The 144,179-nt window shown below is 42.1% G+C and overlaps 1 protein-coding gene across 3 annotated transcripts; it reads right to left on the bottom strand.

Moving 5' to 3' along the window:
* Positions 1–1,835: 1,835 nt before the first annotated feature.
* Positions 1,836–108,454, bottom strand: SYK (spleen associated tyrosine kinase). 3 transcript variants are annotated; one of them, XM_040245999.1, is made up of 14 exons: positions 108,328–108,454; positions 59,621–60,049; positions 57,156–57,316; positions 40,355–40,490; positions 37,178–37,259; positions 36,761–36,804; positions 35,024–35,092; positions 25,753–25,840; positions 23,998–24,175; positions 20,129–20,338; positions 19,101–19,290; positions 8,941–9,081; positions 7,693–7,805; positions 1,836–4,487 (listed from the first exon to the last, which is right to left on the bottom strand). In XM_040245999.1, exons 2-14 carry the CDS (start codon positions 60,020–60,022, stop codon positions 4,415–4,417), a joined length of 1,887 nt encoding a protein of 628 aa, XP_040101933.1. In that variant the 5' UTR covers positions 60,023–60,049; positions 108,328–108,454; the 3' UTR covers positions 1,836–4,414. The 3 variants fall into 3 exon arrangements, with proteins under 3 accessions (XP_040101933.1, XP_040101926.1, XP_040101942.1); XM_040245992.1 differs by lacking the exon at positions 108,328–108,454 and adding an exon at positions 108,183–108,309 and having other exon boundaries at positions 2,106–4,487; XM_040246008.1 differs by lacking the exon at positions 35,024–35,092 and having other exon boundaries at positions 2,106–4,487.
* Between the last annotated feature and the right edge of the window lie 35,725 nt (positions 108,455–144,179).

The raw sequence follows: 144,179 nt of genomic DNA on the forward strand, positions 1-144,179 counted from the left end.
GCTCCTCAGTTTGGCCTGTGTGGGTGCGTTGGGGAAAATGCCTTCTCTTTCTCAAGTCAACAATTTCAGTGGAACTACTGAGTGGACAAAAGTCACCCCAGCTTACAGGAAGGCGGCTGTTCTCTGCTAACCCCTTTCCCTTGGGCCTCAGCAACTCTCATCCTAAATGCAGCTCGGGACAGACAAAGTCTAGCAGGTGCTTTTTTTGAAGTGAGAAAGTGTTTATTAACTGGTTTTGAAGTCCCTTCCTGCCTTTGGAAAGTCAAGCCACAGGTCTTAAAATCTCTCTCAGCCCCAGCTCAGTTTGGTGATAAAGCCACTTCACGTCACCGTTTCCAGTGGTCACAAACATGTGATTGCTTGGGTTCTGCTCCCTCACAGTGATCACAAACGGGATTGCTGGGTTTTCTGCTCTCTCCCTGAGGCTGAAGAAGTCATTTCCTGTGCCATCACTCAGCGCCACCTGCTGGCCTGCAGCATTCCCACAGGTCAGGTGCTGTGGTGATGGGGCATTTTTAGAATATGTAGCCCCGCCCCTCCATCCCACCTCTGCGCCTGGCATTTACGTGTGCCAGGGCAGTCAGTGGGTAACCCTCAGCTGCACTTTTGCACATCAGAAGGCTGAGTTTGTATGACTCCCCCAAGGTTAGTGCTGGAGACCACCGCCTCTGCGCCTGGCATTTACATGTGCCAGGGCAGTCAGTGGGTAACCCTCAGCTGCACTTTTGCACATCAGGAGGCTGAGTTTGTATGACTCCCCCAAGGTTAGTGCTGGAGACCACCTGTTATGCTCTGCTTCGGGGGCAACCCGCCAAGGGGCTGTTTAGCGGTCTGTGTCGTTCCTGTCCTGGGGCCGTCCTGATCTCAGGGCCCACCAAGGGAGAGTGAGGCATCAACCCAGGTCTCCTTCAAACCTCTGCCTGCCAGGAGCCGGGGAAATTCTAGTGGAGCTGGAGGGAGGCTGGCGGCCAGGAGAGACTCTGGTACTTGACCCTGGCATAGAGCAGGTAGAAGATGACAGAGCCACCATTATCTGTCCCACGGCAGGACGTCTGCCTTACACTTGCGCTGAACTCCAATGAAGTGGTCGTTTGCAATAAGGTTCAGTGTATATGTGTGGCATGTGTGTTTATGAGGTATGTTACATGCAAGGTATGTGTCTATGTGATGTCCCTGCATGTGTGTCTAACCTCCTTTAAAACAGGGAGCGGGGGCTCTGGCTTTCTTTCCTTGTCGCCTCCAGTGCTCCCTAAGCCATGTGTACAGAGAAAGGGAAAGTTTGAACCCACAGCCCTGCTCTGGCCCCTTTTGGGATTTCTGTCTTGTCGGCCCACATCGCATTAGGGTACATTGTGAACTGCAAGGCTCTTGCTGGGCAAACCCCTCCCCGTGAACAGAGGAGCTCAGTGGCTCAGGGCCCTCATCAATAGGCCTTTACCTTCTGTGCATGGCAGAAACTTCCAGCACCAGCCTGCAAACATCCACCATTTTAGACTGTGGCTGGGGACTTATTGTTTTTAAACACACTGCACATTGGACATGCTGTTTGACACAATGTATTTGACAGTGTACCTATCCTATTTTGGGCTTCCCAGGTGGTGCTAGTGGTAAAGAACCCACCTTTCAATGCAGGAGGTGTAAGAGACACAGGTTTGACCCCTGGATTGGGAAGATCCCCTAGAGGAGGAAATGGCAATCCACTCCGGTATTCTTACCTGGGAAATCCCACTGACAGAGAAGCCTGGAGGGCTACAGTCCATGGGTCACAAAGAGTCGGACATGACTGAGTGACCGAGCACACCTATCGTATTTTAATTACATCCATGAACTCATCACAAAGCTCATTTAAATGTTTTATTAAAAATTACAGTTGAAAAAAAGTCCAGTGACAAAAGATTGCTCTTCTGAAATGAATGGAGAATACAACACCCAGATTAACTGGTCAACTGTGCTCCTTGGGAGGCTGGAGGCCTGACAATCCAGCAGTCTGCCCAACATGTGAAAACCCGGGTGCGGTTCTGCAGTCATTGGTTGGGGGTAAATGTGAAGTCACCATCCAGTGGCAAAGGCAAGGCTGATACCAGCAATTGCAGGGAAAGAACAGGTTCAAACAAAAAGCATTTATTATTTTAACCACAGAATGAATTATGTTTCTGTTACAAAGACTTTTGGTCCCACTGAGGAACAAGGTGTTTGTGGCATCAGCAGACAACTAATGCTGGCCAGGGCAATGTATCCATCATACTGTCCTTTTGTTCCTGTTAAACGTGGACTGAAAGGCACATGGAACTGAAGGCACATGGAGGGAGCCCAGATCAGGGTAAAGACGCGCTTAGAACCATCAGAAGGGCAGCAGGCATGTGAAAGCCCAACCCCGGCCAGTTGCCCCAGAGGAAGCCCTAACTTTCCAAATTTTGCTCATTTACATCACAAATCCCTCTTCTACAAGGTTGCCTTTCCCCGTGTCCCTTCCTCTGTGATCCCTAGGGGAAAGGAGAGTTATCCATAACACAGGACAGAGTTTTCCCTAGATAAGACGTGGACACTGGCCACAGGGGGAATTCTACACTCAGGTCTCTCTCCACTGGGGGCGAAGCAGAGGACAGCGTGAGAGGGGGAAGCGCTGGCTGCCTCCCAGGCTGGGTTTCTCTTGCCCACCAGCATTCTAGATGTTCTTCGTCCCCTGACTCTGGGGAAGGGTGAGGAGATGCTAGGCAGCGGACAATCCCACCGGAAAGAAGGAAAGAGCTCTGCACACTCACTACATGCACGCCCCTTATTCCTGTATGCATGCGGCCTCAGCTACAGACACACTTTAGGGCTGAAGAAGGACCCTGGGAGTCCAGCAGTGTGTATGGATGGCCTCTTTCTTAGATGCCATCCTTGCTTTATCCAGATCTTCCTCTGATAACTCTACACAGCCTGACCACAGAGATGGAGTCACTAATCTTTATAATTTCAATGTGCTGTGCACTGAGTATCTGTTCAGCACACAGGGATCCTCTTTAACACAGGGAATAAACCATGAGGTGGCACGATTCCAAAAAGCAGGGGTAGGTTCTGAAAGTTTCTTAACACAAGTTCCACCAGGGGACTCATGTCTTTGCCTGGCTAAGCTGGGGTGCTGACCGCTGCCTTTCTGTTCCCAGCTCCCCTGTCAGGAGGGGCGCCTCCTCGTCTGGCTATCAGCTGGATGTAGACGCAACTGATGATGAGATGCTCTGAGTTTATGCGTTTTGACAGACCTAAGAAGGATGGCCAATTAACACCTACCTTCAAGGGCTACAGCAAACCTGATATCAATGAGCTGATGCCCTACATATGATCAAACAATAGTCAGGATTAACTAAGAAGTAGGGGACTAGAAAAGATTTCCTGGGTCTTGTAGCTTCAACTGAAAATCATACTCCGTGAGGCTTACTTGTGGGCAGGGCAGGGTCTTTGGCTTTATTTTGAATTAATACTTGCCTCAGAAACTTCTCTTTAGATGGCCTTGGCCAACAGGTTGTCCCTTACCATGAATACATCCAGCTGCAGTAGAGGAAGCTTGGCTAAATAGACAGCAGCCCGCAGCACCCTGCTGCTTGTCCTTGGTCAGACCTGAGATGATGAGCACCTTCTCCCCTACTGGATCCTTACAAAAAACCTTCTTTATTAGTCTTCAGTCAAGTACAGCCTTCAGAGAGTCTGAAGGAGAGAGGCTGTTGTAGGGAGAGTAGGCCTAGCCAATTCATTCTAACAGGCCCCATTTTCCACGTAGACCCGAACTTTCTACCTCAGAACACACAGCGCAAAAGCAGGATCCAAACTTTCTATTCTCCCTGAACGGGGCTACAGGCTTAGAGACTGCACGGATACAGCATGATTTGTTTATTTGTTTTTAAGCCTCAAAGCACTTTTATTGGGGAAAGTTTCTCAGTGGCAGGGCTCAGTCTCAGGACCTGTCGGAGCCATGTTCTAGAGGCAGTCAAACCCCTTCTCCCCTCCTTTCCCTCCCTGGCAGGTGTCACAAGCCAAAGGCATCCTCCAGAAATTGCAGCCAAGGTGGGCAAGAGGGCTCAGCACGCCATGATGATGCTGGGTGTTCAAATGCAACCCAGGAGCCTGAAAACTGGAAAATGAGAAAGGAATTTGCAAACAAATTCTGCAAACAACGTGCCACATGGACAAGAAACACACACGAATCCATAGGCTCCTTAGTCCTGCTGTCTGTCTGTCTTCCCACCGCTTCTCTGGGGCGGGTTTACTTTGTGGAGGGTGTGTTCCAGGACAGGCTTTGGGGGAACAACAGTCACGGACACAGTCCACGTGAGCCGTCTCTCCCAATGGGCAGAGGGAGATGAAGGCTCAAAATCAACGCACTAGAAAAGTCTTCCCGCAGCCGCTCATCTGCTGAAAGACGGCGTGGGAGCCTTTAGTTAACCACGTCGTAGTAGTAATTGCGCAGCCGCAGTTCCACAGCTACGAATCCAGGCCTGTTCTCCACGCTGCAAAGGGAAGAGAGATATTACTGTTATTTATTAATGCTAGAGAAAAAGCGCTGATCACAGCTGGGGCCTTTGCAAGCCAAGTGCGAGTGGAGTGACAGCGCCCTCTGCTGGCTTCCTCAGGAACCCATGGTCACAGCACACCTCTGCTCTGGGCTCAGGTGACCAGAAGCCTCTGGGGAACACAGTGTCAGGCCCACCCCAGACCCACAGAATCAACCTGCATACAACAGGGTACCCAGGTGACTTTAAACCCCACTTTTAGGTATATAAACCCCACTTTCAGAGACGGTCTATTTATGATCTAGCAAAACAGAATGCATCTGAAAATACTTAGTTGATCAGTGTGCTGTAGATATACATTTAACACTTAGCTCCTAATCTTTTTAAGAAAAAAATGGGGGCACAATTTAAGGTTGTGCCCCTGTAGATGGCTCTAGATTTTCTGAAAACATGCTGCTATTACACACCTTAATGTGGCAAAGTCTTATTTTTAGCAGGTGAGGCAATGGTGTATGCAAACCATGGGTAAAAGTTTCTAACAATCTGCAACCTCTAAACAAACATCTATAGGCATCTCTGTTTCCTCTAACATGGGCATACTGAACAGGATCAGCTGAAAGCAAGTATTTCTTAAAACTCTAAGAATATGTCCTTGTTTGGAAGTTATTTTATTTTGCAAGATTTTTAGCAATATTGCAAGTGGGTAAAATTGCCCAGTAAGTGACACAGAACTTGAGGTTAAACTGAATACACTGTCCGCATTCAACCTTTTTGACCAACAGCAGTGCAATTTCACACGGTTCAGTCTAGGTGTGAGAGAATAGCCAGGCACCACACATGGGGACAAAAAATCACTCACTCACTGTTATAAGAGCAGTGGTTGCGACAGAACCAAAATGGGCTGTTTAGCAAATAGCATCAAAATAAAGAGTTGCATTTATGGTTTTCATTTGCACTCATGGTTTTCAAGAGCAAGCAATAAAGCTGCTTGAAGTATGTCATCTGTGGTCATGGTTAGAGACAAAAGCTTCCTCCAGCCACCAAGAAGTGTCTCCAGCCACCAAGGTGTGTGCGGAGTGGAAGTGATGGCCAAGCCTGGGATGCAGAACCACAAGTGGAAATGTGTCTACACAGAGGGAAATCTTCCCTCCTGCTACTAAGCTTCTACAACTAAAGAGCACAACCTCATCATCTTTGCCAAACGGGTGTTCTCTGACCGAATACACAAAAAGTCCCTTAAGAGTCTTACTGTGAGGGTTTCATCCACCAAATAGACTGTATTGTGTGCCGTGCTTAGTCGCTCAGTCGTGTCTGACTCTTCGACCCCATGGACTGTAGCCCGCCAGGCTCCTCTGTCCATGGGGATTCTCCAGGCAAGAATACTGGAGTGGATTGCTATTTCCTCCTCCAGGGGATCTTCCCGACTCAGGGATCAAACCTAGGTCTCCTGCATTGCAGGCGGATTCTTTACCGTCTGAGCCACCAGGGAAGCCCATGAATACTGGAGTGGGTAGCCTATCCTTTCTCCAGGGATCCCCTTATGCAACAAGTGAACTAGTGTGGGGAAAAGGGAATACAGAATGACCCTCAGCAAAGACGCCTGGTCAGGTTTCCCATAGAATCTCTCCTTTACATTATGGGTCAGGCTGCTGCCAGGAAGCCAGGGAAACTGAGCTTCTGCAGAAGAGCATGGCCAAGGGTCCTGTGTACTTGCCGGTGTTCCGCCCACTTCTGTGTACCCGGGTCTGGGATGCTTTTGCTGCTCTGACCCTGGTGCCCAGCAGCCTCCTGCTCTTCTCATTTCCTGTACTCAAGTTCCTCACCCTGCAGTTCTCAGTTGGAACACCCCTTTCTAAAAGAGGCCAATATGGACTTGTCAATGGAAGTATAATCCCCACCCCTCGCAAATTCTCTGTGCGTGTGCTGTACTGTACTCAGTTGCTTAGTAGAGTCCGACTCTTTGCGACTCTGTGGTAGGAGGGTCCGACTACTCCCAGTCGGAGTAGTGTCCAACTCTGTGTGCCTGTAACCCTCCAGGCTCCTCTGTCAATGGAATTCTCCAGGCAAGAATATTGGAGTGGGTTGCTGTTTCCTCCTCCAGGGGATCTTCCCCACCCAGAGATCGAAATTCTCTACTCTCACTCAAAGCTCCCTGTGCTTTGCTCTATAGCACCATCACAATATGTAATTATGTGTTTAAGTGCTTGGTTAATTTGCTTCCTGTTCGCCCAGCCCAGAATTATGAACTTCCATGAGGAAAGTTGCTCTTTCCCTTGGCTCACCCTGGGTCACTTTTAGATAATAAAGAGATTCTTAACTTCCATTCCCAGCTACAGTCATGGAAGATGCTTTCCGGGATGTTGCAGAACTCCAGGTTGCATCTGAAAGCACTTAGAATATCCACCATCTTGGAGATGCTTCTGCAGCATCAGATGTCATACCTGAGAAGAAACCTGATCCTCAAAATATTAAATCTATTGGCAGATATATGAGTTCCTCTTGATTATAGACCTGCATCTTTTCCAAGCTACAAGGGCTCTGCAGCACACTTTAGTGTCACAGGGACGGAGACCCTGGCCCTGGGTTTCTCCACAATACACATCCAGGCAGCCAGACCCAGGCAAGGTCAAAGGCCATGTCCCTGATTCTCGGGGGCAATGCATTTCCCTTGTCAGCTGAGCTCCCCTGCACACCACCTGCCTAAAATGTCACATGTGCTCTACCTGGCAGGCCACTGGGGCAGACTCTAGGGCTACTGTTTCAAGTTCTGAGTCACTTTTGGGGAGTGCAACCCGAGCCAGTCCATCCGTGATCATGCCTCAGGCTGAAAGGTGATCAGGAATTAGAACAGTATGACATCTCTCTTCTAAGTACTTCCATCATCTTCTCTTACCAAACATGGCATGCATCCCCAGACCAGACACTTAAGAACATTTGTTTTTTATTTTGAACACCCCTTAACCCTGACTGATATCATCTACATTTAAAGTTTCATACCTGGAATTAGAGTAATTGTATACTCTTTAGACTAAAGAACAGAAGTGTATGGTCCAGGAAGCAAGACCTGTCCCCGATTGTTTGTTTAGAAGGGAGCCGATCCCTGATTCATGAAAAGATAGCATTTATGCTCCTTATTAGTGCCTGACAATTCCATCTGCCTCCAGAAGATTGGGCTACATGGCAGGAAGGGCTAGGTACTCACTCATAGGTCCAGCACAGGGTCATCAGCTCGTACATCTCTCTCGGACACCCTGGTGGGCACCCCATCCTCTCTCCTTTCTCCAGCATAGCAGAAACTTCACTGCCTTTCATTCCCTAAACCATGCAAAACCAAGCACAGCATTCAGCAAAACAAAACAAATAGAACCCATCCCTGAAAAGAGATGAAAGAGTAGATACTGTGTGACTTATAAAGTGCAAGAAACAGAAGCACCTAACCTATGATGCCAGGAATCAGGTGGGGTGACCCTTGGGGTAAGTCTTGTGCATGTAGGGGGAAAAGGGAGCTTCTGTTTCTGCTTTGAGGGGCTGGCTTTATGGGCATGTCCCAGGTGTGAAATTCCATCAAGCTGTAGCCTAGGATTTGTGCACTTTTCTGTATATGTATTTTGATGTGAAAAAAAAATCTTAGAAAAGATTACTGAACTGTACATTTGCAAATGAGAGTAGCCATTATTTTTATTTCAACTCTAATGAATGTTGATTTGGGTAAATGTTTAAGTAAAATTTGTATTTTAAGGCAGGACAAAAAAAGTTAAATATAAAATCCTCTCTGTGTGTTTTGACCTCCTCTCTCCCTCACTAATGGGCAGCGTGTATCTGCACTACACATTAACCCGAGCTCCTCAAAGACAGGAGTGCCTGCTTGACCACAGAGATCAATTTTCTTTCTCTCTTCTGACTCTGGCAATGTCACTTCTTTAAAAAATAGTGCTCTTTCTTAGCTCTGAGGGGGTCGTGCTGACTTGATGCTCCCTCTGTACATGCTTACCTGGACTGTCTATCCTTAGTGAACGAGTATGTCATTTTGATGTATAATCTTTTGTCTCAAAAGATCTTGTCTCTAAGATTGTGCCTTCGACTTTTAACAGGTGGAATAACTCTCAATGCCTTCTAAGAATTTGCTTCCTGGGTTACCAGCCTCAGTTTGGCTCAGATAAAATTCCCCTTTTTCCTTCCGAACTTGATAGTTAACTGAATTTTTGTTGACATATAAATGCATATTTATGTGTATAATACACAATGAAAAAAACCCCACATATTGTTCAGATAGTTTCAAATAATTCTTTCAGTTTAGAATAAACTGAGATCACATTAACTCTGCACTTTCAAAAGATACAGACTCAGGAAGGGTGACCAAATTTGATGTTTTTCAGGGTCCTGTAAAGATAATCTGGTACTTATCTGTTCTGATGGCCTGATAATTAGGAACCAAGCACAAGTAACTCACCCGATATGGCTTCTGCCCATAGGAAAACGCTTCCCACATTAACACTCCGAAGCTCCAAACATCACTTTTGCTAGAGAACTTGTAGTAGTTGATGCATTCCGGAGCGTACCACTTCACAGGCCACTTTCCATGGGTCTGGGCCTAAAAACCAGGCAAATGGAGATGTTCCATTAAGGATAAAATGATGGACACCATGTCTGTTCATAGCAGCACTATTCAAACAACCAAAGGTGTGAGCTCCCCAAGTGTCCATTGACAAATAAACACACAAAACGGGGTATATTGACATAGTGGATGTACGTTTAAGAAGGAAGGGGGTTCTGATGGATGCATGACATAGATGAACCATGCAGTTGCCTTTTATTATGCTCAGTGAAATAAGCTGGTCAAGTCACTAAAGGACTAATGTATGATTCCACACAACTGAGACCTCTGGAGTCACAGAGACAGCAAGTAGAGTAAGTGTTGCCTGGGGCCAGAGGAGGGGAGAGATGGAGAGCAGCTGTTTAATGGGTACAGAGTTTCAGTTTGGGAAGATGAAAAGAATTCTGGAGACTAGTTGTGAGCAACGTGAATGAACATTACTGAACTGTACTCTTGAAACGGTTAAGATGGTAAAGTTTATGTTATGTATCTCGTGCTAAGTTGCTTCAGTTGTGTCCGAGTCTTTGTACCCCTTGGACTGTAACCTGCCAGGCTTCTCTGTCCATGGGATTCTCCAGGCAAGAATATTGAAGTAGGTTGCCATTTCTTCCTCCAGACGTTATGTATATATTTACTGCAATTTTAAAAATCAATAAAATCACGACTCACAAAATGCCTATGTATATATATTCTGTCTGAATCTTAAAATATGATTAAATCTTAATGTTTTAAGATTTAAATATGCATTTTTAAGATTTGGACTGAAGTTTTTGTATCCTCTAAGTCTCTTTCTCTTATCTCTTTGGTTGCTCACAACTTCTTGGAGTTTGGCATGACAATGCAAGAGTCAGGCCTGAGTATTACTTAATGGTTTTGTTCCAAGAAATACTGGGCTGTTTACAATATATTTAACTATTATTGTAAATTTGTCCACAGTTTTAAGTCAGCCCTGATTATTTTGGGGGAGATGGTTTCCTAGTATCATTTAAAACAAAGTTGCAAACTTTTCTAATTTAAAAAAGCAAGTGGTGGTAAAAAGATCAAAATTTTGCCCAGAAAAACCCTTTCTGAGGGACATGAGGTTCAGTGTGACATGGATAAGTCTTACTACCTCCCCTGAAAGTCACTATAACCCTGGTGGCATCTCTTGGGGTGGCCAGAGAGGGACAGCTCAGGGATTTTAATCTGAGATCATAGATGCCAGCACACTTCTCTAAATGGCACATTGCTTATACTTCTGTCTCATTCATTTTATGCATTGTTTTTAGATTTTGATTTCAGATTTTTTTTGAACAAGCTAGTCATATATGTTATTTCAAGTTTATTCTGAATTTTGATTATAAGATAAAACTTTGACAAATCCTAAATATGAGGGAAAGTGAGTCTCTTTCCACCACAAACTCCAAGTCCTCATCAACAGAGACAGCACGTTTGATTATTTTTCTTGAGTCCTTCCAGAAAAATCTATATACAAGTATAAATAAGTAATACATGCTTTTTTTGAGAGGTAATCAAGCTACAGGCATATACTTTTATACTTTACTTTTTAATTTTTCTACTTAGTCATGTGTCATAGATATATTTCTGTCAGCACTTGCAAAGGAAGTCACTTTTAGAAGAGTTAATTGCATGCTTTCCATAAATCTGCCATGATTCATCTAGCCAGCCTCCTGCTGAGAGGTCATTAAGTTTTTTTTCCCGATTTTCGCTCTTACACATCACGCTAGAGTGAACATTACTCATAGTGTGTATTTGCGCTGTGTATGGAGTACTTGTAAGGAGTTGCTGGATCAAAGGGCATCTGTGTTTATGGTCCTGGTGCTGCACAAGTCCATACTGCCATGCACAGTTCTCCAGGAGCCCAGCTAATTTGCTTCTGCCACTATCATCTCTCTTTAATCTTTCTTAACTTTTTAAAGTTTTTCATTTCACTTTGTTTTCTTAAAGAAATTCTTCATGTTCACATCTTTTCATGTGTGTTTAGTTTCTTTCAGCTGCTTCTAACACGGGTTTTTTTGGATACAGTTTGATGATTGAGATGTGTATATACTGCAAAATATTTACAACAATAAGATTAGTTAACACACCCTTCACCTGACAAGATTACCATATTTTTTGTTGTTGAAATGGTGAGAACATTTAAGATCTACTTTCTTAGTAACTTCCAAGCTTACAATGTAGTGGACTTCCCAGGTGGCTTAGTGGTAAAGAATCCAGCTGCCAATGCAGGAGACCCAGGTGATGTGGGTTCTATTCCTGGGTCAGGAAGATCCCCTGAAGGAAATGGCAACCCATTCCAGTATTCTTGGCTAGAGAACCCCATGGACAGAGAAGCCTGGTGGGCTGCAGTCCATGGGGTCACAAAGAGTTGGACACAACTGAGTATGAGCACATACAATGTAGTACTCTTAACTCTAGGCTCCATGCTGTAGGTTAGAGCCCCAGAATTTATTTTATGACTAGAAATTTGTACCCTTTGACTAACATCTTCTCATTTCCCCCACCTCCCAGCTCCTGGCAACCACAATCTACTCTCTGTTTCTATGACTTTAGCATTTTTTAGATTCTACCTTATAAGTGAGGTCATATAGTATTTGTCTTTCGCTGACTTGTTTCACTTAGCATAATGTCCTCAAGGTATGTCTGTGTTCTGTGCTGTGCTTAGCCGCTCGGTTGTATCTGACTCTTTGCGACTTCGTGGACTTTAGCTAGTTAGGCTCCTCTGTCCATGAGTATTCTCCAGGCAAGGATACTGGAGTGGGTTGCCATGCCCTCCTCCAGGAGATCTTCCCAACCCAGGGATTGAACTCAGGTCTCCCTGGGTTCACTGCAGATAGATTCTTTACCATCTGAGCCATCAGGGAAGCCCAAGATTACTGGACTGGGTAGCCTATCCCTTCTCCAGGGAATCTTCCCAACCCAGGAATTGAACCAGAGTCTCCTGCATTGCAGGTGGATTCCTTACCAGCTGAGCTACTAGGAAAGCCCCCAAGGTACATTGATGTTGTTTCAAATGGCAGGATTTCCTCCTTTTCTATGGCTGGATATTTCCCATGTATTTGTCTACAGTTTTAAGCCAACACACACATACACACACATGGACACACTCACACACATCACATTTTCTTTATCCATTCATCTGTTGATGGATATTAGATTGTTCCCATGTCTTGGCCATTGTGAATAATGCCTCAATGAACATGAGAGCTAAGATATCTTTACCAGATAGTGATTTCATTGTCTTTGAATATATACTTGGAAGTGGGACTGCTGAATAATAACAGTAGTTCTGTTTTTATTTTTTGAGGAAACTCTGCATTGCTTTCAATAGTGACTATATAAATTTATATTCCCACCAATACTCTACAAGGGTTCCTCTTTCTCCACACCCTCAATAACATTATCTATCTCTTATCTTTTTGGTGACAGCCATTTTAACAGGTATGAGGAGACATATGGTGGTTCTGATTTGCATTTCTCTGTTGCTTAGTGATGTTGAATACCCTTACACATACTTGTTGGATATTTGTATGTCTTCTTTTGTTAAAGAAATATAGGAAAAATAGAATCTTTCCATTCTGGTCCTTTGCCTATTTAAAAACTGGATTATTTGGATTTTTTTGCTACTGAGTTGTATTAAGTTGTATGAGTTCCTTATATATTTTTGATAATTACCAATTATCAGATAGATGGTTTTTCAAATATTTTCTCCCATTCGCTAGGTTGACCTTTAATTCTGTTGATTGTTTCTTTTGCTATACAGAAAACTTTTTAGTTTGATGTAGTCCTGCTTGTTGATTTCTGCTTTTGTTGCTTGTACTTTGGGTGTCATATCTAAAAAAATCATTGCCAAGACCAATGCTGAGGAGCTATTTCCATATGTTTTCTTCTAGGAGTTTTATAGTTTCAAGTCTTACATTTAAATTCATTAATCCACTTTGAGTTAGTTTTTGTGAGTGTTATAGTCCAGGGGTCCACTTTCATTCTTTTGAATGTGAATATCCAGTTTTGAAGAGTATTTTTCCCCACTGGATACCCTTGACTCCCTTTTCAAATATTACTTGACTATATATGCATAGGTTTATGGGCTCTTGCTTCTGTTCTATTGGTTTTCATGTTTGTTTTTATGTTAGTACCACACTGTTTTGTTTACTATAGTTTGGTAGTATAGTTTGAAGTCAGGAAGCATCATGCATCCAGCTTCATTATTTCAGAGGATTGCTTTGTCTATTCAGGGTCTTTGGGGGTTCCATATGAATTTTAGGATTATTTCTTCTATTTTTGTGAAAATGGAATTCTTGTAGGGATTTGTATTGAATCTGAGAATGGCTTTGCGTAGTATGGTAATTTTAACAATATTAACTCTTTGTATTCATGAACACAGGATATCTTTCCATTTATTTGTGTATTCTTCAATTTTTCATCAATGTCTTATTTTCAGTCTGTAGATCTTTTAACTTTCTTGGCTAAATTTATTCCTAAATATCTATTGTTATGATGCAATTGTGAATGAAAGTTTTTCCTTCATGTCTTTTTCAGATAGTTCACTGCTAGTGTATAGACATGCAATTGATTTTTGTATGTTGATTTTGTGTTTTGCTATTTTGCTGAACTTGTTTATTTGTTTTCACAGCTTTTTGATGCAGTCTTTGGGTTGTCTATACACAATGTGGGGGTTAAACAATGTGGAGGTTCAGGGTGCCAACACTTCATATACTCAAAAATCCATGTATAACCTTAGAGTTGGCTCTCCATCTTCATGATTCTGCATCTATGGATTCAACAATAGTGAAATATGTAGTGCTATCCGTCTAGTGAAGGCTATGGTTTTTCCAGTGGTCATGTATGGATGTGAGAGTTGGACTGTGAAGAAGGCTGAACGCCAAAGAATTGATGCTTTTGAACTGTGGTGTTGCAGAAGACTCTTGAGAGTCCCGTGGACTGCAAGGAGATCCAACCAGTCCATTCTGAAGGAGATCAACCCTGAGATTTCTTTGGAAGGAATGATGCTAAAGCTGAAACTCCAGTACTTTGGCCACCTCATGCAAAGAGTTCACTCATTGGAAAAGACTCTGATGTTGGGAGGGATTGGGGGCAGGAGGAGAAGGGAATGACAGAGGATGAGATGGCTGGATGGCATCACTGACTCGATGGACGTGAGTCTGAGTGAATTCCGGGAGTTGGTGATGGACAGGGAGGCCTGGCATGCTGCAATTCATGGGGTCGCAAAGAGTCAGACATGACTGAGCGACTGAACTGAACTGAACTGAACTGAACTGATAGTACATACTTGTAAGCGGACCTGCACAATCCAAATCTGTGTTGATCAAGGGTCAACTGTATAAGATTATATCATCTGTAAATAAAGACAACTTTATTCTACCTTTCAGGTATGGATGCCTTTTATTTCTTTTTTTAATTTGAGGTAACTGATACATAAGCCTTTTTCCCCCCCTAATTGCTATTGCTAGGACTTCCAGTACTGTTTAATAAGCACTCATCTTATTCCTAATCTTAGATAAAAAGCTTTCAACCATTCTCCACTGAGTATGACATCAGTTGTGGGCTTGCATATATGCCCTTTCATGAAATGATGTGGATTCTGTCAAATGCCTTTTATGCATCTAATGAGATGACCATATGATTTTTATCTTTCATTCTATTAATATGGGGTATCACATTTACTGATTTGCATATATTGAACTAGCCTTGCATTCAAAAATAAATCCACTTGACCATGATGTGTGATCTTTGTAATGTGTTGCTAAATTTAGTTTGCTAGTATTTTGTTGAGAATTTTTGCATCTAAGTTCATCAGGGATATTGGTCTATAGTTTTCTTTCCTTGTATCTGGCTTTGGTATCAGGATAACATTGGCCTTGTAAAGTGAATTTGAGAGTATTTCCTCCTCTTCCATTTTGTACATTAATTCTTCTTGATATGTTTGATAGAATTATGAATTCTGTTAGGTCCATTTGGTCTAAAGTATAGGTCAAGTCCAATGTTTCCTTACTGATTTTCTGTTTGTATGACCTATCTATTGTTAAAAGTGGGGTACTGAAAGCCCCCACAATTATTACATTGTTATCTATTTCTCCCTTCATATATGTTAGTTCATATATTTAGGTTCTCCAATGTTGGGGCATGTATATTTACAATTATTATATCTTCTTTATGAATTGACTCCTTTACTATTAATGACTGACCTCCTTTGTCTCTGGCTAAGGTTTTTAGATTGAAGTCTATTTTGTATGGTATAAACCTAGGTACATTTGCTACTTTTTGGTTTCCATTTGTAAGGGATATATTTTTCCATTTCTTCACTTGGAGATTTTGTTTGTCCTTAAAGTTTCATGTATTGGAAAAGGAAATGGCAACCCGCTCCAGCATTCTTGCCTGGAGAATCCCAGGGACGGCGGAGCCTGGTGGGCTGCCATCTATGGGGTCACACAGAGTCGGACACGACTGATGCGACTTAGCAGCAGCAGCAGCGGCAAAGTTGAAATGAATCTCTTGTAGGCAGCATATTAGCATTAGCTGGGTCTTTTTTTTTGCCTTTTCAGTCACTCTATGGTTTTTGATTGACAAATTTAATCCATTTACAATTACAGTAATTATTCATGGGTAAAGATTTACTAATATCATATTATTGTTTTCTGGATATTTTAGATTTCCTTTGTTCATTTCTTCCTCTCTTGTCTTCCTTTGTGATTTGATGATTTTCCATAGTGGTATACTTAGTTTCTTTTGCTCTATCTTTTATGCATCTACTGCAAGTTTTTTCCTTGTGGTTACCCTAAGGCTTACATAAATATCTAACAAATATAAATCTATTTTAAGGTCAACAACTTAACTTTGATTGTATGCAAATACTCTTACCCTTTCACTCTTCCTCATACATGCTATGTTTTTGATATCACAATTAAAGTCTTTTTATATCATATATCCATTAATAAATTATTGTAGCCATAGCTATTTTTTAATATTTTTGTCCTTTAGCCCTTATGCCAGCATTAAGTGATTAACGCAACACCATATTATAGTAACGAGGAATGCTAAATTTGATTATATGCTTACCTTTATCAGTATACTTTATATTTTCATATTATTAATTAGCTTCTTTTTATTTTAGCTTGAAGAATTCAGAATTTCTTATACTATAGGTCTAGTGGTAATATACTCCCTCAGCTTTTTTTTTGGCTGGGAAAGTCTTTATTGCATCTTCATTTCTGAAGGACATAAAGCGTTCTTTGGGATATATAGTATTCTTGGTTGGCTTTTTTTTTTTTCTTTCAGTACATTGACTGTATCATTCCACTCTCTTTTGGCTTATATATGTGTGCTGAGAAATCTGTTGGTAGCCTTAGGGGAGCTCCCTTGTAAGTGACAAGATTTTTTTTCCCCTTGCTTCTTTAACGATTCTTTTTCTGATTTTTGACAGTTTTATTATTGTGTGTCTTGGAGAAGATCTATTAACTGAATTTATTTGGGACCTATGAGCTTCATGAACTTGGATGCCCAAATCTCAGATTTGGGAAGTCTCAGTCATTATTTCTAAAAACAAGCTTTCCGCCCCTTTCATTCTCTCTTCTTGGACTTCAATAATATATAACTCATTTTGCTTTATGGTGTTCCATAAGTCCCATAGGCTTTCCTCATTCCTTTCTTTAAGACAGTGTTTTGGTTGTGTTGAGCATTTGTTGTGGTGTGCAAGCTTTCTCCAATTGCAGTGCACGGGCTATCAAGCTGTGGTGCATAGGCTTAGCTACCCTGAAGTATGTGGGATCTTAGTTCTCTGACCAGGGATTGAACCCACGTTCCCGGTATTGGAAGGTGGATTCTTAACCACTTGACCACCGGGGAAGTCCTGAGAGAATCAATTCCTAGGCATGTTGATAAGAAGTCTGGGGTCCCTGAGGAGAGGAGAAAGGGCTCGGGGGCTCTTGAAGCAGAGATAGGGGTCTGGAATTCTTGAGGCTTTCCCTTTCCTGGTGAAGAGAACTCTTTCTAGCTGGGTTCTCACCTGGCACTGAGTAGTACTGACCTGAAGGATGGGATGATGCAGGAAAAATGAAGTTATTGATTTTTCCTTTTAGTGCAGTTATTCTCATGGTTTTCATTCTGCTGTGTTGCTAAAGCTTTTTAAGTGGACTCCAGAGTTCTCTCTGAAGCTCTGTGAGATGGTGAAGGACAGGAAAGCCTGGTGTGCTGTAGTCCATGGGGTTGCAAAGAGTCAGACATAACTGAGTGAATGAACAAGAGTTCTCTCAAAGCTGTTTCATTCATGGAAAGCTATCTGACCATTGATCATTTTTGCAGGACAGAATCTGGATCTCCTACCCCACTGTCTTGTTCCTGATCCTTTGCCTTTTATTTCTACACTGTCTTCTATATTCTTTTCCCTTCTTTATAGATTTTTAGAGATCTGCTTGTTCCCTTTTCAAAATATGCTGTTTAATATCTGTGGCAGTTGAAAAAACTGACCCTCATGTTCTTTGACATTCCTCCCTTCTGCCTTGAATATGGGTGATCTGGGGTTGCTCTGACAAACAGAATAAGTGGACAAGACTGTAAGCCAGTTCCTAGGCCCTGAAGTTAGGAGTGTGACAATCTCTACTCCTTGCCTCTAGAGTAACTTGGTCTCAGGACCCAGTCGCCATGCTGTGAGGAAGCCCAGGGATACATGGAGAGGCCACACGTAGATAAGTTATTGTTAAATGGATACAGACCAGTGAAAGTCCCAGATCATGGCCCATGTCAAATGAGTCATTAGTGGTGTGAGTGAGCAGAGTGGAAATAAATCCTCCTGACCTCTTGGAACCACCCCCATGACACTGTATGGAGCAGAGATGCACCATTTCCACCAAGCCCTACCCACACTGCAGAACTGTGAGTAAATAAGTGCTTGGTGTTGTTTTAATGCAACAAGTTTTGGGACTATTTGTTATTTCAACTTCTCTGTCTCCTCTTTAAGCCCTTGCTTTAGATAGTCTGTATTTCCTTCTTCCTACTTATCATCATGAAGTGCATGTTCCAAAGTGTCTCTAACTTTAAAATCTATTTTTTTTTCTGGTGTGTATGTGTGGTTATTATTTGAAGGCCATTGTTTCTTTTGCTCCATCTCCTAGCTGTCCCATCAAAAGGATCATTTGATGCTTTACACATTCTGGCTCATTTCTGAAGTGGCTTCTCTGGGGCCAGCTTGTCTATGAGGAATGGAGTGAGGAGCTGTGATGGGAGCTCTGCTCCTGTTGCTCAGCCTTTGCGCTGACCCTTCACTGACTGAGATCTGCTATCCATCACCATCTGCCATACCCACTCAGAGAAAGCATGAGTGGGTGTATGTGGTCACTTCGGTGTCTTCTCCAGCCACTTTGTGGTATGGCACTCAGGGAAAGTCCACAACTCTCATCCTGCCATTCACTAGTTAGATCATCAGGGTATGTCATCTATTTCTGAGACTGCTGGACATTCCCAGGGACATGAAGAGTTGAGAATATGTTCTTGACACCTTTTTCTGCTATCTCGTTTCTGTTACATTTTCCAGTGGGTCAGGGTAGACTCTACATACACTCTGTGACTGAGTTCATATGAGGATGGGGCTGTTTACTTTTTTCCCTTCTTTTAGTTGCTATTAGTTCATTTGAGGGTTCATAGAGGAGCTTTGAAAAATCCTACTAGAGTCAACCTGTCCAATATGTATTTTCCAAAGTAATTTAACAAATGAATTCTATTCTTATTTTTTCCAGATGAATCATCATTAATACCTTGATTCACTATTGTTCTAAGGAACATAGTTTGGAAGATACTATTCGGAGTAAATCTCAAGTTGTGACATATTAGAGTATTTCCATCTTTTTAAAAATAGAATCAAAGCTTAAGAAGAACATTTCTTACACAGTTACTTTTCTATGGGGAAATTGCTTCTTGAAATCTTACCAAAATAAAATAACTATATATTTGCATTTCAGATTTTTACTACTAGCTGCTCTCAATGGTGGGTAACTTGTTCGTACCTTGTAGTAGTTTTCATCAGCACGAAGTGCTTTGGAAAGTCCAAAATCACTGATCTTGGCATAATGTTGAGTAACCAGCAATACATTCCTCGCAGCCAGATCTCTGTGCACAAAATTGCATTCTTCCAAATATTTCATTCCCATAGACACCTGATGAACCAGCTCTATGATGTTTTTATCCTTGACATGCCTGAAAGCCACACATATGTCATTAATGATAGTGAACAGGAGTCCATTTTAGAACAATCAACCATGCTTCTCATACAGAGAGAATATGAACCCACTTATTTCCTATTCTTCTAAAGCAAGAGTCACAAGTGGCAGTGACTGGTATTCAGCTGCTAGAATTACATGAAAAGCAGTATAACAGGCTGGTCAGACCTGGCTCATGGAGAATCAGGGTTCAGTTAGAACCCTCATTCCAATATTGAAAAGGTAAGAACACCAACTTTGAGTCCCACTGAAGTACAAACATAGGTGCAAATGGGATAAAGTAATCAGTGGCTATTGTTATGATTTATTCCTCATGACTCTCTATCTCAACCATGGCTGGAGATGAGCATAGCATGATTACTCCATTGATGGTTGCCATGAATTAACAGCAATGGATATTTAAAAAAATAATTACTTATAGGAATGCAGTAGTTAGCCAGATATGTAAAATATCACTGTTTTCCCATATAAAATGTTTATTTAATTGTTTCTTTTAAAAGAGCACATTCTTTCTGCCTGGTGAGAGGAGAATGCTTGCTAAGATAGTCTAGGGCTGACTTTATCACCAGGCCAGTATGACATGAGGAAAGGAGACCAAATTGTTATTAGAGTTTTTCTTTATACATTAAGAGGTAAAGAACACTTGATCCAAAGATTACAGCTCTCAAACCTCCCCACTCAAGGTCCCTGAGTGTGGGCCAACTCTGGGAAGGCACTGGAGGAGACAAGGGTTCTGGAAGAAATCAGGCTATAATGTGCATTGGGCAGGCAGGCCATGCCCCTCACATATGAGCTGCTGGGGCACCTAAGGATACCTGTTCTGTTGTAAATATTTGTTGAGTGGACCAAGTTCTGCCATCTCCATGACCAGCATCCAGGACTCAGCTTCACATATCCCTATCATGCGCACAATGTAAGGGTTGTCAAGCTGCTGCATGACATTTGCTTCTGCTAATAACTCATCCTTAAGAGCAGGGTCATTGGCCTCATTTTTCAGGATTTTCACAGCCACTGTTTTCACAACTCTGTGAAAGAAATCAAAACACATAAGAAGCTTTTCAAAGTGGTTCACGTATAGATAATTATCTTCCATGAAGCATAATTCCTGTGCTGGAAATGATGTAATGGAAATACCTGCCACAGAGTGGAAATGTGTCTGAAGAAGCCATGTTGTACATGGCTAATTCTTCAATCATGTTCTCTCATTTTATAGACAAGGAGTAATATGTAATTAGTTGAAAATAATGGGAGAGTGCCAAAGAATGCCCCAACCAACCAGAAAGCTGACACACTGTAGAATATTTAAATAACTTTCAAACTTTAAAAACTATGACATGCATGGATTCCAGTAACATCTTGAGATTTATCACATCATTATGTATAATGTATGTAATTACAGCATGCCTTTAATATATGTTACAATGAATTTCTAGATGTAGAATTAAAAAGCATGCACTGTTGAAGCTTATAATTTACAAAACACTTCTAAAAACTGAGTTTTGTTCATTTTAAGCATGCTTCAAAAAGTTTGAAAAAAACTAATTTTTTTCCATTTTCGAATAAAAGCATCATCTAAGTCATGTTTGAAATCTTGAAAATATCTTGAAATGGTGGGGCTTAAAGAAATAAATAGCACTTAACTATGTACGATTTGAAAAACTGCATCTTTTCATGATACAGTTCCCACAAATGCAGGAAGTATAACTCTTTTGTTGAACTTCAAAAGTAGAAAATAAAAACAAATGTATCAAATAAAATAGGTTAAATAACATAATAACAGAGTAAGTCTGACATACATTCAGAAAAGAACATATAGCTACAGTATAGAACTCAAGAGTATTAACATGTTGCACACAAGATGTAGTTCCTACACAGATGGAAGTATAAAACGTATCCAGTGCCCAAGAAGCCTCTGCATCCTCCTCCTGAGATCAAGGAAATATAATATTATGCAACCTCTAGATAGCTTATTGTTTTATCTTTCACATTTCGGTCTACCATCCATTTGAATTAGTTTCACATATGGTGTGAGGTAGGGGTCAAAATTAACAAGCACAAACCTCTTGATTCTTCCAATGTTTAAGGAAGAAAGAACATTCACAAACTTTTCCAGAAACAAAAAGAGGAAGGGAACTTCCCAACTCATTTTATGAGGTTACCATTAGCCTGATGCCAAAACCAGACAAAAAAATTTACAGGAAAATAATTTACTGATATCTCCCATGAATGTAGATGCAAAAATCCAAAGGGAAATACTAGAAAGTTTAACTTAGTGCTTTATGAGAAAGATATAATGAGTATATAACTCATGAATAAGATAGGTTTATTCCAGGAATGCAAGGTGGGTTTAACATCTGAAAATCAATCAGTGTAATTCATCCATAAACACAGCAAAGGAGAAAAAGACTATCAGCAGAGGAGAAAAAGTAAACAAAAAAATGTAAATGTAACACACATTTACAATTAAAAACAAATCTCTCAGAAAAGTAGAAATAAAAGGAAACTTCCATAATATAATAAAGAGCAGCTATGAACCTACTGGTAAAATATTGAAAGTTTTCCCCCTGAAATCAGGAATGAGGAATGTCACCACTGGCACTTTTACTTAACATTGAACCACAGTATCTAGTTAATACAATAAGGCAAGGAAGAAGTGTAAAAGTATAAGAATTGGACAGGATAAAATCAAACTGTTGTTATTTATAGATGTATATTTCTGGGTCAAACAATACACAAATAAACTACTGGAAATAATGAGTGAAAAATAATAGAAGACTTTAAGAAAAGTTATTGGACATCAGGTAAACAGACAAAATCATATTCTTGCATCCAAGCAATGCCAAGGAATAGCAAGTAAAAATTTTAAAATTATACCACATATAAAACCAAAAATATTAAATACCTATGAATGAATCCAGCAAAGAAGCTGTGCAAGACCTCTACACAAAAAACTAAATAATTTTGCTCAGAGAAATTAAAGACCCAAGTAAAGGGAAAAATGGGTCATGCTTATTGATATGAAGACTCACTACTGTAAAGACATCATTTTGTCCCCAGTTAACCTATATGGCCTTTCCTCTCCCCACATCTCTAGTTGAAATTATGTATCTATAGTCATGTCCATGTCAATTTGTATATTTAATTAAGCAAGGAATTGAGTATCACAAACAAGTTGAGAAAATGTATACCTTAATACAGGATAATTTATATTCATTTTATAAAATAATGGACATATATTAATTTATTTAAAAGTAAGCATAGCAGTCATATATGTATATATATATGACTTAATGTATCTGTCATATATCATATACAGATATATATATACACACACAAAGTCGGACATAACTTAGTGACTGAACAACAACATATATATATATATATACACATGTATAAACACGTATGGTGAAAGGGGTATGATTAAAAGCATGTTTCTGTGCATACTCTTGCTTGTATTTTTGACTCTTGAGCCACATAAATTATTTACTCAAGAAACAAACTGTATACAAATTCCTTAAATTTAAAATAGCATCAAACAACCAAACCTAATTATATTCATATCAGTAACTTCCTAGCTTAAACATAGATTTTCAGAGGATTTGTTTCAAAGGACTTTAGAAACCAATAATTTTACTGAAAATTCCATGACAGATGCCTTCTAAGCACCAAATAAAATACAAAGAGATTTTTAGTAATTGAGCAATTTTAATTGTTATATAATACATACTAGGGTTTCCAAGGTGGTGCTAGTGGTAAAGAACCCTCCTATGAATGCAGGAGACATAAGAGACATGGGTTCAATCCTTGGGTTGGGAAGAGCCTCAGGAGAAGGAAATGGCAACCCACTCCAGTATTCTTGCCTGAAGAAGCCAATGGACAGGGAAGTCTGGCGGGCTACAGTCCATAGGGTTGCAAAGAGTTGGACCCAACTGGAGCAACTTAACACGCACGTGCACACACATAATACATACATACTGTTCTTTGAATTATAGACTAGAGCAAATAAATGATTATACTAATGATACTTGTCATCAAGAATTTTCTGGTTAAGAGAAATGAGACACAATTTTTAAAAATCAAAGAAAATAAGTGAAAACACTATTATCAATGAATGCTGCTGCTGCTGCTGCTGCTAAGTCGCTTCAGTCGCGTCCGACTCTGTGCGACCCCATAGACGGCAGCCCACTAGGCTCCTTCGTCCCTGGGATTCTCCAGGCAAGAATACTGGAGTGGGTTGCCATTTCCTTCTCCAATGCATGAAAGTGAAAAGTGAAAGTGAAGTCGCTCAATTGCATCTTAAATAATACATATGTGTATGCATGTGCATATAAAGATCTGAAAATTACAGACACTCAGGTTTGTTAATGGTTGCAGTGTTTGAGTGGTAAAATATGATATATTTATTTTCTTCTATTTTCATCGACTCTATTTCTTAATTCGCTATAAGGGACACACAATACATCTAAACTATTACATACACAGTTAATATATATAATGGATGCTTTCATTGTAATTGTACCAGAAATGAACAAAAATTGTATGATAAATTACAAAGGGTTTAGCCATGCCACATTACATTTTGTGTCTGGGATTAAAAGAACATGATACATGTATATGTGGTAGTTTCTAGAATGTAAGCTCACATGAGAATAAGTGCAGGGAATGGTGCAAACTTTTGACTTACTTTTTCATCTGGTAATAGCCCTTCTTCACAGTCCCAAAGTTCCCAGAGCCTAGTTCCTTGTCCTCCAGGGTCAGCAGCTTCCGGTCCAGGTAGACCTCCTTAGGCCGGATCTCCTCGGGGTCTGCATAGGGGCTTTCGTAGACCTCAGTGTCCATGGGCAAGGCTTCTCGCTGAGCTTCTGAAAAGGAGTTAAGAAACTTACAGCCCGTGAACTTGATCCCATGTGAAACTGCCATTGTCCCCTGCTCTTGCCTCCTGGGGTCATGCCTTGCCTTTCATGACCTTGGTTATCTTGGGCATTTATAGTGCCTGCGAGCACTTGAGACACAGCCTTTCCCAGCTATGGCAGGGTAGGAAAAAGGCCCTCATCTTTGTTGTACTTGACCCCTGTTCTTGCACTAAAGTACATCAAGAAAGAGTTTTCCTGTCAGCAGCAGAGATGGATGTGCTCAGTCGTGTCCAAATCTTTGGGATCCTATGGACTGTAGTCTGCCAGGCTCCTCTGGAATTTTCCAGGCAAGCATACTGGAGTGGTTGCCACCCTCTACTCCAGAGGATTCTCCCAACCCAAGGGCTGAGCCTGTATCTCTTGCCTTACCTGCACTGGCAGGTGGATTCTTTACCATTAGCACCTCCTGGGATGTGGCCCTCCTAATGGACTGTGGTGCCTTTAAACTGTCTGAAAATCCTGGCCCTCCTTCACTGAGAGGCGGGGTCTATGTCACCTCCCCTCCGTGGCTTCTGTAATCATGTCCATGGATAGAGTACATATAAGTAGTGATGTTTGTGATTTACTCAGGCCAGGTCCTAAAGGCTATGCCCCTTCTGTCTGGGTTGCTGGGACTCTTGAAGCTTCAGACTCCGTGCTGTTGTTCAACTGCCCTGGATCCTTCTATGCTGTGAGAATTCCCCAGCCAGTCCAGGTGGAGAGACCAGATGAAGAGTCTCTGAGGCTCCATATCCTGGAGATGAAAGATGCTGGCTGGCCTCCAGTGCCTTGGTTCTAGTCCCACCATGGTCTCCACTCCTGCTGGCCCAACTCCACCCCCGATCTGCCTGTACGAGTCCCCATGCCACCACGGCACAGTTCAGCCTTGCCCAGATTCCTGATCTGCATAACTGTCGCTGATTTAAGCTACTAACTTTGGGGTTGATTTTTTGTAGCATTAAATAGATCAAATTTACCAACTAAAACGAAAACCTGGGGCCACCTAGAAAATCTAAGAAGCTGATCCAGAGGCCCCATTTCTGACCAGTCTAATAGAGGCCTTGTGAGTTTGAAGGGGTGCTTCCCCTCCTACCCTCACAAAATCGCTGTAGTTTCCTGAACATGTCTAGAATCCCAAAACTTAGATGTTTCTTCAGTTTTTACCAGCTACTCATTGTTGGACCTCCATCTGAATTTACTCCTGGACACAGACATCTTTCCAAGAACAGATCTTAGAAATGGAAACTTTAAGTAGCGTTAGTTATTACTGGAAAAGGTGAAATATTCTGAAGCAGGGGGTTTGAAGGATATTTTCAACATGGCTCATTTTTTGTGAAGGAGGCTGTACAGACCATTTTATCCAACAGACACCACTACTCGCAGACACATGGCATCTTCCACCTGCCCCCAGATGACAGGATCACTCACTGCTAAGCAGCGCCTGTAACAGCTGCTGACAGCAGGGTGAGCCTGCCCTGCCATTTGCAAGGGACTGTGGGAGGCATTCTTGCGCTGTGAATGCCCAGGACTAAAGGGGCAGCTCTTACCTCTCTCATTGGCCCACGGTCCTCGGTCTGGCTCGTATGGGTTGAATGTTGTAGAACTATCCACCTGGTTCCCTGAGGATGTGCGGGCCTGAGGCACACAAATGATAACAGCTCATTTTTCTTCATGAATAACACTGTTGAGTTGGCCTGCATACTAATTTTTATTTTCAAATAATCACATCGTAACTTAAGCAGGGAAGACAAAGGAAGGAACCAGGAAAAGAGACAGGAAAACAACAACAACAGCATGGCTTATCTCATTCTCCGGGCAACTGATGGGATGCTGTGAAGTCTAAATAAAACTCATGCTTCTATAACAGAAGGGGCCTGCAGGGATCCCAGGGGGTGTTGTGAGAGAATTAACCAGAACTGTTTTGGTGGAATTCCTGCCTACTTACTTGCCCTTTCAAATCCTACTTCCACTTGCTAAAAGATGCTGAGTATTTTCATTATCCCATTGGATTCATTCTCCTCCATTAATTTTTTCTAATATTACAGAGAAGTTATTGAAAAAGAAACATTAAGTATCCACCAGCTGCTTCAACCCACTTCCCAACTCTAAAGCATCCATGAATTCTCAGTATCCACATGTATCTTTACAATCTGTGGAGATCTAGCAACATTTGGGTAGATCCCAGAGGGCAGTGTTGGTCTGGTCAGTAAGCTAGAGGTACCAAGATGAAGCGGCTGCTAGCATCCCAGGGTCTAGTGCCCCACCTGTTAATTGTCACAATCGTCATTTTCATCATCTACCAACGCTTTGAGACAGGGAAGCCTGTTTTTGCTAACCTGAAGGCAGGTATTTCTTCCCTGTACCCAGAGCAGGTAACTGACGCTGATAAAAAGACTTGCTGGCCATTATTAATGGCAACTTTCCTTATTATTTATTTGATTTGCATCAGTTTGCAGCAGGAAATAATGGGGGCAAATCCACTGTTATATTCTTATATCTTTTCCCTTCCAAAAGTCTCCATCTCAGTGGAGATCTACATTTATCCTTAACTAAAAACAAAGGTGTGTGCTTAGTCACTTACTCATGTCCGACTCTTTGTGACCCCATGGACTCTAGCCCGCCAGGTTCCTCTGTCCATGGGGATTCTCCAGCAAGAATACTGGAATGCGTTGCCATGCCCTCTTCCAGGGGATCTTCCCAACCCAGAGACTGAACCTAGGTCTTCCACATTGCAGGTGGATTATTTACTGTCTGAGGCACCAGGGGAGCCCAAGGATACTGGAGTGGGTAGCCTATCCCTTCTCCGGGGATCTTCCTGACTCAGGAATTGAACCAGGGTCATCCTGCATTGCAACCGGATTCTTTACCAGCTGAGCTAACCGGGAAGCCCCCAAACAAGGATATTGCTACTAAATTTGGTTCACAGAAAAACCATGGTTCAAATTATCTTTGTGGCATGAACTGAGTAGAAAGAAATTTTATATACCCGTTTTTTTTTTTTTTAAAGCAGTGCCCAAACACTGGCCATGAAGAAATGAGATACTGCCATATTCTGGAGAAATTTAGAGAAACAGACAGTAAGCTGAATTTTACACAGTTGGTTATCTACTGGCACACACAGAATGTTCACCTGCCTTCCTGACATCCCCAGCTCGGGATCCAAAGTACAGTAATGAAACCACAGTGCATCACTTCTGCGACATGGTTACCTGTGCCTGAAACTGTCTTCTTGCTACTTACCGAGCTCTATAGAGCCCTGGCTCAACATGGCAAAGGCCCTTCTGACAAGCTAAAGGACATTCGCTCTTATGTGTCAATGGAATGCCATTGTATCCATTTTCTGATCCACTTTCTCAGCATTCTTATCAAACAGTTTAATAGAAACAGCTGTGATGTATCAAGAATGAAAACAGATTACAAGTCACAGGGGATATAATCATTGATTTACTGCATCAGAGCTTTGTTGCTAAATTGTTCACTCAACCACTGCTAAATAAAAATGTGTTCAACAAACATAACATGAAGGAATGAATGAATGGAGATAAACTTCAGACTGGGAAGTGTGAAATGTAAACACTTTTAATTAATGTGATTTAAAAATGAATTCTCTCTCAAGTTCTTCTATTAATAGGTGTGGATAATTCCAAATAACAATATACCACTTTAAAAAATTAACATATGATTATAAGACTCTTGGATATACAGTTAGTTCACTTTTTATTTATAATTACCCTGTCTCAATGGAACTGTCCTAGGAGAAATTAGGTAATTCCCAAAGCTTGCCATACTCCTGCTCTGCTTAGTCCCCTCTGGTAATCAAACTACAAGGTTGAAATAGTTTTCAAATTAAAAAATAAATTCTCTTTTAGGTTCTCACTGACTATCATTTCAATTTCTCTGATTTTTGCCCTCGAGGTAGGAAGGTTCTGAATTCAAAAGCAAAACCATGACCCTAGGACCAGCCATCATGGACAAGGAGAAGGCATTGATACCCCTTCTCTGCACTGGAAGGCCTCCCACTTTTTGCCCACTTAGGGATGTATCCCAGGACTGCAGCCCCTCCACCCTGAAGGGATGTTCTCCGGAGCAGAAAGACTTCATAAAGGCTGTCGGAGCAGAAAGACTTCATAAAGGCTGTTACATTTGAAGCCAGAATGCAATGATCTGCGATATGAATCCTGCCAGGGAGAATTTAAAAACAGAGGTGGGGATGTAAAAAGTACTGAAAAAGACACTAGGGCATGAGGAGTAGGAATGAGTGGTGATGGCCACAGTTTGCCTACAGCCCTGGACAGAGTGATCCATACTTTGATTGGCTGTGTGGTGTTCATCCCTTGTCTGTCTTGTCTATGGATAAGAAAATGGGTTGTGGGTCTCCTCTTGAGAAGGTTGAGCCCCATCTTTTAAGCCGAGATGGTTCAAGGGCTTCATTTCAACACTGCCCACTTAGACCACCAGCCCTTGCAGCCTATATGCAGAGTTTCCCTCAATAACCACATCAGCTCCCTGCCTGGACCCCTTGGCCCTCCTTGCCCTGACTGGGACAGAGAATGGAAATATACTCCAAAGAGAATGCTCTTTGGAAAAAATGGGAGGTTTTTCTACTGTGTCTGTTAAAAAGGCCGTATTGACTTTATTTGAAGATGAAGCTACTAATGCAAGTTTCATCTTTCCCAAAGCACTTGGTGATTCTACCCTTCAGTAGAACAACAACAAAACCCTGTGGAATCAAATACTTGATTGAAAAGAAGATTTGAGGACTTTGTAAACAATGAACTCTAAGGCAAAATGATAAACTAGGAAAGTATTGTTAATACTTAGAATTGAAATGCCTTTTAATTTAATGAAAAATGTATTGCTGATCCATTATATCATCTGTGGTTATTATTTCTGATCTGTATTTTATCATTTATTCTGCCCTAACAATAACATCCCCTTTTCTGCATAGAGAACAAGGTATCAATGAAATGTTGACTGTTGCTTTCCCCCTACTTTTGCTGACATTTGAAACTGAAGTCAAACTTGCAGGACACCACTAGATGTCACTAGCTACCTTAGCTTTCCACCTTCCAAAGAGCAATTTGTGAGTTTTAAGTTTTGTAAATTCAAGTAAAAACATATCACTCCACAATAATAAAAATAGTATTTGTTCAGGCTGGGAAGATCCCCCTGGAGGAAGGCATGGCAACCTACTCCAGTATTCTTGCCTGGAGAATCCCCATGGACAGAGGAGCCTGGCGTGCTACAGTCCATGGGCTTGAAAAGTGTCAGGCACAACTGAGTGACTAAGCACAGCACAGCACAGGTTATAAATTATGATCCTTGATCTCTTGTTGGCTACTTAGCTGCAAGTAGAGAATTTATTTGACAAATATCCTTTGAGTGCCTATTTTAAAAAAGTATAGATTCAGAAGTGAACAAAAGAGAAAAATACATGCTTTTATGGAGCTAATTCAGAGTTTCCTGACTCGGAAATGTTGTTTGCCAGGTATTCTGATTTTCATTTCTAGACCTTAATTTTTAGACTTAAAACACATTTTCAAGTCAGGTAATAGCAGTAATAATGATGACAATATATTCAATGCTTGTCACCACTGCAATGACAAAAAGAGCCAGGAGGCTTCAGAAATTTTAGCTGCCCAAACCAGACACAGTTCTGGTCTTCAGTGGAATGTCTTTGGTCTCAATCCAAGGTTGCAGAGCTAAAGGCAGACTCTCCTTGGTCAGGGCATGAAATAATCTGGGTCTCCTTGACACACCATTTCCTACTCCCAAGGCAACTAGTGCTATCAGTATTTGCTATATTCTTCTAGAACATTCTACACTGTATCAGCACATATATATGTGCCCAACTTTGTCATCTTCAATTAACATTGCTTCAGATCCACAAAAATAAGCACTTGGCTGTCATAATTAATTTTCCTTCACCTTAGAAGCAAAGATCTAAACCTGGTCCTTTATAATGATGTGGAAACATTTTCTTAAGGGTGTGGCCCACTGCTTCCACATTACCAAGTACATGGGTATGATTTAAGAACTCCTTTCTTTCTCCTAGCTGATTCTTCGTGAATCGTGTTAAAATGTCTAAAAGTATTCCAATCAACAATGTAGGTGCTGGAATAAAACATGAAAAATGGATTTGAATTTGAAATTCTGGAACATTTTTCCACAACTAAGACAAATGTGAACACTATGTTTCATCTTAGAGAACGTGCCTTTGAACTCTGAAATAGAAGCACAGTCTTTAAGGCTGCTGTTGTTCAAACTGACAGTCATCCTCAATAGAAGGATTGGTTTACATACTTAAAGCAGCAAAGAAAAATATTCCAATGCTAACAATAGGAGGAATTTTATCCATGTAAGGATTAACAGTCCTTAGAGTAAGTGATGGCAGGAAGCAAGGAGAGGGTAGATTTTACTTGAATTATTCTTCAGTTAAAGTCATTCATAATTTCAAGTGTTAAAATGTTACTAATCTCTAAAGAAAAATACTCCCGCCCTTAAGTTTTTGTCATAACATTTCAAATTATCTGATTAATAATATTCTGCAAATCATAATACATTTGTCATTAACTATCTGCATACTAGAGTTAATTCAGGTTCTAGCATGTCCATTTTGTGCCTGAATTATTTAAAAAACAACTATTCATATTGAACAAATAAACAAATTCAAGAAATTTATTTATACCTCAACGGATGGGATATTTGACATAATTCCCACAAGTCTTATTCATGACTGGTTAAATAATGGAAAATTTCTCTTTTAGTTTTTAAGACCTAAGTATTAGTTCTGCTAAAATATTTCCGGTGAGCAATTAAAATATTTTTAATTCATTGCCTAAATCATACAATGTTTCTCTTTATTAATGAACTACTGATATTTTTGGCTTTTATGAAAGTTCAATGCATACTTCAAAGCTGTTATAAATTTAAATAGACAATAGCCCTCTTTTAGCCAGAAAAGTATTTCCACAGTATTAACCAGATTAATTAGCTTCTAATATTTAATTGTCTTTTAAAAGTGATTAAGTAATTTTAGAGGGGCAAATTTTAAAAAGCACAACAGGGTTTCAATGAAAAGATGGGTCTCCTTGACGCACCATTTCCTACTCCCAAGGCAACTAGTGCTATCAGTATTTGCTATATTCTTCTAGAACATTCTACACTGTATCAGCACATATATATGTGCCCAACTTTGTCATCTTCAATTAACATTGCATTTTGGAAATGACTCTATATCTCAGCTACCCATCGTGGTATGAATTTTATCATAACTGATTTCATTTATTTCCCATTGATTTTTAAATTATTTCCAGTCTTGTCAATGATACAATGTTAGACATGTACCATTTCACACTTCTCCAATAAAGCACAGCTTACTCACCACACACTTGTTGTGTGGTGTCACCAAGCTTATTTATTTGGGCTAGTTTTACAGCTGGACATAAGAGAGCACCATAGTTTTAACTCACATTTCTCTTATTATGAAATGCAACAGCTTTTCCTATGCTTAAGAACTGTTTATATTTTCTTTCCTATAAACTATCCTATGCCCAGTAACCTATTAGATAGTTAAAACTTTTATTGATTCATATAATTTCTTTATATAGTAAAGATATTGACCTTATATATGGATATGTGTATATATATATATATGTATATGATCACTGCTAATATTTATTCCAAGTTTTTATGTTTCTTTGGAAGATGTTTTGGTTCTTATCCACACATCTTTTATTTTTTGGTAGTCTTGCTGATGCTTTCTTCAATTTCTTTAGACATTCTTCTTTCATCTAAAGGCCTACTGAATCTTATTTTCTGGATACTTCTGTATCACTGTGGGTGGGTGGGTGGGCTTTGGGCTGCTGGGGATGACCACGGGGCAGGAGAGGGGCTTGGTTCATCACAGGCTGGGTTACTGTTTCCTGTGGTGACAGCACCTTAATGTGTCACCCTGACTGGCCTGAATGATAGTGCTCTGTTACTGACTCAAACTATGATCATGGTGCTGCTGTGGAGGGATTTTGGAGAGGTAATTAAAATTCTTAATTAGTTGCTTTTATTTAGGGAGATTATCCTGGGTGGGCTTGACTGAATAAGTCAAGAGTTCTTAGAAGAGGTTGAGACTTTTCTAAGAGGGGTGCGGCAGGGGAGTTACTGACAGTTCCACCTTGTTATCCTCCCTTCCTGATGACTTGCCCTATGGACATTGAACTTGCCCCAACAGTTGTGTAAGGCTAGTGATAAGTCAATATATATATGTGTGTGTGTGTACATGTATACAGACGTTTATATAAACATGTACTTATGTGTGTTAAAAATGTATCTATGTGTGTGTATGTGTGTGAGTGCACTGTGGGTGTTTCATGTATAAACCTCTGACTGATCACATTCTCCTGGGTGAACCCTGAATGATGCCCTTGGACACTACAGAATTAAGGTAAACGTGGAAAGCTGTGTCTTCTCTGCAGTGAAACTGCTTATGTCTGGGACTGCACATGGGTGGAGGACTGTGCATCAGCACACAGGCCTTGGGCCGCCAGAAAGAGAAGGATGAATAAACAAGTGGTGGGAGTCAAGAGTGTGGTCCAAGTCCACAGGCACCCCTCCATGGCTGCTACACATACTCCATGCATGGAGGGGCCAAGGAAGCCAGGTGAGTGAAAGGTTCTAAGCCTGCCGATGGGGCTCCATGAATGGGCAACTCAGTGTCCTTCCCCAAGTTGTACTATAATATGAAGTTTTATCAATGCAGTGTTTGATTAAGGACTCAAAGAGATGACTCATGGTTGAAAAGCACCCTGAACCAGAGCATATTTTGAATCACCTCAGTTGATGGGGCACCATCTGGCCTATTTTCCCCAGAATATGGCCCTATGGGATGCCATCTTGACAACTAGGTGTGCCTTCCCCAAGGAGAAGGGGTGAAGGCTGACAGGGGTTGAGGGCCAGGAGGGCCAGAAGGTGCAGCTGTGGATAGTTCACCTTGGACCATGGGGAATGTTGACCTCTTCAAGGCCAAGCCTCAATCACCTATTGGCCTTGGTGGCTTGAAACAAACACGAAATCATGGGGCAAAAGTGGTACTGGCCTAGCATGCGTTCCCTTGACAACTCCCCAGCCTTCCAGCTCCTAACATGCCACCCTGGCGTGGACAGCCCTCAGGGTCACCCCTCTAAGAGCAAGGCCTCAGCATAACTGAGGTTTCCCATGAGCTGATCCACCCTGACTGGGAATGTGGCCTCAAAACAGATAGTTACTCCATTCAGGTTTATCACCTAACTTTCCCCCTCAAACACTACATTAAACTCACTTCTCTTTTTTGTAGTCAACAAGATTGAAAATATCTAGAATATAACAGCCCACTTGGAAAGAAAATCTCAGGGCTTTTATGCTTTTCATTTATGTTGTTTCTGCTAAGTACTTCAGGCAATCTGCTTTATGAACTGATGCTTGATTGTATGCTGACATGTCTAGAAAAGGGGCTTCTCAGGTAGCTCAGCTGATAAAAAATCTGCCTGCGATACAGGAGAGCCTGGTTCAATTGCTGGGTTGGGAAGTTCCCCTGAAGAAGGAATAGGCTATTCACTCCATTATTCTTGGGCTTCCCTCGTGGTTCAGATGGTAAAGAATCCACCTATGGGAGACCTGGCTTCAATCCCTGGGTTGGGAAGATGCCCTGGGGGAAGGCATGGCAACCCACTCCAGTATTCTAGCCTGGAGAATCCCCTCAGACAGAGGAGCCTGGTGGGCTACCATCCACGGGGCCACAGAGAGTCAAACACGACTGAGCAACTAAAGCACACATGTCTGGAAAAGTACTAACTGGATATGAAAATGGAAAGAATTATTAATAAAATAACTTTATACCACAATGATAAAACTAAAAAATAAGAAATCCATATACATGTTATAAATATTTCCTGAAGGAGGTGATTCATTATAACTGAGTCATTAAAAAACCTTTTTATTTACCTCATAATTCAATCATACAGCAAAATATGAATATGCAATATGTCAGCTTTTGTTGCTATTGTTTAGTCACTAAGACGTGTCTTTTGCAACCCTGTGAACTGTAGCCCACCAGGCTCCACTGTCCATGGGATTTCTCAGGCAAGAATACTGGAGTAGATTGCCATTTCCTTCTCCAGGGGATTTTCCAGAGCCAGAGATCAAACCCGTGTATCCTCTGTTGGCAGGTGGGTTCTTTGCCATTGAGCCATCAGGAAAGTCCATATGATGTCAGCTTTACTGTCTCATAAGTAAAAATGATGTTTTAATCCTCAAATTCCACCTTGTCTTTATATATGTTATACTTCAGGTTCTGTGTTGGAACTCTACAGCCACAATGAAGTTACTATGGCACTTGATATTTATAAAATCAATGACCTTGTGTAGTCACTGGGCAGGGTCCACTCTACTTTGGCTATTCCTTCCACCAACGTGTAATTTATCTAGTCAATTACCATAACACTGCAGCATGTGATTCTGGTTTCCTTTGAAAATACTTTCCCATATGAGAATTCCCTCACTTATTACACTGACGGAGACGACTTCCAAGTGCACACTGTAGCAGAGAGAGCATGCTCACGGTGATGGACTTTGCAGCAGAGGGACTTGGACCCACATGGAAAGCACAATGAGTACTGGGCACGGGCTGCCCATGAGGGCTACACATGGCAGGGACATGAGACCAGAGCAGCAGGAGGGTCGGCAGCAGTGCACACGGAGGGCCAGCCACAGGGCAGAGCGTGGGTGCTGAGTGCGGGTCTGTCCTACCACTTAGTCAGGGACAGCAAGCAGGGGACTCTTTAGCACCTTTCTGTGGTCACGCTTTGGGAAGGAGTATGATTTGATTCTTGAGATTATTCCACCCGCTGACCAAGTCTAGAAACCATAATGGCAAAGAGGAATAGTAAATGTTTCAGAAAACAAATACAGGCTACCTTACATGACATGTTATTTTAGCTGTTCTATAATTACAGTAACCCCCTCAAGATTCTGTTGATGAAATGCACTAGAGGCAACATGTGATCACCAGAAAGGCTTCAAGAAAAGCCTACTATTTGAGTAGAAGGATCTGGGAAAATATTTTGGCAATATTTTCCATGAAAGGCTATAAGATTCAAGTTTTCATATTAAATAGCCCACTTTTCGTATATAATTATTGTCAAACTGAAGACAAATCATCCTAAAGAAACTAATTCTGAAAGCCCAATTTTGTTACTTCTGGGTGCTGGTTCCATGATACTTGTGGAATTCACTGAGTTGGACCCTTAGGGAACATGCATATTTTTATATAGTCAGTAAAAACTTTTTCCAAAATGTCTAACTCCTTGAAGCCATTACGTGATGCACAACTAAAGAGAAGCCATGATATTCTTTTAAAGTTCTCACCCCTAAGCCCACATGCCTCTTAGAGCAAAAATGGACCTGTCCCATGGTGGATAAAATCTTAAAGTTGACTTGCCAGGCTCATGAGTCATGTAAAGGGTAAAACAAAATGATGACTCCATAATGGTGCTTTACTTTAGAAGCTGACCCCAAAGTTCACTGGCATTTCAGTTCCCTTGATTCAGGGACAAGAGCTGCCTCAGACAGACTGCTTGGTTTAGCATAGGTGCAGCTTCTGAACAAGTCAATAGCCTCTATCACGGGTAGAGGGTTCATTTCATCTTCTACAGATTTTAAGGGTTAACGGGCAGAAAGTGAGGTATAGAGCACATAGCTCATGTTGGGGGAATTTTTAAACCTCACAAATGGCATTAAAGGGCATCAAAGGTCCACAGTGAGGTCCCCTTCAAAGTAGCAGGACATAATTCCTGCTTGGAGTATAAATCTGTGTGTCAGCTCCTAATAGTCTGGAGGGAAGAGAGAGCTGGAATTCTCTCTCTTCAGGAGCATCAGGCATGTGTTGGCCAAACCCACATGTAGAAGTGTGGAGAGATCACATTCTTACCACCCACTGATGTGGAGGGGGTGGTGGGTTCTTGCCAAGCTTTCAACTCCATCCTTTTTTAGAAGCTTCTTCTCTCAAGTGATAGCACCAAGCACCCCCATTCCAAGCCTTCCTCCACCAAGCTATGGCCAAAGCAGCTTTCCTGGAAAGGGTGAGTTTTCTGATAACAATGTCTTGGTTGATTTAACCAAAAGAGTTTGGCAGTCAACCTCACTGAGACACTTTATATACCCAGCTTACTACCCATCATGCATGTGGTCACAGTGACCATACACGTGACTCCTCACGGATGGGTCAGGGCTGAGCCTGAACAATATGTTACCATTTCCAAAATCTACCAGGAGGTATCTTTCTGATTTAACATTGGGTTACATGGATATTTCATATACTTTTAGGAAATGGAGGGATTTTAACCTACCAAAGAAGCTAACTTAGCTAGCTCAGAACTGAAAACAGGCTGATTCTAGCTGCACCAGCAATCCCAGTTTATCAAGTGTGATAAAAGCAATGACCATAACTCCTTTGTCTAAAAATACTTTTCATTGTGCTGATATACAACTGCTTCCTCATTAATGGCCTGGCTAAGTAACACTTACCCCAGGATGAGAACTTGGAAGTTGTGGACGGAAGTTAATATTTCCTGGTTAGAAAGAACATGCACAATTAGTGCTGTGTCAGTGAAAACCATCCATTAATCCCCTCCCCCACTGCAGATCAATCAACATGACTGTAAAATATTACTGCTTGAGAAGCAGATATATTTTCTGCATACATTTCTTGTTATCCTCTTTCATTCAATTTTCTCATATAAGCAATAAAAACAAATCCATTTTTAAAGTTATTGACTAGCTTTTGATGAATGATAAATATACAGTTGGAGTAATCATTTTAATCAATCGTTAAAACCAAAGTCTCATCCCATCTGGTTTGACTTTGCAACAGATCAGATTTAAAATGAGGCTGATTATTATCAGCATCTGAAAGAGTGGAACTCCAATGTCTTGGCTACTCACCCGATTGCCCGCCAATTTTTTGACATGGAACTGTAAGAACTCTTAACAAACCATCTGATTTATAAGAATAATGCTCGACCAGCTGAAAAAGAAAAAAGTAAGAAAGTATCATAAATAATGGGGGCAGGAAATGCTCCTTACCTGGAGCAGCTGACTCCCCTTTTGGATTTTAAAAATGATTCAAGGACGGCCCTAAACAACAGGTGGTCTTCCTGATTCCTCCCTACACCTCTTTTCTGCCACTCTCAGACTTCTGGCAGAAGTCCACATGCCACCTTCCCTTTTTAACCTTATTCTACTCCTTGCTCCCTTCCCTCCTTCCTTCCTTTCCTTCCTTCTTTCTTTCTTTGGTGGTAAGTCGCGTGTCTTTGTTTATATTCTTCTATATCCATGTGATACTATAACAATGAATTCATTTATTCTGTCTTTCAACAAACATTCTGTTGTTTGGTAGGCCCTGAGATAGGACAAAAGGTAAACTATGGTGAATGAGACACATTTCTTACTGTTGAGGTGCTTACTTCCTTGGTGGAGAAGGCTATAAATGAATTATAATGTAGAGTAATTGATTCTGTATTAGTGCTTTGGGCAAAGGCTTTGGAGGGACCAAATAACTCAGCCCAAAAGTTTCAGAGAGAAGATATCACTGCACGAGTGATATAAGATCCAGGGCATGGAGAAGGCTGGCCCTTTGGAGAATGGCCTTATGTTCACAGAACATGGACACCCTTGGCTAATGGTGCCCAGGAAACTATGAATCATGACGTCTGATTCCTATATTAAAAAGGAAATGAATGGCAAGTAGATTTATTTATACCTAATCAAAATTATGCAACAGGAAGACAGCCTTAGTTTTCACATTTTCTTTTCTCAAACAGACATTTCCTCTTCAGACAAACTAAAATCCTTCTATCTGATATTTCTTTCTTATCTATTTATTGATTCCTTTTCCAGTTATGGACTCTTGGCTCCTAAACATTTTTTTTTCTCTCAAAACTTACCTATTTGGGTAAATGTTCATTGAATGAATATATTTTATCTTCCCAGGGAGCGTTCTTCTTTTAAATTTTATTTTATTGCGGAAAGAACATAACATGAGATCCACCCTCTTTATAAATATTCCAGTATAACCAGCCCTAACACACTACTGAAATGGACAGCAAAGCTCTCTCTGTTCTGTTAAATGCAACAGTGTGTTCTCAGACATAGTACTGAGATCCTTACAACAGCTGAAATATCCCATGTATACCTGCAGTATCATTCAAATATCTCCTTACATGCTTATGGTTTCAGACAATCTACTCCAAAAGGATGGGTGGGAGGTGGGCATATACATAAACATTTCCCTCTTGGCCAAGGGTACGCAAACATTTTCTGTAAAGGGCCAGATACTGATATTTTAGGTCTTTTCATTCCACATATCATCTCTGTCACATAGTTCTTTATTTTAAAAAAAAAACACCCTTTAAAATATAGAAACCATTTTTCTTTAGGGACTACACAAAAGCAGCTCAGGGCCAGACGTGATCCATAAGTGTGTTGATTCTTTCTCTACAGAAAGGAAAACTAGAGTAGTGAAGTGATTGCCAACTCTCAGAAAAACAGCACCAAATTCCTGGGTAGGGGAAGGGTACCGTGGAACCTTATTGTTGTCAAGAAAGAACAATGAAATCACACTCATGAAAATGGAAGGTCCTGCTGGCACTTTTGAGGCTCTTTCTTAAACAAACACACAGGGGAAAGATTTAATTAAGGCTGACTACTATGATATGGTAGCAGAATCAGTAAATATAGGAAAAAGTCTTGGGAAGGAATTTTCCAACAATTAAAGATGTTTAACATTAAAGTCAGCATGCAGACTTGGAGATTGTGAGTGGACTCACTCAGGGAAAATGGTCATTTAGGAGAAACCCATTGGCTGTGTAGCAGTGATGGAGCCCAGGACCTTCAAGCATCAGACTGACGGATGGAGGCCAGTGCCTTTCAATGCACACCATCAGTGATTCTTGTAGGAGGTGAGAGTCTCTGATGGGAAATTAATTCCAGAAGGCAATATTCCCTACTCATCTCTCTGATTTGCACTGGGCAAACACTCTTTCAAAACGATACCATTAAAATAAAGCAAAGACTATGGTCAATAATGAGCTACACGTCAATGAGCTACAAACCAAAAGATAATGTCAGCGTTATGACTGATATGCATGAATATTAAAATACCCAGCATGCAAAGAAAAAGATTTTCTTCCAGCTACAGGTAAGAGCCAAAATACATCATGTGGTGGTTACTCTGAGTGCTTTAAAGGTAATAGCGATCCCTGATCTCAGGTTTTAAAAAGACAAGATTTTTTGAGCCTGGTACTTTCCTGCTGGTGCCACCCATGAAGTTCCTGGTGGGGCCTGGTGTGGACATTTGAACCCTTCCCTAGTGACATCCTGCACCTACAAAAACTCAATGTAGCTGTCGTTCTTGGGGTGGGAGAGTCCTTTGGTTTTCTCTGCCTCTGGGCCCACTACAGTTTATAGGATGTTCTGCCATTTCCTCATGGAGCTGTGATTTAGAATGAAGCCAAGTCGTTCGTACCTGGTGGAAAGCAGGGGTGGACACTGGATTAGAGCTGACTAGTGCCTAAGTAACTCTCATATTACACATTGCTTCAGGCTTTACTATCAGGTGGGTTAAGACGAACTCCTTTTTAGGCCAGGGGTGGATAAACCTATACAGGTGGCAGCCTGACACGCAGGAAATGATGACCATTAGGTTGCCTTAATTTTGCAGTGATTCATTTTGCAGCAAGAATGGCACTTGACATTTTATATTAAATTTGGCCTCTCACAATGCAAAGAATAGTCTGATTAGCCACCTTTAAGACTCCCTTCCCAGCCATCTACACCTTTCTTTACTGTGTATTTGTCTGAAAGGCCGCTCTGGGCTCCAGGTAGAACGTCTCTAGTGCCTTAAGGCGGGATCTCCTGTTAAACCACGTGTAGTCCTGGATAGGGACCACTGCCTCGTGCCAAGAGCCGAGGGGCCCTGAACGAGCTATGGGAGCCTCAGTCACCTAACGTGGTAACCCTAGACCAACGCATCCAGGAAGCTGGAGGGGGCAGTGTGGACTCTGATTGGGCAGGTCTCAGCAAGGACCCAGGTCTTCTGTAAAGGTCCAGGAGGACGTGCACCTGCCAGAGAGTGTCGAAGTTCTTCCCACCAGGGATGGAGAGCTTCCCCGTTTTGTCCTTGTCGATGCGGTAGTGCAGCACCTTGCCCTCGTGCAGCAGGCACAGGGCGTAGGACCCGTTGTCCTTGGCCCTGATCCTGGAAGAGAGAAGACAGTGTGTCACCATCACTCCTCCTGCCTGCCGGGGGTGGGGAGGAGCGCCCTGGGCAGGCAGCCTGCAGCAGCGTCTTGACCTCGGGGTCAAGGGCTTGGTACCCAGGGAGGCCCAGCTCACAGCTTGATGACACCTCAAGTCCCAAACAAGGAACACCCAGTGGGCTTGGGAACACTGAGGGGATGTCAGGAGAGGCCCAGGCTCTGGGGGTGAGTCCTCCATTCACCTGGAGCACAACTTGGCTCAGGGCACGGGCACATGAATCCCACCGTACCCCGGAACAGTGGAGTCTGTGCAGCCCTCTGCACTCGGCTCCTCTCTTCCATGAGGTCTGCTTCTGGGTTAGATTCCAGACAGTGCAGTTCCCCCGCCCGGCCCAGGGTGTGTCACTGGAGCAGGTGTTTGGCGGGCATTTTAATTAGGAATATTCTCTACCCCAGATGGAGGCCAGGAAAGGCTCCCACTTCCTAGGACCCTCTTCATTCCATCAAGCTCACTCTCCCTTTTACAGGGAGGAGAAAGCAGGACTGGTACTTAAAATGTCCCATGGTAAAGAATCTGCCTACAATGCAGGAGACTTGGGTTCGATTCCTGGGTCAGGAAGATCCCCTGGAGAAGGAAATAACAACACACTCCTGTATTGTTGCCTGGAGAATGCCATGGACAGAGGAGCCTGCTGGGCTACAGTCCATAGGGTCGGACATGACTTAGTGACTAAACCACCATGCGATAGAATCAGATGATGTCACCAGGAGAAGAAAATATCCGCCACTGGGGGCTGGGGACCAATGATCAGAAACAGGGCTGTGCTGGTTGCCCAGGCTCTGCCTCCTGGTCCCCAAGGGGCCTCCTGGTCCCCTCCTTGATGCCACTCCCTTCCCTTACCCAGGGATGAGACTTGTGAGCCTGATGCCAAACAGAGACACCCATTTCCCTGCAGGGGGAGGTCTTCTGCCTTGCCCAGGAAGACCTGTGGGACTGTGGGAGGGTGCAGTCTAGGTGAGGGCTGCAAAGGCAGAAGAATGGAGGTGAATCCCCTCCTCCAACTGAACTCCTTACTCATCACCATTCTCAGCCCATCTTCCCCTCTCAGCAACTCAAACCTTTGGGATCACAAGATGTGAGAGGGTGAGTCGCTGAGATCTCAGAAGGTCCCAGAAAGCCTTGCCGGCCTTGTCATCTTCTAAAATGAGGGAACTGAGGCCCCCAAATGTTAAGCAATGTGTCCAGTCAACTGTACTTTGGGAAGAGGCCCAAATGTGCCAAAACTGTTATGGGATTTCCCCATTGTGGGGAAATTTCTGATGCCTCCCCTTGGCTGTAAGAGACCACATCCACAGGACCAGCTTTGGAAGCTGACGCAGTCACTTTTGGCCTTGTAGATTCATCTCAAAAAGTGAGTCCAGGACATGAGAGCTCAGCTGTGTCACATGGGGTTGGAACTTTGTTTTAAAAATAAGTTTCTTTTAAGTTGTGCTTGGCTGTGCACGGCGAACAGGTTCCTTCCATGCCTCAGTGCTCAGGGCAGCTGGTGTGGGTGGCGGGACACACCCAGACTCCCCTCGACCTCTGCGGGACTGCTTCTGAAACCTTCTGCACTGTGAAAACAGCCCTTCCCCCAAACCCAAGCAGGTCGCCTGCACCCCAAAGTGTAAGCTCCCTTTCATGGTCACATGGCCCATTAAGGCCAGTTGGCTGCTGTCAAATCGAAAAACAACCACACAGAAGAGGAAAAACAGTTTTATACGAGGAAGAACTGAGTTTATCTCTTAGGGAAGCTATTTTATAAGGCAGGATTACTCACCCCTGCTTTGTTTAGTTTATAAGCATCAGTGGCAAACAAATTGGATAGTTTGAAGATTCAGAGAATTATACAAATTCTAAATATGAAGCATTAAGAATTTATGCAAATACATATAAAATGTTAACTTGGGATAACGATGTTCATAGGCCATTCCAAAATACCATTCTCTTTGATTTCAAGTCTTTTGTGTCTTGGGCTTCCCTGCTGGCTTAGAGTCTGCCTGCAATGCTGGAGACCTGGGTTCAGTCCCTGGGTTGGGAAGATCCCCTGGAGAAGGAAATGGCAGCCCACTCTGGTATTCTTGGCTGGAAAATCCCGTAGATGGAGGAGCCTGGTGGGCTACAGTCCATGGGGTCACAAAGAGTCGGACACGAGTGAGCAACTAAATTTACTTTTACCTTTGTATCTTGGACCTTTGGGTCCTGGAGACAATTAAATGGATCTGAACTCTGACTTTCTGAATCCATGTCCAATGCCCATCACTCTATCTTGCCTTAAGTCTTGATTGACATTTTATTGTTAAAACAGACAGAGGATCGCAGAATGACAGGGAAATGGTGCAATCACCTCATTAGAAATGGGGAAATGGAAATGAAGCCCACAGTGGAAATAACATTATGCCCCTTCCAGACTGGCAAAAGTTAAAAAGACGGAAAATAATAAATTGCTGAGAATGAGGGCAAAAGGCACCTTCATTTACTGCCAGCAGGTGCATGAACTGGTTCAATCATTTTGGAAAACAATTTGGAATTCTCTACTGACTTCACTAACTCACTGAAACTGAACCTATTTATTCCCTGAGTCAGCGATACACTCCAAGATATACAAAATGCGTGCATTCTGCACCCATAACGTGTGTGGGGATGTTTATAACAGCTTTATCTGTCATTATCAAAAATTGTAAACAAGCTAAGTGTCTGCTGAGTACAGAGTAAGTCAGTCTTGGGGTATTCATACCACAGAATGTCATGAATAAAATGAACAAACGACAGTGATACAAAGCACAAGTGACTCTCATAAGTATAAATGGACTCTGTGATTCTACCTGTAAGAAGTTCCCAGATAGGTAAATCTGAACGATTTCATTGAGAAATGTATACCGAGGTGGTAAAAAGTGAAAGAAAAAAAGAGCTCTGGCTCTTTTCTAGAGCCAGAGCATGCTGGACACAAGGGTACAGAAAGTGATGTCCTCTCCGGGATGGGTGTGAGTGAGGGGCCTTCTGTGATGCTGCTCCAATTTTAATTCTTGACTTTGGTGGCATTTGCTTTATAATTATCCATTAAGATACATGTATAGAGTGAGGCACTCTTGTGTGTGTTGAATATTTCATAAGAAAAATGGCATTAAAAGAGAGCTGGTGTGAGACAGAAATCAATCAGCGATTTCTGTAAAGGCACACACTTCCTTGAGGATCCCCCCAAGAAGAGGCCCTGGAGGAGTCTCTCTCGCAGAGCTCCAGACAGGCAGCCTGTGCCAGCTCCTGGGATACCGTGGCAACAGCTACTTGGTGAGCACAGTCGACCGTGGACATGCAGCCTGAGCGGCCCCCAAGGCAGCTGGCAGGAAACGAGGCAAAGAAGGGAAACCCACAGGCCCAGCATCTGTAGGTGGCAAAGACCAGAGGCTTGGTGACACTAACGGCCAGCAACTGTGAGGTGTCTGCTGGTTGGCTGCAGGCAGATCCTGGGCTGGGTTATTTTTAATCTAACATATGGAAAACACTGGTTTGGAAACTGAAGTAGCTCCTCCTCCTCCTGGCCCCCTCCTGTTCCTCAAAAAGACCCCCGCTGTCCTGGGACACCCACCGGCTTTGTCATGTGGATGTCCAAAGCAGAAAGAGAAAAGGCTAGTCTTGCAGCCTCTCTTGAGGTTGACCATCTTCCAGGTCAACCATCTTCAGCATGTTCCCAGAAGCCCCAGAAGAATTTTTTTCCAGGGAGTCTCTTGGAAGAAGCAGACTGAAGAAGCCAAGACAAATCTTGGCTCACGACAGAGATGTTTTGCTGTTACAAGGTGAGGGACTTCAGTGCTTTCAAACTGTGACGCTGTCCTAACTGGCCTTAAGATTGACTTGAGGTCCCTGGTGAGAAAGCAGGAGATACACCTTGTCTCCAAGGGTAGACCATCTCAGGCTCTGCCATGAGCAGGTTTTGTACATCACAGACATGAGGCACAAAGCAAAACTGAGGTCAGGAGAGTGTTCATTCTTCCCCCTGGAGGGGCTCCCCCTTCCTATGACTTCCTGGATCAGAGGAAACATGTGGTAATGATGCCCAGACATTCATAGGGAAGTAAGGACCCAAGCAGTGGTAGGACCTTCAAGGCGACCCTTACCCACCGAGGTCTGGGGTCATGGCATTGTGTCTGCTGCAGACAGAACAGAAAAGCCGGGGCACAGCCTGGCCCACCAGGCATTCTCACTGTCTGCGTTATTTTTTTTTTCCTCCATGGCAGAGCAGAGCATGGTTGGATGGGGGGAAAGGAGGGTGCTGGGGATGAACTGTATACCTACGGCCTGGATGGGAGGTTCAGAGAGACATGGAGGGGGGCTCCCTTCCAGAGCTGATGCTGTATCAGGTGGTCAGATACTGCAGCATGGGGCCCGACAGTGGCTTCTTAAGAGAGGAGCTGGGAGGGGGGAGGAGACGTGGGAGTGGCTCAGAAGTATGTGTGCTCAGTTGCATCCAACTTTTTGTGCCCCCACGGACTGTAGCCAGCCAGGCTCCTCTGTCCATGGGATTTTCCAGATAAGAATACTGGAGTGCGTTGTCATTTCCTACTCCAGGGGATCTTCTTGACTCAGGGACTGAACCCATGTGTCCTGTATTTCCTGCATTGGGCAGATGGATTCGTTACTACTGCACCACCTGGGAAGCCTGCTCAGTAGTGTGCTTGCCAGCATAATGCCAGGAGCATCCTTGGACTCAGGAGAGGTACCAGCCTTAATGATCCACAGAACAGAAAAGAAAATGCAACTTCTGGGTGCTTCTGTCTTGCACTTCAGCAAAATTTAGGCACGTGAGACTTCCACACACGCAGTGAAAGCAGGATCAGTATGGAACACAGATCCAGATATGGGGCCATGCCAAGCTCTTCTTTCACATATCTGCCTTTTTAAAAGTTTTATCACAAACTCCCCTCTCTCTCCCTCTGCTCTAATTCATGAGATGAAACCAGGCCACACTGCTTCTCCTCCAGCTTCATGGGGACCTTGATCAGACCAACGAAGAGATACTCACATCAGTCCACAACCCCCTTTAAACTTTTCACTTCAGACAGGCTGTGACTCTTTTTGCTGACCTATAGCTGCAGAGCCACATGTGTCGAATGAAATGGCACACTTTGATCCCTGATGGCAGCACATGAGAGCACTCAAAGAACTCAGCTTTTACTGTGGGCATATGAGGGTCACGCAGTCTCATTCATCACTGAACAAAAGTAAGGTTTTTTTTTTTTTTTCCCTAAACCCACAGATTGCTTTTGAAATGTAGGTATATAAGAAAAAAGTGAGCTTTAACTTGAGCAGGGAAAAGTGAGTGATAAATAAGAAAAAAAAGTGTGTTTCACCTAATGACAGTACTGGCGTGGACACAGGGAGAACATCCCATTCTTGGGGTCAGCAGCAAGGTGAGCATCTGAACCTAGGATTCCCACAACAAAGCAAGGACCATGAAGAAGAAAACCTCTTCAAGCCCGGAGGACAGTGTCCCTGGCACAGAACACTCAGGAGTCCCACAGATGAGTATCAATCAAATACAAGCTCAAAAGATCACCCCAAACCAAAGGAAACAGGAGTTATGAGAAAGAGGGCAGGAAGAGAAAGAGAGCAGGACAGACATAGATTTATACGCTAAGGACTCTCTGTATTGAAATCATTAGATTGAGAATATAAGCTAATTATACATGAAATGTTCAAAAAACAAATGAGGGACTCACAAAAACTAGCAAGCAATAAGATGCTCTCAAAAAGTACAGGTCTATTTGAGAAACAACCAGAACAAACAGGACTGCCAGAAAATTTTAAAAAATATAACTGATGGAAAAAAACAGTGGATGAGTTTAAAGCAGACTAGATACAGATGAAGTGAAAACTGATGAATGAAAAGATAATCCAAGGACATTTAATAGTGCAGCACATAGAAAAAAGGCAACAGAAAATAAGAAAGAATAGAGGATGGAGTAAGGCCTAAAATATGTTTAATAGCAAGCTATGAAGGAAGAAATGATAAGAAAGAAGGATAGTAATATTTGAAAAAAAAATAGATGAGTATTTTCCAGAACTGATGAAAGAAAAAGATTCATAGTTGCAGGAAGCACAACTACAGGACAACCACAAGGTGAACTTTAAACACATTACCTTGTTCATCTCGATTAACAAGCCAGATAGCACGTTAGTTTTCCCTTTTTATCATTCAGTAAACTGAGGTCAGAGAGATTAATTAGGCTGTCTAAATCACAGAGCTATTAAATGGTTGTGCTTGTCTGAACTTAAGTTTCTACAAACAGAAGCAGTTTCAAGGTTAACTATGTCTCAATTAATCAAATAAAACAGAAAAATTCCTTACTGCACATATACTTAAAGATCCTCCAATGAACTTGGAACATCTCAAATTATCACTATTCTTAGTTTTGCTAAGGTAGGCACTGGGCATCTTGAACAGGCTCAAATGTGGTCCCCAGACCAGCATCACTTGGGAACTTGTCAGAAGTCCAAATTTCTGAGTCATAACCCAAACTTGGTGAGTTAAAAAATGGGTGGGGGGTTGTGGTTTGACCCAGCAATCTGTGCTTTAACCAGCCTCCAGGTGATTTGCACACAAACAGAAGGCTGAGAACCACTGCTTACATCATCTGCTCTGGACTTTGTATCCATCCTGTGGAACCTCCTTCTTCATCCTTTCTCCTAACTTACATTTGTTCCTTGCTCATAGGGAATACAAGTGTATATTCTTACAAGCTATCTCACTGTCTCTGAAAAATGTGTCACATTCTGAATGCATTTTTTTTTTTTTCCTGGCTACCTTATACTGAATTGTACTTACAGTGAAAAAGATGCCTCATAGCTCTTTCCAAAGAGAGGCATCCACCTGCCTCCCAGTCCACCTGGTGGGACGGGGGCAGAGGAAGGGAGAGAGCATTGTTCTAAGATTCAGGGGTGGAAGGTAATGTTATCTGGTGTCCCCAAGCCAGGTCCATCCTGGACAAGGACCACAAGGTTTTGCATACCTCTGATTCTGGGTGGTCACAACCTTTTCCCTTAGAAAGGCATTGTCATCAAATCTTCCAGTATCCAGCTGTGTACAGAATGGGGTACACCCTCATCAGACCATCTATACATGCTGCTCATTTCTTTACCTGTAAGTTCTCCTGGAGAGCTTCCCACAGGGCCCCCCCACATAAGAGGCATGAATAAGTGAATGTGTGTGTGTGCATAATTTGTGCACCCATGTGTGCAAGGGAGGTGAGGGTGTGAGGGGCATGGGGCTATAATGAAAATCAATACAGTGGGCAATGGAAGGGAGGAAGGGAGGAAATGATGAGAGGGTAACACTCCTGGAAAATGGCTAATGAGGAAGGGATGACGCAAAGACCAAAGGGCTTATTTCTCCTCGAAAGTCATGAAGAAGGAAGGTCTGGGGCACCTGGATTTCAGATGCAGAGAACATAAAAGGACTCAGTTGTTCCACTGGGCTGGGTGGGAAGATAATTGTGGAGGGCCTGAGAAGGGCAAATGGCACCACTACTTGGCACCTGCTCAGAGGCCTCTGCACTCTCTTCTTCCTCGGCATACAGGGCCCTAGGGTACCTGAGATGATTTTTGACATATTAAAAAGCTGACATGGGAAAGGAGCAGGCGGAGGAGTCCCACCCATCACATGCAACAACCACAGGCCGGCGCAGGGTGCTGGGGCCCACCCCAAGTGCAGGAGCTGTAACGCTCTATGACCTCAGGACTGGGGAAGCCCACAGGCCACAACTCTCGCCCTCCTCACACGCTCCCCAGCACAGGTGCCTCTCAGACCCTTGGACTCCAGCTCCCCTGGGCTTCCTCTTGGCCTCAGTCTTCACCTTCCTGCCCCTGCCCGCCCAACCCAGCTACCACATAGGCCACACTCGCTCTTGACTTCTGCAAACTACTGTGCCTGGTCCAAGACCTGACTCTGCCATCTCTCTCCCCACAGAAGCCTCATCCCCCTCTCTTTATACTCGGGGAGGGGTAAGCCCAGAGGTCAGGGTTTCCCTCAGGACCTCACAAATCTCCCAGACCTGATAGCCCCACTGGTTTGGCCCTGGAGACTTGGCCTAGCAGCACCTCAAACCCACCACTCTCCTGGGATCTCTATTTCAATCCCCTCCATCTCCCAGCCTCGTGGCAATGCTGGCCTGGCATTCACCAGGCATTTCCAAAAATAAGACCTGCAGTCAGCACAAGCAACCTACCCCTTTCCTTCCACTGTTCTTGCCCAGCGGCTCTGGGTACAGTTGCCCAGCACTCGTCCCACTGTGACTTTTCCTCCCTCCTGATGGAGGAGATCAGGCCTCCTGATGGTCAGGCCTGCCTTTTCACCATCTCGTGCGTGCGTGCCTGCTAAGTCGCTTCAGTTATGTCTGACACTTTTTGACCCTGTGGACTGTAGCTGCCAGGCTCCTTCGTCCATGAGATTCTCCAGGCAAGAATACCGGTGTGGGTTGCCATACTCTCTTCCAGGGAGTCTTATCAACCTTGGGATCAAACTTGCATCTCTTATGTCTCCTGCATTCGCAGGTGGGTTCTTTACCACTAGTGCCTCCTGAGAAGCCTCAGCTAAATCTAATCAGCCAGTTTAAGGATCATTTGGCAAATCCTACAGTTAGTGCACAAAAGGATGACCATCTGGCCTGAGACAGTCCTGTTATCCTCTGCTGTACCCCTTTCCATCTTGTCATTGGCCCCTTTTTACTCTCAAAGTGTCCTTGAGTGGATAATCCATTCCCTGGCCCACCCCTTAGGATCTGGAGGGACTTCCGGTCAGGCCTGATGACCTCCCTGTCACTCTTGCTTTGCTCCTGGCCAAGTCACACTCATGTCACAATGTTGACCCCTAAGACTCTGCACTGACACTTTCTCCTGCCCAGGACCACTTTCTTTTATTTTTTCAAAACACTATATGCTGTTTAAACTAACATTTGGCTCTGGTGGGTCTTAGCTGAGGTGAGCAGACTTCTCTCTAGTGGTGGTGTGCAGGCAGTTGTCCTGCAGCATATGGGATTTTAGTACCTCAACCAGGGATTGAACCAATAGCCCCTGCATTGGAGGGCAGATTCTTAACCACTGGGCCACCAAGGAAGTCCCCAATTTCTTTTCTTTTCTTTCTCCACTAATTTGCTTCTCATTGCTCAGAGCACAGCTTAAACGTCCTTTTCCCCTGAAAGAGTCTTACTACTGAGCCTCTGTTCTGAGCACTGGGGCTCCAGCTGAGAAGATAGTGGCCAGTCCCTGCCTTAGGCATTCATAATAAGTGGACTGATAGACAACAGACATGTGAAAAGAAATACAATAAACATAACACTTGAGAGTCAGTGTCCCTGGTAGCATTAGCTAGAAAGACCGTGACGATGGGTGGGACACATGACATGCTTTGCAGTATGTCTTTCTAAATTTGACATCTTCCCCCAGGCTGTAAGGGCCTGCCTGATGGCTCAGCAGTAAAGAATCCACCTGCGATGCAGGAGATGCTGGAGACTCAGGTTCAATTCCTGGGTTAGGAAGATCCCCTGGAGGAGAAAATGGCAATCCGCTCCAGTATTCTTGCCTGGAGAATCCCATGAACAGAGGAGGCAGGGGGACTATAGTCCATGGGGCTGCAAAGAATTGGACATGACTGAAGCACCAACATGCACTTAGGCTTTAAGCATGGTATGGGCAGGGATCAAAGTCTATCTTGTTTGTCACGGTGCGGTCACAACGCCTGGTACATATCTGGTGGAATTCATTATTTTGTGGAATGGAAGGATATTTTTTAAACAGCATACTTCTGTTTAAAGTCAGACAATAATAGATGACAGAAAAAAAAAAAAGAACCATAGTGAAAATGGCATGGGCGACTTACTGGTGTGATGATTCCTTTGATAGATCTAAACTACTAACCTTCTCTGTGGAAGGTTAATTCAGCCATTTGGAAAGCTACCATCTGTGTGTTTTAAAGGTCACCTTGAACTCACTCCTGACTCTTTAAGACTTGAAAGAATCTTTAGCCAAAAACAATAAAATGTTTACCTGGAGACTAAATACAAAGAAAGTGACAATTCCATTGTTTTATATTTGCAGAACATGGCATGTGTAGAGCATTTTTGTTCTGAGATAGCTTCCATGATGACATAAAGGGGCCAGCACATTATGTTTCAACAGACATGATGTGCTCTTGGGGGCAGCCTGTGTGCATGAGAGCTCTGAGCTGCTCTGCATGAACCACATGGTGAGATATTTATACATGAGATGGTCAGAGGTCTGTTGACCACAGCCCATCCCCATAGGCTCATCTGGCCCAAGCAGGGTCCAGCAGTGTGACCACATGGCCTTAGAGTTTTATATAATTTGTAAAAGTTATTTCATCATAGCCAGAGAAGACCACTCTCTCCTCCACTCCAACTTCCTTTCCCAGAGTTGACAGTAATCCTAAAAATGTACATGCATTACTCAGAATGAGTTGTGACCCAAGAGGAAGGACCAAGTTTTCTTTTTTCAATATTCAGGAAATATTACCAAATTATTGTCAAATGAAGAGGCAGCCAAGCACTGTGCAGTCAAAAGATGCAGAAAACAACAAGTGCTATAGACATGTGTCAGGCACTTAACTAAAAAAATGATATTATTTTTCAAATTTTTGTATGTCTGAAGTATTTATCAGTTTTTTAGAAGCTTGCAATTCATTGTGATTTTTCTCTGACTCTAAAATACTGTATTTTGTACCTAATTTTGTGTTCTTTTTAAAGAAGATCTCCAAATTATACAGGCTTTGAACCCCACCAATTCTGGATCTTTCCTTTTGGGGAAAGGATACAAATTTTTCATAAAGTAAGCTTTGTTTCCCTTTCCTAACAAACTGATTTTGTAGTCACACTTGAGCTGGGCTAATTTCTCAACATCGCAAACCATGCTGTCAAATGAGGCCTCAGAGAGCCGAGGGGATACATTCTCAACACAGCCTGTCCACTCTGCCTCTGTCCCTGGGGTCACGAAAGAGGCAGAGCTCTGCCCTCCATTCACAGGACCTGGGCTGGGGGTCCCTGTCTGGTGTTCCCACCGGGCCATCTAGACCCAAGACATGGATAGGTATCTTAGAACACCACAACCTGGAGAGCTTAAACAACAGACACTTCTTTCTCATAGTGCTGGAGGCTGGAATTCTCAGATCACGATGATGGTCCTAACTACATAACACAAGAACTGTGTTCAATGTTATGGGGCAGCCTGAGGAGGGGTGGGGAGAATGGATACATGTGTATGTACGGCTGAGTCCCTTTGCTGTCCACCTGAAACTATCACAACATTACTAATCAACTATACTTCAATACAAAATACAACGTTTCTTAAAAAGATGCTGATAGAGCCCATGTCTCATGACAGCCTGTTTCCTGGCTTGTAGACCATCATCATCTGGCTGTGCACTCACATACATGACCTTGCCTCGGTGTGCTCAGGCAGAGAAAGTCTTGTCTCCTTCTTTTCATATGCAATCCCATCATGGGGACCCATCTTCGTGGCTTTGTCTAAACCTAATCATCTCCCAAAGGCCCCACCTCCAAATCTCTTACACTGGGGGCTTGGGCTTCGACATATGAATCTGTGGGGACACAGCATTCAGCCCATTATAGCAGGTAATGAAAAGCCACCTCTAGAAATGCCGCAGATGACTGTGAGGGAGGGGGGTTCTATAGACCACACTGTCCACCCCCTCTGTAAAAAGCCTTTACGCTTACATCCTTTATTACCAAAGGACAGTATAATGTCTCTCTTGGCCACTCTTCATAAAGCCACTCCTGAAAAGTCCCAGCAGTGCTGTGTGGACAGGAGACAGGGCAGAGAGTGGGCATTCTGAGTGACATGTCCTGGTACCATGCCTTATATGGGGAGAGCAGTGGGGCTTGGGGCCGGGGGAGGCTCTGGACATGGATTTTTCTGCTGCTTCCTCTCAGGCTATGGTTTTTCCAGTAGTCATGTATGGATATAAGAGTTGGACCATAAAGAAGCCTGAGTGCCAAAGAACTGATGCTTTCGAACTGTGGTTCAAAAGAGAAGACTCTTAAGAGTCTCTTGGACAGCAAGGAGATCAAACCAGTCCATCCTAAAGGAAATCAACCCTGAATATTCATTGGAAGGACTGATGCTAAAGCTCCAATACTTTAGCCACCTGATGCAAAGAGCCAACTCACTGGAAAAGATCCTGATTCTGGGGAAGACCGAAGGCAGGAGAAGGGGGTGACAGAGGATGAGATGGTTGGATGGCATCATTGACTCAATGGACATGAGTTTGAGCAAACTCTTGGAGATAGTGAGGACAGGGAAGCCTGGAGTGCTACAGTCCATGGGGATGCAGAGAGTTAGACATGACTGAGCAACTGAAAAACAGCAGTCTCTCCGTCCAAACACATCAGAGACCCTAAATTCCAGCCCTCATCTCCTCCTTGCCTGACAGTCCTGGGCAAGTCCCTTGTGCCTAAGTCCTTGCTGCTGCTGCTGCTGCTCCTGCTGCTAAGTCGCTTCAGTTGTGTCTGACTCTGTGAGACCCCATAGATGGCAGCCCCATCCCTGGGATTCTCCAGGCAAGAACATTGGAGTGGGTTGCCATTTCCTTCTCCAATGCATGAAAGTGAAAAGTGAAAGTGAAGTCACTCAGTTGTGTCTGATTCTTAGCGACCCCATGGATTGCAGCCTACCAGGCTCCTCTGTCCATGGCATTTTTCAGGCAAGAGTACTGGAGTGGGTTGCCACTGCCTTCTCCACCTAAGTCCTTGATTGAAAATCAAAGGATTTCGATCATTAGCAGTGAGGTCGCTCTTGGCTCAGAAGTTCTGCCACCACAAATGTACTTCATACCATAATTCAAGAGGAGGAAAAGCTACAATCTGAGTTGGCCAGATTCCCCAGACACAATCCATCTCAACAGTTAAGAGTCTTTGGACCATACCTTCTGCACTTTAAACTGTATTAGAGAGGATTTATAACCTCATTTAGGTCTCAGACATTTTGAGATATGGTTTCTGTGGGTGGCAAGAAGACTGTTTTTCTGAGATGGAGGCTGCGGATCTGCTCCATTGAACCACAACACAGACCAGACATTCCAGAATGAATCTAATATTTTCACACTCGATTCTCCAAGATATTCCTAAATGGGAACCGTAAACCTTCAACATTAGCCATGGGTGTCCCTTGGCTTTTCATCCTATGTTCATTAATGACGCAAAATCCACTTATATTTATTAACCTACTGTGAAGTACTTAACATTATGTGTGACCTATTCATGTGTTATCTGTGTATGTATGAGTTGCTCAGTCATGTCTGACTCTTTTTGACCCTACGGACTGTAGCCCACCAGGTTCCTCTGTCCCTTGGATTCTCCAGGTAAGAATACTGGAGTGGCTAGCCATTCCTTTCTCCAGGGGGTCTTCTTGACCCAGGGATTGAACACACGTCCCTGCATTGCAGGCAGATTCTTTACTGTCTGAGCCACACGAAGTCCATTATTAGGAATCACAGAGGATAGGTTCTGTTTCTGAATCTGAAAGCCTCCTACATTCTCATCTTCCAGGTGCTGTGGGGGTGTTCCAGGTAAGATCTGCCAGTCTTGGCAAGTCTTAGACAGGGTGGCACAGGAAACAAACACCTCTGAGCTGGTGTGAAGAGGTTGGTGGGGGTATAAGAAGAAGCACATGGTGATCATGGGCAGCCAACTGGAGCCAAACCATGTTCAGAGGGCTGGGAATGGACCTGCATAAGAACTGCAAGTAATGATGAGCTGGATCATCAGCCCTCAGTGATACAATCAAGCAGCAAGATGAGATTTGACAAGGAACTGTAAACATCAGGATAAGAGAGGCTTGGTGCTGAACTTGGCCTCTTCCCTGGGGTCACTGGGGACAAGAGAGGAAGCAAATGAACTGCTGCTCCCAACAATAAGGGCCCGTCTGCACAGGAGAGACAGAGCCCAGCCACGCTGGTGCAGCCACCAGCACCCATGCCACTCCTCCTTCCAACATTCACTAAACGCAGCTCTTGTGCTCAGACATGAGAAGGTGAAGGCCTTGAAATCTCTGCAGAAAAATGGACATCACGCTTTGGTTTAAATGTATATAAATGCACACAAGTGTGGCTGGTGAGCCTGCTCACTTTTGCTCCTCTGCACTGGCTCTTTCTACATCCAGCCAGATGGGTCCCCATGAACTTCAATTGTATCTGCCCTAACATCTTCCCAAAAGTAGATGCACTGATTTGCCCAAAGAAAAGTCTTCTTAATACTGGAGAGCCCGCAGTGGCTTGGCTCCTATCCTCCATCTGTACCCCCCACACTCTGTACCATCCACAGTGGCCTCATGGTGGCCTGACCCTCTGAGCACACTCCTGCCTCTGGGAACCCACACAGGCTTTTCCCTCAATCAGGATGGCTCCTGGCTGCCCTCAGGTCTCTGCTCAAATGCCTCCTTCATAGCAAGGCCCCTCCTGATCACCCAGCATAAAACAGAATCCCAGACCGCCAATCACAGCAAGTTCTAGTCCCTTCCTTAAATGCTCCCAATGTACTGGGCAGCTCTTGTTCAATTGTTCAGTGTCTACTTCTGCCAGTGAGATGTGGACTTCACAAGGCAGAGATCTCCATCTCCAAAGTCCAAGATGGAGTCAGCATCTAGCACCTCACACAACTCTGAAAATGTCAGTCACTCAGGTATGTCTGACTCTTTGTGACCCCATGGACTATAGCCCACCAGGCTCCTCTGTCCATGGATTCTCCAGGCAAGAATACTGGAGTGGGTAGCCATTCCCTCCTCCAGTGGATCATGCTGATCCAGGGATCGAACCTGGGTCTCCTGCATTTCAGGCAGATTCTTTACCATCTGAACCATGAGGGAAGCCCAAGAACACACACAGCTGTGGACATTGGTAAATGCTGGTCCACAGATGGACAAGTTCATTTAAATGATGGGAAAGTGTGGAGGAGACACATTCTTTAGGGAAACCTGAATGAGGCCCAAGAAGACTCAGTAGGAAGGACTCCATAGCTGTGGGGCTGTTCCACAGTGGGTGCCCCCTGCAGCACCCCCTTGTCTAGGTCAGAAGAAGGCAGCCTCCTTGAGTGCAGCTGTTCCCCAGACAGCCTGAGAGCAGGTTTCTGAACTGGCAAGAAGGCAGGAGGCCTTGCTGTCTGGATAATACAACTTAGGGCTGACTTAACCCATAGGCAGCCGTAGGCCCAGTCCCATGACATGTGTGTTGTAAATTAGTCTTAAGAAGGTGGTGAAAGTCCAAACCTCATGGGAAATGAGCCAAGAGGTGCCACACTGAGTGGAAAACGTCTTCCTGCTCCAGGATCTCTGCCAGTGGTTGTTATTACATCCACTAAGCATCATCCCAGTCACCTTGTGTGCCCACTCAGGCTGCTCTATGCTTGTTTTTAGGATCACTTTTTTAAAAAAGTATTATGTTTAAGATCACCTCACCTCTTAAATAAAAGGGATTATGGTAAAGTCGGGCTTCCCTGGTGGCTCAGATGGTAAAGAATCTGCCTGCAGTGCAGGAGATTGGGGGTTGATTCCAGGATGGGGAAGATCCCCTGGAGAAAGGAATGGCTACCCACTCCAGTATTCTTGCCTGGAGAATTTCATGGGTGGAGGAGCCTGGTGGACTATAGTCCATAGGGTTGCAAAGAGTTGGACACAACTGAGCAACTAAATTTACTTTTACGGTAAAGTCTGAGGAAGATTCTTTAAATAGATGGATACTCAGAGAAAACACTTTTATTTCTAGGAAAAATTTAAAACACCAACTGGATGTGTCTCCACATTCTTGGTTACAGGGCTAACACTGCTACGTAACTGTCCAAGGCCAGGATGGGGCACCCAATCGGCACGGCCAGCGGGTGATCACTGAGTAGTGACAAGCACAGGTGAGCATTCCTCCGTCCCCGTGGTCACAGCATCTCAGGGGAATGAGGTCAACACCTGTCTGAAATAGCTCCTTGCCTTCTCTGGACTACCAACCCTGCTCCAAGGTGGCCTGCATCTCCAGCAGCTCCAAGATTGAGGTGCGCTGACCATTGAGAATAATAGTGAGCAGGGCTTGGGATGCACACCTCATTTCTGAGATTATGAGGCCAGAGTTCACATGCCTGCTTGTGATCAAGTTCCTGCGCTAACCTTTCATATGAGTGACTATCAGAAAATTTTCTTTTCTATCTGCCCCATTGGCATGTCTCGCCAAGTAAAAAGAGAAGCAAAGTCTGAGATCTTGGGGCAAATGTGAGCAAACATATTGCACTGTTTTTTAACATGGGTGGATGCATACTATTACACATCCCATGTTTGTCATTGAAAGCAGAATATGTGGCTGAAAAGACTTTCTTAAATGATGTCCCTCAGGGCCCAAGAAGAGGGTTCACTTTGAGGCCAGACTGAGCAAAACAAATGCTGAATTACATGAGACGGCTTCAATTTGAGATATCTATGAGCCCAACCAACATGCGTGTCTTAGTTAATAGCACATGATCCCTCTCTGAGGTCACCAGGAGTTCAGGGGTGGGAGGGCTGAGTGACCCCTAACTGTCCAAGCAGGCCTGGTGCTAGTGTTGAAGGGAAAAGACACAATACTTACAAAAACTTTCCATTTGTCTTTGATCCTATCAGGACAATCTGCTCAGATTCATCCCGAGAGATTTTTCCATGGAACCAGGGCATTTTTTCATGGGCTGTGGTGGCGATCAGTTTCTCCAGCTGAGGTTTCTGGCTGATGATGGCCTGCTCAAGAGCTTGACCCTGTCATGAGGAGAGGAGATGGAGCCATAATAAGTGAAAGTGACAAGAAAGACACATGAAGCAGGTCCAATCTGTCCTAAGTCCTGATAACGGTAAAATGAAATCACATCTGTTTGTTTGTTCATTTAATAAAGAAAGTTAATAGACCTTGTATGTTAAAGTATCTTCAAGTGCATGTCTAACAAAATAGATTTTAGAATACAGAGGCTGGCCTTTGCAAAGACACATCGGGCTTTAGAAACCATCAGGAATAATCCATGAGGTCTAGAGAATGGGCCTCCTGACCTCTCCCAATCAATCACCTCCTAGAACTGATTGTTTTATATTAGACCCTGATCATTTAATGACAATCTGGAAGACTTAAGATGTGTGCAAGCAAAGAGACATGCTTTTTTTCTGTCTTCCCCTAAAAGGCTTCACTCTAAGTGTTTACATATGCTGCTGCCTGTAACTGCAGATGTGGTCACAGAAAAAAGAGATAAATCTTGACAATGCAGAAACGACAACATGGAAAACAAGAATGAGAAGGAGGCTGACAGCTGAGTGAATTAACTTCCTAATCACACTTAGTGGGAGAGAAATAGATACCTATTACAGTAGTAAATGAAGAACACAAGTCGCTGATTCAAAGTTATAAAAAGAACCAGAAGAAGTGAAAATAAAAACATAACCAACCCCTGAGGAGCAGGAAGAGAGGAGGGGAGGTAGAAGGGAAGGTGAACCTGAACATTTTGTCATGCTTCATAGATGGGACAAAAAACAAAAGCAGTAATAGTTACATACCAAGGAGGCAACCGGTGCAGAGTTAGCAAAGGGCAAAAGCAACAGAGTGTGGAATACTACTCAGCCACAATAAAGAAGGGACCATTGACACGTAACTGGCTCACAAATGTGTTATACTGGGTGTAAGGAATCAGTCTGAGAAGGCTACATGCTGTGTGAGTCCATTTACATGACATTCTGGACAAGGCAAAACTATAGGGACAGAAATCAGGTAAGGGGTTGCCAGGGGCTGGAGTGGGGGGTGACTTGAGGGTGCTTGATGGGTGATGGACCTGTTGTGTATCTTGATTGGGGCTGGGGGTGGGGCTACCTGATGTCACCTGTTTGTTAAAAAAAAATGATAGAACTGTACACTCAAAAGGGATGAATTTTCATAGTGTGTAAATTATACCTCAGTAAATCTGATTAAAAAAGTAAAAGGGTGGTCTAAGTCTTGGCACCAGGGACCAGTTTCGTGGAACATAATTTTTCCACTGACCATGTGGAGGATGGTTTCTGGATGATTCAAGCACATTACATTTATGGTGAGCTTTATTTCTATTATTACTGCAATAGCTCCACCTCAGATCATCAGGCATTAGGTCCTGGAGGACCCCTGGTATAAATCATATCCAAATAAATACTAATGAAAAATACAGAATCCATAATATTGGTCTGCAAGACTGAATGCAGTCAGTGCAGAGCATATTATAGGAGTAAAGGAGTGAGTGGATGGAATCTTCAAAAAGCCTTTACTGTTATCCACATGTATATATAAAAAGCATACATCCAAAAAGTGCAAGGAAATGGTTCAACATGTGACTCCGATCAGAAGACTGTCAACCAGCCTGGTGCCTCCTGATACCAAGTGCTATGGAGAGTGTGGTGGGAATGTAAGTTGTCACAACCTTTGGGACCTTTCTGGATGACAACCTGTCATCACATCCAAATCCTTCACTGTGTTCAATCCAACCAGTTTGGGGTTACCCTGCTGATATTGATAAAAGGTTATGAGAATGGTAGGGGGCATTGTTTATAAACAATGAAGGTGTCTACCAATATGTGCTAGTAAAATGAATTATGGTCCACAGGAGGGACTATCAGATGGCCAGTAAGGGGCTGATGCAGCTGTGTGCTTGTTGACATGGAAAATTCTGGAAGAGATGTTAAGAAAGGGTAAAATCAAGTGCCAATCAGTGTGTTCAGTATGATCCTCTTAGGTAAATAAATATAAGTATTTGCCCAGTGATCCTGCTTTGAAAGGGCCCAGCATGAATTGGGTGACAGTGGTTTCCTGTGGTGGAGAAACCCATATTGCTGGCACAAAGGGGCCCACCCTCTCAAGCATGACCACAAAAGAGGAAAGGCTGCCTTCTTGGACTGAGGCATTTGGGGGCCCATGTTGATGACTAAGGAGAAGGTTGCTTATCTGAAGCACCACTGCATAGCTCTCATGCAACTGGGTGCCCGTGTGGAATTCCAGGGCCCCTGTGAGCAATAAGACCCTTCATCACACCTGCCAGAGGACCGCCCACCACCCACCTGTAGGTTCCACGTCTGTTTCACGTATTCTCGGATGAGGTTCTCCTTCAAGTCCTCAAAGGGGCCAGTCTTGGGCTGCACCCCCGGCGGCCGGTTGAAGGGCTTCTGGAGGAGGCAGATGAGGCCATCCAGCTCCTGGGTGTGGTAGTGGCAGAGCTCGGCTGGACTGCCATGGGCCCGGCCACCCGTGATGGCATAGGTGCCATTCAGCTCCCTCTCGATGGTGTAGTGATGTGCCTTTCTGTCGTGTGCCACTGACAGGGCAAAGCCACCCAGGTAGTTGCGGCTCTGGCGCAGCAGGTAGAGCCCATCGCTCATGCCCCCCTGGACCAGGTAGTCTTCCGCCTCCTCCCGAGTGATGTTGCCGAAGAAGAAGGGCAGGTGGTTGGCGCCGTCACCCATGCCTGCACCTTTCCTTCAGGTGTCCACCTGGCAAAACAAAGACCAGGCAGTGGTCAAGACCCAAAAGGCAAGACACTGAGAGGACCCACCCTCCAGCTCTGGAGGAAAGTCCTCCAGTCAGCAGGATGCTCTTCCTTCTGGGACTCAGGTCTAGAGCCTGAGCTAATCTGCCCTTTTCCTTTCTGCCCACATAGCCATTAGATTTCAATCCACCCACTTATGGACACCTTATCTTTGACAAAGGAGGCAAGAATATACAATGGATTAAAGACAATCTCTTTAACAAGTGGTGCTGGGAAAACTGGTCAACCACTTGTAAAAGAATGAAACTAGAACACTTTCTAACAGCATACACAAAAATAAACTCAAAATGGATTAAAGATCTAAACATAAGACCAGAAACTATAAAACTCCTAGAGGAGAACATAGGCAAAACACTCTCCGACATAAATCACAGCAGGATCCTCTATGACCCACCTCCCAGAATATTGGAAATAAAAGCAAAAATAAACAAATGGACCTAATTAAACTTAAAAGCTTCTGCACAACAAAGGAAACTATAAGCAAGGTGAAAAGACAGCCTTCAGAATGGGAGGAAATAATAGCAAATGAAGCAATAACAAACAACTAATCTCAAAAATATACAAGTAACTCCTACAGCTCAATTCCAGAAAAATAAATGACCCAATGAAAAAATGGGCCAAAGAACTAAATAGGCATTTCTCCAAAGAAGACATACGGATGGCTAACAAACACATGAAAAGATGCTCAACATCACTCATTATCAGAGAAATGCAAATCAAGACCACAATGAGGTACCACTTCACACCAGTCAGAATGGCTGCGATCCAAAAGTCTACAAGTGATAAATGCTGGAAAGGGTGTGGAGAAAAGGGAACCCTCTTACACTGTTGGTGGGAATGCAAACTAGTACAGCCACTATGGAGAACAGTGTGGAGATTCCTTAAAAAACTGGAAATAGAACTGCCTTATAACCCAGCAATCCCACTGCTGGGCATACACACCGAGGAAACCAGGATTGAAAGAGACACGTGTACCCCAATGTTCATTGCAACACTGTTTATAATAGCCAGGACATGAAAGAAACCTAGTTGTCTATCAGCAGATGAATGGATAAGAAAGCTGTGGTACATATACACAATGGAGTATTACTCAGCCATTAAAAAGAATACATTTGAATCAGTTCTAATGAGGTGGATGAAACTGGAGCTTATTATACAGAGTGAAATAAGCCAGAAAGAAAAACACCAATACAGTATACTAACACATATATATGGAATTTAGAAAGATGGTAACGATAACCCTGTATGTGAGACAGCAAAAGAGACACAGATGTATAGAACAGTCTTTTGGACTCTGTGGGATAGGGAGAGGGTGTGATGATTTGGGAGAATGGCATTGAAACATGTATAATATTATATGTGAAATGAATCACTAGTCCAGGTTCGAAGCAGGATACAGGATGCTTGGGGCTGGTGCACTGAGATGACCCAGAGGGATGGTATGGGGAGGGAAGTGGGTGGGGGGTTCAGGATGGGGAACACGTGTACACCCATGGTGGATTCATGTTGATGTATGGCAAAACCAATACAATATTGTCAAGTAATTAGCCTCCAATTAAAATAAATAAATTTAAATTAAAAAAAAAAGATTTTCAAACACACCCTCTCAATATTGAACCAAAAAACAGAGCATTGGACCAATGTGGCCAAATGAAGCTCTCTGTTTCTCTTTTATTTGTTGTTGTTGTTGTTGGAGACAAAGAATTATAAGAGATAAACTAAAAAGAGAAGTCCTCCTGCAAAATAAGACTTAGGAGCTCTCACTCTGGTCACCGGGACATAGGGACAGAACCCAGAGGAGTTCATTGCTCTCTGGAGATGGAGATGGCTGTCAAGACCACTCATGTTGGTCAGTTACCTGCTGTGAAGATGTTACGGGACTCCTTTTACACAAACACTGAGGGACTATTGTGTCACACACTGTAGTTAGACCCCAGAGAGTTGAGCACTGGCCATGTTTATATATCACATCAAACCTTTGGCTGGGAGGTAGGACAGGCAAGCAGTTGCCCTGAGGCATGAAAAGTGTCATCCTCCCGAAACCCCAGGCCTCAGTAACATGCAGACCCCTCCCTGCTCTCCTCCATACCACTTCCTGGCACCCACCTTGTACCAAACACATGGCTGATATTGAACACATCGTGTAGGTTCCACATTTGATAAAGACATCTGTCACAAAAAAGCTACCTCTTGCACTAAACAGACACACACTTCAGAAGGGAAATGTGAAGACAATTTGACAGGAAGATTGTTTGATCAGTTGTGGTTGTAGATGAGAAGAATCTAAATTACCAGTCTAAAAAGTATACAAAAGGGTAAACCAAAAGCGGCTTGTCATCAGTGGAAAAGTATCTAGATGCCTGCATCTGTACACTGAGAGAGCAAAGCAACACCCCTTCATGTTACGCACGCACAGACACATACACACACACGACTCATTCAGAGACGCAGATACACAAACAGCTGTATGCACACATGATTACATGAAACAGTTTCTTCTCAATAGGAATTACCTTAAAAGGACCACAGAACACAACACCTGCCTTGTAGAGGTAAACATTTTCTCCAGGTAATATTGCCAAACCAGTACTTCTCAGTGAGCACCTTCCCCCCGCCCCCCCCCCCAAAAAAAAAAAAACACATAGGTTTTATTATAATTTGGTTGTACAAATAATTTTCTTGCTTACTTCTCTTAATTGACTATCATTACTTTTTCTTTGTGGAAGTTTCTAAACATTCATCACTCAGCAAGATTTTGTTTTCTCTTAAAAGTACAGTTCATACTTTCTCTTAAGGCAAAGACATCTGCTATTAACCAAAAGCCCTCTCTGGAAAGACAGTGAGTAGACATGTCTTTTTGGAACAATATTTCTCTTCTGCTTCTTTCTCCTTCTCAGGATAATAAGCCCTGTGGTGCCACCCGTGTTACAAGTTCAGCCCCCTCTCCACAGGGATGGCCCTAGTGCTCCTTTCTCATGCTCTGCTCCGTTCTTGCAATGGGGCTTTCAGGTCCTCACCTGCCATGCGCCGTGAGCCCAGCTGCCTTTCCAACTCCGGTCCCCTGCAGCCCATCAGTTTTCCAACTTCCATGTGCCTGCACTCTGTTAAGAGCTGGGACCAGCCTCGCTGCAGTGCCAACAATCTGGCTGATGTCGGAGCTGGCTCTGACTGCATCTGAGGCTGAGATCTCCATGTACTACTTGCCTACCTTCCAAAGCCCAGGCGTTGCCCCAGCCAGGAACCCACAGTCCTTTGAGAATACTTGTTTTTTCTTGGGCTTGTTTTTAAAATGGCTTTGGCATGTGTTCTGTTTCTCTGTATCCCTTATACATGTATGTAAAATTGCTTCCGTCGTGTCCAGTTCTCTGCGACCCTCTGGATTGTAGCCCTCCAGGCTCCTCTGTCCATGGGATTCTCCAGGCAAGAATACTGGAGTGGGTTGCCATGCCCTCCTCCAGGGGATCTTCTTGACCCAGGGATCGAACCTACATCTCTTATGTTTCCAGCATTGGCAGGCAGGTTCCTTACCACTAGCGCCACCTGGGAAGCCTCCTGTATCTCTTCCTACGGGCTCTTTAACGCACCATCCTCAACCGCACAGCTGCCCTCCCCTTCCCATCACGGCTCTCCCCTCTTATTCCTGCTTCATCTGCTCCGTATCCACACAGTTCCCTACAGCTCACCCTATCCCTCTCTTGGTCAGCTTCATTCCTAGCAGGCTCAGGCCACAGGCCATGGCTGCCCCCTCCTGTTTCCTGGCTCACACACTCCCTCTGCTTGGGTCACACACCATCTTGCACACCTGCCTCAGATGCACCCTCACTCTTGGCTGTTCCTACTTCTTGGGACTTTTTACAGAGCTGCCACCCAGCATTAGGCTCAACGAAAACCGTTACATCTTCAAAAACAATATTGTAAGTGTTAATAAATATTTTTAATTTATATAAACCCTTAGCCACTCTCATTTTTTAAATTCATCAGTTTGCCACTAATATTTACATCGGTGCTGGCCCTCTGCTGTGAATCCCACACTGAAGTGAATGAGTGTGACAAGACAGGAGACAGGCAGAAAGGCAGCCTGCCGGGCCCCTCCTCCAGGCCCCTAGTGGGAGGCTCCTGAGGCATGGCAGCCTCAGCCCCAGCAGGTGGCACCTCTCTGGCTTCCCTGGGAGAGCAAAGCCTGGCTGCCTTCGGCGTGAGCAGTGTCTGGCCGAGTAGCCCTTTTCTGATGGTGTGATTTCCTGTGCTGGAGGTGACACTGCGCCAGGGCCTGACAAAGATGCACGGGCCGTTGCTCTTGGTGGCGGTTTTGACAGCAGAGATGGTTTGTTGCAAGGACAGCTTAAGGAAGATTCTCGGGCTATCTAATTTGGAGGGTGAACAACATCTGTGATGCTCTTCTTATGCCTTGTTCAGACAGCTCCCACCAGCACCCACCTGACACCTTCTCCATAACACGGGCTGTGGTGATGGGCGGTGGTCACCTCTGCTGTAGCCACTGTGCCCAGAGGCTGCATCCCCGCCCTGCTGTTCTCAGCCCTGCTTCTCAGACAGTAGCTCTCGCTCACTTTGCTAAAGCGGTACAGACAGCGCCTTCCCCGCTGCAATGCTCCCCTCTCCGCCTGCACTCTCTCACAGGCACTACTTGAATCTCCCATTTCCCTGGACCCCAGGGGAAATCTGGAGCTCAAACTCCGTTTAACACCGACTAGGATAATATGTCTTCCAGGGTAATAGGATAATATTCCACCTGGGGCTTCCCAGGTGGTGCAGTGGTAAAGAATCCATCTTCCAATGCAGAAGATGCAAGAGATACGGGTTCTACCCCAGGGTCAGGAAGATCCCCTTGAAGGAGAAAATGGCAACCAACATCACTCTTCTTGCCTGGGAAATTCCATGGACAGAGGAGCCTGGTGTGTTACAGCCCATGGGACCACAAAAAGTCAAATAAGACTGAGTGACTAAATAACAACAAGGGTAATATTCTCCTCGACAGTGCCTAGAACTTGCTACCTGTTTTTTGTCTATTTCAACTTTCCCAGTTATTTTTTGCCATGTGTGAAACCACTTTATTCTAAGGTTCAAAAATTGAGAAACAAAAAAGGCCATTGGTCTCCATGGACCAGGCCCTTCAACTCCTCCCAAACACCCCCAGCACCTCAGCTGGGGCATACCTGCATAGGTAGCTCTTGAGTAAGGTGAGGCTTCATGCTATTACCAGATGAGAGCCTCAAAACCTTGCAGCACTGGGGAGAGTCGGATTGGGAGCTTGGGACTAGCAGATGCAAACTATTCTACGTAGAATGGATAAACAACAAGGCCCTATTGTATAGAACAGGGACCGTGGTGGATTCATGTCAATGTATGGCAAAACCAGTACAGAATTGTAAAGTAAAATAAAAACATAAATAAATAAATAAAATAATATAAATAAATAAATAAATTAAAAAAAGAAGAAGAACAGGGAACTGTATTCAATGTCCTGTAGTAAACTATAATGAAAAAGAAGATGAAAAAGAATGTATATATAAGTATAGCTGAATCACTTTGCTGTGTACTTGAGGTTAATACGACATTGTAAATCAGCTACACTTCAACTTAAAAGCAAAACCAAAAAACACTGCAGCCAGTGACTGGCTCTTTGGGGCCTTTTTATGACACAGGTTCAAGGTGGATTTCACACCAAGAAAATGTTTTATAACATGAAATAGTGTTTTGTGATTCCTGGGTAGCCCATTCCTCTTCCCAGCTTAGTTTGCTCTCCAGGGTGACAACCTTTTAATATGTGGTAATTTTCTAATAAAGACAGATTCTTGTCTTGGTCCTCCGACCAGAGTGCCAGCTCTGGGAGGTGAGAAGAGAAAGATTTTGTTCACTGCCCTGTCCTGTTCCAGGATGCCTGAAACAGCTCCTGGTATATGGCAGGTGGCCAAACTATTTGTTGACTAATAGGCATTGTGATGTTGCTGTTGTTGTTCAGTTGCTAAGTCATGTTTGACTCTTTGTGACCCCATGGATTGTAGCCCACCAGGCTCCCCTGTCTATGGGATTTCCCAAGCAAAAGTACTGGAGTGAGTTGCCATTTCCTTCCCCAAGGGATCTTCCCAACCCAGGGATCAAACCCGTGTCTCCTGCATTGGCAGGCGGATTCTTTACTGCTGAGCCACCAGGGAAGCCCCAGGTATTATAATGGGAAGAACAAGTCTGACTCCATATTGGATCTATTTCTCTTTAACCTTTGTATTCTGTTGCTTTGGCTTTGAGCACTCTCTAAAAGGATGCTGCCTATAGCTTAAATAAAAGTCGTGTCTGACTCTTTTTGACCCCATGGTCTATACAGTCCATGGAATTCTCCAGGCTAGAGTACTTGACCGGGTAGCCTTTCCCTTCTCCAGGGGATCTTCCCAACCCAGGGACTGAACCCAAGTCTCCCTCATTGCAGGCAGATTCTTTACCAGCTGACCCACAAGGGAAGCCCAACAGCTTAAAGTACACATAATAACCCACCTCTGGGAACCCTACTTCCCATGTCTGAGCCGTAAGCTAAAATATCTTTGGTTAGCTCACAGGAAATATCCTGACCTGGTCAACCTGTGAATGACTACAGGAAAGAAGAAATTAGCACATCTCCTGCAGAGTCTGACCGGAACCAGGAAATATTTGCAACAACTTAGCGCCAACTTCTTTTTATCTTCTCACCTCCCCGCTTTGCTCTAGAAGAGAAACTAGCATCCAAACCCCAGCAAGATGGGGACACTACTCCACCATCTTCTCGGTCTGAATAAAGCTGCTATTCCTTGTCCCTACACCTCGTGCTCAACTTATTGGCCTGCGGTATGGCGACCTCGGGCTTGGTAACCATATGATTAAGTGAAAGCAGCTTTCAAAATAATGTGCCCAGAGTAATCCAGTTTTGCTTTTAAAAGATTGTATGTATGAAAGTATATAATAATATATAGCTAGAGAGTGGGAAAGGAGAGAGAAGGTCTGAGGGGACGGTGGGGATGGAGGAAGGGCTGTGGCTGGTTTTACTGGCCTCTTTTGTATTTCCGCCAAAGTGTCCACTCTGCCCCCTTCTCTTCTGCCTACCATCCTCTGCCTGGCCTTTACTCCATGCTCCATGAATCTGCTCTCACCAGTGTCATCAATCTTTACATGGCCAAACTCAAGGTCATTCCGAGGGCCCTGTCCTGCCTGACCTCCCGTTAGCAGTGGACGCTGCCCAGCACCTACACTTTAGTGGGTCAGTCCCTCTGCTTGGCCAACTCCTCCCCCAACCATGGCTCCTTCCTTCGCTTATTCTGTAGCCCAGTGTGGGGTCTTCATCGGTGTCTTCTCCCTGCACATGGCCCCCATGTGCCCATAGATCCCACATCCACCTCTCCTGGCTGAGCTTCTGAACTAAATGCTGCTTATCTGATGCTTCCACTGAAAATCTAAAAGGCAACTCAACCTTCAGGTGCCCAAAATGGGCTTTCAGTTGCTCATGTATGGTCTCCCTGAGTCCCTCTTAATTGAGGAAATGACATTAACTCTAACCAGTTGCTCAGGACAAGACCCTAAAGACTCAGGATCCCTCCCTTTCACTCATAATGCATGTTTAATCCACTCACTTGTTGCTTCTGTTTAGTTGCTAAATCATGTGAGCTCTTTTGAAACCCCTTAGACTGTACCCTGCCAGGCTCCTCTGTCCATGGGATTCTCTAGGTAAGAATAGTAGATGGGTTGCCGTGCCCTCATCCAGGGATCTTCCCAACCCAGGGATGGAACCTGCATCTCTTGCTTTGGCAGATTCTTTACCACTGAGCCACCCGGGAAACCCAATCTGCTAACTAGATGATCTTATTTGCAAAGCAGAAATAGAGACACAGATACAGGTAACAAACATATGGATACAAAGGAGAAAAGAGAAGGCAAGATGAACTGGGGGATTGAGATTAACATATATATGCCACAATGTATAAAACAGATAAGTAATGAAAGCCTCCTGTATAGCTCAGGGAACTCTAGTCAATGTCCTGTGGTCACCTAAACGGGGAAGAAATCCAAAACAGAAGAGATACATGAATACATATAGTTGATTCCCTCTGCTGTACGGTAGAAACTAACACAACATTGTAAATCAACTATACTTCAGTAAAAATGAATTAAGAAAAAGAACATGTTTTCTTTCACATGGGTCCAGCCCACCCAGTAATGTGTCCCCTTGGGAAACAGTGAGCTTCATTCAAAGACCAAAGGGGCTCCATCAAGGGCTGGGGACTCCATCAAAGACTCTTGAAGGAAGTTGGACCAGCTGATCTCCAGGAAGCTCTCATCAGTTTTCCTCTAAAAGGTATTCCAAAGTCATGGCTTCTCTTTGTTCCCCTTGACATTCCCTGGGTGGAATGTTCATCAGCTCTCACTCATGTGAATGGAAGTCTTACCTCGTTAGTTCCTCCTTCTGTCCGACCCTTCTTCTGGTCCACCCCCACCCCGCCCCCAGCAGGCAGAAGCATCACCCTCTCTCAGACACATCCCAAACCCTCCTCCCGTGACCTTCAAAGCCTACTTGATTTGGCCCAAGCCCCTTCCTCTTCATGCCCATTTGCCCATCTCACCCGTGCTCACCACATCCAGCCACGCCACCCTTCTTCCTGTCCTGGCCATGGCACTTTCCCCACCCCACCCCCCCCCCCCCCCCCCCCCAGGGGGGTTTCCTCCTTCTCAAGCCTGTGGTCTCAGCTCATGTCACCTCCTCAGAGAGGTGATGCTGATGGCCGAGTCTAAGGTGGCTTCTTGACCACCTTTATCTTCATCTCCTGAAAAGGTTTATTTCCTAACTCCATTCACCACAAGCAGGGCCATGTATAATGTAAGCTCTGAGGTCTACAAATTGACCTGCAACCCCAACAGTTTACCTGCATCCCAAACACTTAGGGGCTTCCCAGGTGCTCACAAAATACCTAATAAATGGAAATGTGCTGATCACTCCTTTTTAGAGTTTCCACAGTGAATACATATTACTTTAGTAATATGAACTCTCACTGTGCAGCTGCTGCTCTACCCAGGTGGAGAGCATAGTGCCAGAGTGAGAGAATCTTGGAGAACACGTGTCCAACCTCTTTTAAGATCCACACAATTCCATTCTGCCCAAGACCCTCTTAAGGTGTAGCTGGCTTTGTGCCACCACTGCCGAGATCTAAACACACAAATGCACAGGTCCCTCTGGAGCTGCTGTCAGTGGCCCATAGACGTGGCCCTGGCTGGCCTCAGCTCCTGGTAGCCATACTGGGCTACTGGCAAGTGAAAAGCTGCCTTATCGCATGTGATCAAAGCACGCCCTCCACCCTCTATTTACATATTAAGAAGGCTGCATGTGCCCAACTTACACTCTTTTGATTGGTATCACCCATTTCCATCTGTCACCTCTCATTGCATCAGCACCATGCTTCTCAACTTCATACACTTGACAACTGGGCCAGATCATTCTCTGCTCTGGGGCTTCTTATCAACTATAGGCCAGGTAGCAGCAATCCTGGCCTCCACCAGTAATGCCAACAGCTTCCTCCCATCCCCCAATCTTGAAACCCATCTCCAGACACTGCCAAAAGTTCCCTGGACACAGTCCCCAAATGTCCCCTGACTGGAAGTCATTGTGTTAATCATTAGGTCTGCCCACAAATCTTGCGTGTTCTTTCCATTGCTAGAGCATCTTCACCAATAAATTAGATAAATGAATATCGCACTCTCTCATTTACTACCATCATCATTCTGAGCACAGAACAGGGAGGGGTGGAAAGGAGAAGAGCCCTGTGGAGGTAAGTGTGCCTTGACTCTGAAGGTAGCAGAACCAGGGGTGCGGAGCAGAACCTGAGCACCATACAGGCTGGCATCGCATCCCAGTTCCTGATTCCCAGACCCATTAGAGCCACAGTTCTGTACCTGTGAAAGTGGTGGCAGTAGCACCAAAGTCACCATAACTCATTACAGTCGCAATGGGTAGTGTGGGGGCTGCCCATGGCAACTGGGACTTCACAAACAGAGGCTCTGAATAAGAAACAAAAGGAATGGTTCATGGTAGGGTGGTGAAGGGGGAGGTATGGTCAGCCTGCACTTGTAAAGGAATGTGTGATGTGAGTGTGGATTTGTGTGTATGTGCATGTGCGCACACCACCCCCAACAGAAACTCTCACACAAGGATGACGGAAGTTCGAACTGAACCACAGACAATGATTCCTTACTTTAAATCCTGCCTACTCAGGTAAGGCTTCATCCGGCATTCAACGCCCTCTGAGGAGTTATCTCTAGAATAGAGACTATTTCATCACTGGGCTTTGATTCTGGCTGCCTCACCCAAGGAGCCCCATCAGCACCTCCCCTTGAGCCTACAGAAACGGATTCCTGGGACAGATGCTGAACCCCTGGAATCCGACGAACATCCTCCTGACTTCCTTGTTCCATTTAAGCAGTGTTCTGCACTTCTGACATGTTATAATCTTCCCTTCCAACTAGCCTTTCAAAGTCCATTTTCCCCAATCCCAGGGCCAAGGCTGCCGGCACAACCTTTGCCCTTTACAATGCATTTAGCTTGGAAGATATCACTTGTGTAGTTCTAGCTTATCATACAGCAGTTTCATATATTAAGGGGAAGAGCCCATGCTTGCCATCATAAACACAATATCTCAGATAAGATTAGCAAAGTTAAAAGAAAAAGTCACCCTTCTGGGGGCAGCCTGCGTGCAAGGTTAGGTACAGCTGCTCACACCCAGGATAGCAGCTACAAAAGCTGTTTGGAACCCACAACTCGGGTGGAAGGAAATTTTTTTCCCTAGCAGAGAACAATCAGAGTGAATTCAGCATGAGAAAGGAGGGCTGGGATCTGCATGCCCACCCACCTCAGCTTTTAAAACCTTCTATTTTTCCCTTGTCTGCATCCTGAAAGCCATTAGAATAGATACTTCATAAGGATCAGTGTGTTTCTGTATTGTTTCCTGTTGCCTACAACAGAAAGTGTTAGTCACTCAGTTGTGTCTCTTTGTGACCCCATGGACTGTAGCCCACCAGGATCCTTTGTCCACGGAATTCTCCATACAAGAATACTAGAGTGGGTTTGCTTGCCCTTCTCCAGGGATCTTTCCAACCCAGGGATCAAACCTGAGTCGTCCACATTGCAGGCAGATTCTTTAGCATCTGAGGCACCAGGGAAGCCCCATCTAGAACAGAGGCACCCCTAAAAATGGGCTTCTACCCTGCAGAGCTTGGTGGAGAATTAGAATGTATACATGGTAGCCAGTCTCCATGATGGCTCCACAGATCCTTTCCAGCCCTCCTACCCTGACTGAGGGCTGACTGCACAGCGATAATGTGTGATGCCTGAGGCTAGTCTATAACGGCCTTTACAATTTTCCCCTGTCTCTGGATCACTCACCCTGGGGAAAAAGAAGTGAATGTGTTAGTCGCTCAGTCATGTCTGACTCTTTGGAACCCCATGGACTAGAGCTGTCCATGGAATTCTCCAGGCAAAAATATTTGAGTGGGTTGCCACTCCCTATCTTCCTGGCCCAGGGATTGAGCCCACACAGATTCCTTACCATCTGAGCCACCAGGGAAGTCCCAATCTGGGGAAAGCCAGATACCAAGTCATGAGGATGCCCAAGCAGCTCTTTGGGGAACTGAGACCTCCAGCCAACAGCCAGCATGGACTTGCCAGGAGGAAAGCCACCTCAGAAGAGGGTCCTCCAGGCCCCCATGGGCTTTCAGACAATGCAGCACTTGTGACTGCAGCCTCACAGGAGACCGTGAGCCAGGCCAGGCCACCTCAAAACCTGACCCACAGACACTGTGACGGATACCACATGGTTATTTTAAGCTACTAAGCTGAGGGAAATCTGTTGTAGAACAACAGATAGCTAATACAGCATGTGGAATAGGGTCAATGAGAGGAACAAAGCTGCTTCATAAATATTTGAATGACTTGTTGACGAACAAGGCCCCCAGATCTTGGACTGAGTGAGAGAAGTACCTAGAGGCTAGGTTCTGGCAGAGTCAGAATAAAACTTCCAGGTACTGAGGACGGAAGAGATGAACTCCTAAGGTCAGGAGGGAGGGAACATGTACCTAGTGAGTGCCCCTAGGAACTGCCACCCCAGTCTGTCTTCCTCTATCCCCACTTCTACACACTGAAGACCATCAGAGGCACTGACCCCAAGCCCTGCAAAGGCCTTGGTATCCAAGCCTGGAAACCGGGATCAGAGGCAGACCCCAAAGTTCGGAGTAAGTTACTGTCTCTGACAACATTGTAACTCACCCACTTTCATAGCATCCTTTCTTTCCCTTCTTCCTCCTCTCTCTATCATGTCAATATTGCTACTCTTGGCTCTATTTTCTTTTTATCCAATGCATGAAACAAACCATAGTTGGCTGTTATTATTTGTGACTAGTTATCTTCTATGCTGGTGCTAGTGGTAAAGAACCCATCTGCCAATGCAGGAAATCTATGAGACACGAGTTTGATCCCTGGGTTGGGAAGATCCTCTGGAGAAGGGAATGGCAACCCACTCCAGTATTTTTGCCTGGAGAATCCCATGGACAGAGGAGACTGGCAGGCTACAGTCCATAGAGTCGCAGAGTCAGACTCAACTGAAGCAACTTAGCATGCATATATATGTTCTATATAGGTGCTGTGAACAATAAATTTTCAAATGCTGAACTATTGCTCATAGAGAAAGATTGGGTTGGGTTCTTTCAAGCCTCTGATCCATGATATTTTTGTCAACAGATCAATATATAATTTCATTTTCTGTGTGTTCCTGTTTAAAGAAGCTCATTTCATGTATATCATTGACATCAACAGCTCACTCATGGCCAACAACCCTATAATTTATGCCTGAGAGAAGCTTATCTAGTGTGTGTTTTCTCCATAAGTCACTTCATAGCCTTCTTGCCCTTAGAAACACCAGACAGCACTTTAGCACTATGCTTGGGGCCCTTTTAAACAACAACAACAACAAAAACACACAAAAATATACAAAAAACATGGCACTAAAGAGACTATGGAAAGGCTACCTGTTTGCAGGATGAGCTGAGACAAGAGGACAGAGTGACTCTTCATTCAACCTCAGCTGAGAACGACTTGAGTGACTCACATTTTTCCCTGTCCTGTGCATGTAGACGAATGACCACAAAAGCAAGGTGAGTATTGATGTGGGGGGTTGCAAATCCATTTTAGCAAGAAGGTGAATTTGTAAAAAGGGAATCCATGAATAATGAGGATCGGCTATATGTGACTCTCCTCCACTCTCTCCTACTTGCCCGAAGAGCCCCCACTTCATGGGTAGAAACACAATGATGTCTTGGTATAAGGGATTTGCTGGTAGCTCAGTGGTAAAGAATCTGCATGCAATGCGGTAGACTCAGGTTTGATCCCTGGGTCAGGAAGATCCCCTGGAGTAGGGGAATATTGGAATGGCAACTCATTCCAATATTCTTGTCTAAGAAATCACATGGACAGAGGAGCCTGGTGGGTCGCAGTCCATGGGATCACAAGAGTGAGATATGACTTAGTGCATAAACAACAGCAACATAAGATTGTGTACTTAAATGTATTATTCTTGTTTTCTAATCTGTGTTCATTTCAGTGCTTTTAAACTTGGTGTAGAACTAGAAGAGGTAGCCTATGTCTTTGTAATTAAAAAAAAATTAATTTTATCTTTTAGAGTGTGGAATATTTTTATTGATCATAATGTTTATCTTAATCATAGATTCCATAAAAATTCCAATATTTTAATGCTAAAAATTTCAGCTACAAAATGATCATTTGCTTATTTGTATTTTTTTTCTTTTTTCCCTCATATTTTAAAATTTTTTATTGTATATTTTAGTATTGTTGATGAACAATATTATATTAGTTTCAGGTGTGCAGCAAAGTAATTCAGTTATACATATACATGTGTCTATTCTTTTTCAAGTTCTTTTTTAAAAATCCCATCTGCTCTGGTTATCACCAGCCCTGACCTGTGCTTCAAGACTTTTCTTAAGACCCATCAAACCATGGCTACTGCAGGTGCTGCCCCTGACTAAGCGTTCAGCCCTTTCTACTTCCTGTGGAGGATGTTTCAACAGCACTTAGCATGTTAAAGGTAGGCTGATTTCTCATCACAGGGTCAGTTTCCCCTTATAATATGGACGGAGGTGACAGTGGCAAGAGTAAGTGCTACTCTGGGGGACACCGTCTGGGGACAATTTCTGTCACAGCCCTGCCACGGAGGGGAACAAAATCAGGAAGACAGAAAAAGATATCTTGCGCAAAGCCACACAGGCACCTCAATGCAAAGCAACCCTGATAAAATTTGCCTGGGAATTCCCTCTGCAGCTTCAAGCTGAGAAAATTAAGTACTTGGACTTGGGTAAAAGGCAAAACTGCATCTGTAGGTTTGATTAATTTTCATAAGTAAGAGGACAGAGCTTGGCCCGGGGGGTGGGGAAAAGAGTTCTTCCTGGGCAAGTCGGGTTCTGGCTGATGAGTTATGAGAAATGACCAGGCAAAGGGAAATGCAGGGGGACCATCCCAAACACCAGCAGATGACTGCCCTCCACCAGTCTGCAATGGGCCCTGGGCACTGCCCTCTGCAATAGGGTTTGGCTGCAATAAAAAAAAAACAAAAAACAAAAAACAGGTGAACAGACCTGCGGCTGTAACACGGAGAAGCAGAACCCTAGTCCCCAGCCTGAGATGGCCCCATATTGGTCCCCATATTGGCCTCATATTGGCCCCATATCTGGACCGATATGGGAGACCACCTTGCAGGGCCTTCTGGGAGACCACCCTACAGGGCTGTCCCTGGGCCCTCTGAGGCCTGCTGGGCTGGTCACACTGCCTCAGACCGGGTCTCCAAGGCAGCGGCATACTTTACAACTTCTGCGGAGTGGTCCCTGTTCTGCACTTGTGGTAAAGCACAGAGATTCTTAGATACAGAGACACACATTTAAGAAACAGAAAGTAAGTCTGAGGCTGGAGAGAATACGATGTTACACTGATATTTAGAAGAGATGAGATGTTCCAATACTTGAGAATGTTATCCAAACCTTCAAAACCAAGTTCTTCTGCTTTGGCTTCAAAACCCCGAAGGTGCTGAAAACACATCAAGGAAATACTGACATATCTCAGCCAACATCTGGATTTTCAGGCTCCACAAAGATGTTCAAGAACTTCACTATATCCACCCATAACTCCCTCAACATGATTAGCACAAATCACAGATACAAGGCCTACAGAAACATTAACACTTAACATAAACATTAACTCTCAATACATTCGGTTACAAATAAGCAACCAGCCCATCACTGTGAATTTAATTTCAAAATATGAATCATTTATTCATTTAGGATGTTGGTTGGGCATCTTCTATGTGCAGTTCATTTTGTTGAGGACCCCATGGAATAGCAAGGGGACTTCCCTGCCTCCAGACAATGAGCGAGCAGAAATGGCTCATGGGTGGTGAATATTCTCCAGGGGCCCTGCTTCCATCCCCAGGACTGTGAAGACCCCGATTCTCTACTGTCTACACCTCTCCTCGCTTCCCAGTGTGACTGGCCAGAGCCACCGCAGATGTAACTTCTTGGCAGAAATTCTGTGCACTTGAGGCTCAGTGCTGGAAATGGGGTCCCTGACCCAGCTTGGGCCAGAGATACAGCATACAGAAGACAAGTCTGGATTTTAAATAACTTCCTGGCAATTTTCAAGCACTTTCCTATTTGAGAAGCTCTGCCATAATCCAATATTTCATTCCCCAAGTAGCGCTGGTAGAGAGAAAAGGGAATCGAGCTGTCTCCCTCCAGGATGTAGGGAAGAAGGGAGTCTGGAGATGGACTGAAACTGGGTTGCCTGCTGCCATAGCAGGGAAGGGAACCAGGGAAGAAGATTAAAGTCCTCCACACTGTGCCTGCTGACCTCAAGGCAGGAAAATCCATCTCCAACTCCCTTAGGGAGGGAAGGTTATCCAGACACTCCTCTGCCAGGGCACTGGGTCAGAGGCATGCTTGTCATGAAGCTGGGTTTATGCACAAGGATGCTGTTATTAAAAGTGAGCTAGACTTAGTGAAGAATCAGTGAGCACAGGAACGCATCCAAGTGGTCGCTAGTGATGCCCTCTCATGCTCTCTTGGGGTTGTTGACTGTGGGCTGAAGCCTGGGTCAACCCAGAGTGGTTCCTAGGACACCTCCCCACCTCCAACCCCCACCATGAACTTCACTCAACCATTGTGTCCTGAAAACCACCTCGTCACCCACTCTGCTCTTGGGAAATTTAAAAACAACAGATAAAGTCATAGATGAGAGAATTCACATTGTTGGCTGATACCTTACCTCACTGCCCTTCTCTTCCTTTGGGCATATCTCACAGGAAATTTGAACAGGCAGCAAAATTACTGAGTTTTCTCTGGTCCTGATCCAGATGACCCTCCAAGACCCCTTCCCACTCAGAGAACGTCTGGACCTGTTGGCAAACCCATGGTCACCTCACAGTGACTTGGCCTCTCCTGTCTCCTCTGGCAGTGCCTGGAGAAGGTTTTTAGCTTCTGAGCACTATTTTACTTTCCTGTACCCCCACCTCATCCACACGATATTCATAGGGATCTGCAGCTGCTGGAGAAACCACACCACATTTAAATCAAGGGGCACAATGGTAAATAATTCACTTGCCATTGCAGGAGTCTCAAGAGACACGGGTTCAATCCCTGGGTCAGGAAGATCCCCTGGAGGAGGAAATGGCAACTCACTCCAGTATTTTTGCTTGGAAAATCCCATGGACAGAAGAGCCTGGAGGACTACAGTCCATGGGGTTGCAAAGATTCAGACATGACTGAGCACACACACACAGACACACAAATGAAGGGATTACAACTACTAAAAGTTTTATTAGGCATACCTGAAAAATTGCCATCACTTTTTTTCTGGTCAGTGAAAGAATAATTATGGGTGATTCATGATGGCAAAATACTATAGAAATGTATGACGGTATCCTTAGATTTCATAAACCTGTGACATAAATACATCCAGTGCTTACATAGCTGGCAAAGGGTTCTATGAAAGAGAGAGAGATGGTCTGACTACACAGTAACTATAGGCAAGAAGTAGGATGGCAAAGACCTGAGTCCCGCTCTTCTGGGCATGCGTTCAGAGGGAGAAGACTGTGCACAGGGCAGAGAGCACACAGCACATGAGCACAGACATGAATTCCCTGAAATACGAGTGCACTACCCTTCCTCTGGGCAGTCACAGAGGGGAGGGCTCCAAGGTCACTGTTCTGGATTTACTTGATTCCCACACATCTGACCTACCTGCCTTTTCTGGATTCAAGTGCAGGTCTGCAGTTAGAAGCCTAGCACATCATGGAGTGTGGGAAGTGAAAAAGCCCAGGACAGAGAGAAGTATTTAAACGGAGAACAGCAGATATGGAGAGAAAGCAGAAGACAAGCCTTAGCAACTGGAGTACTTCCTGTCTGCGCTGTGTCTGCAATTAGGGAAGTGGGCCTTCTCCTCCCATTTCAGCGAACCAGCCAGAAAGCAGAAGTGCAGATCTCCATGCAACTGGCCTTGTTCACTTGCACATACCAATGGACACCCCAGGGACATAGAACCCACCAGAACAGAGCGTGCCAGTGGCTGAGCCTGCTTGTGTTGAGCCAGTCAGGAAATTCACTCTTCCAAGAGTTCTTACTGAAGGAGCTGTGTCCTGAAGTGCTAGGTATGTGTTAGTGTTAGTCACTCAGTCGTGTCTGACTCTTTGTGACCCCAAGAGCTGTAGCCTTGCAAGCTCATCTGTCCAGGGCGATTCTCCAGGCAAGAATACTGGAGTAGATGCTGCTGCTGATTAATCACGTCAGTCGTGTCCAACTCCATGTGACCCTAGGGAGGCAGCCTGCCAGGCTCTTCTGTCCATGGGATTCTCCAGGCAAGGGTACTAGAGTGGGTTGCCATGCCTTCCTCCAGGGGATCTTGCAGACCCAGGGATTGCTGCTGGGTCTGCTGCATTACAGGCAGATTCTTTATGCTGAGCCACCAGGGAAGCCCACTGGAGTGGATAGCCAGTCCCTTATCCAGGGGCTCTTCCTGACTCAGGGATTAAACCTGGGCTTCCTGCATTGCAGGAAGATTCTTCACCATCTGAGCCACCAGGGAAGCCCCGAAGTGCTAGCTGGGGTACACCAAAGTCATCTTGGTTATTTTATACTTTAAACAGCCCTTACATGGATGCGTATGTGATAAGTCATTTTAGTCATGTCTGACTGCTTGAAAACCTATGGACTGTAGCCCGCCAGGCCCCTCTCTCCATGTGATTCTCCAGGCAAGAATGCTGGAGTGGGTTGCCATGTTCTCCTGCAGCAGATCTTACCAACCCAGGAATTGAACCTGCAATTCTTAGGTCTCTTGCATTGGCAGGCAGGATCTTTACCAGCAGTGCCACCTGGGAAGTCCCTTAAACAGCCCTAGGACATTATAGATATCAAATTCCACCTGAACTCTGGATCAAATAAGAGAGAAACCCTAGGGAAGGACTTATCAGCAACCTCAGGATGCTAATTTCTGTCTGGAGATTGGAGAGGTAAGCAAATATGGTCTTTACGGCAGGAAGGCCAGAGTTCAGCGTCAGAGTACCTGTGCCAGCCATCTCTGACTCTGCTCTCAGACCTCCTGGCAGACAGCCACCTGTAGTACCAGCAGGAGACACAACTTCACAAAGGGCCTTTTGTGAGGTCCTTCAAGTTGAGACAGGAGGTGCTTTCCAAGGATCTACCAAACATCTACACACTCTGCAGGAAGCACAAATTTGAATATCTCACTCCAGGCTGTGCCATTCCCTTCACCTGGGAAATAGCTGGGAGGAGCCTAGCCAGGCTTCACCCAGAAGCAGGTGAGGAAATATCCTTGAAAAGGCAAGATGGAGAAACACCCTCTCCAGACACTTGAAGCCGGAAGGAGTTTGGTGGGTGGTTTACTTAGGTGAGACCAGGACACTCGCAAGGATGTGTTCAGAAAAGTAACAGCAGCCAATCTGTACCTAAAGCTAGCAAAAATGATAGCTCAATGCAAAAAATCATTACCATTTTACGAGTTGATAAACCCAAGGCACAAACAAGCTTAGTGCTGACATCTGATGACTGTGAGATGGATGATGACAAGGATGGCAACCAGAAGCAGCTTCCCTGCAGGGCGTCAGCTGACCTGCACAATATCCCTAAAGGTAGTGGCTGCTGTAATCCCCAACTCACACATCTGGGTACTGGGCTCCGAAAAGTCAGTTACTTCTCAAAACAGGCACAGGTATTAGTGGGAGAGCCCGTGTGGGAAGCCAGCCCTTCTCTTAGCTACTGCCTTTAGGTCCTCAGCTGAATGTGAAAAGGCGCTTCTATCAGCACATCCAAATGCAAGCTCAGGCCTTTGCAACACCAGCATCACCAGGAGCTTGCAAGAATTTTGGCTTAAGAACTCCATCCATGTAACTGCTGAGGACAAAAAAACTAAGCCCTCTCAGACAGTTCTCTCCCCTCTTCATTCCTGAAAATAATGCATCACCAATCTCACACATCTTATCTTCTAACCTTCCAAACACGTCCACTCTTCAATCAAAACCTAATCACACCACTTTTCTGCTAAAGATTCATCACTGTCTGCTCTCTGAGCTCAGGATGAACACCAATTTCTTAGCATCCACATCAGTTACCCTCAGATCTCACTACCCTGGGCTTTCTCTGTAGCATCCTGGATGCACTTAGACCATCCACCTCCCCTCAAGGTACCATGTGGCTTTCTGTTGTAATACTGACCACAGTTCTGACTTAATTTTAATTTACCTTTACTTAGATGTATGTGATTATTTGATGAATTCCTATCTTGAATAGAGATATCTATTCATCCCTCTCTTTTTCACTTTTTAAATGAATTTTTAATTTTATGATATATTTAAATTTACAGAAAAGTTGCAAAGATTGTACAGGGAGCTTTCCTATACCCCTACATCCAGCTTCCCTTATTATTAACATCTTACATGATTATGGTACATTTCTCACCATTAGTGAACCAACAGTGACAAATTATTGTATTATACTTTATTATTTGCTTTGGGTTTCCTTGGTCTTTACCTACTGTCCTTTTTTTTTACTGTTCCAGGAACCCAGCCAACATATCATATTATACTTAGTTGTTATATCTCCTTAGGCAATTGTTTGGCTACAACATGCTCTCAGACTTTCCTTGTTTTTTATAATCTTGACAGTTTTGAGAAGTACTGGTCAAGTGGTTCGCAGAATGTGCTTCATCTGAGGTTTATCTGATGTTTTGCTCATGGTTACACTGGGGCTTTATGTGTTTTGGGGAGGAAGAACACAGAAGTAAGATGCATACTATCAACATGACTTGTCACCATTGATGTTAATCTTTGATCCTTGGCAGAGGTGGTGGTTGTCAGGTTTCTCCACTGCAACATTGCTCTCCCACCCCATCCCCTTTCCAAATCACCCTCCTTGGAAGGAGGAATTTCTGCATGACTTGCACTTAAGGATAGCTGAGATACCTCCTTGAGGGGAGAGTATCTCTATTAATTGTTTGAAATTCTCCTGCAGAGTAGATTTGTCTATTCTCTCCATTTATTCATTTATTTAATAATTTATTTAGGTAAGTATGGATTCATGGATATTTATTTTTTTATCCATTAGGTTGTAATCTAATGCTACTTTATTTTGTGGCTTAAATTACTCCAGCCTGGTTATGGGAACACTTATGACTGGCTCCTGTGTCCCTCTGACACACCTCCATCACTGTGGGGTTTTGGGGGCAGTTTTTTTTTTTTAATTTTTTACCTTTGGCATGACAAGATACCCCAAGCTTATCTTTATGTTTCTTGTTCCTATCCCAGAATCTATGGTTTGTATTCCTTTTTATCGAGGATCTGGGCACTCAAGATCTGGGCACTAGGCATGCTTGCTGCTACCAGGATGTCACTATTCTAGACCTTGTTACATGACAGAGCAAAGAAATACATGTGTCTACTTAACCTGTATATGTAATACATGTATTTCTGTATATATCCCTCTGTATCTGTATAAATCCGCATGAGAGTTTCTACTGATGTCTCTTCATCCCTCTGTTTTCTGGAAGAGAAAATTGTTGAAAATTGATATAGTCTCTTCCTTAAGTAATTCACCAATGAAACCGTCTTTTCTGGGTGCTTTTTTGGAAGGGAGGTTACAAATTATTGCTTTAAATTGAAAAGACATGGATATTCAAGCTAGTTTTCTTTCTATGAATTTCAACAATTTGTGTCTTTCAAGACAGTCTTTTTCACTTAATTTACCACATTAGTGAGAACCCAACTGTGTTATAGTATTTCATTATTGTCCACTGAATCAGTGGCACTGACCTCTTTTATTTCTGATATTGCTAATTTGTGTCTTCTCTCCTTTTTCCTGTTTACCTTAACTAAAAGTTTCTTAAGTTTATTGATATTTTTCAAAGAACCCATTTTGAGTTTTGGCAACTTTCTCTATTATCTTCCTGTTTTCAATGTCAGTTATTTCTATTCCAATTTTGATTATTTATTTTCTTTTCTTGCTTTAGAGAAATGTGCTCTTTTTTCTGTAGTTTTCTCAGGTTGAAAAACAGGTTGCTGATTTTATATTTTCTTTTTATCTAACATATGCACTTACTGCTCTAACGTATGTACTGCTTTGATGCATCCCATGAATTTTGGTAAGTTGTATTTTCATTTTTATTCAGTTCAAAGTATTTTAAAATCTATCTTCAGACTCTTTTTTGAACCCATATTGTATTTCAAAGTTAGTTGTTCAATTTACAAACATTTGGGGATTTTATAACTTTCTGTTACTGATTTCTGGTTTAATTCCATTGTGTTCAGAGAACATAATTTGCATATTTTTTTCATTTAAATTTGTTCACATGTTTTTGAAGAATTTGTTTTGTCTTGGTGAATGTTCCATGTGAGTTTGGGAAGAACGGGTACTGGCACACAAGCAAATATCAATAAAACTGATCACATGAATTTTTTTGTCTCTCAAAAAGTGCATGCATATATTAATAAATATTATGTAAATACTATACTGGTGAGCAGTAGCATTGTTTTAAAAACAATATAAATATCTTAATTTAAAATACTTTATTACTAAAAAATATTAACCATCAACCATCAGTGAGTCATAAAGTTTTTGTAATAGTAACACCAAAGATCACTGATCATAGATCACTGTATCAAATATAATAATGAAAAAGTTTGAAATATTGTGAGAATTACCAGAATGTGATGCAGAAACATGAAGTGAGTAAGTGCTGTTGCAAACACTGCACTGATAGAATCGCTTGACATAAGTGCTGCAACAAACCTTCAGTTTGTAAAAAGCATCAATACCCATGAAGCACAATAAAGCAAAGTAACACAATAAGGTCTGCTTGATTTTTCCCATTGTTGAATTGGATATCTTATAAGTATCAAGTCGATGAAACAGTGCTGCTCAGGTCATATATATACTTTCTGATTTTCTATCTACTTCATGTATCAATTACTGACAGAGGTGATGGAAATTTTCAGTTGTAATAGTGGATTTGTCTAATCTCCTTTCAGTTCTGTTTGGCTTATGTATTCTGATGCTTAAACATGTGCACACATGTTTGAGGCTGTTGTGTCTCCTTAGATGGTGGATCCATTTATTATTATGTAACATGCCTCTTTATCTCTGATACTCTTCCATTTTCTGAAGTCTGCTTTGTCTAAAATTAATATAGCTACTCTGATATCCTTTTGATTAGTGTTAGCATGGAATATCTTTCTCCATCACTTTACTTTTACTTTATATGTGTTTTTACATTTAAAATGGGTTCTTTGTAGATAGTAGAAAGTTGTGTCTTGTTTCTTAAACCATTCTGACAATCTCTATGCTTTAATTTGTATGCTTATACCATGTGCATTTAAATTGATTATTGACTTAATTGGATTAATATCTACAACACTTGTATCTTTTTTTTTTTAACTCACTGCTGTTTGTTCTTTCTTTTTTTCCTCCTGTTTAAGCTTTCTGTGATTTTAATCAAGCATTTTATATCTTCTCAGCATATCCTTTAAAAATTTTAGTGATTGTACTGTAGCTTACACTGTACATTTTAAAACTTAAATTCCATCTTTAAATAACTCTATACTGCTTTACACATACAAGAACCTCATAACAGGGTATTCTCAATTCCTCCATCCTATGTTTAAGACAATGCTGTCGTTCATTTTGTGTATCCATGTTATAATAATCCAATATGCTGTTACTTCTATTGCTTTAAACAGTTACTTTTTGACTAATTATGATTATTAAAAACAAAATAACTTTTTTTTTTTCTTTTCCACGTAGATCCAAGCTTTGGACCTATATCATTTTCCTTCTACTATTAAATAGTAAGAACTTCTTTTAATATTTGTTGTAGGGGCAGTCAGCTAGTGGTGAATTTTTTTTTTAAGTCTTTATTGAGTTTGTTACAACAGTATTTCAGTTCTATGTTTTGTTCTTTTGGCCATGAGGCATGTGGGATCTTAGCTCTCTTACCAGAAATTGAACCTGTATCCTCCTCATTGGAAGGTGAAGTCTTAATCATTGGACTACCAGGGAAGTCCCCGAATTTTCTGTTTTTGAAAAGTCCTTATTTATCCTTCACTTTTGAAGGGTAAATTTGATGAATATAATATTCTAGGTTGTTGCTTTTTTTTCTCTTTCAACACTTCATATCTTTCACCACACCATTTCTCGTTTGCATTGTTTTTGAGAAGTATGCTATGATTCTTATCCTTATTCCTCTGTAGGTAAGAGTTTCAGTTTTATTTTTTTAATTGGACTCTCCTACAAGTGTATCCTTTATATTTGAAATAAGCAGTCCCCCACCCACCTCATTTACATGCCAAGTCAGTATTCCTCAGTCATCCCAGGGTCAGGCACCAGGCAACTAGGAACAGCCTGTATGCACTACAGTCCACTGAAACTATTCAAACTAGCCAATTCCAAGCTTACTTGCTCTATCTCATTTGTTCTTTCCCACAGAAACCACAGCAAAGGCTCTTGTAAGCATTTTCTTCTCTCCCTCTGCATCCTGGCAAAACCTGGTGCTTCCTAATGTAGCCCTGCATGGTGTGCTATATCTCCTATTTCTAGGGATCTATGGGTATAAAAGCTTTCACATGACAGTTATTTCTGTGTCTGTGTGTCTTACCATATCCCAGGTACCCTTAAAACAAGGTTTCTAGAGATAAAGCCAAAGAAAGTGGAGACCTTCCTGAGACTGTGACTCACTGAAATTTCTCCCTTTCAACCTAGTTCACGATTGTCCTCACCAAAATGATCACTTAAGAATTCTGTCTCTTTAGGGTTCCAATAGCTTCTGCTCTAGGTAAGCAGGCTTTGGTGTTTCTGGAAGTACCAAACCTAACATTTGGTCCATAAACATTTCTCAGATGAATAATGAATGAATGAGTGAGATGTAACTGCAGTTTTATCCATATGGGTGCCCTAACTGTTTATCTCAAATCTAAAATTTCTAGGTGCCAATATGTCCTAAGACCTCTGTTTCCTAAGTCTAAAAAAGTATCACTGATTCTCAATTAGTCCAGCTTTGTAATAGTCTAAGAATAAAAGTGACACCACCTATTTTAAGTTCTACTTGTTGGAGCTGAAACTGGAAGATGGTATCTCTTTTCTTTCACCCTTCCCAGGTGTCTATCCTATTAGAGATGGCCCAAAAATATTTGTCAGATAAATAAATAAACGAATAAGTAATAAGATGTGATTACTCCTTAACAGATGATCCATGTGCATTTGTCAAATGAAAGAATGAATGATCAGATATGATTATTCTATAGTAGATGGTCTATAACTACATCATACCTATGAATTTATAAATGAATGACTAAATGATTCAGATGTGATTATCTGACCCATAAACACTTGTCAAATGAATAATGAATGAGTGAGTGAGTGAGATGTGATTGCAGTTTTCTTCCAGACAGGCGACCCATCTCAAATCTAAGGCAACTCACAGGTACTTCAGGGTCCTAAGTCTGGTCCACCCGATTTCACTCTAAATAACTGGAGAACCCAACATCCTCTGACATACAGTGCATACCCTTTCTCTACTTTCTCCCCAGGAACTCTGAGACCAGTCCTAAACTACTTCTGCCTCAACTGACTGGATCTCTTTTTTTTTTTTCATGCAGATCTGGAATGCAAAAGGAAAAAAAAAATACTCTTCCTCAAATACAATACAGTTAGAAAATCTTTGTATGTCCCATTTAGATACTGTCCAGCGTTACTGGCATGCGTGTGTGCTAAGTCACTTCAGTCGTGTCTGATTCTTTGCAACCCTATGGACTGTAGCTCAGCAGGCTCCTCTGTCAATGGGATTTTCCAGGTAAGAATACTGGAGTGGGTTGCCATGTCCTCCTCCAGCAGATCTTCCCAACCCAGGGATTGAACCCACGTCTCTTAAGTCTCCTGCATTGGCAGGTGGATTCTTAACCACTAGCACTACCTGGGAAGCCCTGGTTAATTAATAAATCATAATCTTGTCCCAAATTACAGGGACAATGTGAACCTTAATGTCTTAATTCCCTTCTTTTCCTTCTGCATAACCATTAAAAACATTTGAGGCTTAAACCAAGAAAATTACAATAACTCTGCAAAATTAAGGGCCTTGTGCTTTGAAAGCAATGTTCACATTTCCCTTTTACCTGAATAGTAAGATCAAGCTGCATTTTCCATGCCTTATTTTAGGCAGGACTTTTGGCCTTCCCTGGTGGCTCAGTTGGTAAAGAATCTGCCTGCAATGCAGGAGATCTGGGTTCGATCCCTGGGTTGGGAATATTCCCTGGAAGAGGGCAAGGCAACCCACTCTAGTATTCTCGCCTAGAGAATTCCCATGGACAGAGGAGCCTGGCGGGATACAATCCATGGGGTTGCAAAGAGTCAGACATGACAGAACAAGTATAAACTTGAATTTAGGGGCTTCCCTGGTGGCTCAGAGGATAAAGCGTCTGCCTGCAATGCAGGAGACCCAGGTTTGATCCCTGGGTTGGGAAGATCCCCTGGAGAAGGAAATGGCAACTCACTCCAGTATTCTTGCCTGGAGAATCCTATGGACAGAGGAGCCTGGTGGGCTACAGTCCATGGGGTCGCACAGAGTCGAACATGACTGAGCGACTTCACTTTCACTTTCTTGTAGAGTCACAGAAAGCCTTGCATTCTTGGGGTGGAGAGGTGGTCTGTGACATGGTCACGGGACCCCGCTTAAGACAGAGTCCCTGGGTCCAAACATTGACTCCACTGCTTTTAAACCAGGCAGCTGAACCTCAGCTTTCTTCATTAGCAAAATAAGGATCATGCTGGAACCCACTTCCAATAGTGGTGTGGGGATTCCGTTGTCAATCTGTATGAAGTGCTTACAGTGCATGGCTTGGCACCTGGGATATGCCCCAGGTTGATAATGAGGGTGGCCTAGTGACAGTCAGGGTAACAACAGTGCGCACCTTCACTATTGGTGGAAATGACTTCTAGATTGTCTCATCCTTTCACTCTTAGGATGGCATGTTCACCTGTCTCCATGGTTCTGTGGCTGTCAGCGGGCTCAGATGACGCCATAATTACAAGTGTTCCCCTAATGCTAATTGTGGTGGGAGGGGGATAACTCTATTATTATCATGCCTTTTTTTAGAAAGGAACATTGAAGGTGTTTAGGGGTGAAATTTCATAACATCTGTAGTTTACTTGGAATGCATTTCAGAAAAAAATATGACAAAATGGTACCACAACTAAGCTTTGAGTATATGCATGATACATGGGTCGGCATATTAGAAAATATTCAAGATAAAAATGTAAGTTTTTTCATGCAAAAATATTTTTTAAAATGAGCATAAAACCCATCTTGCATAATATGGGCTTTAAAGACAAATTTTAAGCCTGTCCCTGTCAACCACCACTTTGACTGCATGAGGGTCCATGATTATCCACAAAGACATCTCTGGACTTTATCAATCTTACTGGAAAAAGTGTGGATTTATGGGTCGTAGGGCTAACCAGGTGGCTCAGATGGCAGAGAATCCACCTGCAATGTGGGAGACCTTTGTTCTATCCGTGGGTTGGGAAGATCCCCTGGAGGAGGGCATGGCAACCCATTCCAGTATTCTTGTCTGGAGAACCCCATGCACAGAGGAGTCTGTTGGGCTACAGTCTATGGGGTCGCAAAGAGCTGGACATGACTAAGTGACTAAGCACAGCACATGGGTCTTACTGGAAAAAGTGGGGATGACCACAGCTTGCTAGATCCAAACACCCCCCCTCCAAGCACATAAAGTGATGGAGCGTATCAAAGAATAAGGTACAAGAAACTCTGAAAACACAGAGCCTGAAGCAAAATATTCTCTATTATGGTGTTACCTAAAATATTTTGTTCTCAGAAACCTCCAACTGCTAAAATGACTACCATTTTACCCTCCAAGGAACATATGACCTTTATCATAAGAACTGTTTAGGTTCAACATTTCCCACCTAAAAAATAAGCTCTGCTCCCCCTAGAAGATGCCCTTCTCCTATTGGCTGGGTGGTGCCCACTTATTTCGGCAGCACTGCTTATACTCATGCTAATTAGCATTTTATTTTATAAATTGCATTTGGACTGGGGGAACTATAAATTCCTGACAGAAATCAAAGCTTTGGCCTGTTTCCAGTGGGACCGTGAAGCTGTCTTGAGTATTGCACAAAGAGAGTGATGGCTCCCCAGGCATGCTCCAGGTGTGGACCTGTCTTTTTACACCTGAGCTGTATGATGCAGTAAAGACCTCACTGGAGGAAAATGCTTGTTGGCATCCTGCTGTGCAGAGGGGTTTCTGTCTGACAGCCTCTGAGTCACCCTAGGCCAAATATGACCTGTGATGACTGAGGGGTCTGAATACAGTGAGCCACGAGGACCTTCTGGTGGGTTCATATTACTGTATATTATTACCAGCTTCCCACTGTGCACCTAGCTGGGAGGGAACTTGATATAAAATCAGTCCCTGGTTATGATATAGTATTTACTTAAAAATACTGGCTATGAAAAATTAATCTCTCATAAGAAAATCACTAATGTAAGAATCTGATTCTTATTTTGAGAAATCACTAGGTTTGCTACCAAATTTAAACAGAAATTACCTTGGCGAAACGTCAGGACATTTTCTGTTTTTAAGATTTTTTTGATGTGGACTATTTTAAAAATCTTTAAAGAATTTGTTACAATAATGGTTTGGCTTTTTGGCTGCACAGCATGTGGGATCTTAGCTCCCCGACGAAGGATCGAACCTGCACCCTCTACACTCGAAGGCTAAGACTTTACTACTGGACTGCCAGGGAAGTCCTATTGTTAGGACTTTAAATTCTGATGAATTATAAGGATTCATTTGACCTCTGAACCTGTTCACCAATGTCCTCCTGGTACCAGAGTAGTGACAGGCGCACGGTAGGAGCTCAAGAAAAAACCTGCTAATTTAATAACTATGCAAAATGCAAGGCTAAGGAGATGTTCACTGGATTATAAAATAGTCCATTTGTTTCAAACCCATGTCTCATAAATACAGTCAAATTTAACTGGGTTTAAAAAATTATTTCCCTGATTTGTACAAAAATGAAATAAAACAGTCATTCCTAGTTATTTGTGGTAATTATGTTTTATAAAGTTGCCATTAACACTGAATTAGCAAATATTGAACCCATTGTTTCTAGGGGCAATACACGGCTGAATTCCTAAGAGTCTCAGGTCATCTTTTCATCAACCAAATAATACACAACCTTGTTTTACGGATGTTCCTGTTTAAAGAAATCTTATCATATACATAATGTTTTATATATATATATATAGTTGATTCGTTAATATTGAACTCACAGAAAAAAAGCCCTATGACCCACGCCAAAAGGAAACTTATCCTACACATGTGTTTTCCCTGTTAAGGTACATCACAGCCTTCCTGTACACAGCACATTAGACAGCACTTCAGCACTGTGTTTGGGGATCAATTTAATCATCAACAAAAAGCGCAGAAAATACACCATTCAACTGATGTCAAAAAGAACACCATTCTTAGGGTGAGCTGAGACTAGAAGGCAGAACGTCACCTCATTCAGCCTAAGCTAGGAACAAGCACGTCAGATGACTCAAGTATTCTGCCACTCTGCACACGTCCATAAAGGGCCACAGAAGCACCATGGGTATTGATTCAGGGGTCACAGAAAAAATTTGGTGAGCAGGCAAATTTACCTTATGGGATCTGTGGAAAGCTAAATATAAGTCTTAGATTCATTTTTTATTCACAAGGGGGCTCAGTGGTCACAAACTAGACGGGAAAGTACAGGCTATTGTAAAACATCAATACAAGGGTCAAGAGATACTAATATTTGGAAATTTATATCTCAATTCATCTCAGCTTCCTCCTGATAACCATGTTTTCCTTTATTTGCTGGCTCTCTAATAAGATGTGTCTTGGCACTGTCAAAAAATGTAAGCAGTAATTACATTTACTAAAAATCAGTCTACTGTGTAAAAAAAATCTGTCTGGTTTACTATCATAGGTGTTGATGTTTGCTGTAGATAAGCTGTAAAGCTCACATGTCAGAATCAATGCCATATACACAAGGCAATGCAGCAAATAAGTAAGGGAATAAACAGACTTTGCACCCAGAGGGGCCTGCTGCTCACCAGCTCTCCAGCCTTAGGAAGTTACTCTCCTCAAAAATGGTACAACTTCTGCTTTATTTGGGATGCTCTTCTTTTAGAGGAAAGAAAGGGAAAAAATGGTAAATCAGCAGTGTTTGTTAATTATGAGTGATGTTGCACTTTTCTGAAATTTTTAAATATTTGCAGTGAAGAATAAATGAGATTATATATGATCAAGTCCTGGTGCTGGGCCTGCTCTTTCTTTCAACTTGGCTGTAAACAGCTTAAGTGCAGAGAGGGATCTTGGCTACTGCAATAGCCCCAGCACCTAGCACCATTCCTGGCTGGTGAGAGGTATTCAGTGAATCAATATAATGAACAGATCAAGAAACCAGCCAACAAAATAGCCTTGGCTGGACAGGTAGATTGGAGAGGCTGGCAGAAGCAAAGAGTGCCACATGAACTTTTTTGGTCATTCTGAAGTTGTTTTCTGTGTGTTTGTTCTTAACTGTTTCTGTAGAAATGTAGTTGTTCCATAAAAATGCCAAACATGCTAGGTTGTCATATATGATAAATATCAAAATATCAGATAGCTTGGATGTTGACAGAGTAAAGATGTCACAATTCCCTTCATTCTAAAATCACCCTCTAGAAAGAACAAGAGAAATGCCACGGAACTAATAGACCCCACTCACTCTGAACAACAATCTGAGGGGATCAGCAAAATGCAGGAAAGCCTTGTCCTGGGAGCATGAATACCTTTAAGGAAGATGGTCAAGGAAGCAGAGATGCTTCTGCAGACCCCAAAGCCTGCAGAGCTGGGGCTTCTACTGAGCAGGTGGAAGGAAGCCAGCCATCCCCTGGGGGTAGAGAGGAGATTCCGAATGGCTGGCAGCCTCCCTGAAAAAAGTAAAGGTTTAGCCAATTCTCTCCCTTCCTTCCTTTCTTTCCTTCCTTCCTTTTTCCTTCCTCCTTTTCTCTCCTCCCTCTCACACACACATACACACACAGAGACACACACAGCATTACGGAAAATGAGGAAAAGATTCTGTTAGGCTAGAACACATCCTAGGCCTCTCCCTGACATGATTCACTTCCAAGATGAGGAACTTACCCTGCATCTGGACAGTGACACTAAGAGGAAAAAAAGGAGAGAAGCAAAAAGAGAAACAAATAGCACACAAAGAACACTGGCTGGAAAATCGTCCCAGGGGGAAGATGAAATCACAGCCACACATACAGCCATGGAGCCAAAGGACTAAACAGAACAGCCACTGTTCGAAACAGTAGCTCTAAATGGAGACACAAAGGGCAGAGGATGAGGTGGGGAGGCAGGAAAAGTCATGGGAAATAGGCCGGCAATCAGGGGCAAACACAGGAAAGAAATGATGTCTGTCATTTCCAACAGAAAAAAAGAGAACAGACACTAACACTGTGAATAAGTGGACAGGATGGAGTAGCTTGAGAAAAATGAAATGAACAAAGGGTGGAAGAATTCAACAGAAGAAGACTAGAAGGACAAAGGAGATCCAAAGTATGTAAGACTGACATTCCTGAAGTAGAGAATTTAAATAAAAGGGTGGTACAGATGTTTAGAGTTTCAATTAAATTTCAATTTCCCCTGGATTCTCTTATCCAGGATCTTACAAAAGGAGAGAAAGTTCTGGGCTTCAGACTTCTTCTCAGCCACGCTCCAAGCCACTAGACAGAGGGCAGGTGTTCCCAGAGGGGTCAGGCATGTCTAGACCAGAAACAAAAGGTTCAGCTGGGCTAAGGGCTGGCTGCAAACATCACAATTTCAGGACAGGGACTAAAAGTACTGTGGGTGGTAGAAAGGTTCGAATGCTTCTGCCAAGAGTCCAAAGGCCAAGCAGGCCCATTACACCTCCAAGACTGCTTCAAAATCACTCCAGATGCTTCTTATCTGTGCAGATAGGGTGGGAGGACAGAGGTCGGTACAGCAGCGTAGAGTCTAAGTTTGAGGGCTTGTGCTGCTGCTCCCAGTGTTGGATGAGCACATAAAATCACAAAAGAATGTTTTCAACAGTAAGTTCAATAGCAAAGCTCTAGGCCAGAACAGTGATTCTTCATGTGGACCCAGGTAACAACCACCCGGGTACCTTAAGTACTGGTGACCATGCCTTAACCCAAACTCAGTAGTTCCAGAGGTGGGGCCCAGATAGCACTGTCTGTTTAATTTTCCAAGTGATTCTCTTGAGCAGCGGGGACAGAGAACCATTGTTCTAGAATTATTGCCTCTGTACTGAAGGTTCAAAACTGGCCCAAACAGAGCTGGCTGATGACGTGAGCAACAGCGCGGGCTACAGAACGGAAGAAAAATGGAAAGAGTAGGAAATTCAAAGTTTTACATAGAATTCTAAAGAAGAAATAAGAAAGACATTCAGGAAACCACGTTTAGTTCAATAAAGCCTCCTCACACTGATTTTTAGACATACTGATTTTGCTAACTCAGCGATTCAGGTAAAAGTGTCTTGCCCCCAGTCCTCCTTGCCCATCGCGTGTGCGTAACGGCCGGGGGTGGGGTGGGGCATGAAACCCGCTTGGGAATCCACACGTTTTGCTCCACTTCCTGATGTCGGGCTGAATCATGAAAGGAAGTTCTATAATTCGCAAACCCATCCAACTGCTTCACTTGTGGTATTTTATCTCTCCCGAAACTGAGCAGCACAGGAATTTCAGAGACAGGCAAATGTCACATCTCTCTTACGCCGCCCAGAATGAGGATGAGGCAAAGATGGAGCCTGGGGACGGGGCAGGCACCCAGCTGGGGTGGGTCCCCCGCACAGGGTGGGCCCTCTGCCCGTCCCCTCTCCATCACAGGCTCCACGGGTGCTGCCTGCTACAGGATGCACCTGCCTCTCAGCCCGCCTTGCCCTTTCCACTGCCCTCAGAGCTCTCAAATGCACGTGGTCACGTTTGGTTCCCAGGAGTGAGAGTCTTATTTTCTTGTATTGGCAGGAACAGAACAAGGTCATGTGATCAGCATTGTGTATTTCTCATTTTGCCTTGAGGAAGAATACACTCCCTCTTCAAATCTTCCTTTTAAAATGGACAGATTTTGGATTACAGATATTTTGAGGAAATGGCATTGGATTTTCTATTTTACTACAGAGAAGTTAATCAGTACTCAAAATTTCCCCATTAACTCTAAATCCTCTTGAACAAAAAACTAGCCTATTCTTTCAGGAACTATACGGAACCAAGCGTGCTTAACTCCAGGATATATTACTTAGTATTCTCCAAGACGAGGTTCCCATTAGACTGCTCCAAGAGCACAGCTGGGAACCATTTCAGGCCCTATGTGAGAAAACTGTCACTAAACTAGACTCTCACGGTGTGTGCACTTGTGCATGTGTGTGTATGCACGTGTATGTGTGCTGGGTGTGTATCTGTGTTGATGGAGGTTGCTGTGTTGAGAATGAAAGGGCCAGACCTGTTTCTTGTGGTCTTATCTCAGGGATGTGGGCATCCTGCTGACACCATCATCTCTGAGGCTAGAGTCCTTTAAAGAAACAGGAGGCACCCAGGATCCACACGTGGAAAAGAGTGCAACAATGCACTGTTGACACACAGCAGTATCAAGAATGAGGAACAGTGTGCAAGGGATAGAAACTTGTGTCTCCTCACTCCCCAGGAAGGACCCCATAAGGCTCAGGTATAACACAGAGTGGTTAATCTGTCCCCAAACTACACTGTAGTGATGGAGATACTAGCTCTACTCTGCCCCACCCAGAGCCACCTGCCACATGAGGCTAGTGAGCCCTGAAATGTGGCCACTGTGACCAAGAACTGATTTTTACATTTTATTTCATTTTAAGTATTTGCAGTATAAACAGCCATATGTGACTGGTAGCAAAGCTCTGAGTAGCACAGTTCTAGATCCTTTCCAGGGAAGCTAGAGAGAGGCCACGTGTCCTCAACTGGGCAAGATGTCAGAGGTGAGCAGCAGGCAGTTCCTCCATCGGACCAATGCGATAGGACTGCAGGTCAACAAAGGGAATCTCATAAATTCACCCCAAGGAACACGCGGTGTGGTCCAGACACCTCTGCCTTCCAGATATTTTTTCTACTTGGGCCAAGCTTGGGACTCTAGGTTTTCTCTTAATTAACAAGAGACACACTTTATTCCAAATACCTAGCTTACTGTATTCAAAAAGGAGGGGACATTAAAAGTCTCTACACATGTGCAGAGGGCCGCATGCTGGAAGCATAGAGCTCACAACAATGTCCTCAGCATGGTCTCCAAACCAATGTAAAACTACATGACTGGGGTCCAAAATAATGTCATACTATGTTTTAGAGCTTCAGGGTTAGAGTGCTGCTAGGACCCCCTGAGCTGGTTGTCCTTGTTCAGTCACTTGGGGACAGGAGAGAACACTCCATAAGAGCTGCCTGTTAAAACCCAGCAGGGTTCCCCAGGCCACCACCAAAGAATAGACACACACTTGCTTCAGAGTCAAGTGACACTTGGGCCAGAGCCACTCTTTCTGTGTTGTTGTTGTTCAGTAGCTCAGTCACATCTGACTCTTTGCAACCCCATGAACCACAGCATGCTGCTCTTTGCAACCCCATGAACCACAGCATGCCAGGCTTCTCTCTCCTTTACTATCTCCCAGAGTTTGCTCAAACTCATGTCCACTGAGCTGGTGATGCCATCCAACCAGCTCATCCTCTGCCATCCCCTTCTCCTCCTGCCCTCAATCTTTCCCAGCATCAGGGTCTTTTCCATTGAGTAGGCCCTTCACATCAGGTGGTGACTGAAGGATTGAAGCTTCAGCTTCAGCATCAGTCCTTCCAATGAATATTCAGGGTTGATCTCCTTTCGGACTGACTGGTTTGATCTTCTTTCAGTCCAAGGGACTCTCAAGAGTCTTCTCCAGCACCACAGTTCAAAAGGATCAATTCTTAGGTGTTCAGCCTTCTTTATGGTTCAACTGCCACATCCGTATATGATAAAACCATAGCTTTGACTATACAGGCCTTTGTTGGCAAAGTGATGTAACCAATTTTTACTGTTTTCTAGGTTTGTCTCTTTCTGTGACCTTCCCATAAAGTCTTTTAATATCATTTTGCCCCTGGGAGACCTTCCTTTTCAATCCCCAGGCGACCAGAGGCTATGTAGCTCCTTGACTACCTTTACGCAACCATGACTGCTCTGCAGAGCACCTACCTGTCTGCAAGCCAGTCTGCTGAGCGCTCTGCACAGGGTGTCTCTGGAGCCACAGTCACTCTGGGGCAGGTCTTTTCAGCCTTGTTTTGGTGATGAGGTGGCCAGGGCTGAAGCAGTTTCAAGGAATGACGGAATTGGGCACTGCCTGCCGCTTGCCTCTGACACCTAGCCCAGGTGAGGACATCTAGCTCAGGTGAGGACACCTAGCCCAGGTTGGGTCCTGGGACCTTTTGCTGCAGTGTTTGTACCTGGACAAACATCTCCTTAAGCAAAAAATTACAGAGAAGCTGTTAGGGACTAAAATAACTGTGTGCATGTGCAATTGGGGCAAATTATGGATGAGATACAAAAAATACCTAAAAGCCTCAACCATCACTTCTGAAGAGCCAGGAACAAAAGCTGTGGATTGAAAGCAAAAGTAGGGTACTGTGCATGCCCCCTGCAATCAACACCACTAAGGGAATGAGCAACCCACTTAAGCCACCCCTACAGTCTGACCCCTGGACCCACCCCTACCCCCACTTCATATAAGGAACTAAAGCACTTTCACTAGGGCAGCAAGCAAGGAAAACTGTTCCTTGTTTTTGCTCCCCACTGCTGTGGGTGCCCCAATAAAGTTTTGTTTGAATTTCTTGTCTGGCCTCTGACCAGTTTCCATTGATTAAGGAGGCCACAAACCCTGGTCAGTAACAGAATCAGAGCTATGGGCTTGGTTTGCTCCCATCACCCACACCGCCTCCCAGAGAGACTTTCAGAGCTGGACATTTATAGGTCACAGTCATGGTCCTAGAAGTTTCATTACAGAATATAAATGTGAGTGCACGTGATGAGCCCCTGGGGCTTCCCATGTGGGTGCCGCTCAGTGCTCCCACGTGTATGCCTGGATGGACACAGTCAGTACCAGGAAGCCCAGAATCTAGGAAGCCAGCCCCCGGGAAGTCCCCAAATGGTCCACACAGAGAGTGGCCCCTCCGTCAACATCTGCTGCAGCCTTCAAAGCCCAGCAGCCACAGTCACCAGAAAACCCAGGCCCCAGCTCTCCACCCAAAGCAAGACTGTTCATTTACATCCTTCTCATGAGAAAAAACCATCTCACATGAAACAGGCAGACTACACACTGTCTGAGAGTAAATAAGGCCAGTAGACTTGGAGTTACGCTAAAAACTAGTCTGAAAGATGGACTAATCATTCACATTATCTTGGGTTAAAAAAAAATGGTACAAATGGTTTGTCTAATCAGTGCACGCATTCTTTCTTGGACAATCATTTCAGGTACGCTCACCTCCTACAAGTCTCACAGCAGGGTGCTAAGAACACATTCACATTCTCACTCATGCTTCCAAAACTTCCACAGGCCTCCAGATATTATGAGTGCAAGTTTACAAAGAGTAGAGTGCTTGAAGCATAAAAATATGTGAGTTTTCTCTATCTCAATCACTCTTCTCTCAATCAATCTCTCTCTCCCTTCCCCCCGCCCCTCTCTCACACACACAAAGTGAGGATGTACCACCTAATATGCCCAGAGTCTCTTCAATCAGAGGCACACATAGCTGCCACTATACCCAGTAAAATCACATTTGGTGGAACTGTGTTCAGCTGTGCTTGTGTGCTATACAATCCCATAATCTAATTCTAAACCAGTGGTTCTCAACCTTGGCTGCAGCGCTTGGTGCAAGAGGAGTGAGGAGACCTTAACAATAAATATCCAAGGCAGGTCACATGCCAAACCACACCAGAAACTTTGGAGGCAGCCTGGGCATCAGTGAGCGAGACAAGCTCAGATGCTGGCTGTGTACAGGCACGTTGCAAACCTTGGCTGTACATCTCTGGGCAAACTACCCAATCTCTCCAAACCTAACACCTTGGAGACAGTACGATCCCAACAGCCATAACTGATGCTTTGTTTTTGAATTAATTCTTTTCCTGGTCCCTTCCTACTTAGCCTCCAGCCCCATACGCAAACCTCATCATTTCATTACAATCACTGAAACATCTGTATGCAAAGTAAAAATGCACATTTCACTTTTTTTTTCCCTTCTAACCAATTCCCCTGCTGCCCTCACTAGATAACTGCTGCTCACAGTTTGGTGCCTTTGCTTTAGAATCTCTCCACATATTTACACACACACACACACACACACACACACACTGGTATAAGCAGACCTGCATCTTTATATAGCAAATAACATTCCAATGTAGCCTACATTGTTATGTGCATGTGTTTTAAAAAAATATAGTGACATACTACATCTTGCTTTAAACTTGAACATCTTTATATTTTACTTTGTAAGATTCCACATTTAAGAAAAACACCACATATGATTTGAGTGCATGGATAGACCACAGTTCATTTAATCAAGCCTGATACAAATTTCTTTCTTCCTTCCTTCTTTCCTATTACAAAATAAAATGTTACAATGAGTTACAGTATGTATATATATATATATTTCCCCAGTTTTATCAATTTATGCGTGTAATAAGTTCCTAAAAGTGAAATTGTTGAGTCAAAACACACGTGTGTTTTATATTTCCAAAGACATTACCCAACCGCCTTGCAGGCACTGACCTGTGGGGGTGTCCCTTTTCCCCACATCTCACCATACAGTAAACCCTTAAATCAACGTGAGTTTACAGAGAAGCAAAGCATATTCTTGTGCTTTTGGTTCATTTGCATTTTGGGCTGCTTGTTTGTGTCCTTGACTGATCTTTCTATTGGAATGTGTTTATTTTTCTCATTGATTTGAAAGAACTCACTGCATATGAGGGCTTCCCTGGTAACTCAGATAGTAAAGAATCTGCCCGCAATGTGGGAGACTGGGGTTCAATCCCTGGGTTGGGAAGATCCCTTAGAGAAGGGTATGGCAACCCACTTTAGTATTCTTGCCTGGAGAATCCCATGGACAGAGGAGCCTGGCAGGCTACAGTTCACGGGGTTGAAAAGAGTCAGACATGACTGCGCAACTGCACAGTTTTTCCCAGCACTGCATATGAAAGCTACTAATCCTTACCACAGACCTGGAAAATAAACGTATCTTTTGTGTTTTTTTCCCTCTCACTTATTTATGTTTTCCCTTTGTATAAGGACTTGTTTGCAATTTTAGAAAATCAGACTCCTCAACCTTTTTCTATTATGGTTTCATATTTTCTACCATATTTAGAGAGGCCTTCACTCCAGTTATTTTATAACTCAACTCTTTTCTTCTAGCACTTTATATTTTTGTTCAATAAATTTATATTTTTGTTTAATCTGGAACTTATTTTTGTACACAGAACAAATCATCAGTCAGCCTTCTCATGACCAATAATTAATAACCTATGCTCCCTTTCCTGACTGATGGGAAAGGCCACCTTTGTTCTGCACCAAATTCCATGTGGAGTTTGGGTCTGTTGCCCCACGTTCCTTTGCAGTTTTCCCTTAAGATCTTGTAGAATTTGTCTCTCTTCACCATTCTTACTTTTTTTTTTTTCCTTTGGGTCTCATAGGTTTCATTTAAAAAAAAAAAATTGCCAGTCTAAGGTGGAAGGAAGATTGTATCATGAGCATTTTAACTTGCTTAGTTTTGTGTGTGATGGACATCTTGTTTCATAACCTTCTGTGCACAGAGCTCACTTCGGCTGGCTTAAGAAATCTCTCCATCATGATAATGGAGAGCTCCTTCATGCTCCTGTGGCCACATAGCAAGTCCACAGTGGGGTTGGGGGTGGGGGAGGTGGCAGGCTCCACTTAACTACCTATTGTGGGAGGAACCACTTCCCTTCGCAAATACATATGTTGAAGTCCAGACCCCCAGTACCTCAGAATGGGATTTTGGAAATCAGGCCTTTACAGAGGTAAGTTAAAATGAGGTCATTAGCATGTGACCTAATTCCCTATGACTGATATCCTTATAAAAAGAGGAAATTACAGATACATGCACAGAGAAAAGAAGATGTAAAGATACAGAGAGAAGATGCCATCCATAAGCCAAAGAAAGAGGCCTCAGAAGAAACCAACTCTGCCCACAACTTAATCTCAGACTTCCACCCTTCAGGACTGTGATGCAATAAATGTCTGTGGTACTGTGCTCCAGGGACCCTAGAAAATGAATACACCTTTCCTCTATTAATGAATGCTGATAGTTTCCAGAGTTTTCTGTGGAAAAGGGATAAGCTAGAAGGAATATCTTGCACATAGTTTTGCAGGTATTGGCTTCTTGGGGAAACATACATGACTTTTCTAACTTTTTTTCTGGAAGGCATCCTTCCCCTGGAGTTGTCAACCTGCCTTCCTTTGACTGAAACCATTGAAATCCCAGCTGCATCACAAATATTTCCACCATGGAACAGAACTTCACTTGAAAATTTCCTTTATCTCCTGCTTCATTCTAATCTTCAGGACACCATGTATGCCCCCTCCCAACCCTCTCAACAATAACATGTGCAGAGAGCAGTGATTCTATCCTGTGTGGGGACAGTTGCAGAGATATCAGCCTGATATCTGAGCAGACAAAGGCTCAGAGTATCCTTTTGAACCTTACTTAAAGCTTCTCATGTTACTTTAGTTCACCCTGGGTGGTAGATTTGAAAGTCAGCTCAATCTCAGTTGCATAGTAACATGTGCAAAAGCATCAGACATTCCCACGTTAACCTCTCATGGATTCAGGAATTTTTGGTCCTATTCATACTGAATTTGCTTAATTTCTCAACACAAATTTATGAAGATAACAAGTTTTCTAAACTGCTGGTAAAAGAGTGAAATCGACATGTCAAACTGGGCTTCTGCCCTCTGGCTGTCTCCACTGATAGGACTTTAAATCTTCTTAGCACCAGGCATGACAGCAGGTCCCTTTAGGCTCCTCATTAGAGAAGTGGATACAGAGTCTAATTCTGGATTAGAAACACCTGGGTTGTAGGTTTCAACTTGCAGCAGCATTGCTTAGCGGCTGGACAAGTCCAAGTGACATCATCTTTCTGGGACTCACTGCTTCTCAGGGGGTTGAGTTAGATGGTACCTAAGATCCCTCCGTGCCTCTACCATCCCAGGCATCCTTACACACTTCTAAGAAACATGATTCCGGACTAGCAATTGCCTAATGATCAGTAGAGACTTGACAATGCAGCCCTCTCTCTAGAAACAGTTCCTGCCTAAGCTGTAGAAGGGCTAGCCCAGCTCCCAGGGCAATAGGGAAGATGAAAGAAGCCCCAAGTCTGCCTTTCATGGCTGCTGTAGGGAGCTCCCCTTCCTCCTCCTCCCTGTCACTTCCTTCACAGCTATGACCATCAGCTGATTGGTGTGGCTGAAAAAAAAGGAAGTGTTGGACTTCCCCTTCAAGTATAAACAGCAGCTAAAAATGCAGAGAAAGAAAAGAAACAGCACTAAAAACAATAATATAGAATATAAATCCATAACCATGCTGGGAGCAAAGGAAGCAGATTGCTAGCGGAATGGAAACTCTCACTACTCTTGAAGGACTCAAAGAAAGATGGGCTCAAACTTAGGAAACCACAGCCTAAGTGCAGGCAGTTGGGGATGGCTGCAAAGAGTCAAGGGCGTGGTGCCTTGGAAATGACAAAGCCTGGGTGGGATGGGGTGGGTGAGGTGGGGGAGAAGCAAAGTGGGAAGCAGGCAGGCAGCCAAACCCTCTCCAACTCCTCAGCTGCTGGCACCCCTAAGAGCAGCAGAAGGCCCTCTGCAGGAAAGACGTGCGTTTGGAGAGGCAGAGTATGGCCACATCTGCAAAGAACAGAGTGCCTGCACCCCACACCGTGGTTACTGGCTCATCCTGTCCTGCTCACATCTCACGCTCCTCCCATCTCGTGTGTGTGTGTGTGTGTGCGTTAATCGCTCAGTTGTGTCCAACTCTTTGCTTCCCCACGAACTGTAGCCTGCCAGGCTCCTCTGTCTTTGGGATTCTCCAGGCAAGAATACTGGAGTGGATTGCCATTCCCTTCTCCAGACCCACCTCATGGGTGACAGGTAAAAAGAGGGCCATGCAACATACACAGCCTTAAAAACTAACTCCGAGGGCATCTCTGAAACAAGACCAGCACACATCCTAGCACAACAAGAAAGCTAAGCCCACAAAGGTGAGGAACCAAATGGGCAAACAAATGAGTAGGTATCAAAGGAGATAGAGCTCATGAAGCAAGAAGAGAATGTCCACGCTGGAAGTAGTAACAAAAACTATCTGGAAGAGCCTAAAGTATCACTTAAAAAATAAAGAATTAACTACCTTTCTTCCTTGCTTGCCCACCTGTTTGCTAAAATACAAATGACTCAATAGATGGACTGAAAAACAGGATGGACAGGGCTGAAGATCTTTCTTGAGCAAATGATCAACTTGTCAGTTCCATAAAATGCAATGAAAAGGGTAAAAGAGAGGGAGCAAATGAAAGAAAAAGTGCATTCCCTGCAGCTTTGTATATAATATCAAAAATTAAGGAAAAATCCTAAATGTCTGTCAATAACTAATCATATTTTCTGCTCTGGAATAAAACACAAGGATCACTGATAGGAAGGGCTCCCCCAAATCTGTTGATTAAAAAAGTTAGTTGCAGGATGACACTGGTATTAAGAAGACACACACTATATCTTCTAAAAATACACACATGTATATTGAATGCACAGAATGATAGATTAGAACACTATACATCAAGCTGCCCTCCCTCAGCTGGGGTGGGCTGGGGTTAAGGGTGGTGGTCAATGAGGGTTCCAGTGTCACCTGTCATATCTGAATTCTTCACCGATGGGTATGTACTCAGACATCAGTTATGCAAGTCAACACTTTTCAAAAAGAAAATGAGAGACAGTTCCCCCATCTTGGAGGTCAGAGAAAAAAACTTCAGAGCCAGTACTTACTCATCTGTGACCTATTTGGGACTGCTATTATTAGTCTCCAGCCAAGACTACAGGGCAGACTCCCAGAGCTACCCACCTGGGAAAGACTGTGACCGTTACGCCAGTTCTAACCACAGACCAGGTACGATTACTACATATCTTGTCTCCACTATGCACCACAAGGAAATCCCCTATAATTCTTCCATCTACAAAGACCGAAAGAGTAGCTTGAAACAGTGGGATTTGAACCCAATGAGACTTCAGACCCCCTACTCTCAACCGCTGTTGATAAAAAATATTTGGTGACAGAAGCATTAGGGCAATCAAGTCATTCAAATACTCTTAGTGTTTGAGATGAAAATAAACCTAGCGTTCTGCCTCCGTCTAAGCAAAGCCTGAGGATCTTGTAAAGGGGCAGCAGGTTAGCCGCTTTTTCCCAAAGTAGACCTGGAGAGCCCCGGTATACAAGATGCTCCAAGAACCAGTGTATCCCATGATCACAGGGGTGTGAGAGTTCAGTGACATGCGCCCTGACCATGCACACCACCTGCACAACCGCCATGAGCAAGCCCAGGACAGTGATCCTGCTTACTCAACTTTATTCTGCCTAAGAATAAGGAAACAAGGAAAGGTTAAACAAGGAAAGCTTCCTAGGAAATACCATTTAAAATTGCAAAGCACCCACTTCAGAAATCAAGAGAATTGAGGCCAGTCATCTGATTTTTAAAATTTGTGGAGCCCCCATTCCCAGGAAAGTACATATTCCCATTAATCAAATAATAAAACATCAGGGTCAGAGCAAATACAGAGGTGACACTGAGATTGATTTAAAATATAGATGCTAACTGCTAAATTGGAGCTAAGAATAATCTTTCACTAAGCATGATTCAGAATACGCTCCGACCTGAGAAAGTATAAAAGTTCCAAAAACTACAAAAAGTAATAAATTATACAAATAAGCAAATAACCATAGAAATCAAAAGTTTGGGGGAAATGTTTTCAACAATTATGACAATGGATTTACAATGGATTTAAAAAGTACACGAATGTTGATAAGAGTTATGAAGACTCCAAAATGCGTACAGGACAGCAACTTGCAGAAAATATATTTAGCTAACCAACACCCCCAAATATGCTTCAGTTATTAATAGGTGCATAGCAAGACTGAAAAGAAACTGTTAGACTGATGCAAAGAGGCAGGGGTTTCCAGAAAAAGAAAGAAATGGAACTCATAGAGTGCTTGATATATTTGACTCAGTAGGAAATTGAGTCCGAGTTGGGAGGGGGGGTGCGGTTTAGCTTCATGTCAGAGAATCTGGGAGCGAACCACCACAGGCACAGGACCAACTAAGAAAACACAAAAATGAAACAAGAATTTACCCCCATGAAAAACAGTTTTAGGTCCAAGAAAGAAAATGGAACTGTACTATACAACATGCTCTATTAGTAAACAAAATCATAAGGTAAATACCAAGTAGCATCTTAACCCTAGGTTAAGGTTCCAGCCATCCACTCATGCTGTGTTCAGCAGGGTCTGAGTCTTTGTGACCCCTCGGACTGTAGCCTGCCAGGCTCCTCTATTTATGGAATTTTCCAGGCAAGAATACTGAAGTGGGTTGCCATTTCCCCCTCCAGCGGATCTTCCCGACCCAGGGATTGAACCCATGTCTCCTGTGTCTCCTGCATTGCAGGCGGATTCTTTACCCCTTGAGCCATCGATCAGGGAAGCACACAGAAAGATTATCTTGGGTAATAATAATAATTATCCTAGGACTGCCATGTCCTTACTTCTCAGAATAGGAAGTCAGCATTGTCTACACTGATATATATATAAAGAGCAAGTGAACATAGCATCAGGAAATAAGAAGGAAAATTCTAGAAGAAATAGCTAAAAATATTAAAAGATTGCTTTGGGAACAGTACTAGAGGATGGGAAGGTATTGTTATAAATTGAAATTAAATAAAAAGATTAACTCTGGTTGCACCAAAACATTTCCATGATAACTGAACAGAAATGGATAGATTTAATAAATTGTCAGACTGACCAGAACAGCATGAAGATTTAGCATTTAAGACAGAAGATGGAGTGGGAAAGTAGAAGGTTAATTGTTGCACATTCAAATGCTCTTTGTAGTCTCACTGAGTATAACTAAAGAAACCAACGTTTAAATTGTGACTTTTTCTACAATTTGGTGCTCAGCCCTCTTCCATCCTTTAACACTGCCCCGCTGACTGTATCCAGGCCTAAGCCTCACTTACTTGACATCAGCCCTACACTCTCCATGTCAATCCTGCTGTCTGCCCGGCCTCTGCTCAGATCAAATATCTCACACACAGTGTGCCAATCTGGAAGCCCAATGTCCTCTCAAATCTGTGCTCCCCACCAAGGCTCCAGCACAGCACTGAGAGGTACTGCCTTCTCCAGCAACAGGAGCTAGGATTCCAGTATCAGAGCCAGGTACCCTCAGGACAGAGGATGCTACTTACCAGAAACTGTCCATCATAAGTTTTCAGTACACTACCCTTGGTAATTGAGGTGTTACATCATCCTCACCTTTCTCTTCCTATCTTCAGGCTTTGGCAGCCACCAAAAATAGATACATAATTTTCCAGAAACAAAAGAATCAAGAGAGAGTCCTTTTTGATTTGTTAAACCTACTGTGAAGTGAAGTGAAGTTGCTCAGTCGTATCCGACTCTTTGCGACCCCACGGACTGTAGCCTACCAGGCTCCTCCATCCACGGGATTTTCCAGGCAAGAATACTGGAGTGGGTTGTCATTTCCTTCTCCATTTTGATTTGTTAAACCTACTGTAATAGAAACTAAATATTCTTCCTTCTATCAGTGTCTTTGGCAGTGGCTAAATTTGACTATATTTATGATTTCAATTTAACCACCTTTCAGGATTCATAGGGCAAAACTTACATAATTAATTCTTAAAAAAAAAAACCAAGTTGATACAAGCTAACATTTTGCCAGAAAAAATTCTAAGCTAATAGAAAATATTCCTGCTGATGCAAAGCCACAATGAATGAATAAAGCTTTCCTTTTAAAATCCAATCAGCTGAGTTTTAAAAATCTTCCCACAATTCCTCTCTTTTTCACCCACTTTTAAAGAGAAAGGAAAAAAAAAATCTCTTTTTTTTTCTGAATGAAAAAAGCAAACCCAACTTGTTCAGTTCCAAAGTAGAAGGTAAGATGATGAGACATAATTAAGTCAAGCAATTTAATTCCAGTCTCTCTTTAAGACTTTGCTTTTTGATTTCAGTTGCTTTAAAAGAAAAACAATGTTCAGTGTATATATGTGTTTTTTTTTTTTTAATTTCACTCACTGGCCTAAGTTCCTAATTTTCTCTCCACTCATTTGCTGCTAAATCAGTCCAGAAGTGGAAGAAATTGTGGGGCAGGGCAGGGGGTGACTTAGGGAATCAGAAAAAAACTATATGGTGGAAAGCTGAGAAAGCAAACAAGAACTTAGATTGTACAAAATACTGGGCCATTCCTTAGGCACAGATAATGGAGACAGATAGAACAAAGTGAACAGGAAGCAGTATTTCTTCCAAGGACAGGCTGTAGTTGTGAAGGGTGATAATACCTCTTCTTTAAGTAGCTACTGCATTGTTTTTTTAGAATTAGAATTCATGTTTGGGAACGCATGTACACCCATGGTGGATTCATGTCAATGTATGGCAAAACCAATACAGAATTGTAAAGTAAAATAAAAAATTAAATTAAATTAAAAAAAAAAAAAGAATTAGAGTGGCAGAAACTTTGCTGTTGAAAAGTCTATAAGTAAGGATGAAACATCCTATTCTCACTTGGAGGGTCTGTATTTTGATTATCATTGAGAATTCAGGGAAGTCTTGCTATTTCAAACTTTCTGTAAAGGCAGGGGAACTATTTGTCTAATTACTGGAAAGTGTGACTTGTTGGGCAACAGAAATGCAAGTTGCTTTCAAAACCTAACAGTAGCTCCATGAAGTCTAACACAGACTCAGTTCCTTAGCCCTAATTCCACAAAGCTCTGAAAAACAAGGTTTTTGGTGAGTTTTGTAGGGAACCTCATAAGTGACAATACTTGCCCTAAACTGGCACAGAGTTATTTGTAGCCTCTCTTTATTCCACTTAGTGAGACTTTTCACAATATTGGTGCAGAAATATTAACACGTGGGATTACAGGAGGCTGCCCAGACTGTGTTGGAGTGGTGTGCAATATATAGCGTCAGTTTGCATGCACACCTTACTAAATTCTGAGAAATGGATTTCTCAAGGCTGAAACTCATATTCTAAATTCTGAGAAATCTTGACTTCCACAACATTATCTTGGCACAGGGTTTTGGATAATGATTATGGATATGCTATGTGCTGCATAAGTTACATTCTGTTAAGAAGTCTTTGGTTTAAAAACAGAGAAATCAGACCGGCACTTAGAACAATAAATACGAATCTAAAGAAGGCTAAGGTGAATGGTTTCTGAAATGTAAATCTAGCGATAAAATGAGCTTTCTGACAATTTTAGCCTCAGGAAAGGTAAAGAGCTAAAATAAATACATCATTTTTATTCCTGGATTAAAACATTAAGAACATGATAGTTATTGAGATGATTCCTAAAATTCTACATATTGAAGCACTCTAAATACAAAGAATAAATTTTTCATTTACATAAAAGTAAAATAAAGAAATATAAAGTTTCTATCTTACTGCAACATTTCTCTAAACAGATCAAAGCAAAAGTTCAGTGTAGATAAAACAAAACAATTTGATAAAATAATTTTAGTAGACAAGATTTTTCACTTGAAACATCTAATACTTTACACGTATTTAAACCTTTTAGGTCAAAGATAAACCTATCTGGGGATAGGAGAGATGTGTGCACATCAACGAATTTAGTTGCATCTAATGAAAATATTGTCTGAGTAACAGCAATGAATTTGTTCTTACTACAACAAAGAAAACAGATGTTAGAATCAATTCCATTTCTTTCAGGAATTATCCATCATCCCCCACCCCCACTTTTTTTTAACACAAAGATTCAGATGTGAGATATCTCCAAGTCTTTTAACTACATACTGAACTACCTCTAAGGAAATGGCAACCCACTCCAGCGTTCTTGCCTGGAGAATCCCAGGGACGGGGGAGCCTGGTGGGCTGACGTCTATGGGGTCACACAGAGTCAGACACAACTGAAGTGACTTGCCAGCAGCAGAACTACCTTTAGGGTTTAAGAAAAAGAACAACTCCAGCCAACAGTTTTATTTGGGTCAATGGGAATCTTTGATGGAGTCAGGCCAACTCATTAAAATAATCTGCAATCTGGTTTCCAAAAGCCACCTAGCAAGATGGCAAGGGCTAGCTGGTCACCAGTCAACAGAGTGTCTTGGGTTGGTTCCCGTGAATATACTGCACAATGAAGGAGAGTCTTTGCCAAGCGACTGCACCGCAAACGGCCAAAGATTCAAACTCTAACTTCTCCAGTGGTTGTCTTTTTAGTTCTTGATATTCAAACCAAAAAATGAATCACCTTTGTATCATTATGTAGGTTAGGTTTAAAGTTTTGAAGCCGTGCATGCATGTGTGAAGTCGCTTCAGTCCTGTCTGACTCTTTGCGACCCCATGAGATGTAGCCCGTCAGGCTCCTCTGTCCATGGGGAGTCTTCAGGCAAGAATACTGAAGACCTCATTTGCTACTTCAGGGGATCTTCCTGATACAGGGATCCAATCCGCGACTCCTGCGTTGCAGGCAGATTCTTTACCACTGAGCCACAAGGGAAGCCCTATACAGCCATAGTGCACAAAAATCTTTAACTCAAAATTATCGCATTTTACTACACCAAACTTTCCTGCTCTTCAAGTAATTCACTGGCTAATTAAGCTATTTTACCATGAGAATATGAAGGGGGAAAAAAAAAAAGGCAATCGTGCTACTGTTCAGAAACTGTCATGTTTTTATGCAACTGCTCTTTCTGTAGTAAAAGTATAAATAAAATCTTTGCATGCGAATGAACATCTCTACATGGAATCACCTCCATAAGTTCAGTGGAATTTTCCAGTGACTTCTGTAAATGGCCAAACGAAAATATGTTCTTTCCGAGACCCGACACCGAGTTTCTTGTGCCTGCGGATTCCAGCTAGTCTCCCAGGACGCAGCAGCTTCCGCACTTGCTGCGCACGCGGCAGCACCTGGAGTTTGGGGGCCCCATTGCACAGCCCCCAGACCCCCAGGCCCAGCCCCTGGCTTCCCGTACAGAAACCAGAGCCCAAAAGACACTAACTAAGTTTAGGAGAAAAGCTGGCACAATCGACTAATTCTCAATCGAAATATTTTATCAAACGTTCCCTCCGATTTTCAAAGCAGGAAGGCCCTGAGCGTACCTGCCCGGGTGTGCCTGGGCGCACAGGTCTTGTGCGGGCCAAGGAGGAAGGGCCGCATCTTTCCCTCTCTCGGCGCCTTCTCCCCTCCCATGCCGCCTTCCCGAGCCCGGCAGCCAAAGCGGAAGGATCGCGCGGCCACACCTACCTGTGCCAGGTGAGGCGAGGGCGGGGCGCGGGGCTCCGAGAACCCGACGGGCGAGATCGCGGGGGCAGCTCGGGCACAGCGCCGGGCCACCCGCTCCTCCTCGCTGCTCCAATCGCCGGAGTCACCTCAGTCGCCTAGTGCACGACGCTTCCTTATTTTGGGCAACTTCCTTAACGCGCCCTGGCAGGCCCTGAACTTCCTCCCAACTGCCGCGCCCCGCTGCCCCAGGCCCGCCCTGCCGCCCGTGAGCCCCGTGTGCCCGGTGCGCCCCCAGCGCCCAGCGCAGGGGATCGGCAGCCAGAGCGCACCGGAACCCGGCTCCCAGGGTGGGCCTGAGAGGCGGGAGGCCGGAGGGGAGCAGGGAAGGGAGCCAAGTGGGCGCTCGGTCCCAACTCCCCGGGCGCAGAAAGCCCAGACGAGGGGGCTTCATATGCAAAAAGGGGGCGTGGCCAACAACTGGACCCTCTGGCCACCTGTCCTGCCTGCTGCGTGATTCTTCCAAGGACCAACTGGCACTCAGGGTCACGCCCATTTGCGGTGCAATTGTTTGGGAAGAGAATCTTGTTCACAGTGTGGTCTATTCCTAATCACTAACCCAAGACGCTCCTGCTGACTGGTGATCGGAAGGCCCATGTCGTCCTCCCAGGTGGTCTCCTGACATAAGCGAACATCAGATTTTACAGCTCACCTTTGGGTGAGCCCAGCCTGTCCAGCCGGTCAGTTGTCTGATGGCTTTAATTATTACAAGGTTCTTGACAGTGAGTTAAACTTGCTTCCCTCTTATCCACAAGCGGTTCTGACGTTTAATTAAATAAAATTTCATCTTTCTCTGTAGTCTTTAAAATGGTTTAAAAACTCCTACCTGGTTCTCTCCCCACCCCCATCCCCCTTCCACCCCACCCCTTTTTTCCCCCCTGTTAGCCCTCTTTAGAATCTTCCCGTAAAACAGCTTCCAGACCGTGGCTGCCCTGGTAACTCTGGCTACCATTGCCTGTTTTAAAAAGCTTAACCAAAATATAATCAATAAAATAAAATATATAGGGTGTTAGATTAAAGTTGCCATGGAGAAAAAAACGTTAATAGGAGGCCCTTAGACTCCAGTGGGACCCCTCAGACTTTTCCACTGGAACATTCTCTTCCATTTATTTTTACCACTAAATTTTTAACTCAAGTGAAGGATTTTTTTTATGATTTTATTTGTTAGGGCTTCCCTTGTGACTCAGCTGGTAAAGAATCCGCCTGCAATGCAGGAGACCTGGGTTCGATCCCTGGGTTGGGAAGATCCCCTGGAGAAGGGAAAGGCTCCCCACTCCAGTACTCTGGCCTGGAGAATTCCACGGACTGTACAGTCCAAGGGGTCACAAAGAGTCGGAAACGACTGAGTGACTTTCACTTCACTTTATTTGTTAACCACAGGACTTAATTTTACTGCAAATAGCCAAGGAAATAGCCATTGTTGTCTAAACAGAGGCTACAGAATCTGTCTTGCTTTTACTAAGATTACAATGTTTCCTTAGGTAGTGCTTATGGGAGATAAGATGAGGTTTTCCATCCATCTCTAAGCCACCTTTTAGCACTGCTACAGTCCTTCCCACCTTTGAGTCATCTTAAAGTTAACCAGCCTGCTTTTAATGATTTTTTAAAAAAATGTTAAAATTATCAACATCCCTGGTTTTCCAGTGGTTAACAATCCATCTGCCAGTGCAGGGGACATGAGTTTGATCCTTAGTCTGGGAAGATTTCACCTGGGGAGGGGGAGGAAGGACAATTAAACCCATGTACCACAACTACCCAGCCTGTGTGAGCTAGAGCTAGTGCTGATGTGAGAAGCCAGTGGACCTCAACCAGAGAGCAGCCTCAGCTTGTAGCAACTGGGGAAAGCTTGCACGTAGCAACCAAGACCCAGTGCAGCCAAAAATAAATAGATAAAATTTAAAAAATAAAACCATCACACAAACACCAAGGAAAAAGAAAAATCTTCCTAAAAGTCAACACATTTCTTCCAATCTTTCTTCCTTCAACTTCATGTGTCATTTCCCTTTGCTGTTGAAATAAATCTTAGCTATGATTATATGCTGAGTCCTGGAAGCCTTCCTAACAAAGCCCTGTACCCAAAGGGTCCTACAGACTCCAGACACAGTTACTTTTTTAAAATCTCCTGTTCCTTACAGAATCTTTATTTTTTATTTCTTCAAAAACTATATATATATAGTTTTGCTGCATTAACTCCACCATATGAAGTCTTGAATATATACTTTTATTGTCTGAGTGTTACAGTGCCTGGCTTCTTTAGTTGTACTTAGTTACACTGGACTGTGAGCCACTACTTGTCCTTGAAAAGTTATTTATGGAAATTAGTTGAGGCCCAGGGTGAAAGTATGTTTGTTTGTTTGTCTGTTTTTGATTTCAGAGAGAATTTGCCTTTGCTTCTATCAGCAGTCTGGAGTGCAACTAGTATGCCAACAATTTAAGGTAAATTCTCAGCTTATGTCTTTAGGGACCAACTAGGGGACACGAATCTGGACTGGAGATTTGGGCACTATTATGGTCAACTTGGACTTCCCTGGTGGCTCAGAGGTTAAAGCGTCTGCCTCCAATGCGGGAGACCTGGGTTCGATCCCTGGGTCGGGAAGATCCCCTGGAGAAGGAAATGGCAATCCACTCCAGTATTCTTGCCTGGAGAATCCCATGGACGGAGCAGCCCTAGTAGGTTACAGTCCATGGGGTCACAAAGAGTCAGACATGACTGAGCGACTTCACCTTATGGTCAACTTGGACTTCTCTGCTGGCTCAGAGGTTAAAGCGTCTGCCTCCAATGCGGGAGACCTGTGCTCGATCCCTGGGTCGGGAAGATCCCCTGCAGAAGGAAAAGGCAACCCACTTGAGTACTCTTGCCTGGAAAATCCCATGGACAGAGGAGCCTGGTAGCTTACAGTCCATGGGATTGCAAAGAGTCGGACACGACTGAGCGACTTCACTTTCTTTCTTACTATGGTTAGCTTGTGGCTGCAGTTTCTCAAGGATTCATGTGCTCTGATTCTGCTTTGTGCTTCTTTTCACATTTCTTCTATCTTTGAGTCCATATTTTTTGTATTCCATGTTTTTTTTCTCCCTTAGTTCACTCAATTATTTTGGTGAAACACAATCTTCTACATAGATATTTATTTTAAAAAAGAAACATAATAACAAGAAGATACAGCACAATTCATCTTCAAGAACAATGCATGTCTCTAAAATAATTTAGGCAGTCATACAGCTCTATATTTAATGCCTCTTTTGGTAATTATCAATACCTGTGGTGGGTATCTTAGCACTGATAAGATAAGCCATGTAGTGGTGGCCTCCAAAGTGGTTAGAACTCTAGCTGACCGCCAACGGGGATGTGAATCCCAGATAAGGAAGTGGAAATAGGTATTTTAAAGACCTTCCACATCCAAAATGCTTTTACTGTCAAATTTGATTGATGGGTTAGATTGTATAGAAAATAGTAGTTCAAATAGTAGTTCAAAAATGACTTCTCTTCACATTTTAAAGTTATTATTCTATTATGTTTTTGCTTCTAGGGTTGCTGTTGAGAATTCCAAACCATTCTGATTCTTCATCTTGTATCCCTCAACTTTTATTCTGATTCTTTATCTTCTTGGCATTGTTACTAGTTCATTCTTTGGCCCATGCTGGCAGCCCTTCATTTTGTTCTGCTTCTTTGTGCCAGACTGGCTTCCCAGGTGACGCTAGTGGTAAAGAACCAGTCTGCCAACGCAGGAGACATAAGAGACCTGAGTTCAGTCCCTGGGTAGGGAAGATCTCGTGGAGGAGGACATGGCAACCCACTCCAATATTCTTGCAGGGAGAATTCCATGGACAGAGGAGCCTGGAGGGCTACAGTCCATGGGGTTGCAAAGAGTCAGACCTGACTGAAGTGACTTAGCACAGTCGTGAGAGATAGCTCCTTGAATCTTGTATTGGAATCTTTTTCTTTCCTCTGTCTGGGTAATATTGATAGTTTGCTATTAATAATAAAATATTATTATTGATATGAATAGTAAATATTAATATTTATTCACTTAATGCCTGTTTTACTATAGGCTTTGCACAGGAAAGGTGGGGATGTTTAGCTGGAGTCGTGTTGTACTAACTGGGCTCCTCTCTCCCACATCTCACGTAATAAATATATGAGGGTTCACTCCTCCTTGGGGCTTCCTAGGTAGCAGATGGTAAAGAATCTGCCTGCCAATGCAGGAGACAAGGGAAGATCCCCTGGAGGAGGCAACCCACTCCAGTATTATCGGCTGGAGAAAGCCATGGACAGATGATCCTGGTGGGCTACAGTCCTTGGGGTCACAAAGAGTCAGACAAGACTGAGTGAGCGTGTGCAATCCTCCTTGGCAGAGGAAGAAGGGAGAGTTAACTATTTGGGGAGCACTTTTGGGCATTCGCTCAGTTCCCCCACTCTTCACAAGCATGACAGAGTCATGCCAGATTGCTGACATTTTTCTTTTTACCCTCATCTCCACAGCAAGTATTTTCACTACTTCTTGGTCAAAATTGGGAAAAGCTAAGAACAAACAGTCCTTTTTACTTCTGTCAAGATTTCAGCGAGAACTGGCAGGATTTTGTAGACTCACAAGATGTAGTTTCTGGGAGGTGCGGACATGGCCTCATCGTGACACTCTCAAAGTTCTGTTTTGTGGATGAGCCAGCGCTTTTCTAAGTTCATGCCATTAAGGGCTTCTCCTTTTCTCATCTGGTTACTGTTGGTAACTTATACATTTTTATTTCTCCCCCTTCCTTTTTTTATTGGTAGAAGAGAGGTAGGGGTGAAAGGGGAGGAAGGGTTCTTTATCTTTTTTCTAGATGGTAGAAACTTGATACTCCCTGAATATCTCACCACTTTTATCCAAAATTTAATGCCACACATTTCGTTTTTCTTATAGAGTATAGATGATATATTTTAAAATTTAGAATGCAAGGTCCCCATTTTTCTTCTCTTTCAGATAAAAAATACACAGTTTCACATGACAGTTTAGGTTGCAAATGAAATAATATTTAACTACAACTGCTGAAACAGTAAAATTGATTAATCTGCTGTTGGACATTTTGATTGCTTCCATGTCTTGGCTATTGTAAATAGTGCTGCTATGAACATTGGAGAGCATGTATAGATTGGAGTTCTAGTTTTTTTCAGATATATGCTCAGGAATGGGATTCCTGAATTATAGGTTAGCTCAATTTTTAGTTTTTTAAGGAATCTCCATATTGTTCTCCGTAGTGGCAGTACCAATTTATTAATACATTCTAACAGTGATGTTAGATGAATACATACTAACAGAGTAGGAGGGTTCCTTTTTCTTCACTCCTTGAATGGTTAAAGAAGATGTGGTATACAAATACAATGGAGTATTTCTCAGCCATAAAAAAGAAGGAAATGATACCATTTGCAGCAACATAGAGGAGCCAAGAGATGATCATGCTAACTGAAATAAGGCAGCCACAGAAATACAAATATCATATGATATCACTTATATGTGAGATCAAAAAATGATACAAATGAACTTATTTACAAAGCAGAAATAGACTCATAGATATAAGAAACAAACTTTTACTTACCAAAGGAGAAGGATAAATTAGGAGTACGGGATTAACATATACATACTAACTATATATAAAATAGATAGCCAACAAGGACCTACTATACAGCACAGGGAACTATTCTTAATATCTTGTAATAACCTATAAGGCAAAATAATCTGAAGAAGAACATATATATAAACTGAATCACATTGCTATATACCTGAAACTAGCACAACATTGTAGATCAACTGTAATTCAATTTATGGGGGTCCAGTGACTGAGACTCTGAGGTCCCAATGCAAGCGGCCCAGGTTGGATCCCTGGTCAGGGAACTAGATCCCACATGCCTCAATTAAAGATCCCATGCGTGACAGCAAAGACCAAAGATCCCATGTGCCACAGCTAAGACCCAGGACAGCCAAATAAATAAATACTTAAAAATGAAATAAGAAGATTGAATAGTAAAATTTTGCTGATATATAAAGAAAAATTCCAGAATTAAGACAGTATCAGGTGTACTTTTATACAAATTATTTTAAGTTGAGATAAAAGCCACGTGACACAAAATCTACCATTTTAATCATTTTAAAATGTAGGTGAAACTTTTAAAATTGTTATAGCTCAGCCCTTTCTTATCTTATGAAGACAAGTTAATTTTGATTAATTAGCCAGAATCACTGGCAGAATAATGAGATGAATTCCTTTATCTCAGTGATTTCCCCAACCTGGCCACATCCATCTCTCTTCTAAAATGCCACTGAACAGCAGAAAGAAGAGCCTCTTTCTGCTGCTGGGATTCCCTGCCAATTCAACCATGATATCAATGTGACTTTTCACCTACAAATTACAGACTTCCTTCTTTTTCTATAGTTAGTGAGATTTTGAACAGACAGAGAAAGAGAAATATTACTTAAGAACCAAGTAAAGCATTGGAACTTGGATGCCAGCATCTAAGCTAGTGATAAGAACACCCAGCAGAGGCTGCTAAGCCTGGGCTATCATGCCAGTGCTCCCCCTTTCTAGTGGCTCTGAGCAAATCAAGTCTTTTGTGAAAATTTCTGGTTTCTTGTTTTCCATGAAGTTTAAGTCAGTAAGCAAGTATTGTGTGTCATTTATTGTCAGACATAATCCTAAGCACCGGAGATTTAAAAGGATGGGAAAATTTATGCTCAAAAATAAGTTCTCTCTTCACAAGTCTGAACAGGTGGGCATGCATTTACTTCTTAAAAATATAATTACTAAGCAAAAATAAACAAATGGGACCTAATTAAACTTAAAAGCTTTTGCACAGTGAAGGAAACTATAAGCAAGATGAAAAAATAACCTTCAGAATGGAAGAAAATAATAGCAAATGAACTAACTGATAATTAATCTCAAAAATATATAAGCTGCTCATGCAGCTCAATACCAGAAAAATAAACAACCCAATCAAAACATGGGCCAAAGAACTGAATAGACATTTCTCCAAAGAAGACATACAGATGGCTAACACACACATGAAAAGATGCTCAACACCACTCATTGTCAGAGAAATGCAAATCAAAACCATAATGAGGTACCATCTCACGCCAGTTAGAATGGCTGCTATCAAAAAGTCTACAAACAATAAATGCTAGAGAGGGTGCGGAGAAAAGGGAACCCTCTTACACTGTTGGTGGGAATGCAAACTAGTATGGCGACTATGGAGAATAGTGTGGAGATTCCTTAAAAAACTGGAAATAGAACCGCCGTATGACCCAGCAATCCCACTGCTGGGCATACACACTGAGGTAACCAGAATTGAAAGAGACACATGTACCCCAATGTTCATCACAGCACTGTTTACAATAGCTAGGACATGGAAGCAACCTAGATTTCCATCGGCAGATGAATGGATAAGAAAGCTGTGGTATATGTACACAATGGAATATTATTCAGCTATTAAAAAGAACACATTTGAATCAGTTCTAATGAGGAGGATGAAACTGGAGCCTATTATACAGAGTGAAGTAAGTCATAAAGAAAAACACCAATACAGTATATTAATGCATATATATGGAATTTAAAAAGATGATAACAATAACCCTGTATGTGAGACAGCAAAAGAGACACAGATGTAAATAACAGACTTTTGGACTCTGGGAGAAGGCAAGATGGGATGATTTGAGAGAATAGCATTGAAACATGTATATTACCATATGTGAAATAGATCACCAGTCCAAGTTCGATGCATGAAACAGGGTACTTAAAGCTGGTGCACTGGGGAAACCCTGAAGGATGGGATGGGGAGGAAGGTGGGAAAGGGGTTCAGGATGGGGGAAACATGTACAGCCATGGCTGATTCATGTCAATGTATGGCAAAAACCACTACAATATTGTAAAGTAATTAGCCTCCAATTAAAATAAATGAATTAATTAAAAATATAATTACTTAATTGAAAGGAAGTTTAAGCTGTTATTTTTGATTCAATCAAAATCACTTCAATCAAATGGATTTTCTCATAGGAAGATCTTTCAATTTTTATTTTATAAAAATGCAATTCAGTTTTAAGCTTATTTTTTATATAATTGACATTTACACAGTTTAACAAATTAAAATGTATAATTCAATTATTTTAAGTATATTCACAAAGTTGTGTAACCATCACCAAGTTCAATATTAGGACTTTTTTTTTTTTTTAACCATGAAAAGAAATGCTGTATCCATCAGTAGTCACTCTCCATTTTCCCCACCTCACATATTCCACCCCTTCACATACACCCTAGGAAAGCACCAATATTTATTTCTGTCTCTGTGCATTTCATACAAATGGAATTATACAATATGTGCTCATTGTAACTGACTTCTTTATTATGTTTTCAAGTTGTGTTCTCATAGCATATATTTGTATCTCATTTCTCTTTATTGCCAAATGATATCACTTTGTATGGATATACCTACACTCTTTTATTTATCTACACACTGGATATTCTTTAACTATTATGAATAATCCTGCCATGAGCATCTGTATGTCACTTTTTTATTATATCATATGCCAAACATGTTTTAATTTTGAAGAAGTTCAATGTTTCCAGTTTTTCTATTTTTTTGCTTATAGTTTTGTGTTGTATCTAAGAAACCATTGTCTTAGTCAAGTTGTTAAAATTTTACTCTTCTGTTTTCTTCTTTTGTTTTCATTCTGTTTCTGGAATTTTATGGCTTTAGGTCATACATTTATGTTTCATATGCATTTTGAGTTAATTTTTACATATAGCTTTGGGCATATAAATTTATTTTACATATAAATTTAAGCATATAATTTTTACATATAATAATAAGACTGAGGTCTAACTTTAGCCTTTATGCAGGGGCATATCCAGTTGTTCCACATTAGTTGTTGAAACAGCTCTTCTGTCCATAGTCATCTCAACACCCTGTTGAAGATCAATGTAAAGGTTTATTCTGGACTCTCCATTCCATCTCATTGATCTATGTATCTGTCCTTATACCAGCACTGCTGCTGCTGCTGCTAAGTTGCTTCAGTTGTATCCGACTCTGTGAGACCCCATAGACGGCAGCCCACCAGGCTCCCATGATTCCTGGGATTCTCCAGGCAAGAACACTGGAATGGGTTGCCATTTCCTTCTCCAATGCATGAAAGTGAAAAGTGAAAGTGAAGTTGCTCAGTCGTGTCTGACTCTTAGCAACCCTATGGACTACAGCCCACCAGGCTCCTCTGTCCATGGGATTTTCCAGGCAAGAGTACTGGAGTGAGGTGCCACTGCCTTCTCCAATATCGGCACTAGAGAATCTTAATTACTGTCATTTTGTGGTAAACTTGGAAATGGGGAAGTTTGCCTTCAGCTCTGTTCTAACTCAAGATTGTTCTGGCTGTAATAGTTCCTTTTGCATTTTTATTATATGATTTTTAGGACAAATATCAATTTATGCAAAAACGTAAGCTAGAGTTTTGAAAGGAATTTTGTTGACTTTGTAGATCAATTTGGGAACATTTCCTTCTTAATGATATATATATATTTTTAATTTGGAGAAAAATTGCTTTACAATGTTGTTTTGGTTTCTGCCATACAACAATATGAATCAGTTATAAGTATACGTATGTCTCCACCCCCCTGAACGTCCTTCCCACTCCTGACCCCATCCCACCCCTCTAGGTTGTCACAGAGTACCAGGTTGGGTCCCCTGAATTATATAGCCACTTCCCACTGGATATCTGTTCTACATATAGTAAGTAATGTATATGTTTCAATGCTAGTCTCTCAATTCGTCCCACCCTCTCCCTCCCCTGCTGTGTCCACAAGTCTGTTCTTTATGTTTGCCTCTCTACTGCTGCTTTGCTTATAGGTGCATGGTTCCATATTTATGCATTAATATATATTTGTTTTACTCTTTCTGACTTACTCTGTATAACATTTTGCTTCCATGTCCTAGCTATTGCAAATAATGCTGTGATGAACATTGGAATACATGTATCTTTTTCATTTGTGGTTTTCTCTTGGTATATGCCCAGTAGTGGGATTGTTTGATTTTATGGTAGTTATATTCCTAGTTTTTTAAGGAATCGCCCTGCTGTCCTCCATAGTCATTGTATCAATTCATATTCCCACCAACAGTGCAAGAGGGTTCCCTTTGCTCCCTCTCCAGCATTTATTGTTTGTAGATGTTTTGATGATGCTGTGATTGATATGATACCTCATTGTAGTTTTGATTTGCTTTTCTCTAATTAGCAATGTTGAGCATCTTTTCATGTGTTTGTTAGCCATCCTAATGTCTTCTTTGGTGAAATGTCTATTTAGGTCTTTCCCCCACATTTTGATTGTGTTGTTTGTTTTTCTGGTATTGAGTTGCATGAGCTACTTGTATATTTTTGAAATTAATCCTTTGTCAGTTGTTTCATTTGCTATTATTTTTTCCCATTCTGAGGGTTGTCATTTCACCTTGTTTATAGTTTCCTTTGCTGTGCAAAAGCTTTTAATTATGTCCCACTTTTTTTTTTTGTTTGTTTTTTAATTTCCTTTACTCCAGGAGGTGGGTCATTGAGGATCTTGCTGTGATTTATGTCATAGAGTGTTCTGCCTTTGTTTTCCTCTAAGAATTTTATATTTTTTGGTCTTACATTTAGTTCTTTAACCCAGTCTGAGTTTATCTCCGTGTATGGTGTCAGGAAGTATTCTAATTTCATTCTTTTATGTACAGCTGTCCAGTTTTCCTAAGATTGCTTATTGAAAAGATTTTTTTCTCCATTGTGTATTATTGCCTCCTTTGTCAAAGATAAGTAGTCTATTAGGGCATAGGATTATATTGGACCTTTCTATCTTGTTCCATTGGTCTATATTTTTGGTTTTATGCCAGTACCATACTGCCTTGATGACTGTATCTTTGTAATATAGTCTAAAATCTGGAAGTTGATTCCTCCAGCTCCAGCTCCATTCTTCTTTCTTAAGATTGCTTTGGCTATTAGGGGTCTTTTGTGTTTCCATGCAAATTGTGAATTTTTTTGTTCTAGTTCTGTGAAAAATGCCACTGGTAATTTGGTAAGGATTGCCTTGAATCTGTAGGTTGCTTTGGTAGTATAGTCATTTTCACAATATTGATTCTTCCAAATTCAGGAACATGGAATATCTCTCTATCTGTTTATGTCATTTTTCATTTCTTTCACCAGTGTCTTGTAATTTTCTTTATACAGCTCTTTTGTCTCTTTAGGTAGGTTTATTCCTAGACATTTTATTCTTTTTGTTGTGATGATAAATGGGATTGATTCCTAATTTCTCTTTCTAATTTTTTCATTGCTAGTGTATAGGAATGTAAGTGATTTCTGTATATTGGTTTTCTATCCCATGACTTTACTAAATTCATTTATTAGCTCTAGTAATTTTCTGATAGTATCTTCAGGGTTTTCTATGTATAGTATCATGTAATCTGCAAACAGTGAGGGTTTTACTTCTTTTCCAATCTAGATTCCTTTTATTTCTTTTTCTTCTCTGATTACCATGGCTAGGGCTTCAAAAACTTTGTTGAATAGTAGTGGTGAGAATGGGCACCCTTGTCTTGCCCCTGATCTTTGAGGAAATGCTTTCAGTTTTTCACCATTGAAAATAATTTTTGCTGTGAGTCTAAAGTATATGGCCTTTATCACATTGAGGTAGTTTCCTTCTATGCCCATATTTTGAAGATTTTTTAAAAATTTATAAATGGATGCTGAATTTTGTCAAAAGCTTTTTCTGCATCTATTGAGTCTATCATATGGTTTTTATGTTTCAATTTGTTAATATAGGGTATCACTTGATTGGTTTTCATATATTGAAGAATATGGTGTGAACTTCCTTATTTTCTACTCTCATTAACTAACATTGGTCCTTATGAACTTACTCACCCCTTACCCAGACAAATAATTGTTGAGCCCTCTTCAACATTTCTGCTAGAGAGTATATATATATCTATCTCAGACAGTAGAAAATTAAACTTAAAAATTGACACTTTCTAAAATATCACTAGTATTTTTCTTTTAGTTAAGCTGTACTTAAGTGAATTTTGTTTCTTTAAGTCTATATGTGGTCTTAGGGAGATGGTGAGTGATTTGTGGAGGAAATTAAGTTAAATATAAAAGTAAACAGCTTGAAAAATATAATATTTTAAAAATCTTCTAATATAAAGTATGAAGCATATTGGTATGAAATCCTATTAAATATTATTACCCTTCCCACTGGCACTAATGATGATGAACCTGCCTACCAATGCAGGAGATGTAAGAAATGCAAGTTCTATCTCTGGGTCAGAAAGATCACCTAGAGGAGGGCATGGGAATCACTCCAGTATTCTTGCTTAGAGAGCTCCATGGACAGAGGAGCCTGGTAGGCTATTGTCCATAGGCTCACAAAGAGTCAGACACAACTGGAGCGACTTAGCCTACATTCCCCCTGGGAATCATAATCTATTTCAATTTTACCTAGAAAAAATATTCTTAGAAACAAAGAATAGAAACTATTTTTTTTCTGGTCCAAAATGTTTCAGTTCCGTGAACAGGCATTTCCTTCTTGCCCATACATCTCTTCCACTGATAATGTTTGAAAATCTTGACTGATTTGAGTTTTCAGTTTTGATCTGGTGTTGAAGCTGTCACTTTGAAACTCAGTTAAGAATGAAAAATTGTGATTCTTTTCATTCATACAAGTGGCAAATAGGTACGTGAAGACATACAGATGGCCAGTAGGCACATGAAGAGATGTTCTACACAGCTGATCATCAGGGAAATGCAAATCCAACCACAATGAGATACTACCCCACACCTGTTAGAATGGTTATTATCAAAATGGCTAGAAATAACAAGTGTTGGTGAAAATGTAGTGAAAAGGGAACACTTCTTTGCTGTTAGTGGACACTAAATTGGTAAAACTATGGAAAACAGTGAAGAGATTTCTCCAAACATTGAAAATAGAACTACCGTATCATCCAGAAATTCCACTTCTCAGTATTTGTCTAAAGAAAATAAAAGCATAAACTCGAAAAGATATCTGCACACTCATGTTCTTTGAAGCATTATTTACAATAGCCAAGATAAGGAAATAACTTAAGTGTTGATTGATTAATGAACAGATAAATAATATGTGGCATATATACATAGTGGAACATTATTGAGCCATATAAATGAATTAAAACCTTCCATTTGTGAAAACATAGGTAGACCTCGAGAACATAATGCTAAGTGAAATAAGGCAGACAGAGAAAGACAAATACCATATGATCTCACTTAAATGTGGAATCTAATATATATATTAGATTTGTACACACACATATATATAGGTATTCAGAGAACAGAGTGGTGGTCTCTGAGGTAGGAGGTGGGAAGGTAAGAGAAATAAATGAGCTGTTTTTTTCTTTTTTTATTGTTTAAATAAACTTTATTTTTAAAGTTAAAAATGAAAAGTTTTCAAATTAATGTATCTTTTATAACTATTAATACAGTTTGTTGTAAAATTTGTTGCCATATAGAAACTGAAGAAAGGAATGACTGAAATTATCTACATTCTTTGCTTGTGAGTCTGTGGGTCCTCAAGGCTCCCTGCTTTCTAAATGGTGGCTCTTTGATTTGAATCAAAGACAAAATCGATGGCTAATAATGACATGGGACCACTAGATGGGTGGGGTTAAATGAAGACAGAATTTATAAATGGAAACGGCTCAAGAAAGAACTCTGATTTTCCAAAGAAAATATATGTCTAATGTGTGTGTGTGTAATTGCTCAGTCATGTCCGATCCTCTGTGGCCTTTGACTGTAGCCTGCCAGGCTCCTTTATCTATGAGATTATTCAGGCAAGAATACTGGAGTGGGTTGCCACGCCCTTCTCCAGAGTATCTTCTCAAGCCAGGAATCGAATCTCATCTCCTGTGTCTCCTGCATTGCAGGCAGATTCTTTACCCACTGCACCATAGAAGCTTTAATAAAAGGGTAAAGTATAAAAGACACCCAAGTTACAATTCTAGAGGCAACTAAAACTTTTCTTGATGTGGTTTTAGTCATTTGTCTGCGTACATAAAAATGTGTGATTATGTTTTTTATTGCTTGATTGTAGGATTAGATAGCATGTCAGGAAATGTTTTTTATCTTCCTCTTGACTCTGTAATGCATGGACCATGAGTGACAACCAATCCCTGATGATATACCATTAATTATTTCCAGAGATTTGCTATTATGAACTGCCTTGCCATAAAGATCCTGTTTGTACATCTTTGATCCTTAATGGGATCAATTTTCTGGGATAAATTCCTACAAACTGACTTAGTCAGAAGAGGTGCAGTTTTATCTATGATGCTTTTTGCTTGTGGTTCATGGGGTTGCAAATAGTCAGACACTACTGAGCGACTGAACTGAACTGAACTGAGATGTGATTCTGATAATATTATACTTCCTCCTTGTACAGGTGGTACTCAGCACAGGATTGGGTGGAGCCAGTCTAGCATGCACTCTGCTTAATGATGCCTGTATACCAGCTAATGTGAGAGGTGAAAAGTATCTCATTTTAACTAGAGAGATTGAATGTAATTTTATAGCTTCATTGATTATTCATATTTCTTCTTTGGGGAAGTGCCTGTTCATTACATTTCACAGTATTTTCACCAGGTGCTAATATTTGTGTTGATTTATAAAAAGTTTTGTAGGTTATAAACCTTATTTCTATGTTCACCAGTTATGTTGTAAATGTTTCCTCCCACTTATTCTTTGTCTTTCAGCTTTCTATATTTCATTTGTTTATGTATCTGTACCAAAATAATATTTCAGTATCTTATATAGAAAAATTACCTATCATTTCTAGCTTTAATGCCTTTGTTATCTTCAAATATATAAAAATATTCACATGATTTTGCATTTCAATCTTTAGAATCCATTATAATCCATGTGAAATTTATTTGGCCATAAGCAATGAAATAGATATTTAATCTCTTTCCACAAATGGTTAGTCATTTCATTCAACAGTCCATCTTTTCAAAGATTAGTAATTAAGTTTTATCAAATACTGAATTGCTAAATACTTGGATCTATTTCTGTTCTTTCTGTTTTATTTCATTTATCCGTCTAATATGCTAAGACATTACTTCTTTAATTGCTTTACCTTTGTAATTTTGATGCTTTGTAATTTTGCTTCATTCTGATTCTTTTTCAAGATTTGAAAATGTCTTCTTTGATAGCAAAAGCCCTTCCCCCAACATGATAGGATGTTTACTTTTATTATCAGTACGCTGAGAAAACACATATGCATGTGCATTCTTAGATCACTGATTCTCTGATTCAGTTTTGAGGATCTAAAAGAGGAAAACAGAGGGAAGCTGTTCTCCAATTCATGGTTATTAAGTGGAAAAGTGAGTTTGGTATAGTGATACACCAGATTTCTCTAACAGTGATCTACACTGAGTGTTAAATTTCTCTGATATTTCTGGTGACTTGCAGCAGAGTGAACAGCTAAAAAACAAGTGTAGGTCACTCTACACTTTGTTGTCTTTCCACACATGCAGCTGGACATATTTGTATTTAATATAAATTTATTAAACTATAATTTATGCTATAGAATATGTTTATGTTAATTTATAATTTAGAGGCTGATGGTTGTTGACAACAGTTTATTTTATGACTGGTATAACTAGACAGTCCCCCTTTCAGTATGTGTTTGATGTTATGGAGAGAATCCTTAACAGAAAATATACAACCTTTCTGTTACATAAAACAGACACACAAACTACGTAGAACCTAAGAACTTAAAAATTTCTGCGATTTATTTCTTCTACAGTTAAGAGGACTATAGTTTGTAAGGCGATATGTAGACACATTCCCTACTCTATCTTTCTGTATTAAAGAAGGTAAATGTTAGAATATGGCTGGGACCATTGAGAATTTGGAAGGAATTGTGTCTGTGGTCACAATCAGAGAATGGGCACCTAGAGACAGCAGGGAGCAGGGGAGCTGTCAGTATCCTACATCCCAGCCATGTGGAGTTCTCAGCCACTGAGGGCATCAACTTCAGTAACATGGAAGGTATGGGTTGGAGTGACCCAAAATAGGTCCTTCATTCTCCTTGTCAGAGGCTACACTGAGAACTGAAAACATCTTGAGCAACCAGAGCATTAGAATAACTCATGATTGGAGAGAAGCTAATGATGGCTCCATCAGGACTGGACCATCCTCTGCTGTCCATCTGGTCTTAGTGTCCTTGTAGAACAGGGACATCTCAGAGGAGAAGCAGGACTAGAGCTTCCTGGCGGTGCTGTCTGAGCAGGTTGTAGGGGGAAGTGGGTATGAAATGCAGGGGAGAGGAAGTTGGGAAGGCAGCTGGCTACTGAACTTTGGTGAGTGGGCATCAGGTGAGCAGTCACCAGGTACACTCATATACACACCTGAAATCAGAGGCTGCAAGCTGATCCTCCAGGGATTGGACTCTCAGGCCCTGGTGAGCCCTCCAGGACCCTCTGCACCTGGGAGGAATATCCTTAACCAGTGGTTGTGTGAGCTTCTGCTTATTGGCTCAGTCCACAACCTGCTGCCTGGAACCTGCAGAGGGTGCTGTCTGAACAAACCCTGACTCAGGGAACAGCACTGTAAATTTAGGAATGTTTTGTCATCATGGGGAAATTTTTTTACTTTTTTTTTTGACAGCTCTTTTCATTCGTTTTTTGTCTTTGAGGCACTTTATAAAAAGTAAAAATTGAAGATGTTGTGATAAGCGATTAGAGATTGGTAAACTCCAACAGCTGACCAGATTTGGCCAGTGGCCTCTTTTGTATATGCCCTCCCACACCAAGGATGGTTTTTACAATTTTAACGGACTGTTTAAAGGGTGTTTAAAAACTCATACAAGAATTAAACACTGCACTGCAGCCCAGTCCTTCCCCTATCTCTCCCATCACACAATTGTTCTCCTGTTTTTATTGCCACCTAGGCCATCCTGTTTTCCTCTCTTTTGCAAGAAAATACAGGTACAAACTACTCCTCCAATCAGGAGTCCCCAAGATGGGCTGCCTTTTGGTTTTCAGAAGCTGCCAGTGGGTTCCAGTGTGTTGTGTTATGATGTCAATGATTTTTAAAATTATATTGTTGTTGTTTTTACATTGTATACTTAAAAGGCAGTATCTTTTGTACTGTAAATTTGCAGAAAAAGATGCATAATGTACTTTTGTTTTTCCTTCTGTTGGAATGTACTATATATAGTCTGTGTGCTTCTCCTGATGAAAATAAACTTTATCTTTATATAAAAAAAGGAACAACTAAACAGTGTTGACTATACCTCAGAGATTCCTTGTGGCCTGGGCATTTTTGCTAACATTAAAACCTAACATTTTTACTCTCTGGCTCTCTGTAATAAGTGTGTGGACCTGTGACATGCTGCTGCTGCTGCTGCTGCTGCTAAGTTGCTTCAGTTGTGTCTGACTCTGTGTGACCCCATAGACGGTGGCCCACCAGGCTCCCCCATCCCCGGGGTTCTCCAGGCAAGAACACTGGAGTGGGTTGCCATTTCCTTCTCCAGTGCATGAAAGTGAAAAGTGAAAGTGAAGTAGCTCAGTCATGTCCGACTTAGTGACCCCACGGACTGCAGCCTATCAGGCTCCTCCGTCCATGGGAGTCCAGGCAAGAGTACTGGAGTTGGGTGCCATTGCCTTCTCCAATGCATGAAAGTGAAAGGTGAAAGTGAAGTCACCTGGGAAGCCCTAAGTAGGTCTAAGAGATGGAGACTATTTAACCGGAAGTTAGGTTTTACTTGGAAAAGCACATTCAAGTCATAGGGATTGAATAGTTAGCTGTTCTGAGCTGGTTTACCCTGGTCATAGTCAGGAAAAAGAAAAAAGGGTCTCATCACCCACAGAACACACCGAGGCTGCCTCTAGTCACAAGTCTGCTGACTCCTGCCTTCTTCTTCCATGTGACCTTTGCAAGGACCTGTTCACTCCCTACACTACCCCACCCACCCACAGCCCTCCAGAAGCCAGAGGTTATGTCTAAGCTTATACTAGATCTTGTATTAAATATGAAATATTTGTCTTAAGCGTTCACACTCTTGCTCTTTTACATATAATAAAGAAATGTGATGATAGTGGTTTAGTCATTAAGTTGTGTCCGACTCTTGCACCCCTGTCGGGGTAATCCTGCCAGGCTTCTCTGCCCATGGGATTTCCCAGGCAAGAATACTGGAGTGGGTTGCCATTTCCTTCTCCTGGGGATCTTCCCGACCCAGGGATTGAACCCACGCCTCCTGTATTGCAGGTGGATTCTTTACCACTGAGCCACTAGGGAAGCCCAATAATGAAAGGAAGAAAGCACAAAAATATGAAAGGAAAAAAGAAAGTTCTGTTACCTTTCATTGAAGTTTTATGCAAACTTTTTAAAAGAATGATTCTGTTCAAAAAATTAGGATGCATACTGATTTACATAAAAGTATCAGGTTCAAACATTTTTATATCCATTTGTGGTGCTCACTCTAAGTTCTTTTTAAAATTTATAAAGATTTAACTGTTCTGAATACCTTCATTTTACTTTATAGATGGCAATGAGAAAGCAGAAAGATTTGTTTAACTTTGGGAATCTTGAATAAAGATCCTGATGTAATCACATATTAAAATATTAAAAATGTATTATTATTCAGTTCAGAAAACAAATTTGACTCAGAGAAACATACTAATAAATGGAAATCTGTTCTTTATTTATTTTTTTTTTTAAAGAAAAAGACTTTCAATTTTGGAGTAATTTTAGATTACAGAAAAGTTGCAACTTCCCTTCTCCCAACTTCCCCAGCATTAACACCTTATATAGCCATGAAGCATTCATCAAAACAGAAGGATTACCATTGGTGCAATGTTGGTGCAATGTTGTTAGCTAAGCTGAAGATTTTATCCTACTGTACTAGCTTTCCTGTTTCAGGATCCATACCAAGGTTCAAGGCTGAGGTTGGTGCCCTTTTGGGTTTAAACTCCCCTAAGACAATATCACATTCAGACTTAAGTGTTTAATGAAAAGACTGGACTTTCTACTTTTGAAGATTCCTTTAAGATATGATTTTCCTTCATTCTGTAATGTAAGAACCAATGAGAGAAAAAGAGAAAAAACTCCCCTACCTTCAGGTGCTTTTAAATAACAAAGATTTTTGGACAGATGCCATACTGACAGAAAGAAACCCTTAGTAATTTTTCTTAGAAATTGAAAACTCTCATAATTATTGATAGAAAATTCTTCCTAAGTTCCAAATTAAATTCTTTCTGTGGCAATCTAATTCAGCAGAAACAACAAAGAGTTTATCATTGTCATCATTAAAAGTGGAATCAATGGTTGGTTTAACTCATCATGAGAACCAGGGTCCTGGTGGGAAGTTAGGGGGCCATCAGAGAAAAAGCAAGTCAGGAACCACAGGACAGTTTCCTTGCTGTGGCGGGAGAGACAGAAGAGCTCCCTCTGACAGGGCGCTGGCTTTGCCAGGACACCCCTTCTTTTCACCAAATGAGTGTGGGGTAAGACCCCAGAGTCTGGTGTCCCCCAGCCACCTTGGCTTCACTGAGTCTCTTGGCATAGCTGCCAGCATTTCTACTTTGGAGCAGTCTCGGCTGAATGAACATTTGCATCAGGGTTTGTTTAGTTTCCGATGACTAGAAATCAAAGTCAGGAGCAAAATACCTAAAACCTTGCCAACCACCCCCGCCCCCCTCCGAAAACCTGTCAGAAAAAGTGGCAGTTACACCACAGGGAGCGTATCAGCTTCCTCCTGCCAGCTGAGGCTTCACACTGAACATGTGCTTTTGTATTTAAAATTGTTTCCATCATCCTTGGTTTGAAGAAACCACATGCTCTTGTGTTTCCAGAAAACATCATTCTGTTGATGACCTTGGGGAGAGACAGTTGAATTCACTTGTATTCCATCAGGATGTCAGTTCTGCTTCCAGGAAAATCGCCAGTGTGCCAGGTCAAGAGAGGGAAAGGCAGCTCCATTTCTGCCTCCAAATGATTCTCCCAGGTCCAGCCTTAGCTGTGCTAGAGACACTCCTTCCCTGGGGGAACTCAGAGAGCCCAGCCCACCAGGAGCAGGCTTGTGTTAGGAGATTTGTGCTTCTACTTAGTACATGATAGCCTCTGAACTCTGTCCAGTGGCAGGAACTCTGCATCTGAGCCTGTGTGCCTACAGTGGTGCCGTTAGAAACTTGACTCTGCTCTGGGGCCTGTCTGATGCATCCATAAAGGCCACCATTTTGTTCTTAGGTTCCTGCATGTAGGATCAGAGCAGTTCCAGAGTCTCTTCATCTTTGGAGAACCCAATTTATATGAAGTTCTTTCTCACATTGTTCAACACTTTTTCTTCCCAACACCTCTTGATGTTAAGGCTGCCTCCAGGAACTAAGACTTAATCTTTTATTGTTACAAAAGTCTAGTTTGGAGATGTCACCAGTGTAGCCAAGTGCACAGACTCTGGGCTTCTCTGGCTTGGACTTATAGTACTGTGCTGAATAGAAGTAGTAAGAGTGTCTTCCTAGTATGAGGGGGAAAATATTCGTTGTTTTTTTTTTTTTTTTTTTTTACTGCTGATTATTATGTTGGTCATGGGCTTTTCATACAAGGTTTTTGTTGAGATCATTTCCTTCTGTTCGTAGTGTGTCAAGAGTTTTTATCATGAAAGGATGCTAAATCTTGTCAATTACTTTTTCTTCATTTGTTAAGATGATAATGTGAATTTTTTATTCTTCATTTTGTTAATGTAATGTATCACATCTATTGATTTGCCCATATTGAACCATCCTTACATCTCAGAGATAAATCCTATCTTATCATGGTGTATATCCTTCTTATGTGCTGTTGAATTCAGTCTGCTAGTATTTTATTGAGGATTTTTCCATCTATAGTCATCAGGGATATTGGTCTGTAGTTTTGTTTTCTTGTGGTATGTTTTCCTAGTTTTGATAACAGGTAATACTGGTTTCATAAAATGAATTAGGAAGTGTTTCATCCTCTTCAGGTTTTTGGAAGAGTTTAAGAAAGAATAGCATTAAATCTTTGAAAGTTTGGTAAAATTCACCAGTGAAGGCATCTGGCCCTGGGCTTTTCTTTACTGGGAAGTTTTTAATTACTGATTCAATCTCTTTACTCATTATTTGTAGGTACCATAACTTCTTTATCCATTCATCTGTCATTGATGAATGATAATGACATTCATCATTCTAGGTTGCTTCCATGTCCTGGCAATAGTGATACAATGGACATTGGAGTACCTGTGTCTTTTTGAGTTATGGCTTTCTCAGGGTATATGCCCAGTAGTGGGATAATTTGGTCATATGGTAGTTTTATTCCTAGTCTTTTAAAGAATCTCCACACCATTCACAATGAAAGCAAGGTCCAATGCTGTAAAGAGCAAATGGCATAGGAACCTGGAAAAATAAGACCAGGAGCTGACTGTGGCTCAGATCATGAACTCTTTATTGCCAAATTTAGACTCAAATTGAAGAAAGTAGGGGAAACCAGTAGACCATTCAGGTATGACCTAAATCAAATTCCTTATGATTATACAGAGGAAGTGACAAATAGATTTAAGGGACTAGGTCTGATAGACAGAGTGCCTGATGAACTATGGATAGAGGTTCATGACGTTGTACAGGAGACAGGGAACAAGACCATCCCCAAGAAAAAGGAATGCACAAAAGCAAAATGGCTGTCTGAGGAGGCCTTACAAATGGCTGTGAAAAGAAGTGAAGCAAAAAGCAAAGGAGAAAAGGAAAGATATACCCATTTGAATGCAGAGTTCCAAAGAATAGCAAGGAGAGATAAGAAAACCTTCCTCAGTGATCAGTGAAAAGAAATAGAGGAAAACAATAGAATAGGAAAGACTAGAGATATCTTCAAGAAAATTAGAGATACCAAGGGAACATTTCATGAAAAGATGGTCTCAATAAAGGACAGAAATGGTATGGACCTAACAGAAGCAGAAGATATTAAGAAGAGGTGGCAAGAATACACAGAAGAACTAGACCCAGGTTCGATCCTTGGGTTGGGAAGATCCCCTGGAGAAGGAAATGGCAACCCACTCCAGTACTCTTGCCTGGAGAATCCCATGGATGGAGGAGCAGGTGGGCTACAGTCCATGGGGTCACAAAAAGTCGGACACGACTGAGCGACTTCACTCATTAACAGAAGCAGAAGATATTAAGAAGAGGTAGCAAGAATACACAGAAGAACTATATAAAAAAGATCTCCAAGACTCAGATAATCACAATGGTGTGATCACTCACCTACAACCAGACATCCTGCAATGGAAAGTCAAGTATGCCTTAGGAAGCATCACTATGAACAAAGCTAGTAGAGGTGATGGAATTCCAGTTGAGCTATTTCAAATCCTAAAAGATGATGCTGTGAAAGTGCTGCACTCAATATGCCAGCAAATTTGGAAAACTCAGCAGTGGCCACAGGACTGGAAAAGGTCAGTTTTCATTGCAATCCCTAAGAAAGGCAATGCCAAAGAATGCTCAAACTACCACCAAATTGTACTCATCTCAATCCTAGGAAAGTAATACTCAGAATTCTCCAAGCCAGGTTTCAATAATACATGAACCGTGAATTTCCAGATGTTCAAGCTGGTTTTAGAAAAGGCAGAGGACCCAGAGATCAAATTGCCAACAGCTGCTGGATCATCGAAAAGCAAGAGAGTTCCAGAAAAACATCTATTTCTGCTTTATTGACTATGCCAAAGCCTTTGACTGTGTGGATCACAATAAACTGTGGAAAATTCTGAAAGAGATGAGAATACCAGACCACCTGACTTGCCTCCTGAGAAATCTGTATGAAGGTCAAGAAGCAACAGTTAGAATTGGATATGGAACACTAGACTGGTTCCAAATAGGAAAAGGAGTACATCAAGGCTGTATATTGTCACCCTGCTTATTTAACTTATATTCAGAGTACATCATGAGAAACACTAGGCTGGATGAAGCTCAAGCTGAGATCAAGATTGCCAGGAGAAACATCAATAACCTCAGGTATGAAGATGACACCACCCTTATGGCAGAAATTGAAGAACTAATGAGCCTCTTGATGAAAGTGAAAGAGGAGAGTGAAAAGTTGGCTTAAAGCTTAACATTCAGAAAACAAGGGTCACGGCATCTGGTCCCATCACTTCATGGGCAATAGATGGAGAAACAGTGGAAACAGTGACAGACTTTACTTTTTTGGGCTGCAAAAGCACTGCAGATGGTGACTGCAGCTATGAAATTAAAAGACCTTTGCTCCTTGGAAGAAAAGCTATGACCAACCTAGATAGCATATTAAAAAGCAGAGACATTACTTTGCCAACAAAGGTCCGTCTAGTCAAGGCTATGGTTTTTCCAGTAGTCATGTATGGATGTGAGAGTTGGACTATAAAGAAAGCTGAGCACCAAAGAATTGATGTTTTTGAACTGTGGTGTTGGAGAAGACTCTTGAGAGTCTCTTGGACTGCAAGGATATCCAAGCAGTCCATGCTAAAGGAAATCAGTCGTGAATATTCATTGGATGGACTGATGTTGAAGCTGAAACTCCAATACTTTGTCCACCTCATGCAAAGAGCTGACTCATTTAAAAAGACCCCGATGTTGGGAAAGATTGAAGGTGGGAGAAGATGGGAACAACAGAGGATGAGATGGTTGGATGGCATCACCAACTCAATGGACATGAGTTTGAGTAAACTCTGGGAGTTGGTGATAGACAGGGAGGCCTGGAAGGCTGAAGTTCATGGGGTTGCAAAGAGTTAGACATGACTGAGTGACTGAATTGAACTGACTGATACTGTTCACAACAGTGGCTGTATCAATTTACATTCCCACCAACAGTGCAGTAGGGTTCCCTTTTCTCCAAATTCTCTCTGACATTTATTATTCATGAACATTTTGATGATGGCCACTCTGACTAGTATAAAATGAAATGATACCTGATTGTAGTTTTGGTTTGCGTTTCTCTAAGACTGAAGCGACTTAGCAGCAGCAGCAGCAGCAACAATGAGAAATGTTGAGCATCTTTTCATGTGTTTATTGGCCATCTCTAAATAAATATTTGAAAAGCTCTAGGCTTTTTAATAATATATTCTTTACACATATTATCTATATTTTTTCTTTACCATAGCCTGTGAATTAGAGATCATTATTATTTCTGTTTTATAGATGGAGATGCTGAGGAAGAGGAGGTGAAGTAATGTCCCATGGTCACATAGGCAGGAAGTTTTAGAACCAAAATTTGAACCCAGATCTCTCTGTTTCTGGATCTCTGTTCCCAATTTCATCCTTAATGTTCCAGGGACCAGAGAGTGTACATACCAACCCAGAGAATAGCTTTCTGGAGTAAGGGTACAATTATTTCAGAACCTCTGTAATGCATTTTCACAGTTCAAAACACAGACTAAGGACACTGTATTAGTCCACCAAATAATAAGGATGTTTTGGGGATCCCAGCAAAATGAGAAAAGACAAGTGTCACCAATGGTGACTCCTTGAGTCCTTCACGTGATCATTCATGCAGGCTGCCACTCAACTTGGGAGAAATACAAAGGTCCAGAGCACAGCAGCCACCAGGGATTGTGATCTTCCTTCATCTGTGTAGGAACCAGAAATGGCCCTTGAGGTCCAGGGTGCATGTTGGGATAGTACAAGAAGAGCTGAGGGAAGAGAGGTTATTATCATTCTTCTTACGGGATCAAAGAAATTAGAATGATCCCAAATTAGAATGACAGTCATATTTACATGTCACATCACTGCCATTTTCACATAGCTAATTCAGAGATGTGCCTGGGAAATAAATTTTATAGATTTGTCAAGATTTGGGAGCATTTTTGAAAGCAGGCTATTTCTGCGTGAAATTCAGTAACTTTGGCCTTAGAAAGGTCCTGAGTACTGCTGAGAAAAGAATGCTATATATATATATATATAGTATGGTTGATCAGACTGCTACTGATTGGATTCATACATTTAGCCAGCAAGACAAATTAACATGACATTCAATATCTTTACAATTTACTAACTTTCCTAGTTTAAATCTTACAAATTTATTTATTTATCCATCCATTGCCCCTTCTCTTCCTCTTTTTTTCTTTTAAAATTGAAGTTTGTTTTACCCTTTTTATTTATCTATTTACATTTGAGATAAAATTGAAACAGTATTCTTACTTTTCAAGAAAAATGACCCAAGCCAGAGAGTTGAGCTTTATAAGATCTTATCTTTCTAGTGAAAATAAGTACCTTGTAATTACAAACCAATGAGAAGTTGTCTTACATGACTCTGCCCACTCTTCTTATTAGACATGTGTGTAAGTATATATATCACATCTAATGTGCACCAGGCAGTTCTAAGTCCTGAGACACAAGATGGACAAGGTCTCTTGTCTCCAGAAGCTGACAGTCCAGGAGAAGATAAGTGATCAATAAGCTAACTGATACGTAAGCAGTTATATCCCAGGTAAAATTAGTGCTATGAAGAATTATAACAAATGGAAAGGAAGAAATGGAGTGTTAGTGAAGGTATCTCTGAAGCAAAGACATCTGGGGTATGAATAAATGAAGGGGTTCATGAGTTAATATTCTATGAGAAGATGTAGAGCAAGAGTGTTCTAAGGAGAAGGCAAGGGAAGTGCAAAGGACCTGGACTGTTCAAGCCAGAGTGTTTGGGATGAAGTGAGCATTAGGGTGCGTGATAGCTGAATTGCGGACAAGAGAGAGGCCACATCAGGTCCATCTTATAAATCATATAAATCGCTTTGATTTTGTGAAAAGACAAAAGAGGCCATAGGAAAATTTTGATGACAAGAGGGACTTTGTTGGATTATTTTTAAATCAATGGACATAGGAAACTATTGCACTGCAAAACTTTAATTTCACTGAGTTGACCCTGATCTATTTGTAAAATTAAGGCATCATTCACATATGATAACTATACAAATCTCATAGGCATGTTTTGATTAGTTTTGACAAATGTAGGTAAATGTCCTTACTTAGGTAACCACCACCACAAGGATGACATAGCAAACTTCCATTCTCAAGAAACTGCCCCATTGCAGTAAGTCTCCCCAGAGTCAAAAATTCTCATTTCTGTCACCTTAGTTTTCCCTGTTCTTGAACTTTATTTAAAAGAAATCATATGCTTAATGTATTCTTGTGTGTCTGGCTTTATTTCCTCATTGTCATTTTCTGAAGATTAATCCATGTTATTTGTTCATTTATTTTTATTAGGTATATATTTATTTGTCCATTGTCTTATTAGTGAATATTTGAGCTGCTTCCAGTGTTTGGTTGTTCTACCTAAAGCTGTTATGAAAATCCTTGTATGAGTCTCTTTTTTTGTGGATTTATGTTTTTATTCTTCTTGAGAAAATTCAGAGAATCAAGAATGGAATTGGTGAATCATGGATTTTGTTTAATTAAGGGAAGCTGCCAAATACTTCCAGAGTGATTGTACCATTTTATGTAAAAGATTTGTGCAAAGAATTCCAGTTGCTTTGCATCTTTGCCAGTGCTTGATGTTACATGCCTATCCTTGAACTATTCTTATGGGGGTATAGTGATATCTCACTATGATTTTAGTTACTCTGACAACCAATGGTTGCTAAACATATTTTATATGCATAATGACCTTGTTATTATTTTTAAAATTAATGTATGCATACATAATTGATTTATAACTTTATGTTAGTTTAAGGTATATAATGCATTCTAAGTTGCTTCAGTCATGTCCGACTCCGCAACCCCATGGACTGCAGCCTGCCAGATTCCTCTGTCTATGGAATTCTCTAGGCAACAATACTGGGGTGGGTTGCCATACCTCTATCCAGGGAATCTCTAAGGTATACAATAGAGTGATTCAATATTTTTATAGATTAAAGTTTATTTAAAGTTATAAAATGTTGGCTACATTCCTGTGATGTACATTGCATCCTTGTATCTTGTATTTATATTTATTTAGTTTGTACCTCTTAATCTACTGTCCCACTCCCCACCCCCCATCCCTCTTCCTGCTGGTAACCACAAATTTTCTCTATATTTGAAAGCCTCTTTCTGTTTTATTATATAAATTCATTTGGTTTATTTTTTAGATTCGACATATGAGTGAAAACATGTATTTGTCTTTCTCTGTCTGACATTTCACTAAGCCTAATACTCTCCAGATGCATCCATATTGTTGCAAATGGCAAATTTTAATTCTTTTTCTTAGTGTAATAATATTCCATTTTGTGTATACATATATATGCCAAATCTTCTTTATCCATTCATCTGTTGATAGACATTTAGGTTGCTTCCATATCTTGGTAATTGTAAATAATGCTGCTAGGAATATTGAGGGGTGAGTATATCTTTTCTAATTAGTGTTTTCATTTTTTTCAGATACATACTCTGGAGTAGAATTGCTGGATCGTATAATAGTTCGAATTTTGTGTTTTTGAGAAACTTGCATACTGTTTTCCACAATGGAGGCACCAATTTACATTCTCTCTCTCTTTTTTAAAATAAATTTATTTATTTTAATTGGAGGTTAATTACTTTACAATATTGTATTGGTTTTGCCATACATCAACTTGTATCCACCACAGGTATACATGTGTTCCCCATCCTGAATCCCCCTCTCTCCTCCCTCTTGGTACCATCCCTCTGGGTCATCCCAGTGCACCACCCCCAAGCATCCAGTATCATGCATTGAACCTGGGCTGGTGACTCGTTTCGTATATGATATTATACATGTTTCAATGCCATTCTCCCAAATCATCCCACCCTCTCCCTCTCCCACAGAGTCCAAAAGACTGTTCTATACATCTGTGTCTCTTTTGCTGTCTTGCATACAGGGTTATTGAATGAGTGTTCCTTATTCTCCAAATCCTTCACAACATTTGTTATTTGTGTTCTTTTTGATAACAGCCATTCTGACAAATGTCAGGTGATATCTCATGGTGACTTTAATTTGCATTGCTCTAATGATTAACAATATTGAGCATCTCTTTGTGTGCCTGTTGGCCATCTGAATATCCTCTTTGGGAAAATGTCTAATTATTTTTTCAGTCCATTTTTAATCAGGTTGTTTGCTTTTTGTTGTTGTTGTTGTTGTTTGGATATTAACCCCCTATCAATGCTATCAGTGATATCATTTGCAAATATTTTCTTCCGTTCAGTAGGCTGTCTTTTCATTTTGTCAATGATTTCCTTTGTTGTGCAAAAGCTTTTAGGTCTCATTTGGTAAATTTTGCTTTTGATTATTTTGCCTAAGGAGACAGATGTTAAAAAAAACATTGCTACAAATTATGTCAAATAGTGTTCTGCCTAAGTTTTCCTCCAGTAGTTTTATGGTTCCTAGTCTTTCATCCATTTTGAGTTTATTTTTGTACATAATGTTAGATAATGTTCTAATTTCATTCTTCTATTAAAAAAAGTTTTCTCAGGAACACTTATTGATGATCTTTTCTCCACTTTATAGTCTTGCCTCCTTTGTTGTGTATTAGTTGTCGATAAGTGCATGGGTTTAGCTTTCTGTTGATCTATGTTTTTATGCTAGTATCATACTATTTTAATTGCATAGTCTGAAGTCAGGGAGTCTGATTCCTCCAGCTCTGTGTTTTCTCAAGTTTGTATTTTTGATTCCCTACAAATTTTAAAATTATTTATTCTTATTTTGTGAACAATTTCCTTTGCATTTTGACAGGGATTACATAATAGATCTTCATGACCCAGATAACCACGATGGTATGATCACTCACCCAGAGCCAGACATCCTGGAATGTGAAGTCAAGTGGGCCTTAGGAAGAATCACTATGAACAAAGCTAGTGGAGGTGATGGAATTCCAGTTGAGCTATTTCAAATCCTAAAAGATGATGCTGTGAAAGTGCTGCACTCAATATGCCAGCAAATTTGGAAAACTCAGCAGTGGCCACAGGACTGGAAAAGATCAGTTTTCACTCCAATCCTGAAGAAAAGCAATGCCAAAGAACGTTCAAATTACTGCACAATTGCACTCATCACACATGCTAGCAAAGTAATGATCAAAATTCTCCAAGACAGGCTTCAACAGTACGTGAACTGTGAAATTCCAGATGTTCAAGATGGATTTAGAAAGGGCAGAGGAACCAGAGGTCAAATTGACAGCATCCATTGGATCATCAAAAAAGCAAGAGAATAACAGAAAAACATCTACTTCTGCTTTGTTGATTACGCCAAAGCCTTTGACTGTGTGGATCACAAAAAACTGTGGAAAATTTTAAAAAGATGGAAGTACCAGATCACCTTACCAACCTCTTGGCTGTATGAAGGTAAAGAGTCAACAGTTAGGACAGGACATAGAACAACAGACTGGTTCCAAATTGGGAAAGTAGTACGTCAAGGCTGTATATTGTCACCCTTCTTATTTAACTTATATGCAGAGTACATCATGTGAAATGTCAGACTGGATGAAGCACAAGCTGGGATCAAGATTACCAGGAGAAATATCAATAACCTCAGATATGCAGATGACACCACCCTTAAGGCAGAAAGCAAAGAACTAAAGAGCCTCTTGATGAAAGTGAAAGAGGAGAGTGAAAAAGTTGGCTTAAAACTCAACATTCAAAAAGCAAAGATCATGGCATCCAGTTCCATCACTTCATGGCACATAGATGGGGAAACAATGGAAACAGTGAGAGACTTTATTTTGGGGGGCTCCAAAATCACTGCAGATAGTGACCACAGCCATGAAATTAAAAGATGCTTGCTCCTTGGAAGAAATGCTATGACCAACCTAGACAGCATATTAAAAAGCAGAGATATTATTTTGCCAACAAAGGTTCATCTAGTCAAAGCTATGGTTTTTCCGGTAGTCATGTATAGATGTAAGAGATGAACTATAAAGAAAGCTGAGTGCAGAAGAATTGATGCTTTTGAACTGTGGTGTTGGAAAAGACTCTTGAGAGTCCCGTGGACTGCAAGTAGATCAAACCAGTCAATCCTCAAGGAAATCAGTCCTGAATATTCATTGGAAGGACTGATGCTGAGTCTGAAACTCCAATTTACTTTGGCCACCTGATGCAAAGAACTGCTGCTGCTGCTGCTGCTAAGTCACTTCAGTCATATCCGACTCTGTGCGACCCCATGGACAACAGCCCATCAGGCTCCTCCATCCCTGGGATTCTCCAGGCAAGAACACTGGAGTGGGTTGCCATTACCTTCTCCAGTGCATGACAGTGAAAAGTGAAAGTGAAGTCACTCAGTCATGTCCGACTCTTTGAGATCCCATGGACTGTAGCCTACTAGGCTCCTCCGTCCATGGGATTTTCCAGGCAAGAGTACTGGAGTGGGTTGCCGTTTCCCTCTCTGCAAAGACCTGACTGCTTGGAAAAGACCCTAATGCTGAGAAAGATTGAAGGCTGGAGGAGAAGAGGATGATAGAGGATGAGATGATTAGATGACATCACCAACTCAATGGACATGAATTTGAGCAAGCTCCAGGTGTTGGTAATGGACAGGGAAGCCTGGTGTGCTGCAGTCCATGGGGTCGCAAAGAGTCTGACACAGCTGAGTGACTGAACTGAACTGAAGTGAGGGATGACATTGAGCTTCCCAGGTGGCGCTAGTAGTAACGAACTCACCTTCCAATGCAAGAGACATAAGAGATGCAGGTTCAATCCCTGGGTTGTGAAGATGAGCTGGAGGAGGGCATGACAACCCACTCCAGTAGGTTGTCTCCAGAAAATTCCATGGACAGAGGAGACTGGTGGGCTCCAGTCCATAGGGTGCAAAGAGTCAGACATGACTGAAGTGACTAAGGACAGCACAGCACAGAGATTACATTAAATCTTTGCCTTAGGTAGATTGCTTTAGGTAGTATGGTCATCTTAACAATATTAATTCTTCCAGTCCATGAACACAGTATACTTTTCCATCAGTTTGTGTCATCTTTGATTTGTTATATTAGTGTCTCATAGTTTTCCAAGTACTGGTACTTTACTTCCATAAGTAGGTTTATTTCTAGATATATTATTCTTTTTGATGGTATGGTAAATGGTATTGTTTCCTTAATTTCTCTTTCTGATATTCATTATTAGTATATAGAAATGCAATACATTTCTGTATATTATGTTTATATCTTGCAATTTTATCTAATTTATTGAGCTCTAGTAGTTTTCTGGTGGCATCTTTAGAATTTTCTATGTATAGGTTTATGTCATCTGCAAACAGTGATAGTTTTACTTCTTCCTTTCCAATTTGGATTCCTTTTATTTCTTTTCCTTTTCTGATTACTATGGCTAGGACTTCCAATACTATTTTGCATAAAAGTGATTAAAGTGAACATCCTTGTCTTTTCCTGATCTTAGAGCAAATGCTTTCAGGTTTTCACCGTTAAGTATGATGTTACCTATGGGTTTGTCATATACGGCCTTTATTATGGTGAGATATGTTCTCTATAGAGAGAACTTACTTCCTGGAGTTTTTTAAAATCATAAATGAATGTTGAATTTTGTCAAAAGCTTTTTTCTGCATCTATGGAGATGTTCATATGCTTTTAAAAACTCAGTTTGTTAATATGATATATCACATTGATTGATTTGTAGATATTGAAAAATCCTCATATTCCTGGAGTGAATTCCCACTGATCATGATGTATGATGCTTTTACTGTATTGTTGCATTTGGTTTGCTAATATTTTGTTGAAGACTTTTGCCCTTATGTTCATGCATAAATCAATGAAATAGAGACTGAGGAAAAAATAGAAAGTTCAGTGAAACTAAGAGCTGCTAATTTGAAAAGATCAACAAAATTGATAAACTTTTTTATTCATTAAGAAAAAAAAGAAACCGCCCAAATTAATAATATCAGAAATGAAAAAAGGAAGTTACAACTGACATTGCAGAAGTACAAAAGATCATAAGAAACTGCTGTCAACAACTACATGCCAATAAAGTGGAGAGCCTAGAAGAAGTGGACAAATTATTAGAAATGTACAATCCCCCATGACTGAACCAGGAAGAAATACAGATCAATAACCAGTAAATAAATTTAATCAGTAATAATAATAAACCCAACACTCAAAAGTCCAGAATCATCAGCTTCACAGGTAAATTCTACCAAACACAGATGTTAGAGAAGAGTTAAAATCTATCCTTCTCAAACTTAACCCCAAAAATTGCAGAAGAAATGCTTCTAAACTCATTCTATGAGTCCAACACCCTATGTCTGTTGACAGAAACATTAAGCCTTTAGCATTTAAAGTGATCTTGGATTATTATATACTTATTACCATTTTGTTACTTATTTTCTGATTTTTTAAATAGTTCTATGTTCTTTTGTTCTTTTAGTTTCTTCCCTTGTGATTTGATGATTTTCTTTAGTGATATGTTTGTGTTCCTTTCTCTTTGGTTTTATGTATATATTTAAAGAGTTTTGATTTGTGATTACCATGAGGTTCATATTTGTTGATCTATAGCTATTTCTACTTGTTTTTTATACTGCTAGTCATTTAAGTTCAAACATATTTTAAAAGTTCTGCATTTTTTACTCCCCTCCTCCATGTATTGTGTTTTTGATGTTATGTTGTATGTCTTTATCTTCTCTGGTGGCTCAGACAGTAAAGCATCTGCCTGCAATGCGGGAGACCTGAGTTCCATCCCTGGGTCAGGAAGATCCCCTGGAGAAGGAAATGGCAACCCACTCCAGTACTCTTGCCTGGAAAATCCCATGGATGGAGGAGCCTGTGTAGGCTACAGTCCATGGGGTTGCAGAGTCAGACCCGACTGAGCAATTTCTCTTCTTATGTCCATCCCTTAATGTTTATTGTAGTTATAGTTAATTTTACAATTTTTATCTTTTAGTCTTAATAGTTGTTTGTTTAAGTGGTTGATACACAACCTTTATTATATATGTACATTTTACTAGTGGGGTTTTTCTTTCCTATAAATTCTTTACTTTATGTTGTAGCCTTTTCTTTTCCACTTAGAAAAGGCCCTTTAACACTTCTTATATGGTCATTTTAGTGTTAATGAACTCTTGGTTTTTGCTTGTCCTAGAAATTCTTTATCTATCCTTCACTTCTGAATGATAATCTTGCTGAATAGATTAACCTAGCTTGTAGGTTGTTCCCCTTTTGCACTTTGAATATATCATGCCACTCCCTTCTGGCCTGTAATGTTTCTGCAGTGAAATCAGCTTACAACCTTATAAGGGTTACCTTGTATGTGGCTCTTTGTTTTTCTCTTTCTGTGTTTAAAGTCATCTCTTTAACTTTTACCATTTTAAATATGTCTTGGTGTGTGTCTCTTTGGGTTCATCTTGTTTGGGATTCTCTGTGATTCCTACTTGAAAATCTGCTCCTATAACCTCATGTGTGGGGTTGCTGTCATTGTAACTCCCTTCTACTTTCACTAACTCATACAAAAGTAGCAGAGGCTAGTGAACAGTACCTTCTTTAGGGATGGAAAGGTGATGACTGCTTAATGTGATAGTAGCAGCGCATTTCTACAGCGTGGTTATAACTTCTTGCATTACAAAAATGTAAGTAAATCAACCCAACGTACATACTTACATAGATATAATTCTCTTTTATTTCTTCAAAATACTTAAGAAAACACATGAGTAGGAACTGTTATTTCATACTCCCCAAAATTTTAAATCACATTTTAATTTAATGGCTATCTCCACAGTTTTCCTTAAAATGTGTCTTTTCATTGCCTCAAAGGATGAGAAAGTAACTATCTTCGTTACCCATAGCAGTATCCTTTTTATTTTTCATTTGGCTGAGTAAGCATATTTACCCCTTATAGTATCAAGAGTATTATTCTTTCCTCTTTTCCAATATAGAATAAATATTTTACATACAAAAATGGGTATACATGGCCCTTATTATTATTTCACACCTAAACAAAGTATACATGTTAAGTGTGTATATGTAAGTTTACAGGCACATGTTAGTGCATGTAAAAACTTGCGTGCTGATTCCTGTTTCTGTATGTAAAATATTTAGTCTATATTAGAGAAGAGGAAAGAATGATACTCGTGATACTACAAGGGATAAATATGCTTACTATGGCTTAAATAATAACCATTTACTTAATGTCCATACTATTTAGGAAAACTAGGAGCTTGACATTAAGTTTCCCTATTTTTCCAGAATTTTTCTAGATTAATATGATCATTCCTATGACCCAATAAAGTCTGACACTGTTTCTACTGTTTCCCCATCTATTTCCCATGAAGAGATGGGACCAGATGCCATGATCTTCGTTTTCTGAATGTTGAGCTTTAAGCCAACTTTTTTGCTCTCCTCTTTCACTTTCATCAAGAGACTTTTTAGCTCCTCTTCACTTTCTGCCATAAGGGTGGTGTCATCTGCATATCTGAGGTTATTGATATTTCTCCCGGCAATCTTGGTTCCAGCTTGTGTTTCTTCCAATCCAGCATTTCTCATGATGTGCTCTGCATTGAAGTTACATAAGCAGAGTGACAATATTACAGCCTTGATGTACTCCTTTTCCTATTTGGAACCAGTCTGTTGTTCCATGTCCAATTCTAACTGTTGCTTCGTGACCTGCATACAGATTTCTCAAGAGGCAGGTCAGGTGGTCTGGTATTCCCATCTCTCTCAGAATTCTCCACAGTTTCTTGTGATCCACACAGTCAAAGGCTTTGGTATAGTCAATAAAGCAGAAATAGATGTTTTTCTGGAACTCTCTTGCTTTTTCCATGATCCAGCGGATGTTGGCAATTTGATCTCTGGTTCCTCTGCCTTTTCTAAAACCAGCTTGAACATCAGGGAGTTCAGTGACTGCAGCCATGAAATTAAGAGACGCTTACTCCTTGGAAGAAAAGTTATGACCAACCTAGATAGTATATTCAAAAGCAGAGACATTACTTTGCCGACTAAGGTCCGTCTAGTCAAGGCTATGGTTTTTCCTGTGGTCATGTATGGATGTGAGAGTTGGACTGTGAAGAAGGCTGAGCACCAAAGAATTGATGCTTTTGAACTGTGGTGTTGCAGAAGACTCTTGAGAGTCCCTTGGACTGCAAGGAGATCCAATCAGTCCATTCTGAAGGAGATCAACCCTGGGATTTCTTTGGAAGGAATGATACTAAAGCTGAAGCTCCAGTACTTTGGCCACCTCATGCGAAGAGTTGACTCATTGGAAAAGACTCTGATGCTGGGAGGGATTGGGGGCAGGAGGAGAAGGGGATGACCAAGGATGAGATGGCTGGATGGCATCACGGACTCAATGGACATGAGTCTGAGTGAACTCCGGGAGTTGGTGATGGACAGGGAGGCCTGGCATGCTGCAATTCATGGGGTCGCAAAGAGTAGGACACAACTGAGTGACTGAACTGAACTGAACTGAACTGTTGACCCAATAAGAATTTGAAGACAGGAAAGATTGAATATTCTAATTAATGTGACCCAGCTGGGTTTTTTTTGTGGAATTTCAATTCAAATCCATTAGCAGTAATGATTTAGATCTGTCCTGGTGTAATGACTCAGAGGGCCTGATGCTCAATTATGCCTGTTGTTGTTCAGTCATTCAGTTGTGTCCGACTCTTTGTGACCCCATGGACTGCAGCACGCCAGGCTTCCATGTCCTTCACTATCTCTCATAGTTGTTCAAACTCATGTCCACAGAGTCAATGATGCTATCCAACCATCTCATCCTTTGTCACCCTCTTCTCCTCAATCTTTCCCAGCATCAAGATCTTTTCCAGTGAGTAGGGCTTCACATCAGGAGGCCAAAGTATTAGAACTTCAGCTTTAGCATCAGTTCTTCCAATGAATATTAAAGGTTGATTTCCTTTAGGATTGACTGATTTGATCTTCTTGCAGTCCAATGGACTTTCAAACAC

Source organism: Oryx dammah, unplaced genomic scaffold (assembly GCF_014754425.2).
Source record: "Oryx dammah isolate SB20612 unplaced genomic scaffold, SCBI_Odam_1.1 HiC_scaffold_1, whole genome shotgun sequence".
In the NCBI taxonomy this organism is placed as follows: Eukaryota; Metazoa; Chordata; class Mammalia; order Artiodactyla; family Bovidae; genus Oryx; species Oryx dammah.

Excerpts from the sequence above, each read along its gene's own strand:
- SYK (XM_040245999.1), bottom strand. The coding sequence starts at position 60,022 with ATGGGTGACGGCGCCAACCACCTGCCCTTCTTCTTCGGCAACATCACT. Across the intron at positions 36,805-37,177 it reads AAAAATTGGCGGGCAATCGG|GAAATATTAACTTCCGTCCA; the intron begins GTGAGTAGCCAA and ends CTTTCTAACCAG. Across the intron at positions 7,806-8,940 it reads ATGGGCAGAAGCCATATCGG|GGAATGAAAGGCAGTGAAGT; the intron begins GTGAGTTACTTG and ends TGCATGGTTTAG.